The 109,912-nt window shown below is 34.8% G+C and overlaps 15 protein-coding genes, 1 long non-coding RNA gene and 1 pseudogene across 21 annotated transcripts; 12 read left to right on the forward strand and 5 right to left on the reverse strand.

Annotated features, from left to right (window-relative positions):
* The first annotated feature begins 19,488 nt into the window (after positions 1 to 19,488).
* Positions 19,489 to 20,439, forward strand: LOC147941262 (uncharacterized). Its single transcript, XR_015561246.1, has 2 exons — positions 19,489 to 20,014; positions 20,140 to 20,439. It is a non-coding gene; the product is annotated as an uncharacterized LOC147941262 (long non-coding RNA).
* Positions 20,440 to 20,799: 360 nt separating this feature from the next.
* Positions 20,800 to 22,397, reverse strand: LOC147941263 (uncharacterized). Its single transcript, XM_087458446.1, has 3 exons — positions 21,735 to 22,397; positions 20,946 to 21,641; positions 20,800 to 20,844 (listed from the first exon to the last, which is right to left on the reverse strand). Exons 1-3 carry the CDS (start codon positions 22,395 to 22,397, stop codon positions 20,800 to 20,802), a joined length of 1,404 nt encoding a protein of 467 aa, XP_087314572.1.
* A 2,190-nt stretch (positions 22,398 to 24,587) lies between these two features.
* On the forward strand, positions 24,588 to 25,122 carry LOC109125614 (uncharacterized). Its single transcript, XM_019227581.2, has 2 exons — positions 24,588 to 24,762; positions 24,891 to 25,122. Exons 1-2 carry the CDS (start codon positions 24,633 to 24,635, stop codon positions 25,028 to 25,030), a joined length of 270 nt encoding a protein of 89 aa, XP_019083126.1. The 5' UTR covers positions 24,588 to 24,632; the 3' UTR covers positions 25,031 to 25,122.
* A 126-nt stretch (positions 25,123 to 25,248) lies between these two features.
* On the reverse strand, positions 25,249 to 26,954 carry LOC104701052 (uncharacterized). The gene is made up of 3 exons (XM_010416682.3): positions 26,594 to 26,954; positions 26,353 to 26,468; positions 25,249 to 25,719 (listed from the first exon to the last, which is right to left on the reverse strand). The coding sequence occupies exons 1-3, from the start codon at positions 26,699 to 26,701 to the stop codon at positions 25,383 to 25,385; spliced, it is 561 nt and encodes a 186-aa protein (XP_010414984.2). The 5' UTR covers positions 26,702 to 26,954; the 3' UTR covers positions 25,249 to 25,382.
* A 2,683-nt stretch (positions 26,955 to 29,637) lies between these two features.
* On the forward strand, positions 29,638 to 31,621 carry LOC104701053 (uncharacterized). The gene is made up of 2 exons (XM_010416683.3): positions 29,638 to 29,871; positions 30,658 to 31,621. Exons 1-2 carry the CDS (start codon positions 29,802 to 29,804, stop codon positions 31,428 to 31,430), a joined length of 843 nt encoding a protein of 280 aa, XP_010414985.1. The 5' UTR covers positions 29,638 to 29,801; the 3' UTR covers positions 31,431 to 31,621.
* Positions 31,622 to 39,868: 8,247 nt separating this feature from the next.
* On the forward strand, positions 39,869 to 41,277 carry LOC104701054 (putative nicotianamine synthase 4). Its single transcript, XM_010416684.2, has one exon. The coding sequence runs from the start codon at positions 40,006 to 40,008 to the stop codon at positions 40,978 to 40,980; it is 975 nt and encodes a 324-aa protein (XP_010414986.1). The 5' UTR covers positions 39,869 to 40,005; the 3' UTR covers positions 40,981 to 41,277.
* Positions 41,278 to 41,510: 233 nt separating this feature from the next.
* On the reverse strand, positions 41,511 to 44,646 carry LOC104701055 (uncharacterized). 2 transcript variants are annotated; one of them, XM_010416685.2, is made up of 12 exons: positions 44,482 to 44,646; positions 44,149 to 44,247; positions 43,898 to 44,026; positions 43,696 to 43,820; positions 43,449 to 43,570; positions 43,253 to 43,335; positions 42,952 to 43,164; positions 42,662 to 42,799; positions 42,380 to 42,562; positions 42,172 to 42,266; positions 41,989 to 42,086; positions 41,511 to 41,869 (listed from the first exon to the last, which is right to left on the reverse strand). In XM_010416685.2, exons 1-12 carry the CDS (start codon positions 44,521 to 44,523, stop codon positions 41,766 to 41,768), a joined length of 1,431 nt encoding a protein of 476 aa, XP_010414987.1. In that variant the 5' UTR covers positions 44,524 to 44,646; the 3' UTR covers positions 41,511 to 41,765. The 2 variants fall into 2 exon arrangements, with proteins under 2 accessions (XP_010414987.1, XP_010414988.1); XM_010416686.2 differs by having other exon boundaries at positions 44,149 to 44,217; positions 44,482 to 44,614.
* A 421-nt stretch (positions 44,647 to 45,067) lies between these two features.
* LOC104701056 (proteasome subunit beta type-4) lies at positions 45,068 to 47,801 on the forward strand. The gene is made up of 7 exons (XM_010416687.3): positions 45,068 to 45,227; positions 45,344 to 45,408; positions 45,506 to 45,582; positions 46,726 to 46,855; positions 46,940 to 47,099; positions 47,181 to 47,366; positions 47,468 to 47,801. Exons 1-7 carry the CDS (start codon positions 45,222 to 45,224, stop codon positions 47,579 to 47,581), a joined length of 738 nt encoding a protein of 245 aa, XP_010414989.1. The 5' UTR covers positions 45,068 to 45,221; the 3' UTR covers positions 47,582 to 47,801.
* Positions 47,802 to 50,309: 2,508 nt separating this feature from the next.
* On the forward strand, positions 50,310 to 51,374 carry LOC104701058 (uncharacterized). The gene is made up of 2 exons (XM_010416688.3): positions 50,310 to 50,673; positions 51,008 to 51,374. The coding sequence occupies exons 1-2, from the start codon at positions 50,413 to 50,415 to the stop codon at positions 51,146 to 51,148; spliced, it is 402 nt and encodes a 133-aa protein (XP_010414990.2). The 5' UTR covers positions 50,310 to 50,412; the 3' UTR covers positions 51,149 to 51,374.
* Positions 51,375 to 56,493: 5,119 nt separating this feature from the next.
* Positions 56,494 to 59,727, forward strand: LOC104701059 (uncharacterized). The gene is made up of 8 exons (XM_010416689.3): positions 56,494 to 56,769; positions 57,090 to 57,283; positions 57,573 to 57,914; positions 58,026 to 58,611; positions 58,849 to 58,949; positions 59,025 to 59,114; positions 59,208 to 59,335; positions 59,448 to 59,727. Exons 2-8 carry the CDS (start codon positions 57,143 to 57,145, stop codon positions 59,566 to 59,568), a joined length of 1,509 nt encoding a protein of 502 aa, XP_010414991.1. The 5' UTR covers positions 56,494 to 56,769; positions 57,090 to 57,142; the 3' UTR covers positions 59,569 to 59,727.
* A 1,699-nt stretch (positions 59,728 to 61,426) lies between these two features.
* On the reverse strand, positions 61,427 to 63,852 carry LOC104701060 (putative pectinesterase 10). Of its 2 annotated transcripts, XM_087460182.1 has the most exons (6): positions 63,708 to 63,849; positions 63,491 to 63,625; positions 63,242 to 63,401; positions 62,147 to 62,362; positions 61,804 to 62,066; positions 61,427 to 61,704 (listed from the first exon to the last, which is right to left on the reverse strand). In XM_087460182.1, exons 3-6 carry the CDS (start codon positions 63,359 to 63,361, stop codon positions 61,524 to 61,526), a joined length of 780 nt encoding a protein of 259 aa, XP_087316308.1. In that variant the 5' UTR covers positions 63,362 to 63,401; positions 63,491 to 63,625; positions 63,708 to 63,849; the 3' UTR covers positions 61,427 to 61,523. The 2 variants fall into 2 exon arrangements, with proteins under 2 accessions (XP_087316308.1, XP_010414992.1); XM_010416690.2 differs by having other exon boundaries at positions 63,491 to 63,852.
* A 1,322-nt stretch (positions 63,853 to 65,174) lies between these two features.
* Positions 65,175 to 66,059, reverse strand: LOC104704581 (uncharacterized). The gene has a single exon (XM_010420639.2). It carries the CDS (start codon positions 66,057 to 66,059, stop codon positions 65,175 to 65,177), a length of 885 nt encoding a protein of 294 aa, XP_010418941.2.
* A 7,000-nt stretch (positions 66,060 to 73,059) lies between these two features.
* LOC147941264 (uncharacterized) lies at positions 73,060 to 74,205 on the forward strand. Its single transcript, XM_087458448.1, has one exon. It carries the CDS (start codon positions 73,060 to 73,062, stop codon positions 74,203 to 74,205), a length of 1,146 nt encoding a protein of 381 aa, XP_087314574.1.
* Positions 74,206 to 74,474: 269 nt separating this feature from the next.
* On the forward strand, positions 74,475 to 82,495 carry LOC104701061 (protein SUPPRESSOR OF QUENCHING 1, chloroplastic). Of its 2 annotated transcripts, none has more exons than XM_010416694.3 (28): positions 74,475 to 75,079; positions 75,193 to 75,293; positions 75,424 to 75,480; positions 75,565 to 75,659; positions 75,870 to 75,969; positions 76,277 to 76,335; positions 76,654 to 76,778; positions 77,017 to 77,074; positions 77,397 to 77,484; positions 77,570 to 77,648; positions 78,055 to 78,106; positions 78,300 to 78,375; positions 78,521 to 78,631; positions 78,747 to 78,842; positions 79,125 to 79,247; positions 79,459 to 79,656; positions 79,733 to 79,837; positions 79,940 to 80,004; positions 80,090 to 80,183; positions 80,321 to 80,478; positions 80,562 to 80,611; positions 80,687 to 80,808; positions 80,964 to 81,071; positions 81,287 to 81,379; positions 81,470 to 81,506; positions 81,587 to 81,837; positions 81,930 to 82,079; positions 82,177 to 82,495. In XM_010416694.3, the coding sequence occupies exons 1-28, from the start codon at positions 74,569 to 74,571 to the stop codon at positions 82,336 to 82,338; spliced, it is 3,324 nt and encodes a 1,107-aa protein (XP_010414996.2). In that variant the 5' UTR covers positions 74,475 to 74,568; the 3' UTR covers positions 82,339 to 82,495. The 2 variants fall into 2 exon arrangements, with proteins under 2 accessions (XP_010414996.2, XP_087314356.1); XM_087458230.1 differs by having other exon boundaries at positions 74,638 to 75,079; positions 77,380 to 77,484.
* A 13,920-nt stretch (positions 82,496 to 96,415) lies between these two features.
* LOC147941265 (uncharacterized) lies at positions 96,416 to 101,553 on the forward strand. 2 transcript variants are annotated; one of them, XM_087459982.1, is made up of 2 exons: positions 96,416 to 96,887; positions 97,067 to 101,553. In XM_087459982.1, the coding sequence occupies exon 2, from the start codon at positions 98,122 to 98,124 to the stop codon at positions 100,213 to 100,215; it is 2,094 nt and encodes a 697-aa protein (XP_087316108.1). In that variant the 5' UTR covers positions 96,416 to 96,887; positions 97,067 to 98,121; the 3' UTR covers positions 100,216 to 101,553. The 2 variants fall into 2 exon arrangements, with proteins under 2 accessions (XP_087316108.1, XP_087316109.1); XM_087459983.1 differs by having other exon boundaries at positions 96,542 to 96,852.
* Positions 96,604 to 97,364, forward strand: LOC104701062 (disease resistance protein RML1A). The gene is made up of 2 exons (XM_010416695.3): positions 96,604 to 96,887; positions 97,067 to 97,364. The coding sequence occupies exons 1-2, from the start codon at positions 96,604 to 96,606 to the stop codon at positions 97,362 to 97,364; spliced, it is 582 nt and encodes a 193-aa protein (XP_010414997.1).
* Positions 101,554 to 104,153: 2,600 nt separating the features above from the next.
* Positions 104,154 to 109,088, forward strand: LOC104701063 (disease resistance protein ADR2-like; annotated as a pseudogene). Its single transcript, XR_015562636.1, has 4 exons — positions 104,154 to 104,744; positions 105,721 to 106,807; positions 106,910 to 107,206; positions 107,340 to 109,088. The product of XR_015562636.1 is annotated as a disease resistance protein ADR2-like (transcript).
* Positions 109,089 to 109,912: the final 824 nt, after the last annotated feature.

Consider the following 109,912-nt stretch of genomic DNA (forward strand, 5'->3'; position numbering starts at 1 on the left):
TAGCCTCCCTAACATAACAAACATGTCATCGAATAAGAATGCCCCCATTGGACGAGAGAGGATGTAGGTTCCATTAATGAAATATGGAATATGGGGTGTTCACAAGTGGTCTCATAGCTGAACCTAGATAAGTGTAGAATCAAAAGGGCTCATACCATCGTTGGTGACGGTCTTGGTGCGCAACAAGGATGTTGCAATTTGTTAGTGTGGGTGAACTGTAACACCTTGGTTTCAAGAAATATGGTGGAGCATACAGAGACTTAAAATAATATATTTGGTTATCTATGTAACTAAGGTGTACTTATCTTTTTGGTCAAACCTAAGAACTATACAGTTAAGCATGTTTATGTTGAAATAGTTTCAGGATGAGTGTCATTCTGAAAAGTGATTGCCAAAACCGTTTGAGTTAGGAAAAATCACGGGAAAAGATTATGTGGTGATTTGTAAGATCGGTAGACAAGTATTTAAAGCTTCCCGAATAAGATGGGACCACGGGTGTAACAACTCGTCCTGTGACCCCACTAGCCCACCGTTAGCTTGCCCCCATAGGCCCAAAGCTGGCCCTGCAGGGCATCAATCCTAACCCCTCATTGTGGATATCCAAATCCACCAGTAGGTTATTGGTGCGCCAGGCGTTCCTCGAACCCTGGTCCCCACTCTTTAACAACATTCCCACTGGAAAAGCTGTCACCAATTGATCTGCAGGTCCAGCTCGGGGTCCATGGTGGCAAGCTAGCGGTGGGCTAATGGGGTCACGGGACGGGTTGTCAAACCGGGATTAGAGAAGATGTGGGACCTATTCAGGAAATGTGGCGATCGAGGCGTTACAAGTGATATCAGAACCAAACCTAGAAGATTGTGGAGTTTAGAAGGGTCACACCTTCGGGGGTGATAGTCTTGGTGCGCAACGAGAACCTTGCGATATGTTATTGGGGTGAATTTTAACACCTTGATTTCAAGCATTATGGTGGTGCATGCGAAGAAGTTTAAAAGAATTGATTTTGTCACCTATGTTCCCAAAATACACTTATCTTTCCGATCAAACCTCCTGAGAGACCATAGTTAAGGGTGCTTATGTAGGAGTAATTCCAGGATAGTGACCTTCCGCGAATTGATTACCAGAATCGTGCTAAGGAAGACAAAACACGAGGAAATATCATGTGGTTATTTGTAGGATCAGTAAACAAGTATTTAAAAGCCTCCCGGACGTAAAGAACCAGCTGAGACATGACGTGGGGCTCATTAGGGAAAGGTGGTGGTCGGCGAGTTACAATTGGTGTTATAGCCATAACCAAATGAGTGAGGAGTCAAGAGGGCTCACGCCATTATGGGTGACAGTCTTGATGCAAAACGAGGACATCGTGATCTGTTAGTGGTTTTAGGAGATATGGTGGTGCATAAGGAGAGGATGAGTGACATTCTGGGAAGTGATCGTTTGAATCGTGTAGAGTGGAAAGAATACGGAATAAGATCATGTGTTTATTTGTATGGTCGATAAATAAGTCTTTAAAACCTCAAAGACATAACAAACCAACGACAGATAAGGATAGGTCATGGGGCCCATTAAGAAAAGGTGGTGGTTGGGTGTTACATACTTGATTTTAATTTCTTAATCATGTGAATATGATGTTTAAACTTATGGGTTCTTTTTTTTGTCAAAATATTGCTTGCATTAGCTTGTATTAGTGTTTGGATGATACAATGTTGGAAACAACTATACAATTATATCAACAAAACAAGAATAGAATTCACAATGTATACAACCGTAACGTGCTAAAACATGAGCTGCTTCATTAAAAATACGTCGAACATATACAAATTTAACATATTTGAACTTGGATGCCCACAAGATAATCTCCATGCCTATGTTTCTGATAGCCACATTTGTTGATAATCCATTTATGTTGTCGATTAAGATTGCACAATCTCCCTCGAAAATCACTAAAGTATAACCTCTAATCCAAACTTGTTGAATTGCGCTAAGTAATGCTTTTTTGCCGCAGCCTCCAATGGTGATCTCGATGTTTCTAATTTTGCTGCTCCCCACACTATGTTTCTAAGTTTAACCTTATGGGTTCTATTTACCGCATCTTTAAATTAAATGGATTTTTTACTACAATATCAATCATCTTGGTTATTTGTAAATATTTTTACTGGTAAAATTTCATATTTTTATGGATTTCATCTTGGTTTCTCTTTGTTAAAAAAAAATTTGGATCCACCAAAAAAACATCAAACCAAAATAGATATGAAATTAAATACATACGTAACACCCGCGAACCAAAAATCGGTGTCAATAGACACAGCTTGTAGTGTTGATCGACACAATGTGCGGTCGGGTGTTCGGTTTGATTTCTTGGTTTGAGTTGGTTTGGTTTGGGGATCGTATTTAAGTCTTGAAATCGATGATTGTAGGTTGCGAAAACCTATTTTTGTCGCCTCCTTTGTGTGGAAAAGAGAGAAAGCGATTATCAAAGTTCCTGTGAGTTTCCTATAGGTTTCCATAAGCTTTTGTCCCTGGTTTTGTGAGTTTTTGGCTTGGAGGTTGGAGTTCTAAGGCTGAGAACGTAGGAGAAGCTTGTGGTGGTGTGTTTTTCGTCATTGTTGGTGAGATCTCTCTGTTTTGCCTAAGGTGAGTGCATGACCATGCCTTATCTAAGCTAAGATCTCTGTTTCTGTGATTTTATGTGATATGTAATTGTTTGCTTGTGAGTTCTATGCGTTTTTTGTGACTCCTGAGGCTTAGATTTGTCCCTGAGGTCGTGTGGGACGAAAGGGAGAAGCTTGGAGGCGAGATTCGGAGTTTCTGATCAAAGAGAAGCGATGCTCGGCATGAGTGTAGATCGACACAAGGAGTGTGTCGGTCGACACTAATATGAGGACGGCGTGACAATACCTACGAGCATCGATCAATGCCATGTGGAGGTGTCGGTCGATGCAATTAGGGATTTCGTGAAATATCAAGCATGCGTCGATCGACACAAGGAGTGTGTCGGTCGACGCAAGGTGGTCTGCCGTGTGTTGGTCGACGCAAGGTGGTCTGTGCGTGTGTTGGTCGATGCAAGTTGTGTGTCGGTCGACACACCCTTCGCCAGGTGTCACATGGCGGGTGTCGGTCGACACCAACCTACATTAGCGGCTGATGATGTGTTTGCTCTGTGTTGACTGGTTTGTGTTATTGTTTGATTGATTGTGGCATGAGAGATCTTATTGTTTTTGTGTTTAGCCCAGTAGATGGGAGTATTGCCTCACAAAGTATTTCTGGTAATACTTACGCTTCTATTTTGTGTTGTGGCGCAAATAAGGGCAAAGTGTGATCGTTGCTATGAAGAGGAGAATGTTTTAGAGGCTCAGTTGTTTGCTCTGTTTCTTTGATAGAATGTTAGAGTGGAACTTGGTTGTCTAGAACGGATGTTAGGATTGTTGGTTCAACAACTTTGTTTTATGTTTTGGATTGTTGCTGGAATTGGCATTATGTTATTCATTTATTCGTTAATGGTTTATTGAAATTGTTTGTGTTATATGCTGTTATTGATTGGGGTTAGATTGCTAGTGAGTAAAAGATCACTAGTTATTAGGATGTTAAAAAAAAAAAAAAAAAAAAAAACGGGTCTGTTTATTTCACTTAGTAAGATTTAAGATCAAACCAAAATTAAATCTATACCAAATCATAGATGTTAGACTTATGTTTTGCTGACTAATTTTGATAATTATAATAAATATTAAATACCTTGTATACACATGCAGTATATACATCTAATTACGATAAAAAAATTATTTTAGAAATAATTACATAAAGTTTTAATTTTACATTTCATTTTGCATTTTATTTACTACTCAAATAGATTATTTTCCTTTTTGAGATTTAGTTGTTTATTTTTTCTTAATCTTTACATGTTGGAATGTAAGTCGACGTTAAAATATTTCGATATTAACATACTAAAATATAATACGAGATCATTTTCAGTATGAACAAGGTTTAGCAAGAAGAAGAAACAAGGAAGATGGTGAACATGGTAACTTCTCAGATCTGATTCAGCGACTCCGGTAAAAAATGCTGATAGGCAGTGGCGCCGTATGAAGCCGTCGTGAAGGAGCTGAAGAAAGAAGTGAAGGTGAAAGAAATGGAGTATGATCTCAATCAACGAGATAAACTTAAGCCACATTCACAGAAATTAAAGATCCGGGTAATATACACAATCCTACTTCGTAGAGTCGTTAAAGAAAGCAGCCTTGTGAACTGCTTTCTTCCATCACCTCGGCTACCTCTTTCACTTGATCTCTTTCAACTAGCAAAAAAAAAAAAAAAAAAACAGCAAAATCAGATGTTAACAATAAGTTGGTAGGCTAAAAGAAACAGACAGAACCAGCCATATCTCTATGCACCGTTGCCATCATTTTTACGAGATAACAATCAGAGTGGTTAAGTGCTCATCGTCTAACCTAGTCTAGAAGCTACATTGTTTCATACAGTCCACAATCAAGCTAAGCAGAAGAGTCTCACAAATAATGTTTGCCATGTCGAGAAGACAAAACCAGAAGATCAGATGTGTCAACCAAACCCTAGAAGTAGATATAATATAATTTAGTGAAGTGTGGTTACTTCACTGAATGGTGTCTCTATTCTAGTCATTTAATTTACAAAACTACATGTTGAGATACCGATTTTTGGTGGAGAAGTGGGTCTGCAAAGGATGGGATAAGTAATGCCAGCAGACCAAGCCACTTTAGCTTGATACTCAAGTAGAGGTGCATGAGGAGAGTCAGACTCTCTAGCAGAAAAAGTGATGTAGTACTTTGTGCAGCCCCCTGGGTTGAAATTAGCCCTCAAAACATGCTCGAGAATCACATTAAATCCCTTGGAAACAAAAGAGACAATTTAAGAATGGCTTATCATATCCTAACAACACCTGGAACTCTGAAAGGCCCAAACTAGAGACTAGAGATTAGAGATGTTATACCCAGAATATAGATGCAGATCAGATCATACGTATCCAACTACGTCTTCTTTATAGAACAGAACAAATACAGTTTGCAATTGTTACAAAACGGAAACTTAATTGATGATTCTTTCTTACTTACGAGACTGAAATGTATGTTGATTGAGGCTTGCATATAATTTTTATTATTATTTATATTTTATATTGTATTTGTTTGTTAAATATTAACTATTTTTCAAATAGAGTAATAATTAAATTTTCCAACCTTTTGTAATGATAAATGTTTATATTAATTTTTTTGTTTGTTATATTTATAGTTAATTTGTTTTATTTAGTGTTTAAGATTCTATTTTGATTTTTAATTATTATAATAAAAAATAAGGGATCTAAATACATAGTAAGTCATTTATACACTATGATTAAGTCATATTTTTCCTAACAATTTAATTATTTTACACAATCTTAGTTAAATCAATTTAATTTTTATATGTCAAATATTCTAATATTAATAGTGTTGACAAATAATAAAATGAGAATTTAACTCGTGTTAGCACAAATAAAATGATATTTTATTAATTCCAACATGTCCTTTTTGTAACCCATCTACTCTATAATCATATTATATAGTATTTTAAATTTTTTAATTTTATATATTCGTAATATTTTAAAATTTTATTAAGTTTATATATATTAGTTATATTATTTAAATAAATATGAATCGAAGTTCTACTTACATTAAAAATCAAAACTCACAGGTTTTGGAAAACAAAATCGGAATCAAATTGTTGTTTTCTTTGTTTGCAAAAGATTCAGAGATACAACATCTTCAATACACAATAGATGTGTGGTTAAATATATCATAGTTTATGTTTTCATATTGATTCTGCTGTATTTTTTTAGTTGGAATGGTATGTAAAATATTTATGAAACAAAATCTGAAGTAATGCTATTTTTGAAAAAAATTTAGGGATTAACTTTGTAAATAAGTTTTTAAATAAGTACAAATAAAAGGGTAGAACCTAAAATGTACTTCAAAAAAGTATATATAGATTGTGGAGATGATAGAGTCCGATTTTGTTAGTTTCGGAAAGGAGTAAGTTTCGGATTTTAATATATTTGATTTTGGGATTTGGAGTTTAAATGTCGAAAATATTTGATATGGTAAGTACTTAATGTCGGTAATACACAACTTATTTATGATTAATTTGAATATTCTTTCTCCCTAATTATCCTTTCAAATTGCTTACAGGTGTCGTGAGAAGTCACTGAATGGAAACTCTGATCATTTATCGACTATCCAAATAATGTTAGTCCGGGTTATGTTAGGTCCACGTCTTTTTATGCAATCAGATTACCAGTTTGTCCCTAATTTGTTTTTTTTCTTGTTCTTCTGATTTTTGGACGTTAGGGCATTACATGGAATCTCGTTTTATAACTTTTTTAAAAAAATATTTATTACTTGAAAATTATAGTTTCAATAAGTCAAAATAGTTTAAAATGTTAAAAATAAGGAAATTTGAGTGACTAAACCAAATGGCGCCTCTCTGCAGAGGCGACTTTTCTTGTGATACCAACTTCCGACAACACCGGTTTTTTCTCTGTTTAGGAGTGTCTTTCCGACCGACAGAAATGTTGTATCCTGTTTGGATGTTTCAGTTGGCGTTTTTGTCCTATCGTTAATTTACGACAATTATTCCATCCCCAATTTCACGGAACTCAACCATCTCAGGAAATCGCCATTGCTGTCTCTATATATTCGACTTTTCTTCATACAATTTCCCAATCACCTTTCATGCTTTTCTATCAATCACCTTCTCACATTTACAATGAGTGATTCTCCGAAAATCTGTTCAAGATCTTGACTTGGGTATTGATGACATCCCAATACCTCTCCCACCGGAATTCTATGACCGAGCGGTTAACATTAACCGCTACTCTTTGGTGGTTACTCCAGTGAACCCATAGAAGCATAATTTACGCGCTCTGATTTGCCAAATGCCCCGCGTATGGGGATTTGTAGATGGTTGTGTTGGGCGGATACTAGATGATGGTCGCGTTCAATTCCGATTCCAATCATAGGAATCACTCAATCTGGTACTCAATAGCGGGTCGTGGTCTTTCAATGACTGGATGCTAACGACACATCGATGGTATCCCAACATAATCGATGGAGAAATAAAGATTATCCCATTTTGGGTGCAAATTCAAGGTATTCCGACTCTCTACTTAACAAATGCTATGGCTAGGTGGGTTGGTAATCGCTTAGGCTTTGTAACTGAGGTTGATAATGATGAAATACCAACCAAGTTGGAGCGGTTCGAGTTAGGATAGCATGGAACATTAATGATTTGCTTCATTTTCAAAAGAATCTCCAATTTATTGTTGGTGAAAACATTGTGGTGAAATTTCGATATGAGAGGTTAAGAAACTTTTGTAACAAATGTGGTTCTCTGAAACACGACAACAAAGATTGTCCTTTGGCTTTTGATGATGATACTCAAGGGGATCCGGGTGATAGAAGTGATGATGACAGTGCATATAATTTTTATTATTATTTATATTTTATATTGTATTTGTTTGTTAAATATTAAATGTTTTTCAAATAGAGTAATAATTAAATTTTCCAACCTTTTGTAATGATAAATGTTTATATTAATTTTTTTGTTTGTTATATTTATATTTAATTTGTTTTGTTTAGTGTTTAAGATTCTATTTTGATTTTTAATTATTATAATAAAAAATAAGGGATCTAAATACATAGTAAGTCATTTATACACTATGATTAAGTCATATTTTTCCTAACAATTTAATTATTTTACACAATCTTAGTTAAATCAATTTAATTTTTATATGTCAAATATTCTAATATTAATAGTGTTGACAAATAATACAATGAGAATTTAACCCGTGTTAGCACAAATAAAATGATATTTTATTAATTCCAACATGTCCTCTTTGTAACCCATCTACTCTATAATCATATTATATAGTATTTTAAAATTTTTAATTTTATATATTCGTAATATTTTAAAATTTTATTAAGTTTTTATATATTAGTTATATTATTTAAATAAATGTGAATCGAAGTTCTACTTACATTAAAAATCAAAACTCACAGGTTTTGGAAAACAAAATCGGAATCAAATTGTTGTTTTCTTTGTTTGCAAAGGATTCAGAGATACAACATCTTCAATACACAATAGATGTGTGGTTAAATATATTATAGTTTCTGTTTTCATATTGATTATGCTGTATTTTTTTAGTTGGAATGGTATGTAAAATATTTATGAAACAAAATCTGAAGTAATGCTATTTTTGAAAAAAATTTAGGGATTAACTTTGTAAATAAGTTTTTAAATAAGTACAAATAAAAGGGTAGAACCTAAAATGTACTTCAAAAAAGTATATATAGATTGTGGAGATGATAGAGTCCGATTTTGTTAGTTTCGGAAAGGAGTAAGTTTTGGATTTTAATATATTTGATTTTGGGATTTGGAGTTTAAATGTCGAAAATATTTGATATGGTAAGTACTTAATGTCGGTAATACACAACTTATTTATGATTAATTTGAATATTCTTTCTCCCTAATTATCCTTTCAAATTGCTTACAGGTGTCGTGAGAAGTCACTGAATGGAAACTCTGATCATTTATCGACTATCCAAATAATGTTAGTCCGGGTTATGTAAGGTCCACGTCTTTTTATGCAATCAGATTACCGTTTGTCCCTAATTTGTTTTTTTCTTGTTCTTCTGATTTTTGGACGTTAGGGCATTACATGGAATCTCGTTTTATAACTTTTTTTTTAAAATATTTATTACTTGAAAATTATAGTTTCAATAAGTCAAAATAGTTTAAAATGTTAAAAATAAGGAAATTTGAGTGACTAAACCAAATGGCGCCTCTCTGCAGAAGCGACTTTTCTTGTGATACCAACTTCCGACAACACCGGTTTTTTCTCTGCTTAGGAGTGCCTTTCCGACCGACAGAAATGTTGTATCCTGTTTGGATGTTTCAGTTGGCGGTTTTGTCCTATCGTTAATTTACGACAATTATTCCATCCCCAATTTCACGGAACTCAACCGTCTCAGGAAATCGCCATTGCTGTCTCTATATATTCGACTTTTCTTCATACAATTTCCCAATCACCTTTCATGCTTTTCTATCAATCACCTTCTCACATTTACAATGAGTGATTCTCCGAAAATCTGTTCAAGATCTTGACTTGGGTATTGATGACATCCCAATACCTCTCCCACCGGAATTCTATGACCGAGCGGTTAACATTAACCGCTACTCTTTGGTGGTTACTCCAGTGAACCCATAGAAGCATAATTTACGCGCTCTGATTTGCCAAATGCCCCGCGTATGGGGATTTGTAGATGGTTGTGTTGGGCGGATACTAGATGATGGTCGCGTTCAATTCCGATTCCAATCATAGGAATCACTCAATCTGGTACTCAATAGCGGGTCGTGGTCTTTCAATGACTGGATGCTAACGACACATCGATGGTATCCCAACATAATCGATGGAGAAATAAAGATTATCCCATTTTGGGTGCAAATTCAAGGTATTCCGACTCTCTACTTAACAAATGCTATGGCTAGGTGGGTTGGTAATCGCTTAGGCTTTGTAACTGAGGTTGATAATGATGAAATACCAACCAAGTTGGAGCGGTTCGAGTTAGGATAGCATGGAACATTAATGATTTGCTTCATTTTCAAAAGAATCTCCAATTTATTGTTGGTGAAAACATTGTGGTGAAATTTCGATATGAGAGGTTAAGAAACTTTTGTAACAAATGTGGTTCTCTGAAACACGACAACAAAGATTGTCCTTTGGCTTTTGATGATGATACTCAAGGGGATCCGGGTGATAGAAGTGATGATGACAGTGCATATAATTTTTATTATTATTTATATTTTATATTGTATTTGTTTGTTAAATATTAAATGTTTTTCAAATAGAGTAATAATTAAATTTTCCAACCTTTTGTAATGATAAATGTTTATATTAATTTTTTTGTTTGTTATATTTATATTTAATTTGTTTTGTTTAGTGTTTAAGATTCTATTTTGATTTTTAATTATTATAATAAAAAATAAGGGATCTAAATACATAGTAAGTCATTTATACACTATGATTAAGTCATATTTTTCCTAACAATTTAATTATTTTACACAATCTTAGTTAAATCAATTTAATTTTTATATGTCAAATATTCTAATATTAATAGTGTTGACAAATAATACAATGAGAATTTAACCCGTGTTAGCACAAATAAAATGATATTTTATTAATTCCAACATGTCCTCTTTGTAACCCATCTACTCTATAATCATATTATATAGTATTTTAAAATTTTTAATTTTATATATTCGTAATATTTTAAAATTTTATTAAGTTTTTATATATTAGTTATATTATTTAAATAAATGTGAATCGAAGTTCTACTTACATTAAAAATCAAAACTCACAGGTTTTGGAAAACAAAATCGGAATCAAATTGTTGTTTTCTTTGTTTGCAAAGGATTCAGAGATACAACATCTTCAATACACAATAGATGTGTGGTTAAATATATTATAGTTTCTGTTTTCATATTGATTATGCTGTATTTTTTTAGTTGGAATGGTATGTAAAATATTTATGAAACAAAATCTGAAGTAATGCTATTTTTGAAAAAAATTTAGGGATTAACTTTGTAAATAAGTTTTTAAATAAGTACAAATAAAAGGGTAGAACCTAAAATGTACTTCAAAAAAGTATATATAGATTGTGGAGATGATAGAGTCCGATTTTGTTAGTTTCGGAAAGGAGTAAGTTTTGGATTTTAATATATTTGATTTTGGGATTTGGAGTTTAAATGTCGAAAATATTTGATATGGTAAGTACTTAATGTCGGTAATACACAACTTATTTATGATTAATTTGAATATTCTTTCTCCCTAATTATCCTTTCAAATTGCTTACAGGTGTCGTGAGAAGTCACTGAATGGAAACTCTGATCATTTATCGACTATCCAAATAATGTTAGTCCGGGTTATGTAAGGTCCACGTCTTTTTATGCAATCAGATTACCGTTTGTCCCTAATTTGTTTTTTTCTTGTTCTTCTGATTTTTGGACGTTAGGGCATTACATGAAATCTCGTTTTATAACTTTTTTTTTAAAATATTTATTACTTGAAAATTATAGTTTCAATAAGTCAAAATAGTTTAAAATGTTAAAAATAAGGAAATTTGAGTGACTAAACCAAATGGCGCCTCTCTGCAGAAGCGACTTTTCTTGTGATACCAACTTCCGACAACACCGGTTTTTTCTCTGCTTAGGAGTGCCTTTCCGACCGACAGAAATGTTGTATCCTGTTTGGATGTTTCAGTTGGCGGTTTTGTCCTATCGTTAATTTACGACAATTATTCCATCCCCAATTTCACGGAACTCAACCGTCTCAGGAAATCGCCATTGCTGTCTCTATATATTCGACTTTTCTTCATACAATTTCCCAATCACCTTTCATGCTTTTCTATCAATCACCTTCTCACATTTACAATGAGTGATTCTCCGAAAATCTGTTCAAGATCTTGACTTGGGTATTGATGACATCCCAATACCTCTCCCACCGGAATTCTATGACCGAGCGGTTAACATTAACCGCTACTCTTTGGTGGTTACTCCAGTGAACCCATAGAAGCATAATTTACGCGCTCTGATTTGCCAAATGCCCCGCGTATGGGGATTTGTAGATGGTTGTGTTGGGCGGATACTAGATGATGGTCGCGTTCAATTCCGATTCCAATCATAGGAATCACTCAATCTGGTACTCAATAGCGGGTCGTGGTCTTTCAATGACTGGATGCTAACGACACATCGATGGTATCCCAACATAATCGATGGAGAAATAAAGATTATCCCATTTTGGGTGCAAATTCAAGGTATTCCGACTCTCTACTTAACAAATGCTATGGCTAGGTGGGTTGGTAATCGCTTAGGCTTTGTAACTGAGGTTGATAATGATGAAATACCAACCAAGTTGGAGCGGTTCGAGTTAGGATAGCATGGAACATTAATGATTTGCTTCATTTTCAAAAGAATCTCCAATTTATTGTTGGTGAAAACATTGTGGTGAAATTTCGATATGAGAGGTTAAGAAACTTTTGTAACAAATGTGGTTCTCTGAAACACGACAACAAAGATTGTCCTTTGGCTTTTGATGATGATACTCAAGGGGATCCGGGTGATAGAAGTGATGATGACAGTGCATATAATTTTTATTATTATTTATATTTTATATTGTATTTGTTTGTTAAATATTAAATGTTTTTCAAATAGAGTAATAATTAAATTTTCCAACCTTTTGTAATGATAAATGTTTATATTAATTTTTTTGTTTGTTATATTTATATTTAATTTGTTTTGTTTAGTGTTTAAGATTCTATTTTGATTTTTAATTATTATAATAAAAAATAAGGGATCTAAATACATAGTAAGTCATTTATACACTATGATTAAGTCATATTTTTCCTAACAATTTAATTATTTTACACAATCTTAGTTAAATCAATTTAATTTTTATATGTCAAATATTCTAATATTAATAGTGTTGACAAATAATACAATGAGAATTTAACCCGTGTTAGCACAAATAAAATGATATTTTATTAATTCCAACATGTCCTCTTTGTAACCCATCTACTCTATAATCATATTATATAGTATTTTAAAATTTTTAATTTTATATATTCGTAATATTTTAAAATTTTATTAAGTTTTTATATATTAGTTATATTATTTAAATAAATGTGAATCGAAGTTCTACTTACATTAAAAATCAAAACTCACAGGTTTTGGAAAACAAAATCGGAATCAAATTGTTGTTTTCTTTGTTTGCAAAGGATTCAGAGATACAACATCTTCAATACACAATAGATGTGTGGTTAAATATATTATAGTTTCTGTTTTCATATTGATTATGCTGTATTTTTTTAGTTGGAATGGTATGTAAAATATTTATGAAACAAAATCTGAAGTAATGCTATTTTTGAAAAAAATTTAGGGATTAACTTTGTAAATAAGTTTTTAAATAAGTACAAATAAAAGGGTAGAACCTAAAATGTACTTCAAAAAAGTATATATAGATTGTGGAGATGATAGAGTCCGATTTTGTTAGTTTCGGAAAGGAGTAAGTTTTGGATTTTAATATATTTGATTTTGGGATTTGGAGTTTAAATGTCGAAAATATTTGATATGGTAAGTACTTAATGTCGGTAATACACAACTTATTTATGATTAATTTGAATATTCTTTCTCCCTAATTATCCTTTCAAATTGCTTACAGGTGTCGTGAGAAGTCACTGAATGGAAACTCTGATCATTTATCGACTATCCAAATAATGTTAGTCCGGGTTATGTAAGGTCCACGTCTTTTTATGCAATCAGATTACCGTTTGTCCCTAATTTGTTTTTTTCTAGTTCTTCTGATTTTTGGACGTTAGGGCATTACATGAAATCTCGTTTTATAACTTTTTTTTTAAAATATTTATTACTTGAAAATTATAGTTTCAATAAGTCAAAATAGTTTAAAATGTTAAAAATAAGGAAATTTGAGTGACTAAACCAAATGGCGCCTCTCTGCAGAAGCGACTTTTCTTGTGATACCAACTTCCGACAACACCGGTTTTTTCTCTGCTTAGGAGTGCCTTTCCGACCGACAGAAATGTTGTATCCTGTTTGGATGTTTCAGTTGGCGGTTTTGTCCTATCGTTAATTTACGACAATTATTCCATCCCCAATTTCACGGAACTCAACCGTCTCAGGAAATCGCCATTGCTGTCTCTATATATTCGACTTTTCTTCATACAATTTCCCAATCACCTTTCATGCTTTTCTATCAATCACCTTCTCACATTTACAATGAGTGATTCTCCGAAAATCTGTTCAAGATCTTGACTTGGGTATTGATGACATCCCAATACCTCTCCCACCGGAATTCTATGACCGAGCGGTTAACATTAACCGCTACTCTTTGGTGGTTACTCCAGTGAACCCATAGAAGCATAATTTACGCGCTCTGATTTGCCAAATGCCCCGCGTATGGGGATTTGTAGATGGTTGTGTTGGGCGGATACTAGATGATGGTCGCGTTCAATTCCGATTCCAATCATAGGAATCACTCAATCTGGTACTCAATAGCGGGTCGTGATCTTTCAATGACTGGATGCTAACGACACATCGATGGTATCCCAACATAATCGATGGAGAAATAAAGATTATCCCATTTTGGGTGCAAATTCAAGGTATTCCGACTCTCTACTTAATAAATGCTATGGCTAGGTGGGTTGGTAATCGCTTAGGCTTTGTAACTGAGGTTGATAATGATGAAATACCAACCAAGTTGGAACGGTTCGAGTTAGGATAGCATGGAACATTAATGATTTGCTTCATTTTCAAAAGAATCTCCAATTCATTGTTGGTGTAAACATTGTGGTGAAATTTTGATATGAGAGGTTAAGAAACTTTTGTAACAAATGTGGTTCTCTGAAACACGACAACAAAGATTGTCCTTTGGCTTTTGATGATGATACTCAATGGGATCCGGGTGATAGAAGTGATGATGACAATCACTCGACTGGAGTCAACAACATGTTCGAGGCAGACACTTTACCCTATATTGACCCAGCAACTTTAATTCCCGGAATTCAGATGGCACCAACTACTGGACAATCCACTCAACCTGACAATGGAATAAGAGGAACATCAATGACTCCCGCTGTGTTCGCAGATGCTGACTTAAATGCAGAAAAGATACGCTACATCCAGGCCAAAAAGAAGATTACCATCAATGATCTTAACTGCTAGGAGGATCTATTTGAGGCATCATCGGATAATGCCTTGTCTGAATTCGTTTTAATGAAGCATAAAAGAGTTTCTTTTGAGGAAGCTTTCAACAAAGCAGAGGCTGCAGAGGAATTGGCGGACCTGAGCCAACTCCAAAAGAAGAGTAAGTCCACTGCTTCCATAGGCTCATACTCAGTCAACCAGCGATTCGACGGAGGCGCAGGGGGGCCCGGTACCCCAGATCCAATATGAGAGTCCTCTCCTGGAACTGTCAAGGCATTGGATCGTCGATGACGCATTCTAGACTTAATAGATTATGTCGTAAAACTAAGTAAGATGTTCTTTTTCTTATTGAAACTCTTAATCAATGTGATGTAGTACATAAACTTAAGTGTGATTTAGGATTTGCTAATATAATTATCCAGCCCTCTCTTAGAAGGAGTGGAGGCTTAGCTTTGATGTGGAAACAGAATGTAGCTCTCAGTCCAATTTCAATGGATGAGCGTCTCATTAATGTTTCTGTAACCATTAATAACATAAGTTTTTATTTGTCTTGTGTGTATGGCCATCCAAAACAAAGTGAAAGACACCATTTATGGGAGTGAATAGAAAACCTCTCCTATCATCGCCATGATCCTTGGCTGCTCATAGGTGACTTCAATGAAATACTTTCAAACTCTGAAAAACTTGGTGCACCTATAAGAGCAGCCTGGACCTTCTGTGATTTCCAACGCATGCTAGCGATATGTGATCTTGAGGATATACAGCACAGAGGCGATAAATTTTCATGGGTAGGCGAACGACAAAACCACACTGTCAAATGTTGTTTAGATAGAGCTCTCCAGAACGGACCTTGGAGAGCTGCTTTTCCGAATTCAGGAGTCGAACTTTTAGACTTCACAGGTTCTGATTATAAACCGATCTCCCTAAATTTTAATATTGGATCCCCTTATAGACGAAGAACCTTCTACTTTGATAAGTGTCTATGCGAAGTTGATAGTTTCAAAGAGGTCTTTAGACAAGGATGGTTAAGAGAAACGCAGAATCTGAACATACCAATCTCAAGTCGAATTGTCTTCTGTAGAAAAGCAATGGAAAACTTGAAACATGAAGTTCAATTAAATTCAGAAACGTGAATTAAGGCTCTACAGTCAGAACTTAATACAGCAATGGAGAGCCTCTACTTTACGGTGTGACAACATATCCCAAGGCTACAAAATAAACTCACAAAAGCCTACTTGGATGAAGAAAAACATTGGAAACAGAAGAGTAGACACCAATGGATGAATGAGGGTGATTGAAACATAAGCTTTTTCCAAGCTTGTGCTAACACAAGGTACACAAAAAATCAAATCACCTCAATCCAAGATGCACATGGGAACATATTTCGTGGAGATAAAGCGTTAGGAGAGCAGGCTCAAGTTTTCTTCCAAAAAATATATTCAACTAATGGCCATCAAGTTACAAAGGACGTTTTTGCTGATTTCGAGCCACGAGTTACATCAGATATGAATGAGGATCTCACTCGACCTTTCACTGCACAGGAAATATACGATGCAGTGTGTCAAATCGGAGATGACAAAGCCCTTGGTACGGATGGTTTAACAGCTAAAATTTATAAAACATGTTGGGACATTGTTGGTAGTGATGTTACATGGGAAATTCAACATTTCTCCGATACAACCACTATGCTACCTCATTTGAACCATACTAGCATTTGTCTCATCCCAAAAATTGACAATCCGATCACTTTCTCTGACTACCGACCAATTGCACTCTGCAATGTCCTATACAAAATCATTTCAAAGTGTTTAGTCAGCCGACTAAAGAAACACTTAAATGAAATAGTCTCGGATGTGCAGGGTCGACTGATTCAAGATAATGTCATGATAGCTCATGAAGTTATGCATTCTCTAAAAGTTCGAAAGAGAGTTTCAAAGTCTTCTATGGCAGTCAAAACGGATATTAGCAAAGCTTATGACAGAGTAGAGTGGAATTTCTTGAGAACTACTCTTCAACTTTTTGGTATCTGTGATAAGTGGATTGATTGGATCATGGCTACTGTTGAATCTGTGAGTTATTCAATATTAATCAATGGCTCACCATATGGAAATGTCAAAACGGAAAGAGGCATACGGCAAAGGGATCCCCTTTCACCCTATCTTTTCATTCTATGTTCGGATATCTTAAGCCATCTCATTCAATCATGGGTTATAGATGGAGATATAAAAGGTGTAAAGGTTAGAAACAATGCACCTAGAATAACACATCTCCAATTTTTTGATGAAATTCTATTCTTTTGCCAAGCTAACAGGAAAAATCGTAAAGCATGGAAAGATGTGTTTGATGTCTACGAATACTATTCAGGCCAACAAATCAATACATCAAAGTCTATGATAACGTTTGGTTCACGAGTGTACGGTACAACACAAAACAGATTGAAAGAGATACTTGAGATTCCTAATCAAGGAGGTGGGGGGAAATATCTAGGATTACCTGAAGAGTTTGGCAGGAAGAAGAAAGAAATGGTTGAATATATTATCACTAGAGTAAAACAGAGAACATCTAGTTGGAGCGCAAAGAGACTCTCTCCAACAGGCAAAGAAATAATGCTTAAATCAATAGCACTAGCCATGCCCGTGTATGCTATGTCTTGCTTTAAACTACCTAAAGGTGTTACTTCAGATATTGATTCGATACTCATGAACTATTGGTGGGAAAAAGATGCTCAACAAAGGGGAATTTCCTGGATAGCATGGAAAAAATTGCAACACTCAAAGAAAGAAGGAGGTCTAGGATTTCATGATCTAGAAAAGTTTAACGATGCACTTCTAGCTAAACAGGCTTGGCGTTTAATTCAATATCCAAATTCAATGTTTGCACAGATAATGAAAGCTCGCTACTACCGGGATACTACGGTTTTAGATGCAAAACAAAGGAAAAACCAATCTTATGGTTGGTCTTCTCTCTTAGTGGGTATTTCATTAATAAAAAAGAGATCAAGGTGCAATGTCGGTGATGGAAAAACAGTAAGATTAGGATTAGACAATGTTATTGACTCACATCTCCCAAGACCAATCTCTGCTATACATGAAGATAACAATAAAGCGTTAAACACACTTATGGTAGTATCGGGAGAGATCATATCATGGGACAATTTGAAGCTTCGAACACACATCAAAGTAGAGGATATTGATCAAATTCAAAAGATTTATCTAGCACGCGTAGGGCAGCCTGATACACTAACATGGAATTATAGCATTACAGGTGAATACACGGTTAAATATGGCTACTGGATTTTAACACATGATCCTCTCTCGTGTGACATACCCCCGGATATACCTTATGGTTCACCAGAACTCAAGAACAAAATCTGGAAGTTACCAGTGATTCCAAAATTAAAACACTTCTTATGGCGAATTATTTCTCGAAGCCTTCCAACTTTAACAAGGCTACGCTCTCGAGGTATGACATTAGATCTGATATGTTCTAGATGTCGACAAGCAGAGGAAACGATCAATTATGCTTTATTCACATGTCCCTTTGCACTTATGGTTTGGCTTTTTTCAAGCACTCCCTATATAGACACAACTAATTTAGCAGACGATGCAGAAGAAAACATTTCTAATATCATAACTTCAATCCTATACTCTGCATCTTCAAATGGTGAAAACAATGTTTCCTATTTGGTTACTATGGAGAATTTGGAAAGCTAGAAACAATAGTATTTTTAATAACTATAGGGAGAGTCCATCAAAATCAGTTCTATACTCCAAATCAGAAGCTAATCTATCACACGCCTATTCAACATTGGAAGCGGAAGCAAAAGCAATGTTGGTTGCATTACAATAATCTTGGATAAGAGGTTACACTGCAATAATAATGGAAGGGGACTGCGACGTTTTAATGAACATCGTCAATGGCCGAACACGACACAGACAGTTAATCAACATCCTTCAAGACTTACAATTTTGGATATCAAAATTTTAATCTTTTAGCTCTGTTTTTACAAAGAGAGAGTGTAATAATGTAGCTCACTTATTAGTCCAGTTGGGATATAATTCTTCTCTTTTTTATGCTGAATCTGAGGATGATCAAGATAATGATGATGATCAAGAGACTAGAACAGAGATTAGAACAGAGCAAAAACAGAGTAGAAGAAAAATAGAGTAGGAAGTAGAGTGTAATGGAGAAAGAGATAATCTCTTTTCTTGCTTGATTTAGTTCCTAGTTACAATCTAAATATAGACAATTACAAAGAGAATATTCTACCTAAGATGCTCTGCACAATTACACATAATGAAAGTGACATCTCCTTAATTTCACATGTGATTTTGGTTTGACTTAGCTTCCCATTGCACAAACTCGTCAACGGCTCCATGGGAAGGATCTCGAAGTCTTGTGACCGCTGGAGGCTGTTCTTCATGGACTGGACTTATTCAGCCTCCAAACCGTACGGACGGCCCATCTTGGTGGTTGTATGGACGTACGGACAGTGGTGTAAGTTCTCATATATATATTGTTATACTTTACTACTAATGTTTTTATTTTTATTTATAATTATAAAAAATGGAAATACATACTATTTAGATAGAAATCCAACCATAATTATTACTTTTAGATTATATAGTCTTAAAAGTTTAATGTATAACAAACTAGTGCAGATATGAAAATTTGTTTCTATGTCACAACTGACTAAATAAAATCTTTGGAGTGTTGAACTATCATCAAACATATTGAACTCTATAATCTGATGTGTTGAAACAAAAGTTTATAATTGTGACAACCCATCCCGCGGACCCCACTAGCCCACCGTTAGCCGCCCTAACGGACCCCAAGCTGGTCCTGCAGGGCATCGATCCTAACCCCACACCGTGGACAAGAACTATTCATCCAAATCCACCAGTAGGTTATTGGTGTGTCAGGCGTTCCTCGAACTTTGGTCCCCACCCTTTAACAACTTTCGCACAGGACAAGCTGTCACCAATTGAGCTGTGACAACCCGTTCTAGCCTCCAAGCAAAAAATAATAATAATAACAAACAAAAAAAAACAAAAAAAAGGAAAATGTCGAGGATGATCAAGATAATGATGATGATGGCCTTGGTAATAATGGGCGTGAGAGCAAAAACTGTGACTGAATGTCGTGAAACAGACTGCAAGTATTTTTGTGCGAACAACGGGATGAGCACAAAGGCTTGTTCTGAATGTGTCTTTGGATGCAGTACTGCTTCTGACAAAAGTAAGCAAATAGATATATAGCCAAATCTCATAGTTTAGAAAGTTATGAGTAAAAAATAAATTTGTTTTCAGTGTATGATTTTAATTCAATTCACAAATTATGGTTATGATTTATGATGTTTACAGGGACAAACGATGTACACCAACGTGTCATATGTTACCGAAATTGTGATGTTGGTTGTGGCACTGACAATGCATGCCATTTACGGTGTAAGAAGCGTTGTGGTTACCCCCCTTTGATGAATATCCATCTATAATTTGTTGAGTCTCATGATGATTCATGGACTAGTGAAACTTTAATCATTATACATTTCTCTTTGTGATTTAGTTGTTTATTTGATGAGTTTTTACATGTTGGCGTTGTAGTTGGCATGAAAAGATTCTATATAAACATGTTAAAATCTAATAAAGATATTATTTTCTTGAAATAAATGTGATGGTATAATACTCACAAAGTATGAAAATCAAATACATATGCTTGCTGGATGTATGTTTGATCTAGAAAATATATATATATGAAGATTTTAATTCCTTTATTAGATTTATATACAAGAAAATAATATATATATATATATATATGAAGATTGATACAGTATATATATATATATATAATATTAAAAATGAGTAGAAATTACATGTTTGAAGAGAAAAAATGACCATGTAGTAACAGTACAAGATTTTAATTCCTTAAACATGTAAATATGAGGTCTGTCCAGCACAGCCATTGTTGTTTTAAACTCTCTCCACTTTCGGCTTCTTTAGAAGCAAGCTCCCCAGAGCGATGGTTCAGGGAGTGGATGTCACCAATGAAGCTTTTAATAGATTGATGGCCTGCACTACAGTAAAACTCGACATAATAAACTGAAAAAAAAATTGTGGAAATGGATGGTTCAATATTCATAATTGATATATTAGAAGAAAAAAAAACAGACCTCTCCTTCACTGATGCTAATTACTTGTTCCTCAATCTCATACAAGTCTGTGTTCAACTTCTTCAGTAAGCTAATGGTTGAGCATGAGTTTGAAGCTGTGACCGTAAGATCATTTGAAATCAGAAACGTTGATCCTCTCTTCACAAACCCACTACAATGTGGTGCCTTGGGTTCAGGTTCAACAATATAGTCAGATTTTGGATCCATTGCACTCAATAGATAGCATTGAGAGCCTTTTCTCAAATTTAACCTTTTTAAACACTTCTGGTAACAGACATCGAGTAGTGGTCGCTGGCAACTGTAATACCAAGGAAGCATACATCTTGAAGTTAGAACATGAGTCATTCTGGTAAAGCTCAAGTTCTTAAAGCTTTTGTACAAGTTCTCAATGCATCCTAGCATGATTCTGCTTCCAGATAATTCCCGAACATATTCCAATGGGACAACCAGGAAAGTGAAAAGGAGATCAACAAAGTCTTCATTACTTTCAGCATATAAAACCTTCTTGTCTTGCTTTCTGACGTATAAAGTTACAGACAAAACATCATTTGATTCAGAAGTACCTACGGGTTTCCCTTGTGCAACGAGACTTGGCATGTTAGGCGTCCTTGTCATGACAGATGAAATTTGTTTCCTCAAGAAAACATCAGTCAAGGAGGTCTTTGAGGAGAATAAGCATTTCAGCAAACCTAATACCTGGGAGTTATTGTGCATAAACAAAAGTGAATATAAAAGTTTAGTTTAAGCAAAGGCAAATAAACTAACAATTCCATGACAAATGTTGTTTACCTCTTCGGTACCAACATTGACGACCATCTCATGAAGCTTGCCAACATCTGCATAACCTAACCCTTTGAGTGTCAACATGGTGATACCTATAGAATTTAAATTCACTTTCATATCGTCGCTAATGATGAAGGAGGTCTGGCCACTGGCAAATATTTCATCATGGTCTTCTTCTAAGCCTGGAGCTTGTATAAACTCTGTCCTCATCAGTTCACCACAACTGCATCTTGAGGAACGGAAATTACTATATACCTTGGAACATCTAAGCTTCTCTCCTGAATTCCGGCACATATAGTACTTAAGGACATCAGTGTCATAGAGGTTAAGCTTAAGCCGTCTGCATTTCTTCTCTGTTAAACTCCTTGGTAGCAAAAGCATTTGCTTAGAAGTTTCAGTCGTAAAATTAATTATATCCATTTCAAGGACACTTTTGTAAAGATTGTTGAAGCAGCCTATGACTATACCTTGAGACATCTGATTCTGCTTATGCTTCTCCAGCAATCGTACAATGGTCCCCATTGGGAGTGTTAGTAAGCTAAAGAGTACATCCACAAAATCTTTACCAGCTTCAGCCAAGACGACTTTGTCTCTCATCCTGTCGACAAGAAGTCTCAGAGTAAGAGTTGGTTTCAGCCTTGGTTTCTCTGAACTTTCAACACCACCCATTGAATATTACTACAGAGGAGAGAGCTAGTGACAAGATGTCGAGGGATTTTGAGTTAACAATACTGAAGTCGTAAGGCCATATGGTTTGAAAAGACTTCAGTAAATAATAATTCAAGCACAAAGACCCAAGAGTTATATAAACCTTTGAGCTTCCCCATGACTTTATAATTCACCTCGAAAAGGTAAAAAAAAAATATGCCCAAGTTCAAACTTCAATTAATTGGTAAATTATTAATTATTGTGTTGTCAAAACGATTTATTGTGACAAGCGAATATGATTTTTCAAGCTAGTTTTCACACCCGACTCGAAGCGGACATGAACCTGTGTTATTCTATTTGCACTGTACCTTGTCGTACGAACAACAAGTGTTGTCAGCCTTGTAAGAAATGTTGTGGCTGGCCACCCCTCGATGCATCTTCATCTCTGATTTGAGATTTTTGGGTTTTAGACTTGTGGAACTGTTCTTATAATTTTCTTCTTGAGATTTAGTGGTTTGTCTTTTTCAATCTTTACTGTTGGAATGTAATTCGACATTAACAGATTTCTATATAAACATACACTAAAGTCTAATAAGAGATCATTTTATTATTAAAAAAACAGTGATGTTGCAATACACAATAATGCCAAAAATTCAAATACATCTATCAGCTAAATTTTTTCAAAGATCATCAATATATATATATATATATATATATATATAATTATATACTCTATATACAAGAGAATAAAACATGAATTGAAAATACATTTGCAGGTTTCTAATATCTTATCTATATAAAAAAAGAGTAATATAGATTAACAAAAAGGGTTATTTTTAACAGTAGCATGTTATTTATCGTATTATGTAAATATGTGATGGGATAACTGGAATGAGAAAAATGTTATTAGTCTCTCACAAATTTTTAATTATAAAAATAAAATATAGTAATATCTATCTTAAAATGAAGAAAACTGTAATTATAATCCATTTTACGAAAAAAATGGTTATAAATTTTAATAGCCTCTAATATATGTTTCATCAACAAAAACTTTGATTTTATTATTTTTATCATGATGTTATTTTGCGCCTAAACCCAAATCTGTTAAAAGTAAAAAATATATTTTTAATTCAAATTTTGAACCATTTGAATAATAATTTTACTATGTAAATGGATTATTTCTTAATTAAATAACTAGGTACTAACCCACGGAAAATCGCGGGCTGAACATTTTTTTGATGAAATTTTTTAATAATTTATTTTGTTATTATGTTATTTATAAAGGTTTGTGATTGAAAATTCAGTTTGTTTATATTAAAATTTTGTATTTTAAAAATATTTATTGAAAACCTGTCAATAAAACATTTGAATGTAATGAATAAAATTGTTTAAATCTTTGTCAATTAAACGTAATTCTTGCTCTAGATGTGAAATAAGTAAAAAGATATAACTAACATGTAAAAAGAGCAACTAAATATAGCTAGTGAATGTTCTGAAAAATCTATTAAAAAACAACATTCATTGTTTTTTTTTCTGTGGCTTCTCTTACTTGTATGTAATAAGCACCTTCAAGCATTAAATATATTCAAATCTCAACTTAGTTTTATTTTTCTAAAGAACGATGACTAAAAAAAGATATAACTTTTTTTTTAAATAGATAAGATACTATATCTATTTTTTATTTATTAATTTTTAAAATCTAAGCCGCTGAACAAAACTGTTCTATATTTTATTATATTTGATTTTTGATAAAAAATTTAATCCGTGATAAAATTTATAGTTATATAGATTTTTAAAATCGTAGCTGTTAATTTGTTTCTTTAAAGTACAAATTAGTTTTGATTATAATAGATTTTTTTCCTTTCCTACAATTTATTATATTTTATTTGTCCCCAATTTTCGTTTTTTAATTAATTATATTTATTAAATTAATTAATTAATCTTAATCAAAATTTCTAATGGCAATTGAATGTATTTTTTTACACATTTTAAGGTTAGTTTCATATTTGTACTTCCCATAGGATATTAGCAATCAATATTTTTTGTTATTTGATACCTAGTATAAAAATCATGGAGAATATGATTCAAATATTTTCTACTAAGTTTGTATATTAAAATATAGTTTACCAATTTTGCCATTGTCCAAACAATCATGATATGCATTTTGACACACCTTTAAATATTGTGATACAATAGTTGATAAACCCTTACAAAGAGAAAAACAAACAAACAAACAAACAAACAAAAACAAAGAAGATGTCGAGTATGATCAAGATAACAATGGTGATGATGGCTTTGGTACTAATGGGCGTGAGAGCAAAAGCTGTGACTCCATGTCAAGAAACAGAATGCAAGTTCGACTGCGGAAACATTCATCAGATGGCTTGTAACTCCATGGCTGTGTCTTCGGATGCACTTCTCCTTTAACTTTGTTTTCATTATATAATATTTTTTATAAATGTATTCACTAAGGATGGTTATAACTTCTAGTTATTCTAATGATGATGCTTACAGGGGCAAATGGAATGTACTGGAACCCAAAGATGTGTTATTTTGGTTGCTCTGGACGTTGTGGTAGAGACATGAACTGTCGCCAACGTTGTAAGACATGTTGTCATTGGCGGTCCCCTGGTGCCTCTTCAACGTTGATTTGAGATTCATATGTTTACACCTGTGGTACTTTTGTCATATCTCCAATCTTGTTATTTGACATACTAAATCTAATAAAAGGATAACTCTTTTTTCATTTCCCAAACCAATTTATTTGAAGTTCGAAGAGAGTAAGCCATTGTATTCAAGTTGTCTAATAAAAAAATTTTAGGGTACTTATGAGTGAGTTGTATCATATTATCATTTTACCACTAAACGCAACTTGTAGTAACTCTTTTTCATTCATATATTAGAGGTAGATGAAAAAAGCAATGTCATCAATAAAACATCGAGACTATATCAGAAGACTCAGAACAACAGAACACGATCAATGTCTCTCTCTCTCGTAACTTAGGCTCACGGTGTTTTCCCAGATTCTAAAGTTACAGTTGAGGAATCTCCTTGCTTCTTCTTCGTCGTTGCAACTTCATCAATACCTTCAGAGGAATTCACCTCACTATGACTTCTTTTCTTTGGGTTTGTCTTTGACGCGCTATTATCCTCTTTCATCTCTGTCTCTTTATCCATCTCCATCGGGGTCTTTTCTACGTTTAATGGAGGATAAAAAGGGGGTTCTCGCCCACTTAGATGGCAAAAGACACGTTCGACTGTTTCGTTTATTTCTTTCCCTAACCCATCCTTCTCAAGAATCAGATCCCAAACTGATTTTGATGCCTTCTCTAGCACTGGCCCTCTGCCCACAACCATGATAAAATTTCATCAACACATTTTTTTTCCAACAGCAAACTTAAACCAAGAAAATTGATAGTACAGAACATAAGACAATCTCTGTATGTTAGTATGCATACAGGTAGCTCCAAGGGATAGAAATCATTACCTATCGTGAATGGCCTATATTATTCAATCAGCTCTACAAATGTGAAATAGAAGTATGGAAAACAAACAATATTCATAAGTGCTCTAAGAATGTAACGCAGAACAAGATCGATACTGCACCTCCATGGAACTTAGATCATTACTGGTTTCTATTATTCAATCAACTCAAATATTAGGTGGGGGCTATAGCTAAGAGTATGAAGCAGAATTATACAAAATCGATATCCCTATTTACTCATATCACCTATCATGAATTTCCTGAGAATGCAACATACAACTATGGAAATCCGATATCCTCTAAGAATGTAACGCAGAACAAGATGGATACTAGACCTCCAAGGAATTAAGATAATTACCGATTCTGAATGATTTATAGTATTCATCCAGCTCTAAAATTAGGTGGGGACTAAACTACTTAATCATTATACTCAAAACTAGCAATCCAGAGCCCAAGTATATGAGTTGAGATAAGTAAAGGAGAAAACTTTACTCGAGTTCTTGACGAAGAGCATCAAAGAGTTCTCTTTTAGTCTGTTTCTCAGCACCAGGTGTGTTAAGAACTTTACTCTCCTCCGCCATTTTAATCGTTGTACTCTTCAACTCTTCCTATTCACACAACCACAACAACAACAGAAAAAAAAAACATTAACTTTATGATTTTGAATTGAATCATAATAAAAACAAAAAGTCACAAACTTTAAAACTCAAAAATCAAAATCTAAGAACTTTACATTGGCTTTGAGCTGATTGATGATCCTTAATCGAAGAGCATCGATGGTACCATCGTTCATAAGATGTTCAAGAACGTCTTCTGGTTTAATCACCGAAGAAGACGACATTGTTCTTCAAAAACCCTAAAACTGTTTTGTCACCCAATTCCAACGATTCCTTAAGCTACCGTAGACAGATACAAAGAATCGTAGCTGAAAAAGATTAGATTTTTGAGAAACCCAGAAGCTGAGAATCCAAATTCGATTCGATAGAGAGAGTAGTAATCAGAAGAGATTGAAGACGGAGAAAATATTGGGATTTTGGTTTTCAATCTCATCCTTAAATGAAAACATTCGGTTTTCCTAAACCGAATTAAACCAAAAATATACTCACACAAAACCGAATTGGATAGGTTTTGTGCAAAAAATAAAAGCCTTCTAAAATCGTTAAGTTTTTGCAATTTTACCTTCCATCTCCCAAAAATATATATTAATCATTTGAAATCAAAAATATTACAAAATATAACTTTATAGGTATCTTTTAAGCGTTTATGCGTTCATATATATTAGATTTTTAAAATTTAAAATGTAGTTTTGAACTTCTCATCTTGGGAGCTTCAATTTAATATATTAGTTATCAATAATTTAAAATTTGAGGTTGATGTATTTTTTTGATTTTCCAGTATTATCTTGCATTTTTGGGCTTTAGAGGATAAAATTGTAAAAAAATGATAATTTGGAGGATTTTTTTGCACAAAACCTTTATTGGATCATCATATCATGTATTTAGGAAGACATTTCTCATTGCACTCAATTATATTTTTAGTGGATGTAAATTCTTTAAATATTTTTTTCCAAAAATCTTATGTTACTAAATATATATGTGACTCAAATCCATCATTGTTCAATTTATAGTTTATCAAAGTCATTTAAAACTTTCCATTATATCTAAATCAAAAAACCAAAATCATTATTCAATAAATCCCCATAAAATGATTGTGAATCTTTATCAATAGATAAATAATCTTGAATGAATGCAGAACAATAGAGATAACAAAACAAACAACAAATTATAATACTTATCCAAAATCTTACAAATTGTAAATTTTATTATTTTTAGCTACACATAACTAATAACATGTGATTTTGAAAACAAAAGTGTCAACTATTATCCATATTCCAAACCATATAAACATTTTTGTCAAATCACATTTAAAATAATGTTCTTACTTTTCAGATTTATCACCATAATTACTTATTTATAAAACTAAATATATTAGTTTTATAAATAAACCATTAAACCATTGAACCAAATTAATCACATGCTGAACCAAATTAAACCATTAAACCAAATTAATCTCATACTGAACCAAAATCAAATTAATGATTCATCAAATTAAACCATTAAACCAAATTAATCTCATACTGAACCAAAATAGAACCATCATATGATCAACATGACTTTGATAGAGTTTTTGAATATTCTTTCCCTCTCACATGGGTAAATGATTTAAATTTGTTAACATGATTATGCAAAGAATTTAACAACATGGTTAACCATGTTGATTTTTTATTTTTAACAACATGGCTAACGATGTTAACTATCGTTAGACTTAATCATCTTTAAAGATTTTTGATTTGTCTTGAGAAATTTTTTTGATTCAGTTCTTGTTTAAAAACTGAATTTGCTTTTTTAATTTAGACTTAATAGACCAAGAATACGTCTCTCATAGACATAAGAAGCCGACAATGACTCAAGAGGTTTTGAAACAAAAATATGATGCTTATTAGGGAATAACACACACAAAACATTTATAAACCCTTTATAGATCTCATTTCTAATACAAAGTAAAAAAATCAACTTAAAGAGATTGAAGACTTGAAAAAAAAATTGAGGACTTTGGAACAGTCTTAAAATGTAAGAATTTTCACTATTGATTTAGAAAAAAAATGGTAAAAAAATCATAAGAGCAAATACAAGGCAAGAGAAGAGAGGTTTTGAACAAAACCTTCAAGATCTTCTAGAAGCTTCCCTAATACCAGTCCGTTTAATTATCACCAATGATTATGATCATCTTTGTGGGAAAAAATTCCTATAAATCGGTGACATATGAAACTGACTATCATTTATTACTTATAATCGGCTATACAGTGAATTGCAATGATGTGAGATTTAATAACTCATGATTCTTATGGAATCATAATATTATGGTTGTATTAAGATTACAAGAGGTGATAATATGATTTCTGACTAATTATCAAAATTTAAGGTAATTACTGAGATAATTGCATTTGTGTGTTATCAGAAATACATAGTTTAATTTCTTTGCATAATCTAGTTAACAAAATCTCTTGTTACATAATATAAAAATCCTTTTTTAAAAATAATTCACATTTCGTCTGTCCAAAAAAAAAAATCACAATCCATCATAAATCAATTTATAATTTATTAAAATCATGACAAAAAAATCAAACTATATCCAAACTCCCTCAAGAATCTATGATATAATAAACTCCCTAAAATGATATTATAAATCTTCATAATTTGATAAATAATCTTGAACAAATGCAGATAAAATCATAATGTTTATCTTACCAAACTTAAAATTTTTGATAAGTTAATATTATTATTTTACTAAACTAAATGAATAGTAAAAAAGTCATATGACAATTTTTTTTGATAAAAGTATGACAAATTATAAAATTCATCTAATAATTTAAAAATTATAAATATTATTATTTTTGGGTGCACATACATTAATAACATGTGGTTTTGAGAAGAAAATGTAGTTTTGAAAAAATAGTGCCAAAAAATACTATCTCAAATTTTAGCAAAAAAAAAAAAAAAAAAAACAAATACTATCCAAATTCCAAATCATATGAACTTTTTTTGTAAAATCACAATTCAAATTATGTCCATTTATTTACAGATTTATCAACACAGTTACTTATTTATACAACTAAAATATATTTGTTTAGTAAGTCTCATTCATGATTCATCAAATTAAACCACTAAACCGGAATTAATTTCACACTAAACCGGAATTGAACCGTCATTACCTTGTGAGTCTTTGAATAGTCTTTTCTTTGATTCTTTCCCTCTGACTTGTGGTTTCCTGAAACCTTCGTCACACTCAAATCAAATGTTTCCGTGTTTCTTAAAGCATAAATTCTTGTAAAATTGGGTTAAGAATTTGGGGATTTGTGAATCTATTGGGTTCTCAAAGCCATGGACTTCCGAAGAAGAAGGATTCAGTTTCTTCTCTTTGCTATCGGATTAATAGCTCTCAGTATGACAGGTACTTTAGATTTGTTTCCGCAAAAGTTTCCATCTTGTTTCTTCTTTGACCATCAATTTCGCGTTTTGCTGTGTTTTTGGATAATTTCGTATAAAACTCACTCATGGGTTTTGGATTTCTATTTTTATTTTTAGGGTAGTTGTAAAGGTATCGCCTTTTCAGGAACTTGTTCTGAGATCTCGATTTGGTTCTAATAATACTCTTTCTTTGATCTCATTGGTTGAAACATGAATTTGATGAATAAGGTTATGGAAGACTTGGGCCTACGATGGGATTAATGACTAGAATTAAGATTATAATTTGACATTTCAACACTTCATATCTTATAATGTTTTTGTTGTTTCGGTTAACTTGATTGATGAACATAGTAGTGTGGTCGGAACTGTTGTGTTTTTTTTTTTTGTTCAGAATTCATATTTTCCCTTTTACTTACTCTTTGGAACCTCTGTGTTGCTCACTCATGCTGGTCATATGATCACAAAAGTTTCGATTTGTAGCATATAATGGTCACTCATTTCAGCTATGTGACTCATAACAAGCTCAAGACGATTTCTCAGATTAGTTAACATGTTTTATAAACAGCCATTTCAGTTTTCTCTTCTTGTTTATTTATTTTGTTGTGGTTTGTGAGATTCCAAGTTTCTCACATTATGTTTTTCCTACAAAAGTTTGGTTTTGAGTTAAGACTAAACTGTGTTGGTTGTGGGTTCGTTGTTTAAATTGGCTTATAGGATAAGCGTTGGATGTCTGATTATCTTTGATGTCTTTGTTGCATATGGTAAACAGCTGAAAAATGTCGGGAACTTGTTGGACAAGAAGCTGCATCAAAGAGTGGAGAGTTTACATTCTTGAACTGCTTTGATATGAGTTCAGGAACTTTAGCCTGTGCAGTTAAAGAAGGTGTAAAGCTTTATTTCTACAATATAAGATCTATTCACGTCGAGAAAGCCCGGAACATCGCTATTGAGAAAGCCTTGCATGAGGCATTGGTTAGTGGCATGCCTCCAAATGAAGCAGCCAAAGAGGTGCAGAGAGCTGGTGAAAAAGCGGCTAAAGTGGCTACCAGGCAAGCGAAACGGATCATTGGACCAGTAGTAGCAGCCGGGTGGGATTTCTTTGAAGCCCTTTACTTTGGAGGGACTTTAACTGAAGGGTTCTTGCGTGGTTGTGGAACTATGGTTGGTGCTTACTCAGGAGGGTACGTGGGTGAGCAGAGATTTGGTAGATTCGGTTATCTGGTGGGAAGTACTTTGGGGAATTGGGTTGGCGGACGAGTTGGACTGATGGTTTATGATGTTGTGAATGGGGTAAACTTCTTCTTTGAGATTTATCAATCTGGAGAAAGTTATGAGGACCAGCCCACATATGAAACATCTAAGGACCAGTCTACATACGAAACTTTTACGGACCAGTCTACATATGAAAATTCCGAGGACCAGTCAACATCTGAACATTCTGAGGATCAGTCTACTACATATGAAAATACTGAGGACCAGTCTACATATGAAACTTCTGAGGACCAGTCTACTACATATGAAACCACAAGTTATGAGCTCTAAAGGAATTGGAAAGCAAGATTTTGGAATATTTCTTTCCGATACATTTGACATAGTTGTATAGACTAAGAAAGTTCCCACAGGATCAATTTGTTATGGATGTCCAAATTATTTAAGTTTCATTTGGTTTATTGTACAAATTGGATGTTTTAAATTAGTTTTTAATTTTTATGTTGGGTTTTTTTGAATGTTCATTCAAATGAAGGCTCTATTCGTTGACAGCAAACAAACAACGCCTGTCGCTGGATCCGCGGGATCAAAACAATAGTTAAACAAATAAGATAGCCATCAAAAAAAAATATTAAAAAAAAAATCAAAAATGTTATTTAAATCAGATAAAATAAAATATGATCAAAATTATATAAAGTTATTAAAAATCAAACTAAACCTAAGTAATAAACTTGAATATAATTAGATTACAATCTAAATTAATTAATTATAATCAACTTCAATGAAATAAAATTAAAATGAATAAAATAAAATAAACATAAAACTAAGTATTTAAAACTATAAATTTTCAAAAAGTATATATTAAAAAGATAATGGGATTGGTTGCAACGACAAACAAGTGAACAATACAGTGACATGCAAACAAACATGGCCAAAATCATATCTTTCTTACAACGGGTAAGGCCGGCAAATAGGTCGGTTTGGGCTAAGCAAATTTGGGTGAAACAAACATATTTCATATTTGTTAGACATAATACGTTTTTCTCTACAAAATCCAAATTCCATCTTTCTAAATGGTTTTTCATTTGTGTGACGAGTGGTAACACCCCAAACTCAGTCCAGCAACAAAGCAAGATGGGCCTTGATCTGAACATTTTAAGTGATTGTATAAAATTTACAAATGTTAAGTTAATTCGATTATATATTTTAAAAAATCTAATAAAACTCAGTTTTATTGAACTAAATATATTTTAAAATCTTATTAAAGACATTTCGAATATTTGATTTTTAAAAAATTGAGAGGATTTCATTAGTTAAAATTAAAAAAACCTGAATTTCAAATCTTGTGGTTGTACGTGAGATTTGAAAATATTTAACGATAAATTATATCAAATTTTCTAAAATCATAATAAGGATATAAAAAATCATTAAAACTCAAATCATATAAAATACTATATTTAATACACATTTAAGTATTCTTTTTAATTGTATCTCTCACGCTTCTGTTTTTTTATCATTTCATTTTAAAATTAAATGAAATTTCATAAATAAATTATCATTTGAGATAAGAAAATATGTTTGTTCTAAAAAAAATTAGGAATTAGAAATTTTTCTAGAAATTATAAAAATTTTAGAACCAACATCATTTATTTTACTTATTGTCCACATATATCCGACAATAAATTTTTCAATAGAACCAACATCATTTTTTGCACTTCTTCACCAAGATCTCAACATTATTTGAGCATTCCTGGTGATATTAAATACACAAATGCAATAAACATCTATTATTCATAGTACATACATTCTATGTTGCACAACTACTATATAACTAGTTTTTGCTATTACTTATTGTAAATGACGCTTGTCCACAGCAGGCCGCAGCAGTAATTTGTCCACGTATTATATAACACTATGACTTCCGAATTTCTTTCTCTCAGGCTTCGACTTCAGTAGTCGTTCTTCTTTTCCTCCATTGTAAATGACGAATGAGCCAGACATGTGACTACAACTCCCTAGTTCCCCTAGCTCACTACTTCTTATCAACATCTACTAATACCTTTCCTGAAAACCAATCTTTTGTCAACAATGAATGCAGTCGTACTACCCATCAGTTACACATTCATTCTAGCTGAAATGTGTCAGGTCCATTACACTTTTTCATTAACCCGCCAACACCACAAAATGTCATTTATGCCTTTTAACCATGCCACAAAAAGGCAGTATGACTTTTTCCTGATATGAGTGAGGTTTTCGAAATGGCATTTCCTAAAAATAAAAGTTTATTTGATAACATAATTGACAGAACTCCCTTTTTTACCATAGATATTAAAAATCTTATTAAAATGTAAAACGTGAAATTATATACCATTCATTATTAAAACATAACAATATTAGACCTGACGTGAAAACTATCATGGTATAAGTTGACTGGATCAATTTTAAATGTATCTATCGTAATATTGTAAAATGAAATTGTGTTCAAAATTCAAAAACATATGGAGGATCGAAGTTGGTCAGTAATCACTACTATACCACCATATGTTCGTCCAAAGAAAACCACTACTTTTTAACTACCAATTAGAGTGGTTGAGGACATAGCTGAAGTCCATCTCTTTAGAAATAGACTTAAGAAAATGCGAAAAGGCGAAAGACAAAACACTATTTGGATTTATATATGTTTTCATTGTGACTTTGGGGCATTTGACATTTTGTTTCAGTTGATATTGAGGGGTCAATAATATTTGATTATATCAGAAAAATACTTAAGAAAAAAAGTGAAATAGATTTTTCAATGTCGAGTAGTCGCGTCAATCCGGTTGATGCTAAAAGTTAGCCACTTTGTCATTTTGTTTCGCCATTTTTCATTAAAAACATATACTCCCTACGTTTCAAAATATAAGATGTTTTAGCCAAAACACGCATAATAAGAAATGTTTACTTTTAAAAAGTTTAACCAATCAAAAACAATACTGCATATAATAAATAATAAGAAATTATAAAAGTAGTCTAAAAGTTGCCTAAAAAATTGAAAACATCCTATATTATGAAACAAGCAAAAACCTCTAAAACATCCTATATTATGAACGGAGGGAGTATTAATTAAGAAAGACCAAAGCACTTATTGACTTTTTAACTAGGTCACACCCTGTTTCAAAAGGGCCAATAAATAGAATACACGTGCCATTGATGAACATGCTTCATCCTTCAATGAACCCGTGTGAGGCCATGGCTAACGCGTGGCTTGGCCGTGCCAAACAAAGGTTACTGCACTTGAGTGGAAATAAGTTAACAATGCAAATTTAATGTTTATGCATGTGTTATCTTTACTACATAATTGATGATTATGCCATACGGCCATATCTATTGGTTTGAATTCATCTTAAACTGAAAAATAATGTAGAATATCATTAACTAATTAAATTTTCATTTCAGAAGTACCATCATTAGGGTTTTTTTCTTTCAAAAATATTATTACAGAGTTTCTAGTCCAAATATACTACAAACCTTAAAATGATCTTTTAAGAGTTTATAATTCAAACATTTGGGGTTTTGTTTAGTATTTTAGGTTTAGGACTTAGTTTTTAGGGTTTAGTTTTGAATGGTTAAATTTTAGCTTTACTTTTGTGGTATATTTGTAAAAAAAAAATTAGTGGTATTTTTTAAAAATAAAACTGATAATACTATTTTAAAAAATAATAATTTTAGTAATATTACTGAGAATTAACCAAGTGGTGGTAGTCTAGTAACTTCCATTTGAGGAGGAGTTGTCCTTTTGCTCTAGGATAGAGATCAATTCTTCTCGAGCACGTATTTACTAAATCATTCTACTTAGCATGTCGAAATGGTGTCATGCTTTAGGCCTATTTACAAACTCCGTGGATGGGCTACTCGACAGTAACACAGTTCACTTACATTCATCTTGAATAAACTAGTCCGATGTTAAAACCTTGGATTAGTTACCTCTGATTAACAAAAACATATATCGAAGAGAATTGCCCTAAATCAAAGAATAGTAGAATACGTATGTACCAACACGTAAATGTTTTATTACAAGATCACCGGACAGGAAATAATGTGATATGTCTTTTCTTTTGGATACTTTAATAGTTAACTCTTTTCTTTTTACTTAATAACTTGTATTGATCTCCCTTTTGAAGAGACACTGTTAGTATTTAGGTTGAATTGGAGTATTTAGCACACATAATCTTCAACATTGTGTACATGTGAATTTGGGAACTTAACGAAAACGAAGTGATAATGTGATATGTCTCACTCGAATAAGATAAGATACGAGGCGCCTTTACATCCGAAGTGATAGGTGATCAGCAAAGATATATAGAACCACCCTTGTAACGACACGACATGACATAAATATTGTCTAATATTAATTTTTCTGTTGTCCTTGTAAATTGTCTTCTTCTTTTTTTTTTTTTTTTTTTTTTTTTTCCTATTAACTCTAGTTCCATCGATCAGCCATTGAATATTGGTAAACATATAACAACAGTGTCCCTAAGGAACATTTTTTTTTCTTTTCATTTTTTTGATTCAAAAGTATATTGGCATAAACCTTCATAAATATAATGAATTGCGAATTTTCAAATGGTAAACAGTTACAGGAGAACAAAAAAAATATATTTTTTTTTATGTTAAAGAAAGTCATAAATATTTAACAATTTCTAAAGTGCATACATACATGATACCTATTGTTGGCAGAACTTTACAGTACTATAACATATTTTTTTAGTGATTATTTAGTAGTTGACATAATTAAAAAATGATTATATAGTAAATTATACGAACGTTATGGAAAAACTTTAAATTGGATCCGTCGAATGTGCTCAACAGTGAGGATGGCAACATCCTGTCCTGTCGCATAGTCTCAACTTGGTCACCTCTCATGAGCCTAAAACTTATATTGGGGTTACATAAAGTAAAACTTATCTAACAAATTAAAAACACAAAAAAAAACAAAAGCTTTCAATATTGTTATCAGACATATATATAAGAATATATGAAATTACATAGTAGTTGATCATAAAAAATGTTCAAGAAAGCGCTAGGCGTTAAATAGACGGTGATCCAACGTCTAGCGCCTAAAATACCTAATCGGAATCTAGGTGGTTTAGGCGTTTACAATATAAACTAATATATATCTGATATTATATATATAATTATACAAAATATGTATAAGAATAATAAAAAAATTAAATCAAAAACAAAACAATAGATAAAAACATTATTTCAGTTTATTTTAAATATCATATTAAACATTTATAATTATGTTTATAGAAATAAACATTATAAATTTTAAATTTGTGCAATTAAAATTTTCAAAATACACTAAAATTATGATACTACAATTTTAGGCGGTCGTCTAAGCGGTGCTATAGCGTCTAGCGCCTAGACGGAGCAGAGACGGACGCCTAGAACGTTTTTTCGAACACTGATCATAAATTAGATTAGTAACTCTTATAAGTAATAGTAAAAGATCATTTACTTCCATGCCTAATTATACTTCAACAGCTGAATATATTCCTTTAATCAACTTATAATAACATATGTGATTTTGATTGTCGTCTTTTTTTTTTTGCCATTATCATTCATCTTTTCGGTATTTTCTCTTCTATGGTTAACTCTGAACCTAATTATTAGTAACACATATTGGAAAATCAAATTTAGTAGAAACATCTAATAAAATATAATAAAAGTATATTTTTAAAAAGGTAAGACACAAATGATGTTACCATTTTTAATACATTAATTTAATACATATTATGTTTTTATGTATTGGTTACCATCAAAATGATATACTGTGTACCAATTATTAATTGACTGGTTATTCTGTTCATTTTAGAGTTTCATAAACAAATTGTATATGCCATTAATTGATCCCTTTAATCTCTCATTTAGTTGAGTCCATGTAATTAGCACAATATCTCTCTTTAAATTACTCAGGTATATCATATAGATATTAGAGCCACTCGATTGTTGGACTACTCTGTGGATGTAGTTCCTACCTATGTCCACACTTCAAATGGTCATACTTAAGCATGAGGGGATGAGGGGATGAGGGTATTAGGGTATTATATCCCACATCGATAGCTGAAGAAATTAAGTGATATATAAAAGTTTAGAAGCTCTTCCCACATTGCTAATTGGTTTTAAATTGGAAACCCACGGTAAAACCCAAATTTAATACAAATATCATTAGATTGCAAAGATATATATATATATATATATATATATATATTCTATAGCTAAATGACAAATCAATTTCGACGTATTCAAATGCAATTAGATATGGTTTTGCATGTTTGTCTATAACTAATCATTTTGACTAATAGTTTGTGATAAGAAATGAATATGCAAATAGATACGAAAAGTAGTGATAATGTATGGTCAATTATGTAGCCACTAAAATCTTCTATAATGCATATAAAGCTACAACTCTCCAATCGTTCCTACCTACAATTCTTGGGAACCGCAGAATATCATTGGAGAAATCCTGGTGTACAGATAATTATACAATTTCATATCATACAATACAAATAATAAATTAAAGGAATCAGAAATTATTTATGTATTTATGATATATGAAAATTCCACTCATTTACAAGTTAGCTAGCTATAACAAAGTAATTTTGCAAATAAGCCCTTGTTTAGAAAGAAATTTCTACATGCACTATTGTAGAAATCGTTTGTACATTTTGAATGTGGAAAACACTACATCGTTTCAAAATATTTAAGTTAGGAAAATAAAGTTTTGAAGTCAGATTTGCTCCAATTCATTTTGATTTTATTTTTGTCGTCATTCATTTTGATTTTTATCTCCAAAATAGTTTTTTTTTTTTTTAATTTGGAGTAGAGTTGAAGATAAATCTAACATTAAATGGAGTGATTCTATTTTGAAAAAATATATGTCCAAACAAAAAAATTGAGAAATGGGTTGGAGATGCTTTTAGGGTTTAACCATACAAAATCCAAAATATTTTTTTTTCTTTTTAAAAAATCAGATGAATAAATAGATTGAAGATATTTTTAGGGTTCGACTAGTAGAAAATAAGAGTAACAGAAAAATGTAAAATGTGAAAATGAATAGTTCAAAAAGAAAAAGCATAAAGAATATTCACGCCACTTGCACATTTTTCTCTCTTTAAAGTAGAGCAACATGGCTTAAATATTACTTGTTCACTCTTGATTCTCAACAAGAGCTAAATACATTTAAAACGAAGAAAAAAAAATTATGCTAAAAGGTTTATGCGGTCAAACCCTTAGTCTTTGTTTTTTCTTGGTTTTAAAGCACGATAGTGTGTTGACATGAGATCTATCGGACTATTAAATTTGTTCATCGTAGTTAAAATGTAGTAGTTTATAAGTTAGGTAAACTCTGAAACATCTGGAAAAAAAACTCAGATTTATCTGTCCAAAACAGTAAACATGTTTTTTCGTACCATACAATTGGTATGAATTCAAAGAATCACATAATCACAAGACTACAACATGCACCTCGGAGAGCTACTATACTACATTGGGTTCTAGGAACGCTTAATAGAAGCACTTTTTTTTAGCCAGTGTACGTAAAATGTGGCTCAGCGCTCACCAACAATCCAAAATTATCAACAAACAAATTTTCTCAAATCATTTTTAGAAACTCTATAATTTTCCAATGAATTAAAAAAGAAACTGTTTTGAATAGTCACCTATATTTATTGTTTGTTCAAACCATTATATAGCTATATATTAACTCGTATTAAATTTAAATTTGTTAAATTTAAGATTTCATGCCATAGAGGAGCTAGTAGGGCTAATGGCTCATGCCTCATGGTGTGGTTGTAGATGGTCTTATTTTACTTTACGCTGCTGACTTCCGAAAACGAATTTGGTAGAGGGAGTTTTACACCATGCATTTACTTTATTTAGCGTGTGAAATTCCGTTTTGGGAAAAGCTTATGAATAAATGAAGAATTGATCACTTAACGCATGGAGAGTATATGTGACTGGTGATTTGGAATGACGGCTCGGTCTCGCACCTCATGTGAAAGGCTTCTAGAGCTAATTGTGTGTCGTAACAAGGTGTTTTACAATTTGCAATTTCTCTTCTCCTTTTACAACTCATACGAGAAAGACAACAGCAACGTCATCATTTCATCTTGCTCCAGAAGCTTCATTAATTGCTTGGTTAAGCAGGTGGTCCGAAAACTTGATTTAATTACTGTTTTACGCTTCTATGTTTTTTATCTGTTTTTGCCATGGAACCATGTGTATATGTTTCTAATCGTTTGACTGTCACCTAAACTGTTTACATTATGAATGAAAATATTTACAATTTAGCAAAAAGAAAAGAAAGAAAATAAATGTCACATGGTATCAAATAATAAATAAACTATTTACGTAATAATTATGTAATAATGTCCAAAGACATGTCGTTCATGCATATTAAATTCAAATTAATTAACACAATCATGAATTAATGATAGTTTAAATTTTTTAAAATAATCCAAGTTTTAATGATAGTTTGAAGGTTTTTCATACATATAATTATAAACAAAGAACTAAAATTTAATCATAAATGCATCACTTTTATGATAAAAATTTTCTATACAATATTCATTTTTGTTTTTTAAATTGAAAACGTATCATCGTTGAGTAACAAAAAATGCATAACAACATAAATTTTCTATTTTTTTAAACAACTTTTACTAAAACTAATTAGAAATGGCTAGAGTACTTTACTAATTTTATCATGGGGGGTGTTATTAAAAGAAACTGAAAGTATATTTATTATTTTATGATATGGAGCCCATAAATCGGCTAATAAATAACCATCTCTCCAAAAACTTCATTCCACCTGAGAACCACAACTCTTAAGACTAACACAGAAAAAAAAAAAGCACATAGTGTCGACATGGGTTACTGCCAAGACGACCAGCTAGTGAACACGATCTGCGATCTGTACGAAAAGATCTCGAAGCTCGAGACCCTGAAGCCTTGTGAAGATGTCGACACTCTCTTCAAGCAGCTCGTGTCCACATGCATACCACCAAACCCTAACATCGACGTCACCAAGATGTCCGAAAGCATCCAAGTGATGAGATCAAACCTCATCAAAATTTGTGGAGAAGCTGAAGGTTACTTGGAGCATCACTTCTCTTCAATCTTAACTTCTTTTGAAGACAACCCACTTCACCATTTGAATCTTTTTCCTTACTACAACAACTATCTCAAACTAAGCAAGCTCGAGTTCGATCTCCTCGATCAGAACCTTAACGGATCTGTTCCAAAGACTGTAGCTTTCATTGGCTCTGGTCCTCTCCCTCTTACTTCCGTTGTTCTTGCCTCTTTCCATCTCAAAGACTCGATCTTTCACAACTTCGACATCGATGCATCAGCGAACTCGGTTGCAGCTCGTCTGGTTTCGTCTGATCCTGATCTCTCTCAACGTATGTTCTTTCATACTGTTGACGTAATGGATGTGACCGAGAGCTTGAAGGGCTTCGACGTTGTGTTCTTGGCTGCTCTTGTCGGGATGGATAAAAAGGAGAAAGTTAAAGTGATCGAGCATCTTGAGAAACACATGTCTCCTGGTGCTTTGCTCATGTTGAGAAGCGCTCATGGACCTAGAGCATTTCTCTATCCTATCGTCGAGCCTTGTGATCTGCAAGGTTTCCAAGTTTTATCTGTTTACCACCCGACCGATGAAGTAATCAACTCCATTGTTATCTCAAGGAAGCTCGGTGGAGATGGTATTAATAATGGTGTTGTTCATGATCACATAGATCAAGCTTCGGATCTCGCGTGCAACTGTTCCAAGATCCACGTGATTATGAACAAGAAGAAGAACATTATCGAGGAGTTCGCAGGCGAAGAACAACTTACTTAAAAAAATTGCTGCTTGATTAAAGTTTTCTTGATCTATCTTATGATGTGTCTTTTTAAAATTACGAAAAATGTTGGCTGTTTTTGCTACAGTCTTGTTCTTGTCTTTATCTTCTTCTTTTGTTCTGTTTCTTAGCATCTGATTTGAAATTGACAATGACCACTTCTTTTTTGGTTGTGGATTCTGTGATGTCTATTGCAATTTGCAAAGGGTGGTCAATCAGATTCTGTGAGACAGAACCGATTATTCTTGTCGGAAACAAAGATATAAACATAATAAAGTGTCCCATTACTACGATAACGATACGATTGGTTGAAGTTTTTGCTTTTGGCTCTGTTCAAAGAGCAGACTTTGTAAGATTATATCCTAAAGTAGAAAAGATCTAATTCCTCAGAACATGATTCTTGTGCTGCTCATGTCGTCTATGAAAATAGAAGAGCATTGTTTATATTCTAAGTTCCAATTGTCGCAATTTGGATTCAGAATCTTAAACCTATATTAAAGGAAACTCTCCAACATGCAAACATCACCAGTAAATAGCAATAGCTTTGAATCATTGAAGAGTTTATATTTGACATTTTTCAGGTTTAAAGGAATCAGAAACTCTTCAAGATGTCAAGATCCCGGTTTTTATATTCTACGATTCACCAGTAAATATATGAACAAAACCAGAACCGGTATCTTTTTGGACCGCAAACAAAAAACTGGTTAATGATCATTGAAAAATGCTTACTGGGTGTGCAAAATCTTTCACCATGTACGCTGCTTAAAAGACCCATCTCCCTAGGTTACTGTTTGAGGCAGTATCTCGACCTCAGTTTGCCTAAGACCTCTGAATACTCCACTGGAGTTGCTTTGTCGCAGAAAACATCCTCCCATATCTTCAGAAGCTCTGCTCCAAAAGAAATCAAATATCACAAATATTATGATGCAAGGTCATTTACACAACATGTATATGCTCTGATTATATTAAAGATTGTTGACATGACATGAAGCAGATAAAGGGAGTACCGTTTTTCTCGGTTGAGGTAAGGCACATGACGAGCATGTTGAATCTAGGAACCTTTGTTAGGTTCTCAATGTATTTGACAGCCAAATCCATGTCTTCACTGCAACATTCAGAAAACCATAAGCACCAGTTTTTTAACAGACTTTCTAGTGAGGCCAAAATATACAAATGTTGAGCTTACTCACGAGAAAAATGAGGCTACACATTTTATTATGTCAACTAGCACAGGAGAAGTCAAGGCGTTCTTGAAAACCTGAGGTAAAGAGCTCGGAGACATGACCTAATACATTTACAAACATGATGAGTGGCACTGTTATTCAGGAATTGGATAAATAAGGTTTGGCAGGTGGCACTTAACTCCATCCACTAAGAAAGAGGAATGGGCTAACAAACCTTCAACAATTGGGTTTGTAGTGCACGGTCGCCAGAAAAACTCCGCCAAGAGTTCTCAAATTCGTAAGCTGATTTTGGGGCTTTAATGTTTTTAGAAACTTCAGCCATTGCAAGTGACGCTGCATGAGCAGCAAGCTCGTGTACTGATGGCTTTAGTTCCAGCATTTTGGAAACCATGTTTCCCTGTAAAATTAGAGTAGGGACAAGTTTTGTAGCATCAGACTGGATTTTGTTGTATCACGTCAACCTTTTTATAACAACACTCAGATCACCAATACTTACCAGTGCAGAAGGCTGAGTGCCATTTTTGTCAGAAGACTTCGCCTCCTTTTCATAACTTAGGCTTCTAGGCGTCACTTTTTTGCTGTCTAGATTTTCCGTGATAGCTGCAATTTTCTTCGTACCTTCTTTTCTTTTCTCCTGATATGTCACAAATAAAAAGTTTGGATGACAAGTATTCAATATGATAATAATATCAGACAAACTTAAGTAAAAAAAATTCTACACGACCTTTTTTATATGTGCATTTTTGAACTTAAGATATATCAAACAAAATAAACTTTGGAATATACCTCAGGTTGTACATTTTCAATGAGCTTCTTTCCCGAACTTTCCTTGCTAGCTGGAAGAGGCTGAACCATATCCCTGTTCGTTTTGGCCCCTAGGGTCACCGGCTTCAAAATCATTTCTGCATTTGACATTTTTGTTTTCTTATCCAAACCTGATTTTTTGAGTAAGTCTTGTGCAGTGCTTTGCATTGCTCCACTGGCTTTCTCAATGATTTCCTGCTCCGAATTCAAAAAGTTAACCTTTTGCGAAGCATAGAAAGTTTATCTGGCAAATATACAGAAAACAACGTATTAAAAATATTACTTTCTCGAGCAAAGATTTTATGTTGGCATATTGCTTCTTAAGTTCCTCGCTCTCAGGCTCCAATCTTAAAGCAAACTCAGCATCTGCAATTAATTTTAATCACCTTACATTATCCAGCAACATGTAATAAAGAAATTGTATGTATCTCAAGAGAACAGATTGAATGAATATATGGGTCTAGCCGTCTGGGTGATACCTTCTTTGGCCTCTTTAATCATTCCAAGTTCTTTTCTAGCTGTCGCTCGGCGTGAGTATGCTTTTATATATCGATCATCCAGATTTAAGGCTTCTGTGCAGTCTACCTCAGCCTCTCGATATCTAACGTAAGAAACATTTTACAAAGATCAGAAAAAATAGCTTAGAGATTATCAGGTGATGGAAGACAAGACAAACAAGCCTCACACTCATGAAACCAATAAAAAAAAAAGACAATGAGCTATAACCTTCTGATTTTAAGGTAAGCCATCGCGCGATTTGCATAAGCAACAGCATTAGGTGATAAAGCAATGCTCCGAGAGTAACAATCAATCGCTTCATTAAACTTCTTCTGCTTGAAAAATTCATTCCCCTGTATTTAAGAGTAAGATCCATTATCACCAAGGGGATCTCACATAATAAAAACATAGCTTGAAGAGAAGTAAGTACCTGCTCCTTCTCTGAATTAGCATCCAATAGACTTTCTCCGGTCAAACTACTCGACAAATCACTAATTAAACCATGATTCTTAACAAAGTCATACTGCCCTGAACCACCTGGTCTAAATATCTCACTACTCTGAAAGTTCCAAAACAAAAAAAACCTTATAAGGATGCAATCAAACTTACAAAATGAGAGTAACTTCTGATTTTTTTTTTTAATTCCAAGGTATACATATTCAAAAGAAGTAAAGAACGAACCGGATTCAACGAATTAGAAGGTTTCTGCTTCATCTTCTTGTCTTTCTCCTTCAATGAAAGTTCCCAATCCTGCAAGTCATTCAAAAATCCCTGGAAATCCTGTAAAACAAAAAAAAAAAAAAAATCGAATCCAAACCTACTTCATTCATAACCTATAAACATAAACAAGTTTACTACAGTTCGTTCTATTAATAATCTAGATAACGAAGTGGAGCTAAGAAGCGCGAATCGTTTCCATTTTTTTTTTTTTGGTCCTTCTCAATCCTCAGTAAACAGAGACCTTAGCTAGAGGAGATTCATGAAACGAAGATGAAATGAGTTAAAATTGGTTACCTGAGTTTGATCGCGGCCGTGTTTGTTCGGTGACCTAGCCATACTGAGAGGTGATTCTCCGGCGAGAAAACAGTCGACGAGAATGAGCAAAGACGATTCTAGAAGGTGAAGAAGACTCAGAGAGAGAGAGTTAAAGTTCGAATATTACTTACTGGACTTGGGCTTATAGTTGAGTTTATTCGGGTCGGGTCATGTATAAACCCGCATTATTTCGGGTCGGGTCAACTCATATCTATAAACCGATAAAATTGATTTTAGAGTGGGTTCGGGTCAGGTCTATAACCGGGGTACCCAATAAAATTGATATTTGTGAGAAACTGAGTCAGGTCAATAACCGGTTTAAACCGATAAAATTGATATTTGTGTGAAACTGAGTCAGGTCAATAACCGGTTTAAACCGATAAAATTGATATTTGTGTGAAACTAAGTCAGGTCAATAACCGGGTTAAACCGATATAATTGTGAAATCAACGGTCAATAACCGGGTTAAACCTAAAAATTTTATATTTGTGAGATTGAGTCAGGTAAACCGGTTTAAACCGATAAAAATGATATTTGTGTGAGATCAATAACCAGGTTAACCAGTAAACACCGGTTAGAACCGGTTAAGTTTGTTTCTTGAGCAAAAGGAAATCGCAGAAGTCTTTTTAGTGAGAGGTAAACAAAAACGAAAACATCAGATCTTGAAGAAGAAGAAGAACCTAAAAATCTCAGAAGCTTACTACGAAATTTTCGAGAAGATGACTGTAAGTATTCAGATCAATCTGTTAACTTTAATGTTCTTATTCACTGTGTACTTCTGATTCTTCTGGGTTTGATTTATTTCTTCGTGATTTTGATTTTGGTTTCTTCTTCTGAGTAGTTTACTATTCCGATTGAGAACGGTGATGCTGTGAAGATAGCAGAAGCTGAATCACAAAGAACGCTGTAAAAAAAATCTCTGTCTATTATGCTTATGTAGGGTTTTCGAATTTGGGATTCGATTTTTGGATTTTTAGGGTTTATGCTGTGAAATTTTGGTTAGGTACCCATATGTTACTGGAACTTCAATTGTTGCAATCAAGTACAAAGATGGGGTTTTGATGGCTTCTGACATGGGAGGTATGTTTCTTTTTCCAAGTTTCAGCTCTTTCGTTGTTGCATTTCACTGTTTTATGGGTAATTTGTGCTTGTACTTCCATGCTCATTAGGTTAAGTAATTGAATTTGGTCTTGGATTCATGTTTTCTTAGCAGTTTGCGCAAGTTTACTTGCAATCTATGTTTAGATTTACAATTGTTATGAGCTTGATTGATTACAGCGTTTGCTTTGCCTCCCTAGGTAGTCTCATGTATGCTCTTTTGTATACATTCATAATTTGTTAAGCAATCAGGTTGTTTGGAGTGCTAGCTTCATGCACATGGTTCCTTTTTGTTTCATTTATTTAGTGTCTTTTATGCCGCATTTGTAGTATGCTTAGTATCTTTTGTTCCAGTTCTTCAGCTGTTACTTCTATTTATCAATCTGCTTGAGATATTCAGACCTGATGACGAAACTGAGATACAATTTCTGGTCAACTTGGTTGTTTGAATCTTTTTTTAGGGGGTCTGAGATGAGTAAGATAATTATGGTCATGCAGAAATGGTTTTGTTCTGTGTTCAGTCTATTAGCTGCTTCATGATAAGAATATGTATTTGTGGCTAGAAACATAGACATGCAATGTTTATGGGTCTGCTTTCTTGTGGCCGTTCACTTTTTTATTCCGTTTGTTTGCCTGCCTACATATTCTTTCCAATATACAATGTTATTGTTCATAGGGTGTTCCTGCTTCTTCTCCCTGTTATCTTAAGATTCAGGGGGGACTGAATTGAGGATTGTTTCATTTTTTTGAGTGCACAAGTTTGAATAGAGTTGATAAGTTATGACAATTCGTAGTTCCTTTTGTTTTCTGTTCGGTTTCCTCTGAGCTTTCCATTATTAGTTAGGTCAAGAAATGGCAACTGAGAATCAACATTATAACTATCAACTACTGCCTAGCTATATCCAGTCCTCATTTAACACCAATTCACTATATGTAAAAGAACTATCAGATGTCTGTGCGGTTAGTGATGCTGATGGTACATCTATGTGTTTTCCTGATCTCTTTAATAGCTTGGATTGTTTCTTAAGTTCTAATGTGTGAACTTGGTTTCCTGGAAATTTTTCATCAGAGAGTAATGATGATATTGTAGCTTCAACTCACCTTCAAACTTTTGCGAATCTGTAGGTTCATATGGATCCACCTTAAGATACAAGAACATTGAGAGGATGAAGGCTATTGGTAAGCATTCTCTTCTTGGTGCCAGTGGAGAAATCAGTGACTTTCAGGAGATTCTCCGTTATCTTGATGAGCTCACGTAAGAATCTGTTTGTTTCAATGTTTCTCTTTGTTTTTAATCTTTCCTTCTTGTTATGCCTCACGACCCCTAGTTTTTACACAGCCTGAACGATAACATGTGGGATGATGGTAATTCTTTGGGACCAAAAGAGATTCACAACTATCTGACCCGTGTGATGTATAACCGTCGGAACAAGTTTAACCCTCTGTGGAACACTCTCGTCCTTGGAGGCGTCAAAAACGGGAAAAGTTACCTTGGAATGGTATGCGTCAGACTTTTCAGTCACATATATAATCTTCTCATGAATGTAGCTAATGATTTGGATTTATTTGATTCTCTCTAGGTTTCAATGATTGGTGTTAGTTTTGAAGATGATCATGTTGCCACTGGCTTTGGAAACCATCTCGCGAGGCCAATTCTTCGTGATGAGTGGCATGCGGACCTGAGCTTTGAAGATGGTGTCAAGCTCCTTGAGAAATGTATGCGTGTGCTTCTTTACCGTGACAGATCTGCTATTAACAAGCTTCAGGTTTGTTTGGGCCGTTATCTCATGAACAAGAATAATCTCACATTAGTTTGGTTGGAGTTCTTCATCTGGAATGTAATAACGGTAACATGATAAATGTGCAGATAGCAAAGATCACAGAAGAAGGTGTGACGGTTTCTCAGCCATACTCATTGAAGACATTCTGGGAATTCTCATCGTTCCACAACCCAACCGCTAGTGCTGAAGGCTCCTGGTAAGAAGCGAGAGGCAACCACATTGTCTGGAGTTCTTTGGATTAAGCTTTTAAAATTTATGTGATGTTGTTAAACGCTTGTACTGTAGTTGGTTTCTTCATTACATTCCAGAGTTCAGATCGATGACGATTTATATAAAGTTCTGGATATCTTTGGATAGTTGAATTTTAGAACTCTTTGTTTGACGTTGTTTTCATATTTTATGAGCTTATCTTTTGAAGCATGGGGGATACGAACAGTAAAACTAGTTTATCTTTCTCTGTAAATGAAAAAAAAAAAAAAATGAAGTTCCAAATTTAAAATCGTTTTTAACCTATAGGAGATCTTTGTTTTATCATGAACAATTTTTTTACTTTAACTTTTGCCTTCGAAAGTTTTCTCTATTCTTCCTATTCCAGTTTCAACAGTCGTTGCTTTTTTTTTTTTTTTCAATCAACCGGAGGCTTTCATAGCTCCAGCATCGATTCGACTAGGAATGATCTTTATTGTTTTAAATCTTTGGTGGTTTGTCCCTCATGCCGTCATTCGGCCAGTTTGAGCTGTTGACATTCTTCGTCGGATTTGGATATGGAAATGTTTCGGCTACGGTATTTCCAGCCATAACTCATCTCTGTAATTGAATTCAGTGTGTCCTGTTGACAATTGTTTTTTTTTTTTTTTTTCTATTTTTATCGAATTTTAGCTTGAAATCGGATTTGCTTTGCTTAACAAGGGATAGCTCTTGTTCACGCTGGAGATTTATATGGCCTAATCTTGAATTGTCCACAATTAGTTATATGTTTGGTGTTTCGGTTAGGCGGCTTTTAAAGTTTAATCCAAATGACTAACTCCCATATGTAGGCGATATCTTAATTTGTTTTTGGCTCCTTCCCAACGTTTATTCGTCAATATCATCTCGACTTCAACATCCCGACAGCGATAATATTGATGGTTTCAATAACCTCATTTGAGGTCTCGACTTGCCAAGTCTAGGAAGTCATAATTTCTTTCAATTTCTAGTGTTGGTTTCCCGTTAACTCTTCAGGTGTTGGTTGTCGTTTATCTGGTTTACATTTTTTGAGTTATAATAAAATGACTTTTTAGTGAAAAAATGAATAACGCATGCAGACTAATATTACTTTCCTCATAAACTGTTTCGATTTTGGTGAATATGGTGTGTACACCAGCAGAATGACTAGCTTTTTCGATCTATTTAGATGAAGTAGAGAATAGCAAGAAGGAGTTCTCTTATTTTGATTTCTTTATAATTCTTCGTAGTACCAATTTCAAGCGGATAAATTAGTACGAAATATTCGTGTTTTACTGCATCTTGTATTGTATGTAAATAATGTTTCTCCGGTTTGGTTAGCTCACCCTTTTATTTTAAGAAATTGTTGACAGAAAAAAAAAAAAGATAACATGTGTTTATTATATATTTTTTTTCTTTTCCAATTTAACGAAATTAATATTGGTTTTTTTTAAAAGATAGAATTGTAATACTCTTTTCTCATTTTGTATTCATATCTTTCACACAATTTCATAAAATTTATTAATCTTCTATTGTAACATACCCTCTCATTATTTTATTCATCAAAATTGTTGTAGTACAATACATGTTTTATTATTATATAATTTTATATTTCCAGAGTTAGTAAAATAATTATTGGTTTCCTTTAAAGCTAGCATTGTAGTACGGAAAAGATTGATTAATAAAATAATGAGAGGGTAGGTTACAATAGAAGATTAATAAATTATAACTAAATTAATATTTTATATTATTTATTATATAAAACGGGTCAGATCATTTCAAAATAAATAGCTCCATCCTTCAACTTATTCTCCTCTAGTCAAATAGCGTAACTAAGACTCATATGAAACTGACTATAAGAAGAAGTTGAATATCCTTTTCTAATTTTCATTTTAAGTATGATTTACGGGTTTAGAAAGAAAAAAATCCTTGAGTGAAATTTTATAGTTACATTAAAAATTTAATAATTATTTAGATTAAAATTTTAATAGCTAAGTGGTTATTTAAATACATTTTCTAAAATTAAGTTTCACTATTACTAAATGTCAACTAATTTCAAATTATAATAATTTAATTTATTTTTTTCATACAAAGAATATTAATTTTCTGAAAATTTTTACAAGGATTTTTTTATTATATAAATAACTAAAGATTCAGGGTTACCATTTTTACAACTTTATTTTACATCTAAAAAAATGCGGGTTAATCCTACAACGTAAAAAATAATATGCAATATAACATATTGCCATCACCATCAAGTTTGTAAAGTTTTGATAATCATATATCAAATCTAAGCTTTGGCAATGAGGAAGCTAATGTTTTTAACAATATAATGTATGTAACCACTAAAAGTTATAAAATATATGCATGAGAGTTATATTGCATAATATATTTGATTTAGGGTCTCGTTCATCTACATTTTTCGGAGATGGATCGTAAAATTACAAAATAGTGATTTTGATATTTTTTTTGCAGAAAATCTCTATATATTTTTATTCAAATAAATTTATTCACATGCCAAAACATAAAAATAAATAAACTAGTAAAAGATCATACACATATGACATTAATACTTGCAACTTTTTTGGATGAATTATTAATTTATTCAAAGTTTTAAAATTTATCAAAAAAAATAAAGACCAAACAAATTAGCTATTAAATTTATATGTAAAAAATGTTCCCTAAAATTGGCTCATTTGAGTCAATCAATTAAAGTCGATGACCAGAAAAAAAATATTAGACCAAACAAATCGTTTTTTGAATCGTTGTCTACTTTACAAAAACCAATTGAGCTCTTGCTACAATACAAAATAAGAATAATAAAAAAATGGATCGTGGAAAGAGGGTTTTGCACCCTACAGTCGATTTCGATCTAAACCTTGAACCACCACCAGAGGGAGATGAAGAGTGTACGATGGCGAACACAAATACGATTCTCGAGGTTGAAGCCTATGATCCAGATATGGAACCACCACAGAATACAGAAGGAAAGTGTAAGATGGCGAAGAAATTTCCGATTTTTGAGCTTAAATCCGGACTCAGTGATATGTTGCGCCTAACTTCGAGAAAACAAAAAAAGCGTTTCAAGGTGATAATACTCAATTCAAAAAAATAACATAGTATATTTTGTTTTGTTTTGTCTAAAATTACCACACAAAAATCTTTAAGACCCTGAAAATATAATCAAAGCTAGGTATTAAAAGGGTTCATAAAAAATTTAGGAATAGGTTCAAATTGGTTTTGGTTTAAACATAAAAAAAGTTTGGAATTTTTAAATAAAAAATTTAGTATATATATATATATATATATATATTTGAAAGCAAAAAAAAGCTGGGTTTGAGTTGTTTTAGGGTATTTTCTTTAGTTATAGTTTATGAATATAGTTTGTCTACAAATCATTTATAAAATTTATGTGAATTTAGGAGTTGAAGAAGAAGCTGATACAATACATTAAAGAAAACAACATGCCTATTGAAACCAGAGAACTGGAGATAATCGAAGAGCCACACTTGTTGTGTGAAATCATAATACTTTTGAAAGAATTGATAATTATGGATCTGTAGGTTTTCTCATCTTAATCGGCGTTCTCAAATGATAAGAAGAAGGAGTAATACACTATAATGGTGATCATGAACATTATCATTATAATGGATCATACTTTAACATTTTGTCGTTTGTTTGTTTTTTCAAAAATTTTATGAATAATTTCAGATTTAATGGATTATATAAAATCATTTTGTGATATAATGTCCATTGGATTTTGATAATCAGTATAAGCATTTTTAGTAAGGAATGGGTACAATAATTGGAGCGGAGAAATCAATCTCTATAGCGAACCGCTTTTTATTTATCATTCATAAATTATGTAGACAGAAAAAAGTTAAAAAAATCTGTTGTGAACCAACTTAAAACCAAATTTACATAAGAAATAAACTTTGTTTGCCATCGTTTTTTGTTCATCCTAGAAATAGAGAGAGGTTCAATCCATTAATTCTTCATTCGTTTTGTCTGCAACATCAATTTAGAGCTTCAATATAACTTATATAAGTAAGTATAAGAAAGGGATTTTCATCCAAAATGCCAGTTTGGTTTAAAAATTTCTCAAAAATGCCAGTTTGCTCGGCCCATTATCAAAAGTGACAGTTTCGGTTGATTTGCATGAGAATAAAAGACGAAAATAGCCTCTCATTTAATGACGTGAGAAGTGAAGGGGGAATACACGGGAGAATTCAAAATGGTAGATATTAATGATGATGGGACACACATTAATGGCGGGATGGGCTGCCAATTACGAGTTTTGTTTTGTTAAAGAGGAGTTAATTGGAGTTAATGCTGCCAGATTTAGGACTAAAACAAAACAGGTATGAAGAAGATAATTGGTGAAGAGGAGCTGAAGGGGGTTGTCGGACAAGTGCATTTAATATGGTCGGTTACAAAAGATGGATGTTATGGCATTTAATCTGGTCACCTGCAAGTTCTCATGTTTCCCATGTTTATGTAGATGGTCGGGAGAGTGTGCCTCCTGGTGGGTGATTGGACATGTTCTGATAGTGGGTTGTGGAAGTTTTCTATCCGTCATGGCCAAATGGCTAGATTTGTGTCTATCGACAGAGAGACAACATTTGTAGGCTTGAAGGCTAAGATAGGAGAGGTGTTGGGTGTCAAAGAGGAGGAAAGCAAGATAGAGTTAAGCTTTTGGCACCCAAGAGACACAATTTGCTTTACACAAGGGAAGATGCCCCCAGTTTAGTAGACAGTGATGTTGAGTTTCAACAGTTTAAAGTGGAGAATGAAGAGTGTGGTGGACTGTATTTGTATGTATCACTAAAGAAGAAGAAAGCATCGTCTATCGATGATGGAAAAAATGGTGTGTCTACCGCTACAGATAAAAATCAGAATGAAAATTTGGTAGACCGAGATGGACAAGTTGTTTTGTCAGCTGGTGGAAAAGAATTGTTGTCTACTGGAGATGGACATAATGGTGAAGCAAAGATGTTGTCCATTCCGGCAGATGTAAGTGCCGAAATAAATAGGATAGTGGTGTAGATAAAGAAGGTGAAACGGAAGTTGACGATGAATTGTTGTTAGAGTGTCTTAGAAATGTTGAAGAAAGCCATCGTGAGGAGATGGTTAACAAGAAATCAAGACTAAGCGACAAGAATGGGAAGAGGAAAGTAGGGGAAGGAGACAAGTGTTACAGAACTATAATGTCTATCGGAATTTTAATGTCTATCGCAGTTATAATGTCTATCGCAATTATAATGTCTATCGAAAATATAAGGTCTATCTCGCAATGGTTGTGTAGCGAAATTAGACTGTCTACCAGCATAAAATTGTGTATGGCCAAGTTCCATTAAATTCTCTATTGTCAAATGCTAATAGGGAGATGACAATAAGGAGGACCAAAAAAAACTACAGTCGTTGTACATCCAGATTAAAAATAGACCAAAAAACATTGCATTCGTTGTACATCCAGATTAAAGATAGACAAAAAAAAACAGGAATAAATGCCTGTCGACTAGGAGAAATATAGATGAAAGGGTGGACGAAAACAGTCGAAAATCAAGTTCCATCGGCTTGGAGAGACATAGGCGGGGAAGTAGACATAAAACAACATAAATATATGTCCACCGCATGGGATGGACCGTGAAATGATACTCGGCTATCAATATCCAAATTTCCGAATGCAAAACCCAAACTGCTCAACGGACAACAACAATGTTAATCAAACATTTAGTGTTTGGAACCAAAAATGGACTAACAATTATTGAGTGGCTTGCGAATGGTCCAACGTAGAGTGGACATCTTCCTGGTCTGTTTGATCTGGTCCACCCTGGCCACATCATTTTTAGTGAAGAAACCATCAAAATTACTACAGTAGGGATATGAATAGGGGTTAGTTAAGCGAAGAACAAACGGGTTATGAATAACAGTTTTGACAATCAACAATGTGGAATATGTAAATGGGGACAAGGTTGTGATGGACATGGATCATGCTTATTTAGTCTAGTCTACCCACAAGGAGTACAGAAGCTACCCATGGACATACATTGACTGCGGTAACTGGTCCATCTGATGTATTACAGGTACGGCGCTTTCGTGGTGAGCAGACTTGCATTAAGGACAGCCATGTCAACAGTGGAATCTAATACAATAAAACGACGAACTGAGGAAATTACAGTTATACTGACTTTGACTGTTGAACCTGGTCCTCCGAAGGCATAACATACCCACTGCCAGCGTGGTCATTAGACCTGCATTGGAGGCATAATAAGCAGGAAAATAAACATTTTCTGCATTGAATTTGGTCTACTAAGACATAATAAGCATCAACATAATTAACTAGCAAATTAGACATTGACAAAAACCTGTCCTGGTGTATGTCGTCCACCGCCTCAACTAACCTGCACAATTGGTAACTTTTAAGATACCAAAACCGGAATTGTTTAATGAAGGAACGGTGGACATCAATGATGGTTGTCTATCAAATAGAAATGGTCAATCATCATAATACCATGTGTGGGTGGACACGAACGTCGGAACTAGTAAATGGTCTACCAAACATTAGGTCTATCCTCGTAATTACTTGGTGGACAGAACTGATGGATCTATGAACTCGTGTATCATATTCGGTGCCGATACCGAATAACAAAATATTATTTTAATAAATTGACTAAAAACCCAAACAAGGATGACGATTAACCCGGCTGTGATGCTAATTCGAGTAAAAAAACGCAGACTGACCTAGGAGAGGCGGTAACGCCAGTTTGCTTCCCGTCGCTTGAAATCTTTGCATCTGACTTTACACTGAAACGAGAAAGAAAACCGAGTAGGGTTTTCTGATTTCTGCAAAAAAACGTAAAAAAAAACAAAATTCTACTCTTACATACAAGGGTTGGGTTCGGAAGAAGGTTCCCCTGTTCTCGCCAACTACGGCGGGTGGAGGCGGAAGAAGCGGAGGATTCGGCCGTAGAAGTGACTGTATTAAGTAATTTATCATTACACCCAAAGACGACGGACTATTTCTTCAGCGATAAAGATGAAACGTCACGGAACAGGAGAGAGGCGAAGAAGCAAAGATTTATGCGAAGAGAAGAAGCAACTGTTGCGTTTTACGAAGCAATTAAATGATATTATAATTAATTTTAATCATAATTCTTAATTTTGGAGATAAAATTGTTGAGGGTATAAAGGTCTTTTTAAAGTGTGTGTGGCGGGCGGGAGAAGGAGATATTGAAAGTGGCATAACTCAGAAACTTTGGTACTGTTCATGACATATTATATAAGTTTTATGGACAATTATAGCATACATTCCATAAAGTTCAAAAAATGGCACTATTTAACACATTGAAATATTTAAAATTAATTTTTAGAATTTTTTTTTTTAGGTTTGGGTTTTCAATTTCATATTTAGGGTATAGTTTTGAGGGGTAGGGTTTAATATTTTAAATTTATGATTTTTATTTGAAAAATTAATTAGTGCTATTTTTGAATTTTAGAGATGTTGTGCTAAGTTTAGAATAAAAACTTATTTTGGTACTATTTTTGAGAATCTTATTCCTATAAGTATTGGACCACTAAAAATAAAAATAAACATATTCCCCCATTGGAAAATAAAAAGGGAAATTGGCCAGAAATGTCATTTTTAAAACAAAAGTCGTTAGAAATGCCAGTTTAAAATTTTCTTATGAGAACTGCCACTTTTCATCTTTATGGCATAAATAAAAAGATAAATTTACCCTTGTAAGAAAGAAGGAGAAATAAGCTAGTGATTAATTGTTTGGTATAAGATATTACAGTTGATACGGTGGACAACATTAACTATATACATAATACTTTTTCTCATATACATTTTTAGTCCACAATTTGATGTCCTGTATTTTTAGTCCACAATTTGGCCTTTGTTGTTGTCTTTTGTTGTTGGCCTGTATTTTTAGTCCACGAATCGTGAGACCAAACCTTGACTATGGTCAACTCAAGAGACAAAGGACATAATAGTGGTGGACAAAAACTTTGGCTGACAGATGTGGTCCATTGGATTTACAAACCTGTAGTGTAGACACATTTTTTGTTAGCGATGGACACAAAACTTGACCAAACGGATATGGTCCAACTCAAGAAAACGAAGGACATGATAGTGGTGGACAAAAACCTGGTAGGCTAGACCTGGTCCATCTGACAACGGATCCTGCAATGTGGACAAATTTGATAGTTGTGGACAAAAACGTGGTCGGCTGGATCTAGTCCACCGGACACGGGATCTGCAAACCTGTAGTGTGGACAAGATTTATTGTTATCATGACCAAACAGATATAGTATACTCAAGAGAACGAAAGACATAATAGGGATGGACAAAAACCTGGGCGGCTAGATCTGGTCCACTGGATCTGGGCAGCTGGATCTGGTCCACCGGATCTGCAGACGTACGATTTTGCTTGCCTATTGTCAGACAGAAGAAATCTGGAACTAGACCTAGCGGTTTTGACTGCTATAGAGGAGGCAAATAGACAAGACGAAGGTCTCGACTCAAGAACTCGTCTCAGATGTTTCGCCGGCCACGACAGACGGAGGTGGAGTAGTCGGAGGACTCAAACGTAGTATAATTGACTGCATGACTACAGGAGAACTCAGAGAAATGAGAAATTCAGATGACAGTTTAATATTAAAGAAGAAAAAGATGAAAAGTCAGTAAAAAGAAAAGAAATCGAGAGTTATGAGGAGAGAGACATTTGTTCCTTTATGTTTTAGAAACAAAGAAAAAAATAATAATAATTTTGAATAAAAAAAATAAAAGATATAATGGTTATTTGATAATAACTGTGTGACAGGCCAGAAAAGAGTAAAAAGAAAATGATATTGGTGATAATGTTTGTGACTATATTTATTCTCAAATAAAAACTAGAGACACATTACGTTTGTGCATTGTCTTAATGGGCCGATTTATACAAAAGAAGCGAAACACAAGTATGCGTAGATTAGCAATAATAAGCTGAGTTATTAAACGCTAACGTTAACCAAGTATGCGTAGATTAGTCTAACCTACGCCTTTGTTTCTCTGGCTTCTCCTTCCCAGAAAGAGTGAAGACGGTGAAGTTCATCTTCTTCTTCGTCAACTCCAATAAACCATAAACCCTAATTCCAGCATACCTTTGCTCAAAATTCGATCCTTTGAAATCTAAATCAGGTAAATTTGTTTTAATCGACCTCTTAATTCAAGTAATTAGCTTTTTGTGAATCTAAAATCAAGATCCTTGAATTACCTCAGACTCTAAACCATGACCCTGAAAACGAATTGTGAATTAGATTTCTAAAAGTCTCTTCCTTTTGCTTTGATTCTTGTTGATTACTGTGTTTCCTCTACAGGCTTGCTTAGAGTTACACCTGTGTGAACTTAAAGTTGATAACAAATGGGGAATCTGAATTTAGCTGTATCTCTAAGCTATAATTTGTTGTTTTGGATGTTTTGATTTCATGATCTGATGCTGATGAGTAATATATATTTAGGGACGTCTTCAAGTATGTGGGAGCTTTGATTTTTGAGTCAAGCAAAAACAATTATGGAAAGTCTTGGAGGTATAGGGTTCAGTAATACTAGCAGTGCTACAAAGAAGAAGAGAAGCACCACGTTGCGCCGGCCTTGGAATGAACGACAGTTACAGGATGCTTCGTCGTTGCCATCCACACCAATCCCTGACAATGTAAGAAACCACCAACATAATAACTTTTGCAACTAAAATCCATCTCTGCTGGAATATACGTCTTTTACATAGCTTTAAGTATTTTCATACCTCTTTAGTTATGTAGAATAGTCACTTTAACTCTGCGGCCGTTAAAGTTTCTGCCTTTATCTATATATCTAAGTCAATAGCACTTAGGATCATTGTGAACTTTCTGGTCACTTCATACTGTTGTTCTTTATGTGTTTACTACTAAGATATGAGTGATTTGTGTTAACTGATGTGTAAGATTTTGGCTTTGTGTTGGTAGAATGAGAATAAGATAGAAGAGATAGAAGCAGTGGAGTCAGATGAAGGTTCAACAAATGGTTCGTTCCAAGGTAGTAACCTAGTGAGGCAAGGTGGAGCTCACAGCACTGCGTCCACTGAAGGATTTCTTGTCCCTTGTAAAAGGAATCACTCAATTAACACAACAGAACATCGAGCGGGTTTTGATGAGAATACCATCAAGAAGGTTAAGCTCAAACTCGGTGGTTCGTCAAAAACTATAAATGTAGTATCTGCTTCTGATGGTGCTTCTGATATTGGATTGTGCTCGACAAAGTCTTCCCATGCGCCAGATGATGCCTTGGCAATTAGTCAGACTAACCAGGTACCAAATCTTTTCTCAAATGCTGAAATATATGTCTCAATTTCTCACTGGAGTCTGTGCTAGTAACTGCCTACAGTTGTAATTTGTTGTTGTTTGCTTCTTTACTCACAGGAAATTTCAAACGAGCGATCCGCTAAACTAAGAGAGACACCGCTGGACACCGCAAGCAAATCAGATTCATGTAATGATACCCAAGATAGGAAAACAAAAACGAATCCGATCCGTAAAAGCAACCGGATTTCTAAGAGACGTGTTTTGGATGAGGAACTCGATAGTCTTGATGATGATGACGAAGAAATTCAGTTTCTCAAAAGGATGAAAATGGCTAGAGTTGTTGCTGCGGAAGAAGATGTTGATGACGATGAAGAAAGGAGCAGAAAACATAAAAAGCTTTCCAAGGTAATGAAACAAAATGTAGAACTCCCACGTGGTGTAGGAACATCAGAGAAGTCAGGTAAGAAGGATAGAACGGGAAAAGCATTTGATGACGCTGATTATGTCAAGGACGATGACGATGAGGAAGAAGAGGTTGTATCAGATGTTGAGCCAGGAAATAAGAGCTCGAGAACTAGGAGAGCAGCTGAAGAAGGTCAGAGTGAAGTTAAGACAGAAATGACTGTGACTACTCGTCGACGTTCTGGACATAGTGGAAACCTCATTGAGTTTCCTTGTGGCTTACCTCCGGCTCCACCTAGAAGTAAGTTTGATGAACATCTAACTTACTTGCTCTTTTTAAAGGCAATCCCACGAATATTTAATGGTGTACTTGCTGTGGCGCTTGCATTAGATTGTTCACACAATCGCAGGGCCTGCCTACTCTGGTTGTCACATTAGTTGAGAGACCTATACTGTTTGCTCAAGCTATGTTCCAGTCGAGGTTCTTATCAAACTGTTCTCGGACTTAATGTTGTTTGCTTGTTTTGTTTGTTTACAGAGCGAAAAGAAAATGGATTAGAGGTTGATCAGCAACTAAAGAAAGCTGAGGCTGCTCGGAGACGTAAAATGCAAGTCGAAAAGGCAGCTAGAGAATCAGAGGTTTGGTCCTCTTTTAACTTTTTCAGTTGAATGGTTAAATCAAGCAAGCTTAGATAATATTTTTCGCATCGGTAGGCTGAGGCAATCAGGAAGATTCTGGGCCAAGACTCTAGCAGAAAGAAGAAAGAAGATAAGATAAAGAAACGCCAAGAAGAGAAGGCCAAGGTATAAACTGCAATTGCTGAATGAAACTATGAGTATCCCATATGAGATCTTTTCTACTAACCTTATGATTACTTGCAATCTATTGTAATGCAGGAGAAGGCTGCAGACACGATTGCCCGTAGATCAGACACAGTAAAGTGGGTGATGGGTCCTTCAGGAACCATCGTAACCTTCCCAGAAGAACTTGGATTGCCAACTATATTCAACTCTACACCTCACAGGTATGATCAGAAGTACAGCTATGAATTTGATGCAAGGACTCATTACCTCATTGGGATTTACGCAATGCTGTTTAAACGAAATTTAACATGGTTGACCTTGCTAATGAATCAGTTATCCTCCACCACGGGAGAGATGTGCTGGTCCAGAATGTACAAACCCATACAAATACAGAGATTCAGAGTCAAATCTACCATTGTGCAGCCTCCGATGCTACAAAGCGATCAAAGGCTAAATGATGGATATATATACTGTGAATCATACTCGTATAAACAGTTTGTTGTAAATACTAATAAGAAAGCACTATAGAAGTAAGAATCGAATGTTTATTGTTAAAATAACAATCAAATGTCTATAAAACATAGATAAAATGTTTATTTCCTGGGGGAACAAATTTATTTTTAACTATCGTTTCTTGAATCCAGTTATCCAAGTAAGTAAACGGTTAGCCACAGCGAAGTCATTATCCTCAGCTGCCGACTTCTTGGTCCACGGTTATTGTTGTCAAGCCTAAAGCCAAAAATAAATTACACTGTGATTATAGAAAGAAATAGCAAAGAAACTCTCTTGATGTAAGAATTGAGAGTGTGTTGAAAGTGGGCTATGAGAGTTTACATGAGGAAGACCAAGCTCTATTTCTCCACGTTGCAATCTTCTTCAATCATGAACATGTTGATCATGTGACATCCATGCTTGCTAAAAGTAACTTGAGAGTTAGACTTGGGTTAAAAATCCTCGCCAATAGATGTCTCATGCATATAGACTGTAAAAGTAAAGTGGTAATGCACAGTTTGCTACAAGTAATGGCCAGACAAGTCGTTTCCAGACAAGCGCCTTGGAAACGCCAGATTCTAGTAGATGCCCTGGAACTTTGTGATGTTCCAGAAAATGCAACTGTAATGGGTTTTGCATTACCATGATTATAAGTTGTTGTTTAAGCAGATCATCTAGCAACTAACAAGTTCTACTTTGGAATATTTCTTAGGGTAATAGATCAACCTAGGTGTATCATTTGACATAGCAGAGAACAATAAATTAATGATAAGCGCAAGGGCTTTTCAAAGAATGCACAATCTTATGTTCCTGAAAGTTCAAAATCTAGATGTCATTCCAACTCTAAGCAACTTGACATCTCTTAAGAGTATCAACCTACTTAGATGCTCACGATCGACTAAGACGTTTACCAGATTTTCCAGTCAACATCTATAAACTCGAAGTCACAGAGACAGTGGTAGAAGAATTGCCTGCATCACTGAGGCAGTGGAAATACCAAGGCCTTCTTAACACATATCCCCAAGAGTGTAACAAATTTAAAACTACAAGGGAGGCATTTCATGGCAGACGATTACATCAAAGGTCTCCATAATTTAGAACACCTTGTTCCGTCATGCTGCAATCGACTCACGTCATTGCCAGAGCTCCCTGGTTCATCTCAAATTTCTATTAGCGAGCAGTTGCGAATCACTGGAGAGATTAAGTGGTCCCTTAGACACTCCAAATGCAGTTCTCAATTTTTCCAGTTACTTCAAATTGGATAACATGCGGCAGTGGACATTCTCAACACATCTGCCCACGAGTGTAAGAAGTGTAGACCTAAGTAACAGTGGTATTGAGAGGATTATAGATTGCATTAAAGATCTTCATAATCTACAATATCTTATTCGTACAAAATGCAAAAGGCTTGCGTCATTGCCAAGGCTTCCTAGGCCCGGAACATCTTAGCTAGCAATATATATATAAAACAAAGAAATGAAAAACACTAAAGTCTGAACATTGGACAAACATTGAATTCTTTTAAACAGTCAAGAAACTATGATTTGACACTTGCTAGATAACCTCGGCAATGCAAGGAGATCTCTTACGAGGACAGAATTTTCTTTTAGCATGCATGCAACATCTCAAACGAAGAAGAAGCTTCTTGAGGGTTACCGAGTTCTCTACGTAGTAAATACATTGCCAGTTCCATTTCCATAGGCTCTCCACAGAATACTCGAGCGATGATAGCAAACACATGCACGATATGTATGTTGTGCTCGCAGGACACCTTACTCTCGTAGTTAACTCCACGTATGAAAAAATAGCGAAACACAAAGTAACTTTGAACCATATAATTTTTTTCATACGAATATGAATATGTATTATTCATTCTTACGACATATTAAAGAAAAAAAATTACAAACTGTGGATCATCTATATAAAAGAGCCGAGAGAAGAAGGAAGATTAGCCATCCAACCATCTTCATCAATGAAAGTGTTGAAATCTGTAAGAGGTTCAACATCTTTATCAGAAAGATTCTTCTGCCATCCAACTCTTCCTTTCTTATCCGCTCCTTCCCCAGTGCAGTTTACCTCCGCATATGTAAGTTTATCCCTGATTTGTGTGTTTTTTGGTAAGTCGAAATTACTGTTAAAAATATGTAACAAGAGCATATATTAGAAACGAAAGAGAAAAAAAAAACACATTACGTACTCTTCTTGTTTAAAACGCCAAGCATCCCATCCTTGAGGTACGACAACATTGGACATGTTGGTTCCATAGAAGATAACTCTAGAGTAGGCTCGCCAAGCTCTTCCTAAATACGCCTCACCATCTCCTTGAATCGTACAATTACTGAACACGAATCCACTTGTGTCTTTCTCACTTTCCCTCCCTTGCGCAGTTATATATCCTGGTAACATTCCATCTTGCTTCCCTATTGCCTTTGTTATTCCTCTAACGTATATCACACAGTTCTACATCCACACACAAAGTCATTAGATATCTAAATTGTATTCATGTATATATGAAAAAGAGATATATGAGATTACATTACTTGGTATATAGATTGGCCTTGTCCCCATATGAAATCAATGGCTCCTTCGATGTAGCAATTTTTAAAGTAATGGCGGCCTTGAAAATCGTTGACTGTGTCTTGGACACTTATGAAGCTGCAGCCATATAACCACGCCTTGTCCGCGGTTAGTTTAATTGCTGGAGCTACCTTTATCGCTGGATACGGTATTATTGGTGTTATCTTGACATTCGTATTCTGCACAACCAAGATGTTAGTTTCAAAAAACAATATTTATTGTACATACGAAAACAGATTGACATATGTCATATCAATATTGAAATGAGGCTCTCGATATACAATATCCCACATTGAAAATTGAGTAAAATCTTAAGTGGTTTATATAAGATATGGACTTCTCCATTCATTATCAATTGGTTTTGAAATGGAAACTCATATTCTACTAGATGCAACTATCTAAATAGTAAATAGTGAAAGCACTCAAGATAATTTTTTAATTTATTAAATGACTAAATTGTTATTTTTTTCTATTTCGTATCAAGTGTTGTTTAAAAACTAATTTTATTATTTTTATTTAATTGTTAAAATATTTTTTAATAAAAAAGGTATATTTGTCCATTTTCATTTCAAAATGTGTAGTTTTCAAATAACTATAATATTGAGTGTAATTTTCAAATTTCTTTAAAAATTTAGTATATTCTGAAAAATGTCCCTTTTTAATATAATTTTTTATGTGGATAAAATTATAATCTTATCCCTACCACTATAATGTATTAGAAATATTATAGTAAAATAATAATTAGGAATAAAAGAAAAATTCAATTATTTTATGTGTGAAAAAGAACTTAAATGACATTATTATGAAACATAAATAATGATTATTTAAAAAAATGGTTATTTCTATATGGACAATAATGAATTCCAATTTTAAGTATACTTTTAATACATGAATTGTACTTATATGGTTGGAATCACTATTTTAAAAATTAATAAATGTTGTAACCAATAAATCCATATGCTTAAGAAATCTAAATCTAGGTGAAATGGAAAAAAAAAACTCAATGTTTTAACTATGCCATAAACGCTCATACTAGCGTATATGCATAGGACTCTAACCTTGAATGTAATTTTGATAGCGACGAAGTATTGGGCGTGTACTATGAAAGCACTACTCGAATTGGATTGTCCTGCATCATTATATTGAATTACCACTTTTGTTGCGTTGTTTCCTTGCATTATTATCTTTTGTTTCTCCTTCGGAATCACTACCTTTTCGCTTTATCAACACACATAAATCGGTCAACCCACCTAAGAGAAATAAAGAGAAGTGAATTGCATGAAGATAGTGGAGATAAGAGAGCGTACTTGTAGGTTCCATGTCTAAGATAAATCCTAATCCACTGTTTGTTACCAGAAGGAACGGAGTCTACGGCTTCTTGGATGGTTCTGAAATGACCTTTACCATTATGACTAACCACCACTGTCTTTATTATCTCTTTGCTGAAAAATTTCGGGTCTAAACCATAAGAAGAGACAAGTAATGACGAAGCCGTAAAATATAAAAATGAGAGAGCCAATATACTTTTAAGAGATTTCATTGCTTAAGCAAAACGTTTTTAACACTTTTCAACACCAACAATATCAACTAGGCAGAAGTTTCAACTTGGTTGATTTTGGACGTTTATATGGATAATTGTTTGAAGATTATATTATTTTTTCTCATTGGCATTACAATGATATTTTAACTACTTATATATACCATTTTCTTACCTCATTCCAAGTATGGTTAAAGATCCACTGATTAAAATTTTCTTAATCAAAAAAGCAAGTATATACCCATTAATTTAGCATATATACACTAATCTTTAAAAATAATTTTGTCAAATTACATAGCAGCAATAATTCATAAAAATAAGAAATTGATTCATTAAAAAAAATCTACAAGTTAATGCTAAGTAAATACAATATTGAAGAGATTTTGTGAAATTGGTTTTTATAAGAAATGTGTAAAATAGGCAGTAAATACGTTTTAATTTATAACATTATGATTAAGTATGTTATAACATGCTGATTAAATTTGTAAATTGCTTACCTAATTCTAAGTATGGTTAAGGATCCACTCATTTGATTTTTGTTTAAATCAAAAGTACATGAATACCCCCTTTATTTTGATTTGTTACTATTAGGGCATCTCCATCCCTTATCTTTAGAATATGATGTCTCTAAATTAAAAAAACAATAAATGAAAAAGAAATACTATTTAAATAGATTTTATGTCTTTAAATTTAGGACATTATGGTTTAAATGTCTTCCCTAAGGCATTTAGACCAACTCCACTCAAGAACTTGGATCAAATTTCTCTTAATTAAACTAATTATATTATTAATATTAAACTAATCAAGTCAACTTTAACAACTTTAAACAAAATCACTCTTCCACTCGAGAACCCTTATCAAGATTACTTAAGCATTAAAATAATTTTTATTTAACTATTTTTATTAATTATCATATTTTAATAAATTATGAAATAATACAAAACAAGAAAAAGTTAATTTAATTACTTATATTACATGAAAAAGAAAACATAAATATTTTACGTAATTCAGAAATATGAAACATATTTTACAAACTCGAAAAATACAAACATAAATTTTTAAATAGAAGAAATGAACTCGGTTTTATTTTTGGGTTGCACCAAATTTTCGCCAGATATTCTCGTATCATGAACGTCATTTCGAATGCCCATCATATTAGTGAGACTTGTTGGCCTATCTGTAGAAAACAATAAATCCACATGAGAAATTCCGCTTCCTTCTCCGTGATAGAACTCTGATGGATCGTAGAAACTGTATTCATGTCGTTCGTCTTCCACTATCAGGTTATGCAATATGATACATGCTCTCATTATTTTGGCTATTTTTCTTTTATCCCAAAAAAGTGTAGGATTCTTCACGATTGCAAATCAAGCCTGCAAGACTCCAAATGCACGATCTACATCTTTCCGACATGCTTCTTGACATTGAGCAAAGAGTTTTGCTTTTTGACCTTGTCAAAGTGTAATTGATTGGATGAAAGTTGCCCATTTGAGATAGATACTGTCTGTGAGGTAGTACGTCATTTTGTATTGTCGTCCATTGACAATATAGGTAACTCTCGGAGCTCGGCCCTCTAAAAAATCATCAAACACTGGTGAACGGTCCAAAACATTAATATCATTTAATGTACCTGGTGGTCCGAAAAAGGCGTTCCAAATCCATAAATCTTGCGATGCCACAACCTCTAGTACGATTGTCGGTTTTCCTGATCCACATGAATATTGTCCTTTCCATGCCGTGGGACAATTCTTCCACTCCCAATGCATACAATTTATGCTCCCTACCATTCTGGGGAAACCACGATATTCTCCAATATTCAGTAATCGTTGAAGGTCTTCCACTGTAGGTCTTATGAGATACTCGTCTCCAAAAAAATTTATCACTCCATCTACAAATTGTTCAAGGCGTTTGTGGGCGGTTGTTTCAGCGAGACGTAGATATTCATCCACTGCATCTGCCGCACATCGGTATGCCATCATACGGATAGCTGTCGTACATTTTTGAAGTGCCAAAAGACCAAGCCTTCCAGTTGCATCTCGTCTTTGTTTGAAGTACGGGACTCCATTCTCAATACTATTAACAATACGTAGGAACAACAGTTTGTTCATTCTGAAGCGACGGCTAAACATACCTTGAGTGTAAGTCAGGTTCTCACTAAAATAATCATTCCATAACCGTATATGGCCCCTCTCCCGGTCTCTATTAATGTGCACTCTTCTGAAAACTGGCAATGGTGGCTCTTCTGTGTGAGTGCATTGGTATTGAATCTCCTCCACTATACTTTCAACTTCCTCCTCCACCATTTCATCAACTTCTTGATCTGAACTCCACTTTGACATCTTCTTTGAATTTTTGTGGGTTTTAAAGACTGAAACTTAAAAGAGAGATATAAGAGAGATAGAAGATGTAAGTTTTGGTGGTTTTGGATTTTGAAACTTAAAAGAGAGATAGAAGAAGATGTAAGTTTTGGTGGTTTTGGATTCACATCTTATTTAGTGGTTTTGGATTTTGAAACTTAAAAAAGTACAGAGAGAACGAGAGATAGAAATTGAAGGAGATAAAACAAGAAATGAAAGCCAGTTGTGAGGAATGAGTACAATATCTATTCAATATATAGAAGAAGATATACCTACAACTTGACACTAAAAACAACACCGCTTCACGGGACTTAATAACAACGTCCAACAAACAACACTATATAGACCTACAGCTTCACAAGACTTAACAGCTTCCACTACTCCATGAGGTCCACCTTCACGGGACTTTAGCCTTGTGCAACTTCACTAGAGTACAAACAGCTTCACATGTCGCTTAGGCCCCAACAACCTGAAACATATATAAGAAAGATATTGTCCCTCTTCAAGAAGGAATCCAATCGCTGTTCATTACTCACAACCGGATCTTTGCTTGTGTTTAACCAAGCGTTTATGAGTCGGACATCCTCCTGTGTAGTCCACCTCTTTCTACTTTCTCTACCTCCATCTTCTTCATTCTCATCTAAACTAAGCTCAATACACTCTGAAGGGACAGAGGAGGAGCTAAAGTGAACTGGTTGCGAAAGATATGGAAAAGGCTGAGAGTGGAAAGATGTGGTAAACCGAATAGGCTGAGAGGTTTCTGTGGAATTTGAAACATGAGGAGTTTCAGAAGTGTTTGAGTCATGTTGAGAATTCAACAGATCTACAAAGTAAGGGGTAGGAAAACTGTAAGGGTTGCTACGATCCATGTATATGTTTTACAAAAGAGAGATATGTTTAAAAGTTTTCTTAAAGAGAGATAATGGGTTGTTACAAAAGGGAAATGTTTGTTTGACAGTTGGGGTTAAAGTCACAAATTATATAGAGAAAGATATGTTTTAACGTTTTAATCCGTTAATGAGAGAAGTTTTTTATGTTTAAACGTTTTCATATTTGTAATGAGTGTCCTAAAACGAAATATACACTTTTCATTATATTTCCTATACTAGACAACTCAAAATGCAGCAAGCATTTCACCTTTTACAACATCATATCTTATCAGATGGTTACAGTCGAGAGATTTTTAAATTACAATAATTGACTGAAGAGTTATTAAAGTCAAGATTTATTTCTAAAACAATCATTGAGTGAATATTATTTTTCTCTTTTTTAAATATCAAACAACCATATACTACATTTGGTTATGGGAATTGAAAACAAAACAGAGACCTCTTCCCATTCACACCTCTCTTCACCCAATACAGCATCTCTGTGGTACACTTGCACGATTCCATGAACACCTCGCACAACACAACATAAAACCAGTTAACACGGTTCATCATTAGACTTGAACACAACAACACATAAAACCATATACTTTTAATAAAACTTCAACACAATAGAGTATAAAACCAGTTACTAATAATCATACAACAAACAACAACACACGGTTCATGAGACTTTAACACATCACAACAGAAAACCACATTATTCTAAACAAACTTGAACACAACAGACAATGACAACCAGTTACTAATAATCGGACAACAAACAACAACATATGGTTCATGAGACCTTAACAAAACACAACATAAAACCACTTAATCCTACACAAATTTTAACACTAACAGACCATACAACAAGTTACTAATTATCAGACAACAAACAACAACATATGGTTCCTCAGTCTGGTTAAAGCCTCAGAGAAGGAATCACATAAGTAAACCCACAGTTAAAGTCAAACCCTACCAAATTTCTCAGATTTAGCTTAAACCGTGAAATCAATACAATCGGATTTGTAAACCCAATAACAGTCGATCAGAATTGTAAACCCAGACTCACACTCACACTAGATTCAAATTCTCGTAACAAACTCTAATCAAAGATGAGATGACGAACCTTCTATGTGCGCGATCCGCCAGCCGGTTGACCTCGTCGTCCCCTTAATCCCATCACAGGAACCTTCCGCCATTGTTATCGCCGTCGGAGATAGAAGGTCGTGAGCAACAAATCGTCATATCGAGGGGAATCTCGATAGGAACCCGAAACCTCGACATATCTCTCTTATATAACAAGATCTTTCGTGTTTAAGCTAAAAAATCCAATGATTCAAGGTGAATCGCGTGATTTTCACGGCAAAACCACGAATCGCCGATGGTTTCGCCGTTTGTCTAGAGAGAGATAGAAGAGAGAGAACGTCGCGAAGAGAAAGAAGAAAATAGAGAAAAAAGGTTTTTTGTTTTTGTATTTTACCCCCTCACAAATCATAACCCGCCACGTTTTGATTCTCAGGATACGTATTGTGGAAACGGTTCTCTTATTTTCTGATTTTTTTTTGGGTTTTATGTTTATATTTAGGCAAGAGAAATCCACAAAGAAACCCTAGTGGACTTGCTCTTAAGACATGATATAAGTTTAAAGACATCAATTCCACTTAAATAATATTTTACTTTATTTATTATTTTAATCTTTTTTTAATACATCTCCTCAAAGATGAGAGATGTAGACTCTCATATATGGTCTAGATCTTCTGATAAAATGAAGGACATGCTTGAGAATTGTCGGAATTAACCATGAACCACTATGACTTCCAGTTCGTGAAAATATGATTTGTTTCCTAATTAAGTAGTTTTCTAACCAAAAACAATTATTAGACTCCCCTTAAGCTGTAGAAAATGTTTATGAAAGGATCTAACATCATGTTTTTCTAGGTGAAATGAGTTTAAGAAGATCTAATACTTTTAACTTCACTTTCCTGAAAAGTGAAGATCTAATAATTTGACACCTTCGATTTCTTCTACTTCCTAGATCAAAAGTTTGTTTTTATTAACCCTTATCATGAAAGCTAAGCAAAAGTTTCAACTTGACACTTTCAAGGAGAGATGATTCTGAATGTCTGTCTGTTCATTCTCTCATTGAAATTACAATGGTATTTTAACTACTTATGAAACCACGTCTACTTATGTACAGTTTATCACCTAATTCAAAAGTATGGTTAAAGATCCACTCACTTATTTGATTTCTTAACAAAAAGCATAAATGCTCAATAATTCAGTGTACACTAATTTTTAATATGTACCAATAAACGGAAATGAACTTTCTCCAATGGAGTTGTATATTTTATTCAATATGTATCAATAAACGGAAGTGAATTTTTTCCAATGAAATAGAATCGCAAACCGAAAATTACTAGTTATATCAAAATTTTATGTACAAATATTCAAGAGAATTGAATTTATTTTTTAGAGAAAATTGTATCCTGACTCAAGTAGATAAAATTTTGAATTTAAGTAAATCCTGACTCGCTCAAACGTATCTTGTAAGTTCAAGGATGAACAGTTAGTAATTACGTTTTTCACTTTGTTAATAAAAAAGTGAAAATTTCATACTCTGGAACCTGTAAATATATGTTTAGAAGATTGAAGTTTATTTTGTAAAAGTGAAAATTTATGGATTTGTTTGCCAAACTCAAAAATATGGTAGTCAAACAATTGTAACTTTATTGCTTGAAGTGATATAGGCAGCGATTTTTATCAATATTTATTGCAAAATTTACATGGCGATATACAATAGTGCAAGACTTAGTTTGAACTTTGACGTAGATTCTTTAAATATAGAGAAAAAGAAAAAAATCAGTTACAAATTTGTTGACTTGTTATGTGTTGGTATTTGAATCTCAAATTTGACACCAGATGTAATGAGGAAAAATGAAAAACGTTATTGCTAACTGTTCATCCTTTTGTGAATATTACGTCCACTTTAAATATTTTTGTTCTTCCATTATCGCTATAATAGTACTTTAACTTTGATAAACATGTCCACTGAAAATCCATGAAAATTTCCTTACCGAAGCATATGTTTAGAAAAAGAAAAAAAAAAAGAATTCAAACGTACTACGGCTTTGAATGGTTGTACGGTATGGTGTAAACCGGACAATGCATACCAATATTTTGGTATGCAAAACATTGGACTGTGGTATGGAGCAGATTAGTATGGAGTTTATATTAGTATGGAGCTTTTGAGGAGCAGAATGAAAAATGCAGACCAATAGTGAATTTACAATGGTATGGAGTTGTACGCTCAAATGCATACTAGTATGGAGATTTTTAGTATGCAACAATGCATACTGGTATGCAATGGTGAATGGTAAATTAAATGCAGACTAATCCAATTTTAGTCTGCTCTGGAGCATACTGTACAACCATTCAAAGACTACATTTAAACTAATATTGAGTACCAATATGAGGTCCGATCCGTGTCAACAATACTAAATTTAAAATTGAATAGTAAAAAAAGAAGGAAGATGCTTTTTTGACAACAATTAGCACAAGAATTAATGTTGTGTTGGGCTTTTGTGAATAGGGATGATTATATAACACTTCTAATTCTATAAAACAGAGTTTAAAGGAAATAATTTGGCTATCACATAAATGCTTTTATATTTTTTAGAACTTTGTGCACAGAAAAAAAAATATATATGTATATATATAATTCAAAAGGTAAACGTGTTTTTAAGTTGATAATTCTAGAAAAGAAAAGAATTGAAGAAAAACGCATCTCTATTATACAGATTCTATAATATAGAGAAAAAAAATAAGGATAATGGTTTTAGAAAGGAATTGATTTGATAAACCCTTGCTAGCTTTTATTGAGGATAAGAGTCGACGGAGTTGAGGTGGTTTTCGATTTGATAGACGGTGGTTGGATAAAAAGGATTTCTTTGCTGCGGTTTCTGCAGGATGGGAGGATCCGACGGAAGCCGGAACCTCCTCCACTATGGTAGATAAAATTACCAAATGTCGTCGTGCTATCTCTCGGTGGAGGAAAGAGCAATTACCCTTTGGACGGGAGACAATTGAGGATATAAAGGCCAAATTAGAGATAGCCCAGGAAGATGATACTACCTCAGTTGATGAGCTGGCGGAACTTACTTAGCGGTTACCGGAGGCATATCGGGATGAAGAGGTGTATTGGTATCAAAAAAGTAGAAGTCGATGGATGCGTTTTGGTGACCAAAATACCAGTTATTTTCATGCTCAAAAAAAACAAAGACGTGTTCAGAACCGGATTGTTGGTCTCCATGATCAACACGGTAATTGGATGACGAAAGAGAGGGATATCCAACACATTGCGGTCTCTTATTTTAGGATCTTTTTACATCCTCAGAACCTTCGGATTTTTCAGAAATGTTAGACGAGGTTCATCCATCTATTTCGCTCGAGACAAATGAATTCTTAACTCGAGAGGTTACAGAACATGAGGTTAAACATGCACTTTTTATGATGCATTCGGACAATGCTCCAGGACCAGATGGGATGACTGCCCTTTTTTACCAGAAGGCGTGGGCTACGGTTAAAGCAGATCTAGTGCTTTTAGTCAATTCTTTCCTGGGGAATGGGAATTTTGATAAGAGGCTTAATGTGACAAAATATGTTTTATCCCAAAGGTGGATAAGCCGACAAGGATGACGGAGCTACGGCCTATTAGCCTATGCAATGTTGGTTATAAAATTATATCAAAGTTTCTGTACCAGCGACTTCGCACTGTTTTACCATCTCTAGTCTCGGAAACGCAATCGGCAATTGTAGAGGGTCGCCTAATTTCAGATAATATATTGATTGCTCAGGAAATGTTTCACGGGCTCCGAACAAATCCCTCTTGCAAGGGAAAGTTCATGGCTATAGAAACGGATATGAGTAAGGCCTATGACCGGGTCGAGTGGTCCTTCGTCGAACATGTACTCAGGAAGTTTGGGTTCTGTGAGATGTGGATAACATGGATTATGTGCTGTGTCAAGTCGGTTCAATAAAAGGTTTTACTTAATGGACAAGCTTATGGGTCTATTAATCCTTGTAGGGGTCTACGCCAAGGGGACCCTTTGTCCCCTTATCTCTTTATTCTTTGTACGGAGGTGCTTATTGCACATTTTCGGAAAGCGGAAAGATAGAAACTTCTTACGGGTATCAAGGTTTCGACTGCTAGTCCCGCTATCTCTCACCTCTTATTTGCGGATGATAGTCTATTTATCTGGCGGGCCACGAAGGAGCAATGTGAAGTGGTATTGGGGATTCTCAACAAGTATGAACGGGTCTCTGGCCAACAGATCAATTTCCAGAAGTCCTCGGTCCAGTTTGGACATACGATGGATTTTAGGACTAGGGAAGAATTAAAAGGGGTTCTGGGAATCACAAATTTGGGTGGTATGGGTTCTTATTTAGCTATTCCGGAAAGCCTGGGCGGGGCAAAGACAAATTTTTTTTTGTTTGTCCAGGATAAATTGCAAGCTCGGGCAAGTGGGTGGCCGGCTAGGCTTTTATCAAAAGGGGGCAAAGAGGTAATGATTAAGTCTGTTGATACGGTTGTCCCTACTTTTGTGATGTCCTGTTTCCGCTTACCCAAGACGGTTACACGGAAATCGACTAGTGCGATTTCTAATTTTTGGTGGAGTTCATCGGGACAATCACGAGGGCTTCACTGGGTGTCATGGGATAAACTATGTAGTGGTAAGGAAGCCGGGGGGTTAGGTTTCCGATGCTTGGATGATTATAACACTGCTCTGCTGGCAAAGCAGCTATGGCGTTTGATCATGGTACCGAAATCGCTTTTTGCATGGGTTTTTGAAGGACGATACTATCGGCATTCTAATCCTTTGGATCCAATTAAATCTTACTCCCCGTCCCATGGGTGGCGGAGTATAGTTTCTGCTCGCTCTCTGGTTAATAAAGGACTTATTACACGAGTAGGACCTGGGGCTACCATCTCTGTATGGACTGACCCTTGGATTCCTGCTTAATCCCCGAGACCAGCATTGAGTTCATGCTCGCCTTTTGATCCTCTGCTCCGAGTTGCAAATTTCATTGACAGGAGTTCTAATTCTTGGGATATGGCTCAGCTTTCGGCTACGTTTGTACCGGAAGATGTTGCTATAATTTCTGCCTTACCGTTGCGACAACCGGATAAACCGGATTTGCCGGGATGGCACTTTACTAAGTCTGGTAAATATTCGGCTAAATTAGGATATCATTGTCTATGTTCTCATCGGACGGCTCCCTCTGGGCCGAACGTTTTTGGTCCAGATATTACACCTCTTCAGGCCTTTGTGTGGAAGATTAGGTGCCCACCAAAACTTTGTCATTTCATGTGGCAAGTTCTTTCAGGTTGTGTGGTGGTTACATCTAATCTACGGAAACATGGTATGAGTTGTGATGCCACATGTGGTCTTTGTGGTTTTCAGGAGGAGACAATTAATCATACCCTTTTTGAATGTCCGCCTGCTAGACAAGTTTGGGCTCTGTCGCAGTTCCCGACAGCCCTGGGTGTTTTTCCATCGGCTTCAATTTTCACAAACATGGAGTTTCTTTTTTGGCGTTTTACAAATGTTTCGACACATGAATTTTTTTCCTGGATCTTGTGGTATATATGGAAAGCGCGTAATGATAAACTCTTTAGTAATCTGGATTCCAATCCCCTAGCGATCTTGCGGCTAGAGGAGGATGAGGCAAAAGCATGGGCTTTGGCTCAAACAGAGGATTTAACGGTCGCATCGGCTATTCTTATTGAGGTTGTTCCCCGGGGAAGCAGTGCTCCTAGTTCTTTGGCCAGCTATATTTGTTTTGTCGATGGTTCATGGAAAGCAACAGACCGTTATGCAGGAAGAGGGTGGTTCTGCACGTCGCCCTTTGGTGACGTCCCCACTATGGGAGCTGCCAACCTTCGCCGTAGTCTGACCTCTCTCCATGCTGAGATTGAGGCCCTTGTCTGGGCCATGCGATGTATGATTGGAGCGGATAACCAATCTGTTGTTTTTCTCACCGACTGCTCCGATTTAGTGAAGATGGTGTCTTCGCCTTCCGAGTGGCCAACTTTTACACCTTACTTGGAGGACATCCAAGCGGATAAGGAGGAGTTTACTTCCTTTTCATTAGTCTACGTCCCGCGTTCTCAGAATGGTAAAACGGATAATCTTGCGCAAGGCGCTCGCACAGTTCCGCATTTAGTTACCTATGTTAACAATGTACCTTCGTATTGACTTGTTTGAGCCAACCTAGTATCCTTTGATGTCAAAAAAAAAAAAAAAAAAAAAAAAGAAAGGAATTGATTTCTAGCAATGTCATAACATGTGAAAAATATATCATAGTGATTTGTATACTACTAGCAGTAAATGCTTTCAACAAGGTTGGCGATGTGGTCTTTCTAGCAGTAAATGCCCCTAGTGGCTAGTGCGTGTGCGTTATTAACAAGAATCGTGACCAATCGATCAAGTTCATATGTCCTCCTGTTTGACCATCCATTGAATTAGATTTATGGATCACAAGTCATACAAAAAACACACTCTTTATCATATCCAAAAAATAAAACTTAGACCATATGAAAAGTCGAAAATGTTCATGCTATGATAAAAACACATGAGGGTAATTTCGACATTTGGTTGGATAAATTAACACCCGCCACTAAAAAAACCACAACCAAAATCTCTCACAGTTCAAAACGACTTCGAGAAAAAAAAAACAAAAATCAAAGCAAAAAAAAAAAAAAAATGGCTTTGAAACTAATTTCTCCGCCTTCAATTTTCTCACAATCAAGGAGATTATCATCTCCGTTGATTCCAGTAAGATCAAAATCCACACCAAGAGCATCTTCATTCCCCGGATTCCGATCGAGAACCGGAGTTTATTCAAGCAAACCGGCGCTTCCGTCGTCGACTACGAAAGTGAGTGTGGCGGCGGAGAGTCCTCCGGCGACAGTAACGGCGGATGATTGGGAGAAAGTATCGGCGGTTCTGTTTGATATGGACGGTGTGCTTTGTAACAGTGAGGAGCTTTCTAGACGCGCCGCCGTCGATGTTTTCGCTGAGATGGGAGTTGAAGTCACTGAGGATGATTTCATTCCTTTTACGGGAAAAGGTAAAAGTTTTTTTTTTTTTAAGGATTGGGCAAATCAATTTGTGAAGATTTAGTGATTTTTATGTTAATGTGTGTGTGTTTTGATTGATTTATTTGGTTTGGGGAATTCACAGGTGAAGCCAAGTTTTTAGGAGGCGTTGCTTCTATCAAAGGAGTACAAGGATTTGATACGGATGCATTGAAAAAGAGGTTCTTTGAGATATATCTCGATAAGGTGATGTTTTTGTGCTTCTTGATTAAAAAACACTGTGGATTGGAACTGTCTTTTTATTAGGGATGGATAAGAGAAACTTGTTGATGTTCTTGAATGATAAAAGTAATGTCCTGTTCTCTACTGATTATAGTATGCGACGCCTGAATCTGGGATTGGTTTTCCTGGAGCACTCGAGCTTGTTACTGAGGTGAGGAAAAACTGAAGTTGTTGTGAACAATGATAGTTTTGAGGCTGGTAGATTATATGATTTGCTGCGAAAATTTTGAAACAGTGTAAGAATAGAGGCCTTAAAGTTGCTGTTGCATCTAGTGCTGACCGTATCAAAGTGGATGCGAACCTGAAAGCTGCTGGTTTGTCTTTGACCATGTAAGACTACAGCAATCTAACATCTCTTTAGTATTCATTTCATATTCCAGTGTGGTATCTGTCACAAATCTGACTGTAATAGACCATTCTATATGTTATTGAGTTTTTTATTATTATTCTGCTGTTTAATCTCTTTTACTATGTCATTGGAGATGTATCTGCGCCTTGAGGTTCCATGTCTAAATACATGTCAGTGATGTTAACTTTCAGGTTTGATGCCATTGTTTCAGCAGACGCCTTTGAGAATTTGAAACCATCTCCAGATATTTTCTTGGCTGCTGCAAAGATCTTGGGTGCGCCAACAAGCGAGGTAATAGTCAACACTTCTTGTAATATTATATCGAGATGAGGAAAAATCTTCACACACCTACACCTTTTTTGAAATCATAGATAAAAACCAAAAATATTTGTAGTCACTTAGAAGTCTCATGGAATAGATGAACAAGCCTTAGGGAAGAGAACTCTATATTTCAAAGTATTTGTTATTGTGCCAACGACATGACTAGTTGTATATTTGCGCATTCTTGAAGGTGTAAGAGTTTACTTCATCTGCTAGACTTACAGATCTTGTTTACTTGTTTTTCAGTAGAGCTAGTTTCTTTTGTACAATTTTGTAGTGTGTTGTTATTGAAGATGCGCTTGCTGGAGTCCAAGCTGCCCAAGCTGCCAACATGAGGTATGTCAAATTTTGCTATTCTTTCTTTATTTTGAATACAGACAATTTAATTTGATACATTATTAGTAACTTCAAGATGCCACGTCTGTAGATTTTCTAGATTAGTGCTTTATGTCAATTCCATCCGTTTGCCTTATTCATATTGTTTTATTTATTTTAACTATTAGCAAAACATCACTTATGGAGTTCAAAATGCTTAGAATAAATATAGCTTGAGTAATGTAGAACTAAGAAGTTCTAGCTTCGTCATTGGTAAATCCATCTACTTGCTTTATTAGCTCTGGAGTAAGATAGTTTTTATTCATTCTAAATTTGCAGATGTATAGCTGTAAAAACTTCTTTATCTGAAGCAATTCTTAAAGACGCTGGTCCGTCAATGATCCGCGACGATATTGGAAACATTTCAATCAATGACATTCTCACTGGTGGCTCAGATTCTACCAGTATGTAGTCTCAAAGAAATTCGATGGAAAAATATCGTTCTTTCCATTTGTATTTATCTCTTGTTTAATCCTTTTGATCAACTTTTGAATAAAGGGGCTTTCTTTGTAACGAGATTACCCATTTAAAACATTCTTCTCTACTGTACGTATAGAGTTATAATTCGGCAAATCCATGAATTTTTCTTCATCTAGTTCATAGTGGCTTATACTCTTTTTACATGCTTGAGTACTTACGCAGGAAATTCCACAGCAATACTCGAAGAGAACAGGGCCAGTGAAAAAACCAGCGATAATGGGTAAGAAAGGTTCTTTTATCTAGATTATCTTATTGATGAAAGTAGTTTGGTGTTGAGAACTAAGTCTAGGGTTCTGTTTATATTATGCAAATAGTTAATTCGAGCCATCTACGGAGAGAGACATTTATGATTTGCAATGTTAATGTGAAGGAACACTTTGTATGTATCTCATGGACTTCAAGAAAACGTTGGGATTGTAGAATTTTGAAAAACCCTGAAATTTTTACTCATTGACTGGTTTCATCATTGGAGAATGAAACAAATAATATGGGCATGTGGAAAATTTCATATACTTGAGATTGCAGATGCAATTTTCCAACAGGTTTCAGGGCTCCCGACGAGATATACTGAGGTACGCAAGTCTTGGCATTTCTCTTTCTTGTGTCTACTTTGCTGCCACCAACTGGAAGGTAAACCTGAAAAACATGCATTCAAGAATAATTTTTGCTGTCAAAGCTTTTGTTTGATCTTATGGAATTGCTGTTATATGTATAGGCAATGCAATATGCTTCTCCGAAAGCTTTGTGGAATGCATTGGTTGGAGCAAAAACCCCTTCTTTTACACAGAACCAAGGTTTGGCCTATTTTCCAAATTTCCATGACTAAAACATAGCTTTCTGGAATGGTTATATCGACATAAATTCTTTCATATCAAACGGTTTACTGTAGTAAAGGAGAACTCTTGTGTCAAAAATAGACAGAATGTTTTTAACTTATAACCAACCTCATTTTGCAACATATCTGTTTCAGTAGTCGCAAATTTCATCAAGATGAACTAGTCCACAGGTCTAATACATTTTTGATAGTGTTAAATTTACACTGATTTTTTGTTTCTAAATGCAAGTATGGATATAAACGAACAGATCTTGGACCAGAAAGTTTTTCTAATAGAATTTCTCTAAAAGAACATTCTATGTAGTTTAATCTTTACTGAATTCGGATGTAAACGAAGCTACCTGGTTTTTTGTCTTACCTTGTAGGTGAAGGAAGAGTGCACCAGTTTGTTGATTATATTGCTGATCTAGAGAGCAAGTAAGTATAACTATTTGATAATGATTCAATTTCATACAATGCAAGGCAAGAGTTCGATAATTAGGTAATTCCATCGTTAAAAGAGATTATAGACTACATAAATTATAAATTATCACAAGTGGAAAAAAAAAACTGTGGATGATCTGCTGTTCTGACTTGTGTGGGTGCTCTGTTTCTATTGTTTTATTTCTAGGCAAACGGCTACAGCTGTGCCAGAATTCCCTTCTAAACTCGACTGGCTAAACACTGCCCCTCTCCAGTTGCGCCGGGTAAATTCTGTTTAAAATTATCGAACATATGTTGAGGTTTTTCAATGAATTAAGAGGATGTTGGTTTCAACTCTCGGAAGAGATGAGATAAATTGCTTTGCACATGCTTCAATGAATTAAGTAGCTTTGTCATTTTTTTGAGCAGGATTTAAAAGGAAAAGTGGTTATACTTGATTTTTGGACGTACTGCTGCATAAACTGTATGCACGTATTACCGGATCTAGATTTTCTTGAGAAGAAGTACAAGGACATGCCAGTGAGTCTTTTGCTATTGCTGCACTCTTATATATATTATTTTTGATCTTCAAGCATTTGAAATTTCACTAGGGGTGACCAAAGCTTCAACCTATGATTTTCCATCTGTGTTACAGTTCACCGTTGTGGGTGTACACTCCGCTAAGTTCGACAATGAGAAGGATTTAGAAGCCATACGAAATGCAGTTCTACGCTATGATATCAGCCACCCGGTAATTCCAAGTTAACCTTTTTTAAATTTCTTATAATTTTTTCCTAATTATTTGTGAGATTGGTTACTTATGCTAATTCCTGGATTTACGAAGAAATGTAGTCATGGATTCACATTTCCTTATTGGAAAGCGGAATTTCGCATTTTTGTATACCACCAGTGTTAATTGTTTGCATTCTCCTTCAAAGTTCTCTCTTTAGATACTTTTTCAGAGTTATGTTATAACTATTATTGATAAATTATTGGTATATTCACTTAATTAGTTATCCCTCTCACTTTGAAGGTCGTGAACGATGGTGACATGTACATGTGGAGAGAGCTCGGTATCAACTCGTGGCCTACATTTGCTGTGGTTTCTCCAAATGGCAAAGTCATTGCACAAATTGCCGGAGAAGGTCGCCGCAAAGTAACATATTTAGCTCTCATCCCTATAAATTTATAGCAAGACAAGAATCTCACGTTGTTGCTAAATTTGTTGTTTTCATTTTAGAGTGCTAAAGAGAGAAAACACCAATACTCTGTTTCTCTAAAACGCTTTTTACGTGAATATATATTTAGTCAAATTCACATTCCACATGAAAAATCGCTTGACTGTTCTTTGGTATTTTCCTTTGAAGGATCTTGATGACTTGGTGGCAGCAGCTCTGACGTATTATGGTGGAAAGAATGTATTAGACAGTACTCCACTTCAAACACGTTTGGAGAAAGACAACGATCCACGTTTGGCGACGTCGCCATTGAAATTTCCGGGGAAGTTGGCTATTGATACTCTTAATAACAGGCTATTCATCTCAGACAGTAACCATAACCGTATTGTATGTCCTTGCTATTGTAGATAATCTTTGCTATCTCTTCTTGTTGTCTAATATGAGTATTCTGTGTGATTTGCAGATTGTAACTGATCTTGAAGGAAAGTTCATCATCCAAATTGGTAGCACTGGAGAAGAAGGTTTCCAAGATGGTTCCTTCGAAGATGCTGCATTTAATCGTCCTCAGGTACATATGAAAGTCCCACTTTGTATTAATCGTTCCTCGATAGGTTCCGAACCACATGAGCTTTGTTGTTACATACATGATTGGATGATTGTATTTTTTCAGGGACTCGCTTATAATGCTAAGAAGAATCTTCTTTATGTTGCTGACACCGAGAATCATGCTTTGAGGTATGTATGTCTTAATGCAAATATGAATCTTAAACTCTTTCGTTCTACATCTTATTTTCGAGTTTCATTAATTGGTGTTCCCTAGAGAGATTGATTTTGTCAACGAGAGAGTACGGACTCTGGCTGGTAATGGAACTAAAGGCTCAGACTACCAAGGTGGAAAAAAAGGAACCAAACAGGCAAGGGACTTGACTCAGAACGTCTTTTCTTTTCAGATTTATTTAGAACTACATATTGACTCGACAATATTCTCGAGTAAATGTTATTCTTTCAGAGGCTAAAGAATAAGAACAGTGTTGGACTTTGAAATTTTCAGCTTTTGAATTCTCCTTGGGACGTATGCTTTGAGCCGGTGAATGAGAAGGTATACGTTGCAATGGCAGGTCAGCACCAAATTTGGGAGTACAATGTGCTTGATGGTATTACTCGAGTTTTCAGTGGAAACGGCTATGAAAGAAACCTCAACGGTTCTACGTATGTATACACTAGATTTTGAAATTACTTATTACTTGACGTGTGCCTTTTTCTTATGCTATATAATGTGTGTGTTAATGCAGCGCTCAGACTACATCATTTGCTCAGCCGTCAGGAATCTCATTAGGCCCTGGTAATTACTACAAACTTCGAACGTATCACTTCTATCACGAATTCGTATTGAGTTCTATGTGTAATGTGAGTGTAGATTTGAAGGAAGCATATATTGCTGATAGTGAGAGCAGTTCTATTCGTGCCCTTAATCTTCAAACTGGAGGATCAAGATTGCTCGCTGGTGGTGATCCGTATTTCTCTGAGAATCTTTTCAAGGTAGTGACTTGATTCGTCTTATCCAACAATATTAGTATTCAGAGATATTGTAGCACTTGTAAATCCATGCTTAAACTCTTCCCTGGCATTTCCAGTGGATTTAGAAGGTTCCATCTCTACACATTCGTCTCTAACATGGGTTAATTCTTGAACAGTTTGGAGACAATGATGGCGTGGGAGCAGAAGTTCTCCTACAACATCCGTTAGGTGTATTATGCACAAAGGATGGTCAAATTTATCTAACAGATAGTTATAACCACAAGGTAACTTCATATGGAGTGTTCAAGAAAACATCTGTCAATATAGATATGAACCAAAGAGGGTACACGATTTATATGATCAACTCGAGAGAGAATTCCTTTATTGGATGGATCATGCGGATTGCCATGAACATAGTTTTGAACAACTCTGTTACAAATATTATAATAGAAACATTCTTGACTTTTACAAGATCTTAACTTTGAACTTTCATGTGTAGATTAAGAAGCTGGACCCTGTAACCAAACGTGTTGTTACTGTCGCTGGAACGGGAAAAGCTGGTTTCAAGGATGGGAAGGTCAAGGGTGCTCAGGTTTGATCTACGTTTCTACAATCTTATACACTGATTAAATAGAAAGTCTGATTTGTTAGTTGGACATTACTTTTCCTCTGTCTATTGTAGCTTTCAGAGCCTGCAGGACTTGCTCTAACTGAAAACGGTAACTTTCTGGTTCTTTTAACAGTTATTAATGAGCGAAGGGTTGAGTACAAATTCCGTTGCCTAATTTTTTTTTTTCAGGGAAGCTGTTCGTGGCGGATACAAACAATAGCCTAATCAGATACATAGATTTAAACAAAGGAGAAGAAGCAGAAATTCTTACATTGGAGTTAAAAGGTGTTCAACCGCCAATGCCAAAAGCAAAATCCTTGAGACGTTTGAGAAAACGTGCCTCAGCTGATACAAAGATTGTCAAAGTGGATTCTGTTACATCTCGCGAAGGAGATTTGAATCTCAAAATCTCATTACCAGATGGCTACCATTTCTCCAAGGTCAAGATCTCTTTGCACTCTCTCTCTTTTTCCACTTCCTAATTTGTCTATCTCGATCTTAATCAAGTATACATATTGCTCGTTTTGCACAGGAAGCGCGGAGTAAGTTTGTGGTAGATGTGGAGCCTGAAAATGAAGTAGCAATAGATCCAATGGAAGGAAGCCTCAGTCCCGAAGGTTCAACGATGCTTCATTTTAGACAATCTTCAACTTCGGCTTCTGTTGTAAAAATCAGTTGCAAGGTTTGCTCCTACATAACTAATTGTTTGAAAGGCTTCAATTGTTGCTTGTTTTGCTTTTACTTCTTACAAAAATAACATATGAAATCTTTAATTGCAGGTATATTATTGCAAAGAAGACGAGGTTTGCTTGTATCAGTCCGTACAGTTTGAGGTCCCTTTCAAGGTGAAATCAGAATCATCTGCTTCTCCGACGATCACATTTACCGTTAAACCGAGAGCATCTTATGCCGGTGGGTTACAGCTTCAAGGTACTAGCTGAACCACATGATCACAATATGATTAAATAACCACAGGTATATATGAATATATTCCATCAACATATATTTGTGTTATGTGGAGGATTGATCAATCCAACTCAGAAAGATAAAAAGAATGTAACTACTTATAACCTATTTAAATTTTGTATGGTCTATTCATTTGGTGTGCCTGTAAAGATACCAACAACAACAAACCTGAATATAATGAGAAAAAAATACAAAAAAAAAAAAAAAAAAACATCAGGAGGTTATACAACTTCGCTATTTTCTCCTCCACAAAATGCTTATCCTAACCGCATCTGGTCGAGTACATTGACTTTTTTCTTCTGTGTTTTCGTTTGTAATAATGCATTTAACTGTTTTGAGATTTCTTTAACTTTGCAAAGCAACTTCCCATTTCTCTCTATAAGTGCACACCGGCTTTGCTATTTACCCTAACTAAATAGTCTTTGTGAATCTATGATTTTGAACTACTCACGATCATCTCCCATAGCTTCTTCTTCTTCTTCTTCTTCTTCTTCTTAACTTCGAAATTGGAGATGAAATGTCCTCGCTAGCTTCCGTGGACCAGACTGAAACGCTGTCCCGCTTTTTTTTACTACAGCAGATAACAAAAACGATACCATTAAACCAATAAAATATTCAATAATCAAATAACCAATAATAATTCCATACCAACTTAAACAATAATCCAATCCAACATAAAAAAAAGAACCATCAATCCTAAATTCTAAGACTCAACTCTAGCAACCTAACAAAAGTCAGACAACAACCAATCGAGCCACTAAAACATCCTCCTCTTCATTGCCTTGATTCCACGATCACACTTACCTTTACCTGCACCACAAACACAAATTGAGATGCATGAATATTTTATCAACACTCAGTGAGGCAATCCTCCAAGTGATGAAATATTTTATAAACACTCAGTAAAGCCTTCTTACAAGCATCCCATGTGGTAATAGCACCATTTGGTAGTGTCTACTCCCATAGGTGTACTTTGTCTCCAAGTGAGAAGGGAAACAATCTGAGCTTAAAGCCATCCTCACTAACACCATTAATCTTGGTGAGGCCAAATAGCCTGTTTAAAAGATACTTGATAAAAAATACCAGAGAATGTGAACAAGTAAACAGTTTTGTTACTGTTTCTAGGGTCTGTAACAATCCAAAAGATACTTGATAAAAAATCATGACAACCAATTAAAAGCCCTACCATTTGACGGGCCTGGTAGTTGACGTGTGAGCAAAATTAGAGATCTAGAAACTGTTTTTTTCTTCTTTATTTTAAGGTGAGATATCAAAGAAGAAGGGGTTGAAGGATGTTTATATATATATATATATATATATATATATATATATATTTATATATTATTTTTTTATCTTTTATTTTTGTTTATTAGTGATTTTTTTTTAATTAAAATGTCAAAGCTGACACATTTATATTGGTCAAATGACGTGTTTTATAGTATAAAGGATATTTTGGAGTGTCTTAAATTGTTGAGAGGAACCATAAATCAGTAGTGTCCATGCAAGGAAACATATGAATGTTGTCTTTATGATTTTGTTCGTATGGATTTTCTTTCTCTTTTTGTTAGGCCCAATGAAATAGAAATGATCGAGAAAATTGTGAAAGTAATAGATATCTAATACATATAGTTCACGATTGTGAATGTAGACAAGTCATTTTCAGACAAAAGATTTTCAATAGTAAAATTTGGGGTGCTTCCAAAATTAGATCCTTAACTTGAGTCAATTGTAAAATTAACCACCTTTTTTTTCTTTCTCCAACATTTGACACTTTCTCCCAATTAAATCCTTATGTGTTCATTGTATTCACAATTAAATCTTTGTGTGTTTATTGTATCCACAAAAATGCTACTATTTCTGATTTATTTGAATTTCTTGCGAAAATGTTTATTACATCCATATCCTCATCTTTTTTTTTATTTACGGTTGTGCCACCGCCATCAATTTTCCAACAACCATGAACAACCAAATTTGAAGCTCTCAATGCTTCAACAACCCGAATTTGTGAGCTTAAATAACACCCAATGCTATGAGAACTTCATTTTCTTCCATCTCCTCTCTATTTTAATCCAAGAAAATTTGCAAGTGCATTCATCTTGTTATATGTCGTGATTCTTGGATAGTGATTAAATTGGTGTTGGGTTTCTTCCGTGTTGACTAAAGACAACGTCCTCGATGCTTGACATTGCAAAACAACCACCGATAAGGTTATTTTCCGGTAGATTTTGTGATTTTTCTTGATTTTTTGTCAAAATTAGACTTCATTTGTTAGTCCAACCGTCATAATATCATGTAAAGTCTACTATGTGGTCAGTTTTGCAATTAAAAATTTATCGAGTTTCGAGCCCGTAGACTGAAATTTCTTCTCCTTAATTTCATTTGAAAACAAAAAAAATATGGTCTAGACTGCATTATAAACTTTTCGTCGGATACTTCGTTTGCAGTCTAGTAAGGTGTATTTTTGCAATTGACCAAATTCTTGACTTTTTAGTTACGATTGCCGGACGAAGTCTTCTTACCATAATAAAATAGTAGACTTCTATTTTGGCTATTTTTGGGGTTGACCAAAATATAAAAATATTGACCGGAATATTATTGATTTAAAATAAATTAGTTGACTGCAAAAGAAGTCTACTAATTAAATAAATTAAAATGTTGGTCAACCCTAAAAATGACCACGGAGGACTGCAAACGAAGTCAACGTGTCTAGAGACTTCGTTTGAAGTCTATTTGGAGAAAGTCAAACTTGGTCAACTGCATTAAGTGATTGGTGTTGTATCGGCCCACATACATCAATATGCACAATCTCAAGTTTTTCTTTTGTTTTCGTTTGAGATTATTTTGGAAAGCTATTCTGATTTTTGCCATGATCATATTTCTACGGTTTCTTTCGACACCCTTCTTCTGTGTGTTTGTTACTCTTGTGACAACCACACCACATTTTGCCTTGGTTGACATGACTGTTGGTGTTGTCATTGTCATACATTTTTAGGTTTTCATACATCTTTAGCTTTTCATACATCTACATAATGATTGGAGTTAACCAATCAAACTTGTGGAGATCCTTGGTATTCATCCTTCAACGCATTCCACACCTCTTTCGATGATGCTGCTGCTGCGATTCGTGAGAAGATTTGATCAGTTACGACAGTTTGCAAAATTTGCAAAGCCACCGTATCATTCGCCTCTGTTTCTTCTCTGAGTGTCTTTGCTCTTGCAGTTATAGGGGTTTCTCCCTCTTGCACCGGTCCAGCCGGCACGCCTTCGTTAACCACTGACCATAGTTTTCTGGTTCAGATTCTGGTTGCCATGTTGATGTTCCAGAAGTCGTATTTCTCCCCATTGAATATAGGGATCACTTGATGTGAGGAGCCTTGCATCGTATCTGATTTTTGATGATAACGATATGATCTCTCTTATTATATCTTTTAGTGTTTTCTCTCTTGTCCTCTAAATCGCAAAGCTCTGATACCTTGTTGATGTTTTGTGTTTGTGTTTACGATGATGAAAAACAGAGTAAGAAAGTAATACTTTTATTGATATGAAACTGTATTGTATTACAGACTCGATTGTGTTGTGTTACAAAGACCCGATCTATACTTATATAAACCGAACCATTGTGTTGTGTGATAACTTACCAGACATGACTCTTTGATCTAAGGACACAAGTGTCAAACAAAGAAGAACAAGACGATGATAGTATGTCTAATGGAACATTTGAATCTGAATCAGGGGAAGCGTCCACTGGAGAAGATGATGATAGTTATTGTGGTTGCGATTCTGAGGAAATGTACTTTTCAGAACAATAATTTTTTGATTATTGCTTTGATGGTCTCTTTGATTGGACATCTGAATCTGAATCAGGAGCCTCAGCTGGATATGTCGATAATATAATAGCTAACAAGAGATCTGCTTCTGAATCTTGTGATGCCTTTGACAATGAATACGATGAATAGGGAGACAAATCAGAATGAGGGTATCGTGAGATGAAGGTGACTACGAATCTGTGACAAGGAAGAGTCTGATGAAGACCTAGGCTCCAATCGTTGTTGCTTCCTCCTCACAAAACCGTAAATCCCATTCGGCGACAGCATTTGGTACTCCCCAACATGCATATAGATAGGCGTCTAACAAAGAAGACAATAATGAGGGAGACAAATTTAAATCTGTGTCGAAAGAAAAAGATCAATACTTGAAAATCTACACTACAAAGACAACCATACCTTTTGCAAATATTTGAAATAATTCTCTAATTGAATATGAGATATATCTTCGTTGATACGATTGAGATATCACAACAAATTAACAACTCGCTTAGAGCATCTCTATTGGTTATACCTTTGGGATGTCTTTTAATTTTTTAATAATAAAAGCAAAAAAAATATGTTGTAATCATAGTTATTCATAGATATGTGTCTTTGCATAGATATTTTTTGATACTTAGAGACATATGACGTGTCAAGAAACCTTGGATCAGGTATAGATCTCTGTTGAGACTCCTTAACCCCAAAGGCGTCGACTTTCCTCGGGAAAAGACCAAACAAACAAAGAAAAGAGGAAACTTGCTCTGTTCTAGCGGAAATTCACAAAACAGAGGAATTGATGTTTGATGCAGAGAAAGCACGAAGAGAAAATAAGATGAGTTGCAGAGAAGTAAAAGAGAGAACACAAGCAAGTTTGGTAACCCAGTTCACTCCCAAAAGGGTGGCTACGTCTGGGCCGAGTCACAGCTCGGAATCCACTAAAGTCTGAGATTGTTTTTACAAGATAGAGTTTACAAGTGACCGTCTAATACCCTTCACTAGTGTTTAGACTCACTTTGTAGAACTCTCACTGAAAGCTCAAAAGTAATCTCTCCTTCTCACAATCTCGAAAGTTATCTCACTAAAACCCTCTCTACTCATAAGCACCTATTTATAACCATATAAATTAGGGCTTCCTTATGTAAAGACAAGTCGCTTTCCTTGCAATCCGTATTGCCGGTTTCAGTCTTGAAAACACGCTTTGTCGAAGTCAAAGCCAAGACATCCATATCACTTCTGGGCACATACAGACAAAATATCCTTATGGCTGAACCGCGAAAAACTTCTTCTCGCCGGTTCCCCATGAATGTGCTCCCAAAAATAAACTTAACCTGGGTTTGGATTACTTCACCATGGTTAGCTTCCAATGGACACATTGCTTTGACATTTAAACTTAGCTTGGTGCTCAAGTCTTCGTCTTCACAAATCTCCATCTGAAGACATGAGGATCAAGCCAATCAACAACACACAACAATAGAGAGAGATTAGTAAAACCTGACTTTAGTTCCCTGGATTCCTGACTCGGCTTCCCTGAGTTTATTACTCAGACTTGACCTGCAGCAAGTTCAAAGCAGCTTTAAACTTGCACACAAGCACGATCTTGGTGAAGATATCCGCAGGATTGATTTCAGTGGATATCTTAGTCACCTCCACCACTCCATCTTCAATTACCTCACAGATGTACTGGTACCTTATGTCAATGTGTTTCGTTATTTCATGATGCACATTGTTCTTCGAGAGTGAAATGGCACTCTACGAATCACAGAATATCTCCACACTATTCTGTTCATAACCGAAATCTTTCAGTAGCCCTCTTAGCCAAACAGCTTCCTTTACAACTTCTGTTAATGCCATGTACTCAGACTCGGTTGTAGAGAGAGATACAACTCTCTGCTGACCAGACTTCCAACTTATGGTGTTACCTCCTAGAGTAAACACCAGGCCTGTGATAGATCTTCTTCTGTCAGGATCAGAACCATAGTCAGCATCATAATATCCTTCAATAATGAACTCTGAATCCTTCTTCTTGTAGCATAGCTTTGTGTTTAGAGTCCCCTTGATGTACTTTAGCACCCACTTGACTCCAAGCCAATGATCCTTTATAGGTTGGCTCATGTATCTGCTCACAATGCCTACTGGGTAGGCTAAGTCAGGACGAGTGCCGATCATAGCATACATGATACTACCAACGGCGCTTGAGTAAGGAACTGACTTCATATACTCTTCATCTCGGTCCAGTTTCTCTTTCGTAGCAGAACACAACTTCAACTGAGCTCCCAGTGGAGTGTCTGCAGGCTTTGCTTCAGACATGTTGAATGTCTTGAGGATCTTGCTTAAATAGTTTTCTTGAGACAGCCACAGAGTACCAGCACTGCGATCTCGATCTTTTTAGCAGCTCCCAGATCCTTCATATCGAACTGCTTGCTTAGCTATTCTTTTAAGGCGGTTATAGTTTCCTTGTTCTTTGCCGCCACAAGCATGTCATCGACATACAACAGTAGATACACCATAGAACCATCAGCCAACGACTTGATGTAGGCACAACTATCATAGTGACTCCTTTAAAAACCAATTTCAGCCATGTAGTTGTCAAATTTCTCGTTCCATTGTCTTGGCGACTGCTTCAGACCATACAACGATTTGTTCAGGAGGCACACCTCATCTTCTTCAAACATAGATTCAAAACCTTCTGGAGGTGCCATGTAGATCTTCTCTTTTAGTTCACCATGGAGGAATGCCGTTTTAACATCCAACTGCTCCAATTCAAGATTTTCTTGAACCACTATCGAGAGTAGCACTCTGATCGAAACGTGTTTTACCACTGGACCAAAGATCTCATGATAATCAACTCCTTCTCGTTGAGCATACCCTTTGGCGACGAGCCTAGCTTTGAACCTTGGTTCTTCAACTCCAGGAATGCCTAGCTTATACTTGTATATCCCTCGGCTGCCAATGATTTTCTGATTCTTTGGTCTGGTTACAACTGTCCAAGTATCGTTCTTAACTTGAGAATCAATCTCCTCTATCATAGCTAGCTTCCATTGATCCCAATTGATATCTCGCATAACCTCGCTGTAATCTGCAGGTTCTACTGCATCTCCATCCTCTGTTGTGTAAAGTGCCTCAGCAATGTAATCTTCATCATCGAACCTTTTTGGTGCTCGTATCTGCCTTCTTTCTCTGTCTCGAGCAAGATGATAACTTAATGGAGATTGATGTACTCCAGTCTCGACAATGTCATTTCTTGCCCGTTGAAATGGAGTGCGTGTTGTAGGGCTTCTGGATGGGGGTGTGTTCTGTACAGATATACGGTCTCCACCTGAGCTGATATCACTATCTATTTCAAGATCCAAATCAAGGTAAGATTCAGGTTGCTGATCTTCCTCACCATATTCTTGTTCTTTCCTCTGTAACAGATCCTTATAAACTGCATTTTCTTGAAAAATAACATTTCGGCTCACCACACATTTACTCTCATCCATAAGCCAAACTTTGTAACCCTTAACTCCACTAGGATAACCAATAAGAACTCCCTTCTTAGCTCTAGGACTTAACTTACCATCATCACTGTGAACAAAAGTGACACACCCATACCTTCTCAAGTAGCTGTAGATAGGAGGTTTCCCCTGACCACTTCTTGTCTGGAAACTCAAAGTTAAGTGCTGAACAAGGAGTTTTATTGATCAGAAGCATTGCGGTATGTGTTGCTTCAGCCCAGAATCTTTTTGGTAGACCTGAATCACTGAGCATGCTTCTCACTTTCTCCATGATTGTTCTGTTCATGCGTTCTACAACACCGTTTTGTTGCGGTGTGCGCGCACATGTTTGATGCCTTTGAATCCCTTTTTCTTCGCAGAATCCATCAAACAGTTTATTGCAGAACTCCAAGCCGTTGTCAGTCCTCAGAGTCTTCACCTTGTTTATACTCTGATTCTCTGCTAGACTCACCCAGCTAACAAACTTATCAAAAGCCTCGTCTTTAGTCTTCAGGAAATAAACCCAGACTTTTCTTGTATAATCGTCAATGAATGAGATAAAATACTGACAGTTACCCAACGACATCGGTACTGATGGTGCTCCCCACAAGTCAGAGTGAACATACTCAAGTTTTTCTTTTATGTCGTGCTGTGCTAAGTTGAAAGCCACCTTCTTAGCTCTCCCGTAGATACAATCTTCGCATGTATCTAGGACTAACACTTTCTTCTTATCCAGAAAACCCTTTTTCACCAAGATGTTCATGTTCTTCTGACTCATATGACACAGTCTTCTATGCCAGAGAACTGTATCATCGGTTGCTTTCACCACAACAAGCGATTCATCAGTTGCAGGTTTTCCATGGAGCAGGTACAACGTGTCATATCGCCTTCCTTCTAGTAAGACTTGGCTGCCAGATTTGATTTTCAGCCTCCCATTCTTTGATTCAAAATTGTAACCGGCTTTTTCGAAAGTCCCTAATGATAAGAGATCCTATCCATGTCAGGAATGAATCTCATGTTCGAGAGAGTCACCACAGGACCAGTGTCACTCTTGATCTTGATGGTCCCAACTCCTCTAACACTTGATATCGTCTTGTTTCCCATTATGACAGAACCTCCAGCATTCTCGTCGAGCTCATCAAACCATTCCCTCTTATGAGTCATGTGATAGCTACACCCAGTGTCCATTATCCACTCATCCTCCAGATGAATGTCAGTTGAGGACAGAGCCTCCGACACATAAAGACAAGTTGCTTCAACAAAGTTCCCTTGTCCTTCTGATGATTCACCTTTACCGTTTCTCTGATTTTGCTTGAACTGAGGCTTATTCTTGTTGGGACAAGAAGCTTTGAAGTGGCCATCTTCATCGCAGATCCAACAAACTCGTTTAGACTTAGACTTAGACCTAGCCTTGTTTTCCCTTTACCCTTTTCCTTCTGTTCACTCCTACCTCTATTCTCAGCCTTATCCTTGACATACAGCCCTTCAGCCTGACCTTTGATACTTTTCTTAACCGACCAAAATTCTAAATCCTTCAAGTAAATAGCAGCAGTGACCTCATCTAGAGACAATATAGACTTACGAGAGCTATATTTCAAAGTATCCTTTAAATGGTCGAAAGGTCTAGGTAGTGATATAAGCAGTAAAATTGCTTGATCCTCATCAGAGATAACTACATTAAGGTTATCTAGGTCTGCAACTATGTGAAGGAACTCATCTATGTTACCTTCAATAGACAGATTTTCAGACATCTTGAAGTTGTAGAGCTTCTGGTTCAGATAGATCCGGTTTGGGAGAGCTTTGGACATGTACAGCTTGTCCAACGCGTTCAACATTGCTGCAGCAGATGTTTCCTTCTTGATCTTCCTCAGAACCCTATCCGTCACGCTTAACACAATGGTGCTTCTAGCTTTTCTTTTCTTCTCTTCGAACGCTTCACCTTTCTCACGTTCTTCTTTGTCATCTTCGGTTGATTCTTTCAAATCTTTACTCTTCTCACCAGCTGTCTCAGATTCTTTGAGAGCAGCACTCAATCCCAGCATATCCATGTGAGCCAAAAGCTTTTCTTTCCACATCGTGTAGTCTCCACGACCGTCAAACTTTTCAACCTCGATTCTCACCCCAGACATGATTCAGTGTTAAGTAACTCTTCAGAACCACAAAACAGGAATCACGGCTTTGATACCAATTTGTTGAGACTCCTTAACCCCAAAGGCGTCGACTTTCCTCGGGAGAAGACCAAACAAACCAAGAAAAGAGGAAATTTGCTCTGTTCTAGCGGAACTTCACAAAACAGAGGAATCAATGTTTGATGCAGAGAAAGCATAGAGAGAAAAGAAGATGAGTTGCACAGAAGTAAAAGAAAGAAAATAAGCAAGTTTGGTAACCCCATTCACTCCCAAAGGGTAGCTACGTCTGGGCCGAGTCACAGCTCGGAATCCACTAAAGTCTGAGATTGTTTTTACAAGATAAAGTTTACAAGTGAACGTCTAATACCCTTCACTAGTACTTAGACTCACTTGGTAGAACTCTCCCTCACAAAGAAAACTAAGAACCAAAAGCTCAAAAGTAATCTCTCCTTCTCACAATCTCGAAAGTTCTCTCACTCAAACCCTCTTATAACCATATAAATTAGGGCTTCCTTGTGTCAAAGCAAGTCGCTTTCCTTGCAATCCGTATTGCCGGTTGCAGTCTTGAAAACACGCTTTGTCGAAGTCAAAGCCAAGACGTCCATATCACTTCTGGGCACATACAGACAAAATATCCTTATGGCTGAACCGCGGAAAACTTCTTCTCGCCGGTTCCCCATGAATGTGGTCCCAAAAAATAAACTTAACCTGGGTTTGGATTACTTCCCCATGGTTAGCTTCCAACGGACATATTGCTTTGACATTTAAACTTAGCTTGGTGCTCAAGTCTTCATCTTCACAATCTCGATTCGTTCTAGTTTGAATGTTTCTATTTTTGTTGTAAGATCCGTCTTTTAGTAGTGGTGAATTTTGAGGGCTTATGGGAATTGGGTTACAGAGAAAATATGGCTCCTTTATGGTAGATTTGATGCCTTTGTTCTACGATGACATGAGGGTTTTGTGATTTAAGCCGAAAGTTTTCATTTTTTGTTGTTGAGGAGGGAGAAACGAAAATGTCGTAAGGTGATGGAGGATCACAGAGCAGTTTAAGTAGGTATCTTGGAGCTATTTAAGATACCACCACAGTTTCTTTAGCTAAGGTCAATAGTGATTGCAAGGTAACTCTCTTCCTCTGTTTAAAAAATCTTGTTTTCTATTCTTATTATGGTTCTGCTTAAGCCAACAAAGGTGGTGTGATGGGTTTTCATTCTGTTGCCTTGGGTATTTCTGCTTTGCCATTGTTCAAAACTTGCATTTAGTTTTGAGGAATTGTTTAGAGTCGTAGGCTCTAGGAAGATTGCTTTGCTTCAGCCTAAGTACATCTGAGCTTGGTTGTTCCAATGGGAAATGTTTTTGCTTGTCTTCTTATGATTCTTAATCAGTAAATGTGTTTATTCAGTTGTGGATTGAGTTATTCTGCTTGCTAGAAGAGAATTTGGGAATTAAATTGTCAATCCTAGGAGTATCCAAAAGGGTTTTTAAAAAAAATAATCATGACATGTTTTTCTTTGTTTGCCAATTTGGATTCAATGTCTAAAACTTGAATGCAGCATGTGGGAAATTGATTGTGGGTTTTGTATATGCGTAGAAGATCAAGTAGTAGATGAATTTTTTGAACAAACTAATTGTAACTCTTGGAACATCCATCCTTTGTCTTTGGTAAGGCTAATAACAACGATGATTCATATAAGTGACATGCATCCTTTGTCTTTGGTAGTTTAAATAGTCATGTGATGTTAGTCAAAACCATTATTCATGTCGCGGCATTTTGCTGATAACTTATCCTTTTTTCTCTGTTTCAGTAACATCGTGAAGTCTACAGATGCAACAAGATTGCAATGCAACTAAGGCAAGCAAGGTCTGATCTTAAGATGAAGCTTCACAGTCTACACTTCAGTGACCTCTCCGTTCTGCAGGTAATTATGGGAAATACTGGATTGAGGTGAATTTATTAGGTGTGCCAATCATTTGTTTTAAATAGATGAATACTTCTTATGTGTAGTGATGAATCCTTTGTGTAATCTTCAAGCCTATGCACTCTGTGACAGTTCTTGGATTAATCTTTTTTGGCAACCTTTTTCAGATTTCACTTAAGGGAAAGCTTTTTCTTGTAACCACAACTGTGTATGCACATTATGAATCAGATTGTATGAAATACACAAAAGCTTTGCTCTTTTCCTTGTTCTTATGTTCAAAGTCTCGTTAAATCCTCTGCAACTTGAATAATCAAATTACATGCTTTTTGAATTCAAAGTCCTCTGCAAATTTTGTAAAAGAAGAAACGAATCTATGCAACACTTGAATTATCAAATCAACGAATATGTCCTTGTTGTGCAAAGATAAAATCTATCTTAACATTTTTGGAGTACATTTTTGTGTCATCCTCTCTTATCTGTGTATTCAAACAAGTCCCAATTAAATTCTCTACAATCCTTACAACCAAACACAATCATTTCCTTATATACTAATATTAATTTCCTAAAATCTATCCTCCTAATTTAAAGAAATATGATAGCTTAAAATATAATTCTCCTTTTACATTTATTTAATCTTATATTTGATTATTTGAATTACTATTCAATACATAAAGTTAATAAAAATTTAGATTTTTTTTCAGCATATGATATGATTTGAATTTTTATAAACCGATATATATTTTAAAAATCTATCTTAACATTTTTGTTATACATTTTTTGTGCAATAATCATTTTTCAAAATATTTTCCAAAAAACCATGGTATTAAACACTATTAATCTAAAATCATTAAGAATATTATCAAAAATGAATCGGATCCCATTAATTGAAAACATAAATGATTAAAACTTGGATTATATTTACATTCCAAAAGTATATTATTGACAAAAGTGTCGCAGTCGTTTTTATTAATTATGTTAGTCAAAATAAAATAAAAAACAATATTGAAGATATACTAAAGATATGATAATATTCTGGTTCTAATAAATCTATTTATAAGCCAAAAAAATCGGTATTAATTATCAAGCATATGAGCATATTTGTTAAGATTTCACCGTAGGCTAATGACTCTCCAGATTATTAATCTAATATACAAGTTCCTTAAAAGTAGCAACACAATCAACTAAATCAAAAATGTTAAAGATCTTTTGACATCATATAGTAACAAAATTAATTACATATGAGCATAATAATAGCATATACCTAATCAACTATTATGAAATATTTAAATTAAAGATCTTTCAATATTTTTCTACTAACTCAGACAAAACCCTCAAAAATTTCTTAAACATTATAAACACTTTGTTAACCCTCCAACTAGCCATTACGGTAAACAAACACAAAAAGAAAAGAAAAAACACATTTTGTCATTGATTTCATTTCTTAATTTTTGCGTATGAGGTGAAACCGTGATATATATGTCATTCTTCGTTTAATAAATCATGTGGCAGTTTTTTTTCTTTTAATTTCAATCTTGACTCTAGAGCATTAACTATAATTGCTTTTGTGGGTTTTAAGGTATTTGCATTTGTCGTGTAAACTTTTGTATCTCTATATACTCAATTATATAATCAAATATTGAGAACTTTTGTAATCTTCGGTGTGAGTCCAAACCGATCCATCAACTGATTTGTGTATGGCAGGTGGATTATTTACTTGGAGACGAGACAACCCGTTGAAGTTGGCATACATGATTGGTTACTATTTAGGATCTACTAACATGGAGAACCGACAAATATTTTTTATATTTTGTATTTGTGAAAATTGTATAAAGGTTTTTGTTCCTAATAAATTAAATATAATCTATTATGGTTTAATAATGTTACGGACATATAGATATATTAACAATACAAAAACTTATATTTATTTAAAATATAAATATATTTACAAATACTGATGTAATTTATTCATATAGTTATTTTAGTAAATTTGATTTTAATCATAGTTCATTGTATTTTTGAAAGTACACATATTTATTGTTCTTTCAAAGTCAACCTATATAATTTTATTAACAAGTACTGTTAATTATTGTAAAAACACCAAATTATATATAACAGTGTAATATTGATATTACAAAACAAAGAAATTTACTATGGGATAAATTTTGCAAATACAACAACATATATATAATATTGTAATATTTATATTAACTAACAAAAAAACTTGATTATGTTAGTATACTAACCTATTTAAATGATTTATGAAAATGGATAGACCTGTGGTGTACCACGGGGTAAATCCTAGTCAGTTACAAAATTATACAACAAAAAAACACATCTTTTATATAAATTAATTTTTAATTCTTAAGACCTCATATTTTGAGATCACCAATGGAGAGGCAAAAAATAATACAATCTTAACAGAGATACTAATATGAAATTTAATACTAAAATATATTTAAGACACCCTTGCAAAGTTTACTAATGTGGATGCCCTTAGTATAAAATGAGAACTATGAGAATTATTTTTTGTGTGAAAGATAACACACAAAATAAATCTTGGGTTTGGTAACCATATATAGAATCAATATTAACACAGGCGCCAGGCAGAAACATATATGTTAATACACGTCCAACGACGTCGATAAAATACTAAAGGCTAGCAGCCTAGCATAGACGAACATAATTTATGTCTACTAAAAATAATATGTATGGCTGATGTGGCGAAGTTATATTGTCAGTTACGTAAACAAAGCCTTTCTATTGTATTTTTGAACCTTATATTATTATTCTCCAAGACGAAGGCATTCCACACCACAACCACAAAGATATATATACAGCCAACAAAGGCTTATCCAAACACATTTTTATGAATCTCTGTGATTTGAAACCACTCCCGAATCAAGATCCTCTCTTCTCATGGCTTCTTCTTCACATCGCACCCAAGGACACACCGTATTCACGAGCTTCCACGGGCCAGATGTCCGCAAAACATTTCTCAGTCATTTACGCAAACAGTTTAATTCCAATGGGATCACGATGTTCGACGATAATCAAGGGATCCAGAGAGGCCAAACCCTCACCGGAGATTTTGGGATTGCTTTCAGTGAAACTTGTGATCGTAACACAGAGGAGAAGAGGCATATATGGAGCGAAGCTTTGACCTATGTGGGTAACATAGCCGGAGAACACTTCCAAAACTGGTTTGTTCTTAATTGTTTGTTTATGATGAATTATGAACCTTACGGTTAATAGAATAGTGAATGTTTTTTGTTGAATGAATATTTTAGACATAAAAGAAATGTCATAAAACTTTATATTAGGAACACAGAGGAATATTATCTTTAATGGGAATATTTCCTTTTTGGCTTTCTCTTGTTAGGGACAATGAAGCGAACATGATCGATCAGATTGCAAGTAATGTTTCACGCATACTAAACCATACACCGTCTAGTGATTTTGATGGAATGGTTGGACTAAAAACTCATTTGAGGGAGATTGACTTGTTGCTAGATTTAGACAATGTTGGAGCTAAGATTGTTGGAATCTCTGGTCCTGCAGGCATTGGTAAAAGTACCATTGCTAGAGCTTTATATAGTCGTCTCTCTAACAGGTTTAACTTACTTGTTTTATGGAAATCCTTAAGGAATACTCTAAGTATGATGATCGTCGTTATCTGAATGACTTACAAAATGAGCTTTTTTCTAAGCTTATCAACAACAATGATATCAAGATTGAAAGAGCGATAGAACAACAGCTACACTTCGAGAACGTGGAGAGTGTAGGTCAGCTAGAGGCTTTGGCTAATATTAAGTGGTTTGGTCCACGAAGTCGAGTCATAGTAATCACTGAAGACAAACGGATTTTGAGGGACCATGGTAGGTATGATATATACTGTTGGTGCGGGATTCAGCACCCCCGACATACCGAGCTAAACCAGAAATACTAATTGATTAGTTAACCGGAAAACCAGTTAAGGGCTTGATTAGGTCAACAAGAAGTCAGTTCGGCCAAAGCGTAGCCTTGAAGAAGAAGGAGCTGACTTCCACTTCGGCACGGCGGCCGACTGAAGCAATAAGGCAGTTTTCCATATCTCACTTCGTCCGATAAGGAAAGTTAATATATTGTGTAATCTTAGAACATGTATAAAGAAGGAGAGACTTCTCCATTGTAAGGCATCCATAATCGAATACAATAATCGAGTTCTCCTCTTGTTCTTAGCAATAAACCCTAATTCTTTTGAGTTCTACTTCTTTACTTTCAATTCGAAGGCTTAGATCTGTTTTCTAGAGAGATAACTCTATTGAATTTGTTTCCCTCCTTAAACAAATTCATTGTGGAAACCTAGTTTCTACAATTGGCGCCGTCTGTGGGGACGCAAATCGTCTCTAGAAAACTTACTCTCTAAGAACGTCTCCCTAAAAAAGCCCTACAATAATGTCTTCCATCATCAACGACATCCCCGAAGCAAACCGCACAACCTCCAGCATGCCCGATCTCACAGGCGTCGCATCCACTCAGGATAGCATCGCAACACAAGGTGGCGTTTCGACCAGGCCGGCCATCGCCGTGTACTCTCGTCACCGCGTCAACGCAACGACAAACCCGGCCGAAACCTCCGCCGAACTCCCAGTCGGGATCAGATCCGAAGGGGAGACCAACCAGGAAGCGGGGCGAACTCAAGAGGAGCTAGTCAACCTCGACACAGAGTTCACCGATGAACAAACCCGCAACGAGGAGGATGCGCGCGTCACGGAGCAGCAGCTCGGCGCACAGAACGGGAACCTCCCTGTTCATGCCACGCCGGCGGTCCAGAACCCGCAGGTCATCTCCATGGAGGACTTCAAGATCTTGTTCGGCTCCATGACGAAAGAGATTTACCAGATGATCTCCGAGACCAACCGCAGAGTCGACGCCGTGGTAACCCAGACAATCCCATCGCAAGTCTCTGCCGGACAATCGCCAAACTTGGGCGGTCTCACTCGTCGTCTCGACTTTTCGGACGCACAATTCGAGCGGAGGAATCCTCCCCCTCACACCACGTCGAGTATTCGACCGATGAATCCGAATTCACGGATACACGAGAGCTCGGCTGCCCCGGTCGCCCGCCTCATGAACCCCAGACCTTGCTTCGAACTTGAAGAAATCAAGTCGCAGATTAGCGGCATGAACACACTCCTCCATCGGGCTATCAGCACGGCTCCAAAGATTGATAGAATTGTCGAGGTGACTCGGCAGTCACCCTTCACTCAACGGATAACGCGGGCTGCCGTACCCAATGTCAAGCTGAAGCTTCCAATCTACCAGGGAGACAAAGATCCGGTCCAGTTCATGACGTCCTTCATGGCGACCATGTCCAAAGCACGATTCACCGACGAACAGAGGGACGCCGGTTGCTGTCAGCTATTCGTCGATAGCCTTTCCGTCCCTGCCTTGGTATGGTTCACAAGGCTCGAGCCGAACTCAATCGACAACTTCGACCAGTTGTCCAAAACTTTCCTCAAGAATTACCGAATCCTCATCGAACGAGGCGTGACAAGTTCGGATCTCTGGGAGATGGCCCAGGAACGAGGAGAGCCCATTGCCAGTTTCTTGAACAGATTCAAGGAGAAGCTAACAAAGGTCAACGTCCCGGAGGACGCTGCAATGGCAGCCTTCATTAAGGGCCTGATCCCTGGATCACCATTACGAAAGGACCTCAACATCCGGGAACCCAAGGACCTTGACGACGCACTGCATCGAGCTTCCACATTCGCGCTCGATGAGGAAGAAGAGGCTCAAATAGCCGCGAAAACTAACGACGAACAATCATCGCATCCCCCCAAGGCTAAAAACCGGGTCGAACATCACGAACCCCGCAAGCACCACGAACCTCATGATCAAAAAAAAGGCGTCATCCACGCAGTCTCCGAGGCGGAAGAACAAGACAAGCAGCCGTCTGACCCGAAGGAACTCTACGGCGACTTTCACATGACCCCCGGTCACTCCACACATGAGTGCGTCCACCTGAAGAATTATTTGTACGGGAAGTATCTCTCTGGCGAAGTCGAAGCTGTCTTTCAACCAAAAAGCGTTCGCGGAGGCAGACGTCGCCGTGGGGGATGGCGTGGCGGACGATCTAATGGAGGCCGCGGTGCAGGTGGCGGACGAGGCTACAACGCACCACCTAACGCAGTCCAACAGCCGGCCAACCAAGCATTCGTGAACCACCAAGAAGAGGCGCCCCAAGCAGACGAACTGCCTGGCCCTCCCAAGCGGCAGAGGGGGCAAAACCCGGAGCGGGCCAATTCCCCTCCCCGAGGACGAATAACCATGATACTTGGCCCACCGGAGGACTGCGCAGACTCCGTCCGCGCATTGAAGAAGAGGGCACGACAAGTTTGCACCCTTCGAACAGCTCTGAGCGAACCTTCACTCTGTTCGGACCCGATATCATTCACTTCGGAGGACGCCAAAGGAATCCAACATCCCATTCGGACCCTTTGGTTATCGAAGTCACAAGGGGCGACTTCGACGTCGAACGAGTCCTGATCGACACCGGGAGAACCGTCAACGTACTATGCTGGCAAACATTAGAAAAAATGGGCGTCACACTAGACCAACTGAAACCCGAAACTCGAAAGCTGACGGGCTATAATGGGGTCGCTAAGATGTCAATGGGCGACGTAAAGCTACAATTGATTGGTTTTATAAAAATCTATTTTCAATAACACGAGATTTAGAAAGAGATTTTAAAATTATAAGTTGAATAAAATGTGATTTTAAACAAAATCCAAAATCATGTTTTGAATACCATTCAGGGCTTAATGAAAGTTTTGATGATATTTGGTGGAATTGTTAAATATTTTGTTTTGTGATTTGATGAGATTCAAAGGAATTTTGCTGGGTGATTTTAAAAGACTTTAGAAAAAAAGATTTAATTTCCCTTATAGTTCATCTCCTCTGTTACCAATCTCTTGCATCTCGATTGGAAAATTGAGACTTTTTATTTATAAAACAACAAACAACAGAATCTAAAAAACTGAAAACTAAGGTTCCTTGGGAGAAGAAAGAGAAAAAAGTCAGAGGAGAAAAGGAAAAGGTGAAAAAAAAATTTCAGTGATATTTTCCAGGAAAGAGAGAAAGATGAATGAAAAGAACATGTAATTAATTCAATTCAATGTTCCTTTTCAGATTTTTCTCTCTTTCGAAAAGTTTTTTTTTTTACATCTCGTGAGTGTTTTTTTAATATATAAAACAAATATCTCAAATAATAGAGTTGTGATTTTATAAGTTGGATTTCTAGTGTAAAAATATACCCAAAATCTCTCAAAATCTCCCAAAATTATTTTTATGAGGTTTTAAAGAAAGATAAAGTTATGTTTTCAATAGCAATTGATTTCATATGATTTTAAAAAATTGTTGTTTGAATAACAAGAGATTTTAAGTGATTTTGATTGATTTTATAAAAATCTATTTCAATAACACGAGATTTAGAAAGAGATTTTAAAATTATAAGTTGAATAAAATGTGATTTTAAACAAAATCCAAAATCATGTTTTGAATACCATTCAGGGCTTAATGAAAGTTTTTATGATATTTGGTGGAATTGTTAAATATTTTGTTTTGTGATTTGATGAGATTCAAAGGAATTTTGCTAGATGATTTTAAAAGACTTTAGAAAAAAAGATTTAATTTCTCTTATAGTTCATCTCCTCTATTACCAATCTCTTGCATCTAGATTGGAAAATCGAGACTTTTTATTTATATAACAAAAAACAACAGAATCTAAAAAACTGAAAACTAAGGTTCCTTGGGAGAAGAAAGACAAAAAATTCAGAGGAGAAAAAGGAAAAGGTGAAAAAAAAATTTCAGTGATACTTTCCGAAAGAGAGAAAGAGGAATGAAAAGAACATGTAATTAATTCAATTCAATGTTCCTTTTCAGATTTTTCTCTCTTTCGAAAAGTTTTTTTTTACATCTCGTGAGTTTTTTTTTATATATAAAACAAATATCTCAAATATCATTCATAGAGTTGTGATTTTATAAGTTGGATTTCTAGTGTAAAAATGTACCCAAAATCTCTCAAAATCTCCCAAAATTATTGTTATGAGGTTTTAAAGAAAGATAAAGTTATGTTTTCAATAGCAATTGATTTCATATGATTTGAAAAAATTGTTGTTTGAATAACAAGAGATTTTGATTGGTTTTATAAAAATCTATTTTCAATAACACGAGATTTAGAAAGAGATTTTAAAATTATAAGTTGAATAAAATGTGATTTTAAACAAAATCCAAAATCATGTTTTGAATACCATTCAGGGCTTAATGAAAGTTTTAATGATATTTGGTGGAATTGTTAAATATTTTGTTTTGTGATTTGATGAGATTCAAAGGAATTTTGCTGGGTGATTTTAAAAGACTTTAGAAAAAAAGATTTAATTTCCCTTATAGTTCATCTCCTCTGTTACCAATCTCTTGCATCTAGATTGGAAAATCGAGACTTTTTATTTATAAAACAACAAACAACAGAATCTAAAAAACTGAAAACTAAGGTTCCTTGGGAGAAGAAAGAGAAAAAAGTCAGAGGAGAAAAAGGAAAAGGTGAAAAAAAAATTTCAGTGATACTTTCCAGGAAAGAGAGAAAGAGGAATGAAAAGAACATGTAATTAATTCAATTCAATGTTCCTTTTCAGATTTTTCTCTCTTTCGAAAAGTTTTTTTTTTTACATCTCGTGAGTGTTTTTTTAATATATAAAACAAATATCTCAAATGATAGAGTTGTGATTTTGTAAGTTGGATTTCTAGTGTAAAAATGTACCCAAAATCTCTCAAAATCTCCCAAAATTATTTTTATGAGGTTTTAAAGAAAGATAAAGTTATGTTTTCAATAGCAATTGATTTCATATGATTTTAAAAAATTGTTGTTTGAATAACAAGAGATTTTAAGTGATTTTGATTGATTTTATAAAAATCTATTTCAATAACACGAGATTTAGAAAGAGATTTTAAAATTATAAGTTGAATAAAATGTGATTTTAAACAAAATCCAAAATCATGTTTTGAATACCATTCAGGGCTTAATGAAAATTTTTATGATATTTGGTGGATTTGTTAAATATTTTGTTTTGTGATTTGATGAGATTCAAAGGAATTTTGCTGGGTGATTTTAAAAGACTTTAGAAAAAAAGATTTAATTTCCCTTATAGTTCATCTCCTCTATTACCAATCTCTTGCATCTAGATTAGAAAATCGAGACTTTTTATTTATATAACAAAAAACAACAGAATCTAAAAAACTGAAAACTAAGGTTCCTTGGGAGAAGAAAGAGAAAAAAGTCAGAGGAGAAAAAAGAAAAGGTGAAAAAAAAATTTCAGTGATACTTTCCAGGAAAGAGAGAAAGAGGAATGAAAAGAACATGTAATTAATTCAATTCAATGTTCATTTCCAGATTTTTCTCTCTTTCGAAAAGTTTTTTTTTTTTACATCTCGTGAGTGTTTTTTTTTATATATAAAACAAATATCTCAAATATCATTCATAGAGTTGTGATTTTATAAGTTGGATTTCTAATGTAAAAATGTACCCAAAATCTCTCAAAATCTCCCAAAATTATTGTTATGAGGTTTTAAAGAAAGATAAAGTTATGTTTTCAATAGCAATTGATTTCATATGATTTGAAAAAATTGTTGTTTGAATAACAAGAGATTTTAAGAGATTTTGATTTGTTTTATAAAAATCTATTTTCAATAACACGAGATTTAGAAAAAGATTTTAAAATTATAAGTTGAATAAAATGTGATTTTAAACAAAATCCAAAATCATGTTTTGAATACCATTCAGGGCTTAATGAAAGTTTTTATGATATTTGGTGGAATTGTTAAATATTTTGTTTTGTGATTTGATGAGATTCAAAGGAATTTTGCTGGGTTTAGGATTATTATCTAGAGTTTAGGATTTTAGGACTTAATTTTAAAATATTAATTTTGAAATATGGTGCTATTTTTAGAATTTTAGATTTGGAAACAAAACATATTTTGTGCTATTTTTATCATCACATTTACTAATAACTTAGAGGAGTTTAAAAACTAAAGTTTCAAACACAATGACAATGTACTTGAAAACTAAAGTTTCAAACATATATTTCTAAAAACTTAACTTTTTTAATCTAATTTATGATTAAATCCTATTAAATTCAATTTCACAAAACTATATTAGGACCCATGTACGCTGGAGCTTTTTAATTAATATTCTTTATAGCCAATGTAAAAGAAACTTGTCCATTATAGTAAGATTATATCAAGTATTTCTAATAATGATGCAAAGACCATTAAAAAAAAAAAACAATCTACCAAGTAATTAAGTAGATAAGTTTCTTTTCATTTTCAAGTCTTTTAAGACTTTCTTCACTCATTTTCAAGTCTTTGTTTTTGCGCACTTCCGGAAACACATTGTGGGGAATCATTGACTTTCCTTTTCTTCTTCTCTTACATATGTTTGTTTAATGAATTCACTCGTTTTTCCCTTTCGTTTACTTTGCACCGGTTTGTCATTTTGTACTCCATAACACATCTATCTAAATCTGTGAATTTCAAACACTGGAATCCTCTCTTATGGCTATTTCTTGTTTTTCTTCTTCTCTTCGCACTTGGAGTTACAATGTCTTTACGAGCTTCCATGGACCAGACGTCCGTAAAACTTTTCTCAGCCATTTATGCAATCAGTTTGACCACAATGGTATCACGATGTTCGACGACAATGGGATCGAAAGAAGCCATACCATCCCCTCTGCTCTCACACAAGCAATTCGAGAACCGAGGATCTCGATCGTAGTGCTCTCGCAGAAATATGCTTCTTCGAGGTGGTGTTTGGATGAGCTATTGGAAATTTTGAAGTGCAAAGACGAGGTAGGTCGAATAGTGATGATTGTCTTCTATGGAGTTGATCCTTATGATGTGCGGAAACAAACCAGAGATTTTGGGATTGCTTTCGAGAAAACTTGTGCTCGAAAAACGAAGGAGCATGGAAAAAAATGGAGCGAAGCTTTGACCTATGTGGGCAACATAGCCGGAGAACACAACTGGTTCGTGTTTATTTTCTTTATGATGACTATAATGGTGATTTATGATTTTCTGAGGGATGATATACATGAGTTGTGAAAAATTGAGTTAGATCATCGTTATATATTTTTTTTAAAGTTTTTTTTTAATCATCAAGGCGTAAATAATTTGGTGTTTTGCCTAGGCTTGATTTTCGTCTAGTTTATTATTATGAATTTTTTTTTGATAACTTAGATGTTAGATATGTAAATTGTTTTTACTAAGAAATATTTAAATTAGAGAAAACTAGTCGTGGTTCAACCGTTCATGTTTATTGACGACACAAATGAATAAGCTAATGACAGTTGGATTGTTTTGAAAAGTAAAGTTAACAAAATGAGTTCATATATTAGCACAAAGTCAATGAGTACTTAATGAGTTACATACTACTAGTTGTAGTTGGGTTTTGCCGTATAGGTGGTGAGGGTGACTATATAAATGTCCAAAAGACAAGTTAAGGGTCAACAAAGACTTATTTATGCTGTCTGAAGGGCGAGTTCTATTCTTTACGCGAATATTAGTACATTGACGATTATTTTATATCTTTAGTCTGCCAATTAGCAATGGTTTCCCAACTGACATATGTTTTGAAATGAAATATCATTGTTTGACCATTTCCTCACTTAAGGTTCTCAAAGACAGCACTGATCCATAAGAGAAACATATATAAAAAATTAGAGATGGACAAGTTCTCGCTATATTGGTTGTGGTTATTAGGGATTTTTAAAACAAGAATTAAAGTAGTAGATCTTTTGGTTCCCTACTATGTTTCGTCCTTCGTGGTATTTAATCATAATGATATGTTCGTTATCGTTTCCACTTTGGAGAGTGTATAATTGTTTATTTTGGCCAAATCAGTTTCGGAGTGTAGTATTTAATTGTTTATTTTTGTCAAATGTCTTTTGCAATGTTCTTCATGAATTTTTTCTTTTATTTTTTTTTTTTAAAATTTTTGTTTAGGGATAACGAAGCTAAAATGATTTCAAAGATTGCAAAAGATGTTTCAGATAGACTGCACTTCACACCATCTAGAGATTTTGATGGAATGGTTGGACTAGATAGTCATCTGACGAAAATGGAGTCTTTGCTAAATTTTAGTTATGTTGGAGTTAAGATTGTTGGAATATCTGGTCCTGCAGGCATTGGTAAGAGTACAATTGCCAGAGCTTTACACAATCAATTCTTTAACAGGTTTCAACTTACTTGTTTTATGGACAACTTTAAGGAAAACTGAAAGATTGGAGTTGATGACATTGGTTTAAAGTTGCACTTACAAGAACAGCTTCTTTCTAAGGTTTTGAACCTAAATGGTATTACGATATGCCATTTAAGTGTGATACAAGAAAGGCTACACGACAAGAAGATTCTTATCATTCTTGATGATGTGGGGAGTCTAGTTCAACTAGAAGCTTTGGCTAATATCGAGTGGTTTGGTCCTGGAAGTAGGGTCATCGTGACCACTGAAAACAAAGAGATTTTGCAACAACATGGTATCAATGATATATACCAAGTGAGTTTTCCATCAGAAAGCGAAGCTATATCCATCTTTTGTCTGTCTTCTTTTAAGCAAACGTCTCCATCAGATGAATTTATGAAGCTTACCAATGAAGTTGTTAAAAATTGTGGTAATCTTCCATTGGGTCTACATGTTTTGGGGTCTTCATTGCGAGAAAAAAGTAAGGCTGATTGGATAGATGAACTACCAAGGTTGAAAAACTGTCTTGATGGAAGAATTGAGAGTGTATTAAAAGTGGGTTATGAAAGTTTACATGAGAAAGACCAAGTTCTATTTCTCCACATTGCAGTCTTCTTGAATTATGCACATGTTGATCATGTGATAACAATGCTGGCAAAAACTAACTTGGATGTTAGTCTTGGGTTAAAAATCCTAGCAAAAAGATATCTCATACAACGCGAAAGTAATATAGTGGTAATGCACCATTTGCTACAAGTAATGGCTAGACAAGTCATTTCCAAACAAGAACGTTCCAAACGTCAGATTTTAGTCAATGCCAATGACATTTGTTATGTTCTAGAAATGGCAAAAGTAAGTATTCTATTTCCAAAACCTTTTTTTTTTGTATTTATACTCTTTGTTGTTATGCAAAATCCATGGTAATTAACAATCTCAGTTTTTGATATTTGTTAGGGTAATGGATCAATTTTAGGTGTATCATTTGACATATCTATGATCAGTGAATTAAGGATATGTGCGACAGCTTTTGAAAAAATGTGCAATCTTGCATTCCTAAAAGTGTACAATGGGATGGGTAATGAAAACAGACAACTGCACATTCCAAAGGAGATGGAGCTTCCACGTCGCTTAAGGTTACTACATTGGGAGGCATATCCGATAAAGAATCTTCCTAATAAATTTTGTCTAGAGAATCTTGTCGAACTCAATATGGCATATAGCCAGCTCGAAAAGCTATGGGAAGGAACTCAGGTTAGTTATTTACGTGTATCAAATGTTAATGGGAAACAAGAAAATTGATATTTTCATATTGGCAATACTACAATAACAACATATAAAATGGAATGGACTAACTTTATCACTATGCGCTTCTTTTTACATTCAGCTGCTTGCAAATCTCAAGATGATGAATCTTGTTGTGTCATATCATTTGACGGAACTTCTAGATCTTTCAAACGCTACAAATCTGGAGAGCTTGAATCTTAATAGTTGCACTGCTTTGGTAGAGATTCCATCCTCAATTGTGAATCTTCATAAACTAGATTACCTAGGAATAACTAGCTGCAAAAGTCTAGAAGTCATTCCAACTCTCATGAACCTTGCATCCCTAGAAAGGATCTGGATGTTTCAAAGCTTAAGACTTAGAACACTTCCAGATATTCCAACTAACACTACAGAAATTGAGATCTACGATACAGGGGTAGAAGAACTCCCATCATCACTTCTGCATTGCTCCCGTCTTACTACTCTTGATTTATGTTCCAATAAAAATCTCAAGACATTCTCAACAGATCTCCCCACGAGTATATCACGTATAAGCCTGAGTAATAGTAGTATTGAAAGGATTACAAGTTGCATCAAAGGTCTTCATAATCTATTATTCCTTGTTTTAACAGGCTGCAAAAGACTCGAGTCATTACCAGAGCTCCCTAGCTCCCTCGAATTGCTAAGCGCAGAAGATTGTGAATCACTGGAGAGAGTAAGTAACCCCTTGAACACTCCAAATGCAGTGGTTAGATTCACTAATTGCACCAAATTGGGTGGACAAGCAATAAAAGCGATCATCAAAGGATCGTTTGTTTACAGATGGGTTCTTTTACCCGGAGGAGAAAAACCTGCAGATTTTGATCACCGAGTCAGAGGAAATTCCATAACAATTCATGATTCTGCTTTCAACATAATAAAGGTTTTCGTCGTGATTTCACCTAACCATCAATTCGTAAAATATATGGAATTAGAGCTATTGTGTCATTGTAAAGTCATCGGGAACTCAATGAACTCCACTGACATGAAATTCTAATTTTCCAAAGTCTTTGAGTACCGAACTAAACATCTATTGATATTTCAGTCTAGCTTGACATCTATAGAGCCCTCTGAAGTGAGCAGAAAGATAGTGCTCGAATTCAGAAGCGCAAACCAAGTTTTGGACATTATTGAATGTGGTGTCAAGATCTTGACGGACGTAATCGATGGAAGCAAAAATGCATACGATGAAGCCTTAGGCAAGGGAGAAGAAGAAGAAAATGATAGTGTCGTTAACAGGATATGTGAATTTGAATCATGTGAAGCGTCCGCTAAAGAAGACAATGACAGTGTAGCTAACGGGAGATCTGATTCTGTATCCTGTGAAACATCTGACAATGAAGATGATGAAGAGAGTTACAAATATGAATCTAGAGAAGCGTCTGAAGAAAAAGATGAGGGTATCGGTGATGATGGTAACAACGAATCTGTATCAAGGAAGCGTTTGAGGATAGCCTCTACACCCATAGCTCATGCTACTCCTCCACCAACTTATGGGTTCCATATGCGGATAGATGAAGAAGAACCGAGTAATGGGTTCCATATGCGGATAGATGAAGAAGACGACAATAGTTTTGCTAACTGGACATTAGAATCTGAATCGGGCGAAGCATCCGACAATGAAGAGGGAAACACATCTGAATATGTGTCGTCCTAAGACAGAGAGGAAGATATTACCCATGAGGATGACTACTAATTAAAATCAAGCAAGTTCCTACTTATGTGATATCAAAAAAACAGAAAAAAAGTTTTTTCATATGTATGTTATTGAGGTTTGTAACAAAACTACCATGTACAATTGACTTTCTCAACGATTCTACCACATTGCATACAACCTTTTCTATTCTACCATAAGCTTTTCTTGAATTGACAAAAGTAACCTTGACCAACTCCTTCAACAATTCTCTTTCTTATTAATTACAAGTGTCTTTCATTATGTGTCAGCCCATTTAAAATAAAGTAGCAGTTAAAAATACAAAATAATTAATTATTTACTATCATCTTCCACGTTTCTTTCTTCCATCTCTCTTCAAAAGTTTTTTTTTGTTATCAAATTTAAGAATAAATGGCACAACACCATTTTAATATCCAAAAATATTGTCTGATTTTTGGCATTTGTATCATCAAATTCTTACATCAATCTTGCGTAAGTCTTGTTTTTGGCCATTGCGAGAGTGGACTAAATGGATTTTCATTTGGTCCACTAAACAATGTATAGACTAAAAATATTTGTAAACTAAACTTTCATGTTTTTTTTTTCACATGTAATAACAAATTATACTGATATGCAGGTTGGCACTTCACATTTCAACAATGTTATGAACTTAAATATGGCTAATGTCGCGAATTCCATCGTATATGAGTAATTTATATTGTCCACAAAACTTATGCACAAAAAAATGAGAAACTTGTCCACAAGATTTATGAAAACAAAGATAGAAATATTTTTGAGTATATGTCTACTAGCAACATGTCATGTGAACACTTTTTAAATAGGTGGACAAGTTTTAATGAGAATCTTGTCCATAATACTTGTTCACAAAATAAATGAGAATAGTTGTCCACTATATATACATATATATGTATATATACACAGATATAATTTGTTAAATTAGATAAAGACATAACTTGTCAATAGAGGACTTTAATAATATA

This window comes from Camelina sativa, chromosome 7, assembly GCF_030686135.1.
Source record: "Camelina sativa cultivar CO46 ecotype springtype chromosome 7, ASM3068613v1".
In the NCBI taxonomy this organism is placed as follows: domain Eukaryota; kingdom Viridiplantae; phylum Streptophyta; class Magnoliopsida; order Brassicales; family Brassicaceae; genus Camelina; species Camelina sativa.

Coding starts and splice junctions, on each gene's coding strand:
- LOC147941263 (XM_087458446.1), bottom strand. CDS start 22,397: ATGGGTGGTGTTGAAAGTTCAGAGAAACCAAGGCTGAAACCAACTCTT. Junction 21,642..21,734: donor TCAATGTTGGTACCGAAGAG/GTAAACAACATT, acceptor AATAACTCCCAG/GTATTAGGTTTGCTGAAATG. Junction 20,845..20,945: donor TTAGCATCAGTGAAGGAGAG/GTCTGTTTTTTT, acceptor ACTGTAGTGCAG/GCCATCAATCTATTAAAAGC.
- LOC109125614 (XM_019227581.2), top strand. CDS start 24,633: ATGTCGAGTATGATCAAGATAACAATGGTGATGATGGCTTTGGTACTA. Junction 24,763..24,890: donor AAACATTCATCAGATGGCTT/GTAACTCCATGG, acceptor TGATGCTTACAG/GGGCAAATGGAATGTACTGG.
- LOC104701052 (XM_010416682.3), bottom strand. CDS start 26,701: ATGTCGTCTTCTTCGGTGATTAAACCAGAAGACGTTCTTGAACATCTT. Junction 26,469..26,593: donor TCAATCAGCTCAAAGCCAAT/GTAAAGTTCTTA, acceptor TTGTGTGAATAG/GAAGAGTTGAAGAGTACAAC. Junction 25,720..26,352: donor GCTCTTCGTCAAGAACTCGA/GTAAAGTTTTCT, acceptor GGTTGTGGGCAG/AGGGCCAGTGCTAGAGAAGG.
- LOC104701053 (XM_010416683.3), top strand. CDS start 29,802: ATGGACTTCCGAAGAAGAAGGATTCAGTTTCTTCTCTTTGCTATCGGA. Junction 29,872..30,657: donor AATAGCTCTCAGTATGACAG/GTACTTTAGATT, acceptor TATGGTAAACAG/CTGAAAAATGTCGGGAACTT.
- LOC104701054 (XM_010416684.2), top strand. CDS start 40,006: ATGGGTTACTGCCAAGACGACCAGCTAGTGAACACGATCTGCGATCTG.
- LOC104701055 (XM_010416685.2), bottom strand. CDS start 44,523: ATGGCTAGGTCACCGAACAAACACGGCCGCGATCAAACTCAG. Junction 43,165..43,252: donor TAAAATCTTTGCTCGAGAAA/GTAATATTTTTA, acceptor AATTCGGAGCAG/GAAATCATTGAGAAAGCCAG. Junction 41,870..41,988: donor TACCTCAACCGAGAAAAACG/GTACTCCCTTTA, acceptor CTTTTGGAGCAG/AGCTTCTGAAGATATGGGAG.
- LOC104701056 (XM_010416687.3), top strand. Junction 46,856..46,939: donor CGTTATCTTGATGAGCTCAC/GTAAGAATCTGT, acceptor GTTTTTACACAG/CCTGAACGATAACATGTGGG. Junction 47,100..47,180: donor GGAAAAGTTACCTTGGAATG/GTATGCGTCAGA, acceptor GATTCTCTCTAG/GTTTCAATGATTGGTGTTAG.
- LOC104701058 (XM_010416688.3), top strand. CDS start 50,413: ATGGATCGTGGAAAGAGGGTTTTGCACCCTACAGTCGATTTCGATCTA. Junction 50,674..51,007: donor AACAAAAAAAGCGTTTCAAG/GTGATAATACTC, acceptor ATGTGAATTTAG/GAGTTGAAGAAGAAGCTGAT.
- LOC104701059 (XM_010416689.3), top strand. CDS start 57,143: ATGGAAAGTCTTGGAGGTATAGGGTTCAGTAATACTAGCAGTGCTACA. Junction 58,950..59,024: donor AGGCAGCTAGAGAATCAGAG/GTTTGGTCCTCT, acceptor TCGCATCGGTAG/GCTGAGGCAATCAGGAAGAT. Junction 59,115..59,207: donor GCCAAGAAGAGAAGGCCAAG/GTATAAACTGCA, acceptor ATTGTAATGCAG/GAGAAGGCTGCAGACACGAT.
- LOC104701060 (XM_010416690.2), bottom strand. CDS start 63,723: ATGAAATCTCTTAAAAGTATATTGGCTCTCTCATTTTTATATTTTACG. Junction 63,402..63,490: donor CTTAGACATGGAACCTACAA/GTACGCTCTCTT, acceptor GTGTTGATAAAG/CGAAAAGGTAGTGATTCCGA. Junction 62,067..62,146: donor AAGGCCAATCTATATACCAA/GTAATGTAATCT, acceptor GTGTGGATGTAG/AACTGTGTGATATACGTTAG.
- LOC104704581 (XM_010420639.2), bottom strand. CDS start 66,059: ATGTCAAAGTGGAGTTCAGATCAAGAAGTTGATGAAATGGTGGAGGAG.
- LOC147941264 (XM_087458448.1), top strand. CDS start 73,060: ATGGCTCAGCTTTCGGCTACGTTTGTACCGGAAGATGTTGCTATAATT.
- LOC104701061 (XM_010416694.3), top strand. CDS start 74,569: ATGATAAAAACACATGAGGGTAATTTCGACATTTGGTTGGATAAATTA. Junction 79,657..79,732: donor ACAGTAACCATAACCGTATT/GTATGTCCTTGC, acceptor TGTGATTTGCAG/ATTGTAACTGATCTTGAAGG. Junction 79,838..79,939: donor CTGCATTTAATCGTCCTCAG/GTACATATGAAA, acceptor GTATTTTTTCAG/GGACTCGCTTATAATGCTAA.
- LOC104701062 (XM_010416695.3), top strand. CDS start 96,604: ATGGCTTCTTCTTCACATCGCACCCAAGGACACACCGTATTCACGAGC. Junction 96,888..97,066: donor GGAGAACACTTCCAAAACTG/GTTTGTTCTTAA, acceptor TTCTCTTGTTAG/GGACAATGAAGCGAACATGA.
- LOC147941265 (XM_087459982.1), top strand. CDS start 98,122: ATGTCTTCCATCATCAACGACATCCCCGAAGCAAACCGCACAACCTCC.